The 144179-nt window shown below is 32.7% G+C and overlaps 3 protein-coding genes and 2 long non-coding RNA genes across 6 annotated transcripts; 1 reads left to right on the top strand and 4 right to left on the bottom strand.

The window, feature by feature from the left end:
• Nucleotides 1-275: 275 nt before the first annotated feature.
• LOC143055906 (E3 ubiquitin-protein ligase MIB2-like) lies at nt 276-66887 on the bottom strand. Of its 2 annotated transcripts, none has more exons than XM_076228958.1 (19): nt 66837-66887; nt 60708-60921; nt 59641-59812; nt 55449-55561; nt 54064-54270; nt 53219-53346; nt 51940-52050; nt 51197-51301; nt 50446-50662; nt 48815-48960; nt 47882-48030; nt 46984-47140; nt 42192-42352; nt 41834-41957; nt 41121-41226; nt 37506-37585; nt 26547-26698; nt 21135-21377; nt 276-1445 (listed from the first exon to the last, which is right to left on the bottom strand). In XM_076228958.1, exons 1-19 carry the CDS (start codon nt 66843-66845, stop codon nt 1025-1027), a joined length of 3015 nt encoding a protein of 1004 aa, XP_076085073.1. In that variant the 5' UTR covers nt 66846-66887; the 3' UTR covers nt 276-1024. The 2 variants fall into 2 exon arrangements, with proteins under 2 accessions (XP_076085073.1, XP_076085072.1); XM_076228957.1 differs by lacking the exon at nt 66837-66887 and adding an exon at nt 66587-66744.
• On the top strand, nt 11114-19600 carry LOC143055908 (uncharacterized). Its single transcript, XR_012972166.1, has 2 exons — nt 11114-11354; nt 19245-19600. It is a non-coding gene; the product is annotated as an uncharacterized LOC143055908 (long non-coding RNA).
• Nucleotides 66888-88889: 22002 nt separating the features above from the next.
• Nucleotides 88890-106166, bottom strand: LOC143057293 (uncharacterized). The gene is made up of 3 exons (XM_076230582.1): nt 104942-106166; nt 95124-95178; nt 88890-90014 (listed from the first exon to the last, which is right to left on the bottom strand). Exons 1-3 carry the CDS (start codon nt 106010-106012, stop codon nt 89173-89175), a joined length of 1968 nt encoding a protein of 655 aa, XP_076086697.1. The 5' UTR covers nt 106013-106166; the 3' UTR covers nt 88890-89172.
• Nucleotides 106167-107419: 1253 nt separating this feature from the next.
• On the bottom strand, nt 107420-111218 carry LOC143056199 (uncharacterized). Its single transcript, XM_076229279.1, has 3 exons — nt 110977-111218; nt 108793-109377; nt 107420-107439 (listed from the first exon to the last, which is right to left on the bottom strand). The coding sequence occupies exons 1-3, from the start codon at nt 111059-111061 to the stop codon at nt 107420-107422; spliced, it is 690 nt and encodes a 229-aa protein (XP_076085394.1). The 5' UTR covers nt 111062-111218.
• A 10868-nt stretch (nt 111219-122086) lies between these two features.
• On the bottom strand, nt 122087-124300 carry LOC143056558 (uncharacterized). The gene is made up of 3 exons (XR_012972401.1): nt 124018-124300; nt 123538-123592; nt 122087-122157 (listed from the first exon to the last, which is right to left on the bottom strand). It is a non-coding gene; the product is annotated as an uncharacterized LOC143056558 (long non-coding RNA).
• Nucleotides 124301-144179: the final 19879 nt, after the last annotated feature.

Here is a 144179-nt window from a genome sequence, read left to right on the forward strand (position 1 = left end):
AGAATTTAAAATTGATACTATAAGCTGGTAGAGCATTCTTTAATGATAAAAATAAGCTAAAAATATTGATAGGTCATGGACCTCCTTTTCGAGATATTTGAGATTTAAAATATGGCGGGAAAAAGCTGATTCGGACTTTTGCCTTATGTTTGTATTGGTATTATTTGGGTCCCAAAACAAAAGAAAGAAAATTAAGAATCTTTTAAAATTTTAGTAAATGACCTTTCATAAGCTATTTAGTCTAATATGAAAAAATAAATGGGTGTTGCGGGGCAAAATATTTTACCTTGTTTTGTATTGAAAAACACCAAGGAGTCCGAAAATTTGACACGAATTCCAAAACCTCACCTAAGTACATCCTTAAGGTTGAAGAAGTTTAAAATATATATCAGAAAATTCAACAAACATGTAAAATGTAATTGCTTTCATTTGACCATAAAAAGGAAAATTGTTTGAAGTGATTACACAAGAATACATTGTCAGTTTTCAAACCAAACTACACAGTGACTAACACAAACAAATATCTCGACATCTTTTCCATCATGTCCATCCAGATATTTGTTCAAGTACAGTGATAACCACATATACCTTTACTACTGTAGATTCATTTATTTTCGTGGATTGAAGAAAACATGCATTTCCACAGATTTTCGATATTCGAGGTTTTACCAATCTCTTCATAAAAGCCTATAGAAAATTTGTAATTGGTTGAATATTTTAATTCATGGTTTACCTGTACACATGAAACCCCAAACAAATTGGCCCCCAACAAAAAACAATGAATCCACAGTATATGCTATTGTGATAAATAAATAACATCCAACAACTACTATCATACAAGTATGACAATTAGTCAAAATTATATATATAAAAAGCTGACATCACAAGATATCTCACTCTCAACAGATATATAGTTCAGCCACCTTAACTATATTAAAGCTGCAAATCTTGTTAAGGTTAAAGTTATGCATTTCTGCAATGTTTACAAAACTGAGGAAAAGCACAACATCATTTCCATAAAAGTTTATGTGTATTCAATAAGGTGTTCTGGATAGTACTGGGTATCATGAAATATACAGTAAATCCTAGGGTTCTTCTCATTGTCAACACAGCTATCAAATATTGGACCGTTTGGATTCTTATGATCTTGTGGCGGTGGTCTCAAATATTCTGGTCTGCCGATACAAGTCTTCCCTGCTAACACCTTCACAAGAAACATAAATTTATGTCCGTTCTGATCAGCTTGAGAGTACAAATCTGAATATTTAGCATCTGTGGCAAAGTAAGTACCTTTACCAAACAATGCACCTACACGACCTCCAGCAAGTCGTGGATCTAAATTTTGTTCAGCAATGACATCCAGTTTATCTGGAGTTGTACCATGGAACAAGGTTAACTCATTGGCACATCCATTTCCATAACCATATTCTAACTTCCTTTTTTTCCTGTCAAAAAAATATTAATATTTTTTTAACATTCTCTAGGATAAAAGACCATGACCTGATAATAATATTTACCCACTCAACTTTGTTTTTACAGCTTTAGTTTTGGCGACATATTAGGCTTTAAGTGCACTTTTACCCATATGCTCTATTTTGATTTTTAAAGGCCAGGTGAGCTAAAAATAACACTATACTTCCATAAGGGTTGTAAAGGGTTATTTTCGTGCAACATGTTTTTCCATTTTTATTTCACGTGCAGCCGTGAAAAAGGTTCATTATTCATAGTGTTTTGTAAAATCAGTAAAAAAGATCAATGTGCAAGACATTTTTTATTGTTTGTTTATCGTGAAATGGCAATTTTATTTCGCATTCTCCGTGCAAATACCCCCTTTCTGCCCCTCTTGTCTATTTGGAAGGGCAAGCAGTTCTAGATCTTATTCCACTAGTGGCAAAAGTTGGGTTACTGATGACAAGTAATGATTAGAAGTTGCATTTGAAAATACAAACCAGATGCTCCGCAGGGTGCAGCTTTATACGACCGCAGAGGTTGAACCCTGAACGGTTGGGGCAAGTATGGACACAACATTCAAGCTGGATTCAGCTCTAAATTTGAATTGTGATTAAAAAGTTGACACAGCATAGGTTTCTGACACAGAATGAATGTGGTCTAATGAACTTAAAATATTTTTTTTACCTTTGAGCAAATCACTATGCTGTTGAATTTTAATCCTCTCAAAAAAATGTTTGAAGAAATTTTCTTTTTATTTATAAAATCTGAAATGAGAAAAATTTAACCCCCCCCCCCCTTTTTTTTCACATCCCTCTTTCCCTTTTTCCAAAACTGATCTCAATTCAAATTTCTAATGGAGTTTGCAACAATAACTACTCGTTTAAATACATCATAAAATATTAAAATGTAAAATAAAGTGCTTGTTATCACTGAATGGTAAAGATTGTTTTAATTTATCAGTTGGTAGTAAAAGTGAATATATATGCATTGTATATTGTATAAAACAATGATTTAAGTTGATTCAACTACTATTCTTGACAAAGAAAGATAACTCCAATTGAAAATTTCTTGCTATTGCACAATATTGTGCAATTAGATATTTCTTGCTATTGCGCAATACTGTGCAATTGAAAATATTTGCTATTGCACAATACTGTGCAATTGAAGATTTCTTGTTATTGCCCAATACTGTGCAATTGATAATTTCTTGCTATTGCACAATACTGTGCAATTGAAGATTTCTTGCTATTGCTGAATACTGTGCAATTTAAAATATCTTGCTATTGCACAATACTTAATATAACAATTTTGGATCCTGATTTGAACCAACTTGAAAACTGGGCCCATAATCAACAAGAGGCTGTCACAACGACAGCAAACCGGATTTATTAACATTTATTTGTATCCTGCCAATATCACAAGAACCATAACTGATGAACGGTAAAAGTCAAAATCGTCATTATTAAACTTGACCTCCATTTTGTCATCAGTAACAACATATTAAAATTTGAAAAGCTTTGGTTGAACAGTTCATGAGTAAATGCACGGACACAACTGGAAAAGCCATTTTTCAATCTTTCAAGAACCTTAACTCCTGAACAGTAAAAGTCAAAATTGTCATTATTGAACTAGACCTCCATTTTGTCATCAGTAACAACATATTAAAATTTGGGAAGCTTCGGTTGAACAGTTCATGCGTAAATGCACGGACACGACTGGAAATGCCATTTTTCAATCTTTCAAGAACCATAACTCCTGAACGGTAAAATTCAAAATCGTCATTATTGAACTTGACCTTTATTTTGTTGTCTGTAACAACATATTATAATTTGAAAAGCTTTGGTTGAACGGTTCATGAGTAAATGCACGGACAACATTTAGTTGCCGCCTGCCCGGCCTCACGATCGCCCGCCCGCCGTACATCCCCAAATCAATAACTGACATTTTTGTCACAAAAATCCGGTTAAAAATCTAAGTACATGTTTAGATTCAGCATATCAAAAAAGCACTAGAATTAAATTTTTGTTAAAATCAAACTTAGTTTAATTTTGGACCCTTTGGACACTAATGTAGACCAATTTGAAAACGAAACCAAAAATTAAGAATCTACATACACAGTTAGATTTGGCATATCAAAGAACCCCAATTATTCAATTTTTGATGAAATCAAACAAAGTTTAATTTTGGACCAACTTGAAAACTGGGCCAATAATCAAAAATCTAAGTACAGCTTTAGATTCTGCATATCAAAGAACCCCAAGGATTCATTTTTTGTTAAAATCAAACGAAGTTTAATTTTGGACCCTTTGGACCTTAATGTAGACCAATTTGAAAACGGGACCAAAAATTAAGAATCTACATACACAGTTAGATTCGGCATATCAAGGAACCCTAATTATTCAATTTTTGATGAAATCAAACAAAGTTCAATTTTGGACCCTTTTGGTCCCTTTTTCCTAAACTGTTGGAACCAAAACTCCCAAAATCAAACCCAACCTTCCTTTTGTGGTCATAAACCTTGTGTTTAAATTTCATTGATTTCTATTTACTTATACTAAAGTTATTGTGCGAAAACCAAGAATAATGCTTATTTTGGCCCTTTTTTGGCCCCTAATTCCTAAACTGTTAGAACCAAAACTCCCAAATTCAATCCCAACCTTCCTTTGGTGGTCATAAACCTTGTGTCAAAATTTCATAGATTTCTATTTACTTAAACTAAAGTTAACGATTTCTATTTGAAAAAGAGAAAATCTATTTTATTCTCTTTTTCCCACTTTATTTCTATGAAATGTGTATAGATTTGATATTGGCAAACTTGTATATTTTGGGGCACAAGCCCCAAAATGATAAAATAACAGCATTCAATGAGGAAGCAAGCTATCTCCATTATTTTCAGTTTGGGGCAAAGTCCCCAAAATGAAATTACAACATATAATTTAATATGTCTGTATTATATGATTATGTTGCTGATTCAAACGAGATATAGATTTGATATTGGCAGGCTTGTATATTTTGGGGCAAAAGCCCCAAAATGATAAAATAACATATTTTTGAAAAACAGCGTTCAATGAGGAAGCAAGCTATCTCCATCATTTTCAATTTGGGGCAAAGTCCCCAAAATGAAATCTTGTCTGTATTATATGATCGTGTTGCTGATTCAAACGATATATATAGTTTTGTAAGCGTATAATGAAAATCTTGTAAAAAAAAATGTTTAAAGAAAAGATCAAATTAGAGCATACTTTCCGATAAGAGCAAGAACAAAAAAAATATCAGTTTGCTTGAATAACAAGTCAAAACGGAAAATATCGTAAAATAAACGTTTTCTATTATCTTTAATTAGTAACAACATTCTTACTTCAGTCACAATGCCGCTTTGTTATAACTTTTTTTCGTTTGTATTGATTCACAATTTTTTTATGTCGTGGCCTTGTAAAGCTGACTATGCAGTATGGATTATGCTCATTATTGAAGGCTGTACATTTACCTAACGTGTAAATGATTAAACTCGATTCATACAGAATATGTTAGATACTAGTAGTTGTCTCATTGGCAATCATACTTTATCTCCTTATGCACTTCCTTTCAAACATTGTTCTAATCAGTGAATCAGTTTAAACATAATGCATGAAAATAAATGGTGCATGTAACATTGGGCCAAAATGTGTCAGTTACTGCCTTGTAATGGCTACAAGTAACATTTGGCCAATAACACACCTTGCCTGAAATTACTCAATATTTTTTCGGATACTTGTTACCATCAAGTTATGGTTAACACTTGCCAGTAGGTACAAGTACATATCTGTACAAAAGTGTTTGATAATATATTTTAATGGTATTCCAAAAAATTTGATATGCTACACTTCTTTTTTACATAATGGCCTCGTTTGTCCCATATTCGGCTCTAGTTCAGGAGGTTGTTGGTTTGATATCCGGCAGAGTCAAACCACAAGACTTGAAAACGAGTTTTTTGCTGTTTTACCGCTTAACACACAGTATTCAGTAGTAAGAGAATGTTAACGACCGGGTCTTCGTGTGGACTAGTATCTTGTGTACCAGCGCTCGGTGTATCTAGTGAACTAGCGCTCAGTGTGTAGGTCCAGTACAAAACAGTGATTATATTCATGTCACATTATCAATATCATGTTCTCGTTCTGAATGTGTATTTTATTTGTTGCTGGACGTTAGACAGTCAAAAATCCTTCTTTTCTTCTGAAAATGCATTACATCTGAAACAAATGAACACACATATGATATCTTACTTTAAAACGTAAAAAACATAATGGCCAACAAGAGATATCGATAAAATAGCAACAGACTCATTGCTGATTTATTATATTTAGCATATTAAATTTAAATATTAAATACTAAATTGAATAAAATGCTTCTCTGAGCGCAGCCTGATACGACCGCAGAGGTCGGACCTTGAACAGTTTGGGCAATTTTGAACCCCTTAAAAAAATTGAAAAAAAACTTATTGACCCCCCTTTTTTTTCGAGCAACAGACTAAAGTTATTTTTTCCGGAAACCAAATGTGTCTTCGGACGACGACGACATTATAGCATTAAACGAACCAATAAAAAAAATCTCTCTCGTAGTTTATATGGCTAGTTCTGTGAAATGTATATTTACCGATATCGTTTGATGATTTAATAAATTCTTTCGGAAAAAGAAAGTACCAGCATATATTTACATGTATATTCTATAAAATACTTGTATGAGGAAATTCGGAACGACTTCTTTTACGTAACATGCTATTGACAGACTGTCTATGACATGACTTGTTGACTCGCCTATTTGAATTATATTTTGTCTTTTAGCATAACCCATACATGCCTTAGATGGTTGCTTCTTACTCTTGTTGCCAAATTCTAACTATAAAAAGAAACGTATATATAGTTACTGAAGATTAAATGAATTTATATGATCAACTTGAAATACTGTGAGCACTGATCAAAAGCCAACCCATACAACCACCCCGACACCCCAATCACAAATAAAAAGAAGACATGCACACACAATGGAACACATTGACATAACACATGTAGGCAGTCAATATTGTAGTGGTGGTGTGACGCATATACTACACGGAAGTTCTTCAAAACGAAATGATCCTCTACATTCAGGTCTTTGCGCACCACAGAGAGTTAAATCGTTAACAAGCATACCACTGCCACTACCAAGCCGAACATTTGAAAGTCCCTGCCATGTACTGGTTACCGAAATTACACAAAAAAAACCTTTAAATTCCGTTTCATTTCCGCATCGAATAAGTGTTCTACTACTTATATATCAGTGTTTCTAACTGCCTCCATTACTACTATCAAAGAACTAGTTATTATCTTTTGTAATAAAGCTTATGAAAATAATGATATTAATTATTTTTGGAGTGTTAAAAACTCTTTAGAGGTTTTATATAAAATACATGCTTTTGATGGTCCTTATAATTCGGTTGACAGTTATGATTTTTCTACTCTGTACACTACACTTCCACACAATCTTATAAAGAAAAAGTTTTTGTATTTGATAAAATGGTCGTTCGAAAAATCTCATTGTAATTTCATTTGCTGTAACTCGTTTAAGGATTTTTCTGTAACGAAAAAAGGAAATTATAATAGTTACACTTACGGGAAATGTGAGGATATGATTGAAACTGATAATATTTATGTACGTTTCGGTGATAAAGTGTATCATCAGGTAGAAGGTATATTCCTATGGGCACTAACTGCCCCTTTAATAGCAGATTTATTTCTATAAATGCTATAAATCTCAGTTTATGACCAAACTCAGTAATGTCCCATCATTGTTATATTTGGTTGATACATTCAAAAATACCTACCGTTACCAGGATGACATTTTTTCGTTGAATAATTCTGAGTTCTTTAAATATACTTCCGAAATTTACCCCAAAGAACTTACTTTAACTAAATCTAACATAAACAGCAGCAGTTGTCCTTTTCTAGATTTAGACATTTCAATTTCTTACGGGTAAATACATGTGTACATACAAAAGAGACGATTTTTAATTTCCTATCATTAATTTTCCTTTTTTAAACGGCGATGTGCCTTTGGCTCCATCATACGGTGTTTATATATCCCAACTCGTTCGGTATGCCCTTGTGTGTTCTGATGTCATAGATTTTAACGAACGTAATCAATGCATCACTGGGAAATTATTGTGTCAGGGATTTCGATACCATTAATTAATTAAAACTTTTACTAAATACTTTCATAGATACAAAAATCTTATTACTAAATTTGACTGTACCTGTATAAAACTTATTAAAAATGGTATTTTACATCCTAAATTTGACGGTAATATTGTACTTAAAGCGAGGATTTAATCACTATGTGATCCGTGTAAACTCATCGAACCTTTAAACAAACTTATAAGTAAGGGTTATCGTACCAATATTGTAATTAGATCTCTGATTATAGTTTACATTGTCACTAATATCGATTTTGTCATTAGCAAATTAAAACTAAATTGTATCTTCTTTTGAGGCGGGATGTATATAGACACACACACGTCTAAAGAAGTCGCTCTTCACTACCCTACTACCTGCCGATACATTTATTTTTTGCATTGAACAAGTCATGTCTTCTCTGACTGTTCATGACGTTACATTGTAAAATACTAAATCCCTGGGATGTGTGTTTTAGTTGATTTTAGTCTCTGGTGCATGATTTTTTATTACTAATTCTTTTGGGCTTTTAACTAGCTGTCAGTAACTGCGAGTACTCTCAAATCGTATGTTCTTGTTAATTCGACCTGTTGATACTGTTTATAATGTTTTTTTGTTATTTTATATTAATATGGATCTATAATTACCAGCTTTGATTATTTGGAATATCTACTAATTTTCACTTCTTTGTACTACATTTTGTATGAACATCAAGATTAGTCTCCTTTTATCTGTACGGGGAAGTTTAGCTAGCTCTAATTTGTATAGTTTTATTGTTGATATTCACCCCATGTGTATCTAGTGTTAAATTATGTATTTATATGACAGCACTTTTTTGGTATTCCTAATTATTGAAAGAATTTTATACACATACGTAGTATACTTAAAACAATTTAGTTATTTTTCATTTACCTGTAGAATCTGATGTACATTAGTTGTCGTTTGTTTATGTAATTTATACGCGTTTCTCGTTTTATATAGTTTAGACCGTTGGTTTTCCTGTTTAAATGGTTTTATACTTGTAATTTTGGGGCCCTTTATAGCTTTTTGTTCGGTGTGACACAAGGCTCTGTGGTGAAGGCTGTACATTGACCTATAATGGTTTACTTTTATAAATTGTTATTTGGATGGAGAGTTGTCTCATTGGCGCTCACACCACATCTTCCTATATCTATATAAGTCGGCACTATGAAGCACAGGCACTCGTCTAAGAAAAAAAATCCGATATATCTTTATATAACATGTTATATAACGGTATATAGGAATTTCTTTATAACATGTTATATAAGGGTATATAGGATTTTTTTTCTGAGACGAGTGCCTGTGCTATGAAAGCTTCCTCAAATTTAAATATGGTTGCGGTTCCCATTTTAACTAATAAAATTCTATAACCGTCCAAATAACTCTGCAATGTGATATGAAAAAAGGAGTAGGTCCGGTAAGGGCCAATTTTTGCCTCAAATTTCAGGTTCATCGAACGAAATATTTTGGACCCTCTTTAAACACTTTAGTGTCTATTTCAATTGATTTAATTCGTTTATGTGAAACTTTTTAACTGATTAAGTCATTAAAAACGCTCCGATTCAAGCTTAAATATGAAAAATCTATCAAATATGCAAAAAAACTAGTTACTTTTCAGAAGGCTTTTGTCAAAAATGAAAGTGGCCGCATCCGTATTCATATTTAAGTATGTCAATATACATAAATAATTCAACAAAGTTTCACGAAAATTGGGAAAGTATTTTTGAGTATTAGTCCGAAAAGTTTAAACTACAAAATCCCCTATTCATTTATCAATAAAATCCCATAACTTGGAAACAAAAATCAAAAATGTACATATAGCAACCGAAAGGTAGCTAACGTCGTTAGATATTTAAAACAATTCACCAAAGTTTCATGAAAATTGTTAAAAGCATTTACGATGTGTTGACGACAGACGGACGGACAAAGATTTGCCATCTTACATCTGTAAATGGGAGTTCAAAGGACGAGTTGGAGTTAGTTCTTACCGACTTAAGTTCTTTTTTTCTAGTGATTGTTGATTTAATATCATAATATTAAATACCGTATTTTCGAATAATAATAATTGACTCAATACTTTGAAATAAATTCAAAATTTTGTTTTATAACGAATTTTGAATGAAAGTAATTAAAATACCGAAATTGACCGTTATAGCAAATTAACTCCGTATCTTGAAAGATTCTAATTAATTAAAATTTAATTCTGTAATTTAGATTTCAAAAATGTGTATACGAGATATGCGTGTATCATTGAAAACAAATGCTAACTTGGAAAATTTTCTTGATTCTTTTGTGATAAGTCTGACTGTGCTAATATTATAACCTTCGAAATAATTTGAAATTAATAGCTTAACAAGTTCAACATGTTTGTAAGGAATAGTTTGCGCTAAAAATTTTGAAACAGTATATATAACGGTCATGTCAGGTTAGATTACTTTATGGATGTCAGAGTATTCACTTGATAAGAGCTGTAACAGATAAACCAAAATTTATGATCTCTGTTTTAGCAATACACCAATGTCACAGACTGTAGTGTTTATGTACAGTACATGGTTGCACTTTTCACTTCTACAAAATTTAATTGAAAACCAATTTTTGTTCAGATTAAACAAATGTTGCTTTCGAATAAACAATTGTAACAGGGATCATCATAAATAGTTCTTACATCGAAACTGAAAACTGGTATTCTAATTTGTATTTCTAGAATAAGAAACCCTAAGGAATATAAAATATATTCCAAAATACTAGACTAAAGTAGTAAACATTTTATACAAGTTTACAATTTCATCCATTTAGAAAAAAAAAAGAATGATTCTGATTGTGGCTTAGGGATAATGCATCATTTCCTTATAGACTTGTAATATTGTATTCAAATATCTATCATGAAATAAGTTGTTAAAAATTTCGTTTAAAAAAAACCCGCCTTTTGGAAAAAAAAGTGTTCTGATTTTCACAACCATGTCAGATTTAGCAAGTATAACTGTTCAATCATTCTTGTAAATAATTTCGGTAATTGTAATTTTGAGCTATATTCTAAAACAATTATTTTCAGATATTATCACATTCAACTGACCAAATGACAATTGACATGTATGAAACAAGGGCACATTAATTAGCAGTTCGGGTTATTTATGATTAAAGGTGTACACTCCCCTCAAAGTTCAGAAAATTGTAGTTTAATGAGAAAACTTGACAGTAATAATCAATGATTGTTTGTTGATTGCTTAATGTTTAGTGGCAAATATTTCATGCAACAACACATGTACATGTTTGTGTAAACACTGAAAGTATCCATACCTTTTTATTCATTGTCTTTGTCTTTTCTTCTTCATCTTCCTTTAAATGTATTCAAGTGATGACCTTCTTTTGCAACACGAAGTTTTAAACAGAAGACAAAAACAATACATGAATATCTTTGTAGTAGCATTTATCATGCTGTACGTTGAAAGTGGCATCAGTGACAAAATAAATGTGTGGGCGTCAAATTCAGCAGAAAAAGTTACGACTCTCACAAACATAAGTAGTACATTTTAAATATTGTGTTGACCTACAAATATCAACATCTGTTATCATGTACTTGAACGACACGGATACGTAGGTAGGATGTATTTATTGAAGAAAATCAACATTTTCAAGATTCAGATAGAGAAAAATCTGTAGATAGTTTATAAAGATGGTAGCCTTGGAAAATTGGAGGTAAATATTTTACTTTTTTTTATCATATACTGTGGATTCATTTATTTTCGTGGGTACCAATTTTCGTGGATTGATGAAAACTTGCATATTCGTGGATATGTAAATTCGTTGTTTTGGCAAATTATGCATACATACCTTTAGAAAATCTGTATTTCGTTGATCATTTAAATTCGTGGTTCCCCTGTCCCCACGGAATCCACGAAAATTGGTATCCAACGAATATTAATGAATCCACAGTAGAAGTAGAAAAAAAAAGAAATGATTCCGTGTCATGCTTGTGCAGTTTATCTAACAAATCATATAAAATTGAGAAAGGAAATGGGGAATGTGTCAAAGTGACAACAACCCGACCATAGAGCAGACAACAGCCGAAGGCCACCAGTGGGTCTTCAATGTAGCGAGAATTCCCGCACCCATAGGTGTCCTTCAGCTTGCCCCTTAACAAATATATATACTAGTACAGTGATAATGGACGTCATACTAAAAACTCCGAATTATACACAAGAAACTAAAATTAAAAATCATACAAGACTAACAAAGGCCAGAGTCTCCTGACTTGGGACAGGCGCAAAATTGCGGCGAGGTTAAACATGTTTATGAGATCTCAACCCTCCCCGTATACCTCTAACCAATGTAGAAAAGTAAACGCATAACAATACGCACATTAAAATTCAGTTCAAGAGAAGTCCGAGTCCGATGTCAAAAGATGTAACAAAAAAAATAAATAAAATGACAATAATATACATGTATACAATAGACCTTTATTATACTGGAGTGCATTCAGGTACTAATCCAGCTTTGATTCCTAATAAATTATCATGTGTTATTATGGTGCATGTAACATTTTGAAATTTAATCACATTTCTGAATTTACTTCTTTATCAAGTCTATTTTCAATCTACACGTACGCATATTAATAAAACATAATACAGTCTATGATTTAAGCCCAAGAATTTGCATCAAAATGATGTTGAATAAAAAGGGAACTTATTTCCTGTACCACTTAGAAAACACCATATTTTCAAATTAAACTGTCACATCAATCATGTCAATTATATTATGTTATTTCACAGACATCAAATGGTTTCTCTCTAAATTTATAGGTGACAATTTTCATGATTGTTGCAAGAAGGGATAAAAATGAAATACACAATACCAATCAAGAAAGTATATTTTTTTTTCATTAAATATGAGATTTCGATTTTTTTTACAATTTTTTTTTTTCAATAAATTGTAAGATTAAAATAATTGAAAAACCATATATAAAAATAATTAGTTTTCAATTAAATCTTGAAAGTCATAACACATCAAAGAATATTTCCATTTTTTTTTTTAATTAAAAAAGGGGGAGGGTCAACCCCAAATGTGTCTGTGTATTTTCTTAAAACTTTAAAAGTTTTACAATTTTGTGTTTAAAATACTGTTAGTTAAGTAATATTATCGGTCCCATATCAGTATGAAATGACAGATTTATAGCACTTCTTTAGCATTTTATAGATGGATCTAGGACTGAATATGAAGTATCGATTAACATGTTCGTTCCGTCAATACTTTTGTTATCGACTGAGCCAAAGGCGAGACCGACTATAAAATGTTTGAAGGTTTGAAAATGCGTTACCATCCTTGCAGATATGAGTTATTTCTTCCATAACGCTATTAATGCTTTTTAGTCCCCTACCGACGAAGTCGACTGGGGCTTTAGGTTTGCACTCCGTCCGTCTGTCCATCCGTCAGTCCGGAAAATCAGTTTTTCACACTTTTTTTGTCATGCTAGAAGATAGTCCTTCGACTTTGGGAATTCACTTAAATAATCAGTTTTCTGTACTTTTTTCTCATTCTTGAAGAAATTGATTTGATAATTGGTACTTTGTTATCCTGACATGTTACTACAGAGTTCAAATTTGAATTTTGTTCCAGTCTGATGAATTTGTGCAGAGTTATGGTCCTTGGACTTAGAAAATTCACTCAAATAATCAGTTTTCGGCACTTTTTTACGTCATGCTTGAAGATATTTATTTGAAAATTAATTTATAGTTTCTCCATGACAGGTTACAGATCAAATTCGAATTCTGTTCCGGTTTGATAATATTGTTCAGAGTTATGGTCCTTGGACTTAGTAAATTCACTTAAAAATCAGTTTGCAACACTTTTTGTCGTTATTTTTGTAGATATTGATTTGGTATTTGTCATATAGTTTACACCATGACAAGTTATTATAGATTAAGTCAGAATTTTGTTCCAATACAATGAATTTCTAACCGGTAGGGGACTATGTATTGCCATGCAATACTAACAGAATGCTTGTTTAATTCTTCATACATGTAACTTATAATTTTTATTTGTTGATTGTTGATCTTTAATTTCAAACCATACAATAAGTTAAGTAAATAACCTTTTTCTCTGCTGAAAGATCACCTACATGTTAATCTGCACCTTATTGAACAAATTGCTATTCTCAGCCATGTGATTAGTAAACTGACACTTTTTATTATATTAGCTAAATTAAAAAAAAACAGCTTACAAAATTTACATTGATAACGCAATCAATCATATTAGTTATAGTTACGCATACAACAACTGCATTATGAGTATTAAAATATGTATTTCACGTTTGTAATTAAGAGTGTCTTTTTTTTGGGGGGGGGGGGGGGGGTAACTTTTTTAATCATATTTATGCCTCCGCCGTAGCTATTACCACTTTGCAAATGGAAAAATTGATGACTTTTTCGTTTCCATTCTCTAACTTAAATTAACTTCAACCAATTGTAATGAATGTATACACAATGCTAATTACCACAAAATACAGATCAAGTTTGAATTTTGGGGGTGTCACTTTTACTGTTCTAGAGTTAATATGCTCCTTTACAAATGGAAAAAAAAATGCTGAATTTGTCGTTTCCGTTCTCTAAATTAAGTAGCCTCGAGAGTAGCCGCAACCAATTGTTATGAAATTATACACAATGCTTATTACCAAAAGATACAGATAAAGTTTGAGTGTTTGGGATGTTACTTATTCTGTCCCTTTATAACTTTATATGATATGCAATTGGGGCATCATCTGTTTCCCATGGACTCATTCCCCATTTTCTTTCAATACTGTTTTATTTTAGGGAATGGTCATTATTTATCAGATGAGGGGGTCGGTTCAAATTTTTGATACAAAATTTTATGTTGGGAACCCCCCCATTATTTTATAAAACCACATAATGACCCCCCCTAAGAACATAATTTCAAAAGTTTGACCCCCCCCCCCCCCTCCCCAAAAAAAAAATTCCCAGTTGTGTTGAGGAGATGATGACCAGCTACATAGTAACCAGCTTTTGAGAAGCTCTGAGTATAACAAACAGCTTTTCTTCTTGTTTTTTTTTTCAAAAAGGAATATCTGACACGTGCATGTAGAAAAATAGAAAAAAATATACAGAAAATTGTATGTTCCAATTTATTAATTTATTTTACTGCTACTATAATTCTACAAATTTTATCAGAATACTGGTAGATAAACTTTCAATACTGACTGTTATTTTAATCCCAATCCCAGGCCCTTGTATCTTATTTTTTTTAACCTTTGAACTTTAAAATATCTAGTTATGAATGGGGGTTCAGGATTCCAATGTACAAATGATTTAGGAAGTGCAAATAAAATAACACCAATTAAATGGTTCTTGTCCTTTCTTGATTAAATATGTAAATGGTTTATGTGAGATAAAGAAATATACAACCAAGCCAGGAACCTCTGGCCTTTCTTTGTTTTGTACAGATGTATGTTTTAAGAGTTTAGTGTATTATCAATTTTCTTTGAAGAAGTACACATTTTTGTTACGGGGCCCCAGCTGAATATTTGTTCTTTTTCCAAATCATATAGTGTATTGTTTAGTGTGTGTGAATACCATGGCGCCCATCAAGTATATTTTTTTTTATTAAGGTCTGAAATCTGGATAGGAAAGAATATCGGAGAATGGATAAAATTTACAGAAAAATAAATAAATAAAAAGAACAGAAAACACTGGTGTTAAAATATGAATAAAAGGAGAAAAGGGCAAAAAATACTAACGAATAGAAAAATATTACCTTTAAAAATTAAAGAATACAGAAGGGATATACCATAGATGTAATACTATGGGTATTACATCTATGGATATACCTATAATATCGAGATCATCTTTTATTCTTATTCGATATCTTTGTAATAATTTCATAAAATAAGTATACTTATTACCACGTGACGGACATATACCTAACACGCATCCTTGCTTTCATCAAAATAATTATATATACACACCCATTTCATCTCAAGAATCACATCAAAATGATTTAAACACTATCATGACTTAATAGAAAGTTAATTATGCATGTCCAGAAACCTTAAGTTTCCAACTCACTGTTTCCTGTGGTCACAACTAAGGAGAAACGTTTCATAGTGTTGTTAATTTATTGATTGTAAATTTACACAACTTTGTTAAGGAGTGATCAGATTCACTGCCCTTGAGAAATTAGGCATATCCTGCTGCATGGTGCTTTACAGTTTACACTATCAAAGATTTAATAAACAGACATTATGTCACAGATCGCACACTCACTTCAATTTTTTCAACAATTTATATACAAGTCAGACATAAAAAAACCTTTATAGTTTATTGTGTGACCCCCCCCCTAGTTAAAATATTTTTTGATGGTAACCCCCCCCAGTGGTATGATATTTTTGGCAATGACCCCCCCTAAAATGCACCGACCCCCTCAGCTGATAAATAATGACTGTTCCCTTAGTTGTCGTTTATCAGGTTAGATTTGTTAATCTCTAAACAAGCATCTTTGTACACTACAGATTTTTGGAGAAAATGAAAGACGCAAAACTATCTTCCTATAGTGGAGTTTAGAGCAATGCTGTTTTCCAGGACAACATTTCAATAGCTTTGAAGACAATTAAGGGTAAATAAATTATTTTGATATAACGAATTAAGAGTGCGTATGGTGGGTTTTTACTGCTGACACACCCAGGATTTCTGTTTTTCAGAAATATTGACCCAAAAATAAGTTTCCCCATGTAGCATTTAATAGAAGGGATAACATTGAAAAAAAATAGAAGTTGAACTTGAATATTTTGTCAGTCTAAAACAGTTATGTGTATGGTTTCTGTATATAGACAAATGCCTGATAGGTTGATTGATTGTTTGGTTGTTTTACGCCGCATTAACACAAAAAGGCTATATCTAGCGGCGACAAATGCCTGATATGTGAGCCTGTATTACACAGTAATAATTTAGAGTAAAAGTGAAAGTAAAAGTTAATAATTTTCTCAGTCAGTAAAATGTAGAATGCATATAACACAAATTTGTTTAATCAAACGAAGCCTAGTCCCAGTAATTAGACAAAGCAAGATGATTGCTTGATCAATTGTTGTTTGCTTTACGTCCAGTGGCAAATATTTTAGGGATGTTCAGGTGAAACAAATAAGAATTAATATATGAACAGTTTGGTACTCTAATAGGGTTCGTCCTGGTATAAAGATCGGAATATCTCACAGGAAATAAGGATATATTTCAAAGGGACAGACCCCTGAAAATTGCTGAACAGAGATGATGCAATAGTTATTGAAGTGATCATTCCCACCGGACGTTGGTGCGTATTTATACACTGTCCCGCACGGCAAAACGGGTTCCCAACTTTAGAAAGGCTTTAACTGTCGGAACGGGAGAATTTCCAATGGGTGTATTTCTCTTAAATTTCACTCTGACAAAAGTATATTTGATAACACGGACAACTTTTTGAAACCCCATCACGGCATAGATCTATCATTTAAAATTAATTCACAAATTTTGAACGTTTGTCCATATTACAAGGACTTCAAGAAAGTTCAGGACTAACTATTATCTTTGCCGTTTGGTTATTATGTTATAGTTATTGACTTTAAGCAATAGTTAGTTCATTAATTTAGTAATCATATCATTTCTTATTCTGATTACGTTTAATTTGCTCAATGTATATATCTGATCTGATATCAAAAAAAAAAAAACGGCAATAAGTACAAACAAATAAAAGGGGGAGAGCAATGTGTTTTAAGCCAAGAAAAGTATCCAGCATTTTTAAATACAAAAAGTCATGTATGTTTGATAAGATTAGTTTCTTGTAATACATAGTAATACAGAGTTATTTCTACTTTTCATTTCTGGACAGTAAAGCATTTTGTAAAACTCCAGATGTCATTGTTGTATAAACACTAGATTGTTGACATGTTGAGATGGGAGTGAGTGACCTTAAACCAATTAACCAAATTCCAGTGTACTGTCGGCTGTTGGGATATTATATTACATTACAAATAAATTGTTATTTTTGTGTTAGGCTGGGAAATTTTATAACATGCAGACTTATTTAACACTTCAAGGAAAATCACATCCTTATAGTATCACAGCTGATACACAATCTGTCAGTCTTTTGACCAACTGACCCTTAACAGAAAGTTTAATTACTTTTTCTCTACTCAAAACTAATAGGCATTACTAATGTAATTACCCTACAAACCAAGGCATCATTACTTGTCTTTTAAAAGTACATCTGACAGTTCAACTTTAACTGCAGAAAACAAGCATTAGCCTTTCAAAAAGGGCTAGTCGACTCGTAGCTGATGAAAATGGAAAGTGCTCTAGCTTTGTAGATTTATTCATTTTCTAGAATAGCCACGTGCATCATTCAACAAATTTTACCACACACGTGAGGTCACACGTTATGAAGTAGTATATATCGTTTAACGTTGTTGTTTACGAAACTCCAGAAGATTCGACTATTTATAGATAAAAGTTACCTGTGTACCAATATCATGAATATGCGCAACAGTGGTCAACAGCCTAATGATCTCCGATCAGGCAAAATATAATTGCTAAAATAGAGAGGATAAATCCGATACTCTACGGGATTGAAGGACATTTACTAGGTTTGGATTGTCCTAACCAATCAATAAACTTTGATTATTCACGTCTCGTAATATCTTCCAATCAGGTAGCAAGAAAAATTCATGCACTGACTGTCTATCGTTCAATTCTTAATATCGACTCTAGGAGTCTAAACTAGCCATTTGTCAAATAGAGGATATATGAATAAAACATGTCATAGACAGTCTGGCAATATAATAATAGCATATTGCGTAAAAGTATTCGTTCAGAATCTCCTCATGCAAGTATTTTATATTTGAATATACATGTAAATATATGCCGGTACTTTCTTTTTCTGAAAGAATTTATTAAAACATCAAAAGATATCGGTAAATATACATTTCACAGAACTAGCAAAATAAACTACGAGAGAGATGTCTCATTGGAAATCATACCACTTTTTCTTTTTTCTTTTTATGGGTTCGTATAATGCTATAGGGAAAACGGCAAAAACAAGCATTGGTGTCGTTTCCGTACAATAACTTGTGTTTAAGTGTAAACATCTCTTTAAAATTGCACTACAAGGTTCCGTACTACAACAGGAAGGCTGGGATTGAGTTTGGGTGTAATTGCTCAAAAAAGGGGGGGGGGAATAATTTTTTTTCAAATTTTTTGAAGGAGTTCATATTTTTTTCTTCTTTTAAAATTTTACAAATTTGACCACATTTATTTTGTGTCAGAAACCTATACTTTGTAAAAAATGTTATCACAATCCAAATTCAGATCGTATCAAGCGTGAATATTGTGTCCAAATTTGCCCTTACTGTTCAAGGTCCGACCTCTACGGTCGTATCAGGCTGTGCTCAGGGAAGCATTTTATTCAATTCAGTATTTAACATCTAAATTTAATATGCTAAATATAATAAATCAGCAATGAGTATGTCGCTATTTTATCGATATCTCTTGTTGGCCATTATTTTTTTTATGTTTTAAAGTAAGATATCATATGTTTATTTATTTGTTTCAGACGTAATGTATGTTCAGAAGAAAAGAAGGATTGATGGCTGTTTAACGTCCAGCAACAAATAAAATACACATTCAGGACGAGAACATGATAATGTGACATGAATATAATCACTGTTTTGTACTGGACCTACACACTGAGCGCTAGTTCACTAGATACACTGAGGGCTAGTTCACACTGTGTGTGTTAAGTGGTAAAACACCAAATTCACGTTTTCAAGTCTTGTAGTTTGACTCTGCCGGATATTGAGCCAACAACCTCCTGAACTCGAGCCGAATATGGGACAACTGAGGCTATTATGTGAAAAAGAAGTGTAGCATACAATATTGTTTGGAATACCATTAAAATATATTATCAAACACTTTTGTACAGATTTGTACTTGTAGGCATTACAAAGCAGTAACTGCCACATTTAGGCCTAATGTTACATGCACCAATTATTGTCATGCATTCTATGTTAAACTGATTGACTGATTAGAACAATGTGTGAAAGGAAGTGCATACGGAGATAAAGTATGATTGCCAATGAGACAACTACTAGTATCTAACATAGTCTGTATGAATCGGGTTTAATCATTTACACGTTAGGTAAATGTACAGCCTTCAATAATGAGCAAAATCTATACCGCATAGTCAGTCAGCTTTACAAGGACACGACATAAAAAAAAAATTGTGAATCAATACAAACGAAAACAAAAACACCAACTGTTTGATTTATAACAAAACGGCATTGTGACTGAAGGAAGAATGTTGTTACTAATTAAAGATAATAGAAAACGTTTATTTTACGATATTTTCCGTTTTGACTTGTTATTCAAGCAAACTGATATTTTCTTTGTTCTTGCTCTTATCGGAAAGTATGCTCTAATTTGATCTTTTCTTTAGACATTTTTTTTTACAAGATCTTCATTATACGCTTACAAAACTATATATCGTTTGAATCAGCAACACGATCATATAATACAGACAAGGTTATATGTTGTAATTTCATTTTGGGGACTTTGCCCCAAATTGAAAATGATGGAGATAGCTTGCTTCCTCATTGAACGCTGTTTTTCAAAAATATGTTATTTTATCATTTTGGGGCTTTTGCCCCAAAATATACAAGCCTGCCAATATCAAATCTATATCTCGTTTGAATCAGCAACATAATCATATAATACAGACATATTAAATTATATGTTGTAATTTCATTTTGGGGACTTTGCCCCAAACTGAAAATAATGGAGATAGCTTGCTTCCTCATTAAATGCTGTTATTTTATCATTTTGGGGCTTGTGCCCCAAAATACACAAGCTTGCCAATATAAAATCTATACACATTTCATAGAAATAAAGTGGGAAAAAGAGAATAAAATAGATTTTCTCTTTTTCAAATAGAAATCGTTAGTTATAGTGCGAAAACCAAGAAAATGCTTATTTGGGCCCTTTTTGGCCCCTAATTCCTTAAATGTTGTGACCAAAACTCCCAAAATCAATCCCAACCTTCCTTTTGTGGTCATAAACCTTGTGTTAAAATTTCATAGATTTCTATTCACTTTTACTAAAGTTAGAGTGCGAAAACTAAAAGTATTCGGACGACGACGACGCCAACGTGATACCAATATACGACCAAAAAATTTTCAATTTTTGCGGTCGTATAAAAAGAAGGAAAAAATTGTTGATACATTATTTTGGAGTACCTGTGAAATTATATGTATAAATGGTGAACATATATTTTTTTTACAGAGAAGATTACAAAATTATCTAAAAAGATGTTTTAGTTAAAAAAAATTTACATTCGAAAATAAGATAAGAACACATTTCCTACAGAAGATTTGCATAAAGGGAGATTATAGTAAAACATTTCCAACAGACATAAATACAAACAAGAGACGACAAAGTTATGACTTACAAGTAATACATTTCCCATAGAAACATATTTTGCATCCTATGAATTGATATAATTCTGGCTTGAGGTAGGGTCTTCTCAAACTTCTGTTTTACATTGTCAAATTCTATCTGCATAATACCACCTTTGGTTGGACCAATAGAAACCTTCAATGCAGTTGCCCCACTCATGTCTGTCCAATTGGAGGGTGCAGGAAGACCTTTAGCAGTGGTGGCAAATTCTTTCTTTTTTGCTCGTTTAGCTAACCTAAAATAGAAAGCAGCATGTTCTGGAACTTATTCATCATCATTTTATATTGTTAACGTTTCATTGCGTACATAGCTTTATGTGCGCCAGTTTTAGGGGTTTTATACAGGACAGTGTAGGAATCCGTGTTACTTTCCTCTCTCTTCTGAGTGACGTAAAACTGCTCAGCGAGTCGTGTGCACAACTACAAGGAACATTCATCAGCCACGTTGTCCAAAGGAACAATTTGTGGCTAACCACAACGTGAGTTACATTTAAAACATTACAAATCATGTCTTTACATTAGCGATGAACTGTTTTAATATATTTCCCTATGTTATAAAGAAACTATGAACATTTTACCGTTCAAACTGTTCGTATCTGTGATTACACGATTTAATTCAAGACAGAACCCAACGTGTGCAAGAATATTCATCTTTTTATTATTATAAAGAACATTAACAGCTTTATATATCTATGAACTGTTTATCTGTATATTTAATGGACTTTAATTATCATTGAACACATTGTAAAATTGTGTTTATATTTGTATTTTCCGTTTTTCACCATTTGGATTGGTAGTGAAATAAAAGTCAGCTCCTGATTGTTTTATCTTTACTTAAACCCAGTCATCTTGGTTACACTCACTGGTTCGGCCAGTATAGTGAAAAAGCTACAACTTGCCTGTTGTTTTTCATGGATAACATATGCCACTCCACGACAGTCAACAGACCAACAACGTAGTTTCAAGGAGAACGTTTCGTGCTAGTAAATTGACAACAACTTGTCTACACATCTCCTGAACCGGAAATACAACGGTCCCAGCATCGTTCGTAGCTGTTACCTTGACACTACGCAACACATCTTGTGCGTCCTAGGCAGCAAACCAACAACGTTGAACAAACATTGCCTACAAATAGTTGATTTACATCATGGATCCCAGTCATGCGGAACAACAAGAAGAGACACAGCCCCCAGAGGGAAATGTCCCAGATCTAGAACTATTACAAAATCCGTCTAAAACAACAAATTTAGATGAAAATGCCGAGACCAGGCGAGTGTGTGAACTTACCGAAAAGGGACAGGGAGCCTTTATAGAAAAACGTGACAAGTTCTATCACGACTTACAGGCTCTATGGTCAAACCTAGAATCCCAGTTATTATAGAAACGACCAATCCTCCTAACGACCTCCAACAATTGTTAACAGCACAAGATAAAATTGTACAAGCCTGTACCACTTATCGCAGGCTCACAGACAAGTACTTGAAATTTCTCAAAAATACAAGAACATTAGACAGCCTTCAAGACATTGATACGTGCAAATTCTCAACGGATATCTGAATGTCTAAAGTCGACCTGGCAATTGAAACTTTGCACGAGCATCGCCTTACCATGACAAAGGCTAAATCTACAAAAACGAGGACATCTAAGGGCAAGACCACCTCGCACAGCGGGAGCTCAAATGTCTCTGACCTGTCAAGTCTAGCACGGAGAAAGCGTGCCAAGGCAGAGTCCGCTAGATCGAAGATAGCCTTTGCCGAGCAAGAAGCTGCCCTCATAAAGCAGGAAGCCGTATTACAGGAACAGACCCTATACAGACAAACAGAAATCAAGGCCGAAATGGAACAAGAAGCAATCCATTCAGAACAAGAAGAAATCCGTTCAAAACAAGAAGCAATCTGTTCAAAACAAGAAGCCGTTCGTAGGAAAACTCAAATGGAACAGGAAGCCGCACGTGCGGTCCGAGAACAGGACGAACTTAAGGCCGCTAGGAACATTCTCGAAGCAAAAAGAGAAGCTGTAGCCGCAGAAGCCGAGGCTCATGTCCTGGAAGACGACGGAAGCCAAGCAGTTAGCGATCTTCCTGACGAAAAGGAAGACCCGCTCCAGCGTGTGAAGATTTTGTCAATAAACTTCCTGTATTAACTACCCAGATCTGGGATTAGTAACCGGCATACAAAAACTAGGCCTTTCAGATGATGTCCCTGCTGAACACCAAAAACAGGGTGTTAAAGAAGAGATCCCTGTTGCACACCAGCAACAAATCCACCCCACTTCGGAGATTACTAGATTTCTCTTGCATAAGGACCTGCTTTTCTCCCAATTAACAAGCTTTAACGATCGGGCAGAATCCTTCCATACATGGAAAGCGAGCTTCAAGAACGTGACTGATGAGTTACAAGTCTCTGACTCAGAACAGATCGACTTACTGATCAAGTGGCTCGGTCCTGAGTCTGCTAAACATGCCATAAGCATAAGAGCGTGAATGCCAACAACCCTACTAGAGGCCTACAGAGGTTATGGCAAAGACTAGATGAGCGATATGGAGCTCCAGAAATGTTGGAAGCCTCTCTCAGGAGTAAACTTGACAAATTCCCAATATTGACAAATAAGGACAACGCATATCTCTATAACTGTCTGACATTCTATCAGAAATAGAATACCACAAGGAAAAAGTAAAATCACAAAAATACTGAACTCAGAGGAAAATCAATTCGGAAAGTCCATAATCACATGGCAAAATCAAATAACAAAACGCATCAAAAACGAATGGACAAGAACTGTCATATTCCTGACTTGGTACAGGCATTTTCAAATGTAGAAAATGGTGGATTGAACCTGGTTTTATAGCTAGCTAAACCTCTCACTTGTATGACAGTCATATCACATTCCATTCAAAACCCCAAGCTGGGATGTCTGCTAGCATATTTTGATTCACTGACCGTTTCCTTCTTTTACAGAATTTTCTGCATTTATCAGTGAAATCAGTAAAATTAAAAACGTTCCTGGATTTATTTTTGGGTCAAGAGTCACACCATTTACAAAAGGTGCTGCGCCAAGGTTCACACCTCAGCCTGGAACAAAAATCAACGTTCACAAGACACTGACAGCGGTCGAACAAAGATCTGGAGAGACTGCACAGCTACAAAATCTGTGCATTAAACACAATACCGAACATTCGCTAAATGAATGTCGTGGGTTCAGAGCTAAAACTATAGAGGAACACAAGGAACTGTTGAGGCAAAATAATCTCTGTTACAAATGCTGTGATTCGACTATGCACAGAAGTCGTGATTGCAACGCGAGTATCAGTTGCAATGAATGCGGAAGTAAACAACACACCACCTCATTACACACAAATCGAGTGTACCAACCCAAAGGTGCACCGCCTTCACCGCCTAGATCAGTCGACGGCGGGGAGCAACTTGAGTTAGCTGAAACCAAGCTAACCTCTGTTAGTTCAACTTGCACAGATATCTCCAAAGACGGCAACAGTAGTAAATCTTGTGCCAAGATACTTCCTGTGAATGTCTTTCACAAAGATAATCAGGACAAAGTAATTCGCATGTAAATACATGCAATTATTGACGACCAAAGCAACCGGTCTCTCGTGGCTTCTGAATTCTTCAGCCTATTCAATGTACAGGCAGAAACAAAAGACTATTTGTTATCCACATGCTCCGGCAGCAAGGTTACTTCCGGCAAACGAGGAAACGGCTTTGTCGTGAAGTCTGTACAAGACAATACTAGATTCAATCTGCCTGAACTGATTGAATGCGATAACATTCCCAATAATCGGAACGAAATTGCTACACCTGAGGATATATTGCAATATCAACACTTGCAAGAACTACAAAAACATATTCTTCCGACTGATGAAAAATGCAAAATCCTATTGCTCATTGGAAGAGACCTTATAGAGGCACATCATGTCCTTGATCAACGTCTAAGACCACCAAAGGCTCCATTTGCGCAAAAGTTAAACCTGGGTTGGATTATCGTTGGAGAAATACGCTCCGATTAGCAACATGTTCACCTTGAACTCACTACAGAGGAAACAAATCCAACTTGAAGTGTTGTGAAACCACATACAAAGAAATTACCTGAGTGTAATAAAACCAACACCCAGTCATGTAATAAAACTAACACCCAGTCAAATGAAATTCAAACTGATTTGTTCAAACATTATCCCCGTTTACATGGGCAATTGAAAAACGAAATCAGCGACTTCTATCGTCAGATTTGCAGAAGCCGAAAAGTTCACTTCGAAAGCCACCAAAAGTGAATGTCAACAAAGAAAAGTACATCCGAAAACATTCAATTCCCAAGGAAAGCTTCAATTCGCTTTTGGATACGCAAGGACAAGAAGAAAGCAGAATAGACAATTCCAACGTAAGTCACAGAGAAAAGGAACATGGCACGGGATGGTTTACTGTATGCCGTAAACATAAAGGAAAGCGTCCGTCTCGCAAGACGTCCTCGTTAGATCGCATATCCGTGTCGAAAGGAGATTCTTCAATTAGAACTACAGCCATGGAGTTGGATCTTAGATCGCCGCGATCTCGTCGGAAACACCGCCTTGTCTAGGATAGAAGCTGTGAAATACCCAGCCTCTCGTTGGACTACTTCTAAGTGGAACTTTGGACTGTTGTTATATATTTAACATTTTATTTGTTTTTGATAATGGAATAGTGATGTCAGAAAGACCTCAGACGGGAAGTGTTCTGGAACTTATTCATCATTTATTCTTCATTTGATCATCATTTTATATTGTTAACGTTTCATTGCGTACACGATTTAATTCAAGACAAAACCCGACGTGTGCAAGAATATTCATCTTTTTATTATTATAAAGAACATTAACAGCTTTATATATCTACGAACTGTTTATCTGTATATTTAATGGACTTTAATTATCATTGAACACATTATAAAATTGTATTTATATTTGTATTTTCAGTTTTTCACCATTTGAATTGGTAGTGAAATAAAAGTCAGCTCCTGATTGTTTTATCTTTACTTAAACCCAGTCATCTTGGTTACACTCACTGGTCCGGCCAGTACACAGCATGTTACACATTACACACCCTTTAAACTAAAGGTCTTGAAATTAAAAGTTAATAGGTTGTCAGCCATCTTTTCAAAATAAAACTATTCATGCTATAATTTTACATTGGAGCAAAAATGGAAACCTTGTCTTTTGAGTAGCTTGAACAAACAATACAAATATGTGTCAAACATTAAAGACGGTATAGACACCTTTTTTAAGTATGATTAGTTTGTATGGTTGGCTTGCTGGCTCATAAAAGTAACCAATGTTTTAAACATAGAGATCCTAGGTTAACATTTGCTGCCTCACATAACAATTCTATTGACAAAATAAATTTGTCTAATTTGTATAAACTCACGTTTTCATGAAATGCTTGACCATTTCATCATTAGCGAAGTCTAATGGTGTTTTCCCTTCATTATTCTTTATTTCTATATTTGCTCCACTTTCTAGTAGTAAACATATGATAGCTGTATCTTGACTGCTACTGGCTGCCTTGTCTAATGCAACCTGAAATTAAAATATCAGGAATAATATATCGTCACAGTACCCAAATTGCACCTTTTTAATAAAAGTAGTAGCAAAAATCTAACATGTTTTGTTAAAAAACGAAACACTTTGTACTTTTATCATTTGACATTAAATATATATTGAAATATGCACAAATGTTCACAGTATACATCAACAGATGAAGTATAACTGCAAAAATTAAAATGAACAGAAACTTTGCCAAAAGGTAATCTTTTAAAAATGAAACCCATTTTTTATGATTCAGATGGATTCAAAATCAAATTGGTTGAACCATATAGTAAATAATGATACACCTATAAAATAAACACAGAATGGGAACTTTTGTCTGGATCATAAATAAACATAGGTGAAACCAGATGCTCCGCAGGGCGTAGCTTTATACGACCGCAGAGGATGAACCCTGAACGGTTGGGGCAAGTATGGACACAACATTCAAGCTGGATTCAGCTCTAAATTTGGATTGTGATTAAATAGTTGACACAGCATAGGTTTCTGACACAGAATGAATGTGTTCTAATGAACTTAAAATTTTTGTTTTCTCTTAGAGCAATTCACTATGCTGTTGAATATTAATCCTCTCAAAAAAATGTTTGAAGAAATTTTCTTTTTTATTTATGAAATTTCAAATGAGAAAAATTGAACCCAATTTTTTTAATCACATCCCCCTTTCCCTTATTCCAAAACTAATCTCAATTAAAATTTCTAATGGAGTTTGCAACAATAACTACTCATTTAAATACATCATAAAATATTAAGATGTAAAAAAACTGCTTGTTATCACTGAATGGTAAAGATTATTTTAATTTATCAGTTGGTAGTAAAAAGTGAATATACATTGTATATTGTATATAACAAAGATTTAAGTTGATTCTGGACAAAGAAAGATAACTCCAATTAAAAAAAAATCTTGCTATTGAACAATATTTTGCAATTAGATATTTCTTGCTTACTATTCTGGACAAAGAAAGATAACTCTAATTAAAAAAAAATTTGCTATTTCACAATATTGTGCAATTAGATATTTCTTGCCATTGCGCAATACTGTGCAATTGAAAAGACTTGCTATTGCACAATACTTAATATAATAATTTTAGATCCTGATTTGGACCAACTTGAAAACTGGGCCCATAATAAAAAAATCTAAGTACATTTTTGGATTCAGCATATCAAAGAACCCCAAGATTTTAATTTTTGTTAAAATCAGACTAAGTTTAATTTTGGACCCTTTGGACTTTAGTGTAGACCAATTTGAAAACAGGACCAAAAATGAAGAATCTACATACACAGTTAGATTTGGTATATCAAAGAACCCCATTTATTCAATTTAATTTTTGATGAAATCAAACAAAGTTTAATTTTGGACCCCGATTTGGACGAACTTGAAAACTGGGCCAATAATCAAGAATCTAAGTACATTTTTAGATTCAGCATATCAAAGAACCTAACTGATTCATTTTTTGTCAAAATCAAACTAAGTTTAATTTTGGACCCTTTGGACCTTTATGTAGACCAATTTGAAAACGGGACCAAAAGTTAAGAATCTACATACACAGTCATGACAGTTAGATTCGGCATATCAAAAAACCCCAATTATTCAATTTTGATGAAATCAAACAAAGTTTAATTTTGGACCCTTTGGGCCCCTTATTCTGTTGGGACCAAAACTCCCAAAATCAATACCAACCTTCCTTTTATGGTCATAAACCTTGTGTTTAAATTTCATAGATTTCTATTTACTTATACTAACGTTATGGTGCGAAAACCAAGAAAAATGCTTATTTGGGTCCCTTTTTGGCCCCTAATTCCTAAACTGTTGGGACCTAAACTCCCAAAATCAATACCAACCTTCCTTTTGTAGCCATTAACATTGTGTTTAAATTTCATTGATTTCTATTTACTTAAACTAAAGTTATTGTGCGAAAACCAAGAATAATGCTTATTTGGGCCCTTTTTTGGCCCCTAATTCCTAAACTGTTGAAACCAAAACTCCCAAAATCAATCCCAACCGTTCTTTTGTGGTCATAAACCTTGTGTCAAAATTTCATAGATTTCTATTAACTTAAACTAAAGTTATAGTGCGAAAACCAAGAAAATGCTTATTTGGGCCCTTTTTGGCCCCTAATTCCTAAAATGTTGGGACCAAAACTCCCAAAATCAATACCAACCTTCCTTTTGTGGTCATAAACCTTGTGTTAAAATTTCATAGATTTCCATTCACTTTTACTAAAGTTAGAGTGCGAAAACTAAAAGTATTCGGACGACAACAACGATGACGACGACAACGACGACGACGCAGACGACGACGCAGACGACGACGCCAACGTGATAGCAATATACGACGAAAAATTTTTCAAATTTTGCGGTCGTATAAAAACTGTCAAAATATGTGCAATTTGAGTACCCTCACATAACATAATAATTGGCTGTACCCATGTCACATGTACAGTCAGGGGACTTACTTAAATTAGTGATTTTTAAATCACTTATTTAAGTAGCAAATACAAAGTTTTGTCACAAAGTGTGATTTTGTAGTTTTACCAAAATTTTAAACACATAGGTTAAATAATGTCTTTTCATTAGTAAAATTGAAAAAAATGACCTTTTTGCTTCTTTTAAGTAGCAAGGTTTTTGCCTTAAAAGGGAAATTCCGCGATTTTTTTACTTATCATCTAATTATGTTCATCTTAACATAAAAAACACATTTGCAAAGTTTTAAATTTATATTCCTTCTAATAACAGAGAAAATCAAGTATTTGTAACTTTTTTGGTTGACCTTCTCGAGTGGGTTGTGACGTTTTAGCCCGATGTGTTGAATTCTGGAAAAAAATAAAATCTGTTTAACTCTTATGGCTTATCGACAATATACATAATTAAAAGCGCACAGCTGACGAATGGTCGTAGTTATTAACCACAATATAAGAATGAACGAAAATGAATATGCGTATGCCGTTTTGTATTGATTGAATTAAACTCCTATAAAATTATCTCTAGTAAATATTTCGTATAAATTTCATTAATTATTGTTGAGATTTTTTCACAAAATATCTATTGAACATTTTTACTGACATTGAACTGAAAATATTTCCGTTCTATTTACCGTTATTATTTTGATAATCATTTCAATACAACTTATGTGTGAGCAGAGTGTGTATATTAATTTGTAAAGGTTACTGTATATTTCTCGGCTTGAGGTCAATTCATTTACCTTGTAGCTATTTAGCCGCAGGTGTGAGTTCAAGCGTACACAGGTATGAATGTTGTTATTTGGAAAGGATAAACAGAAAGGACCAGAAAGAGTATGCGGTATTTAATACACTAAGTTTTAATACACTATGAGAATAAAGATACAATAATTAAATTGTGTAAATTAATTGAAAATAAAAATTCAATTCGTAATTTCGAAAGTGTATAAAAATAAAAGGAAACAATTTTTGATTACTTTCTTAGCGGCAATTGGCGCTAAGTTTCAAATATGAAGTAAAAAATAGTACTTTTAATCTTTAATAAAAACTAAATGAAATATATTACCCAATTTGATAAAAATATACTATTGCACATCTGTTTGATATACTTTACCGGAATTTCTTTACTTGTATTCAAATCTGGCTGTGTTTAAATGCTAACAATCCTAAAACTATCGCAATTTTAAAGTTTTTATTGAAAAAAAAAATACAACATACAACATGCATGTACTAGTATTACAGGGTTCTTGTGTCGTTCACCTTAGACACACATCTTTTTAACGATGTTTAAAAATCAAAGAGCTGAAAGCTCTGAGGAAAAATGACGCCACTGCCTCTAATATTGGGATATTTTTTATGCAAGTCTTGATTTTCACATACCGTAATAAGTTTAACATGGCAACATGTCTCGTAAGCATATAATTGATATTAGTATATGCGTGTGTGAAGTGAAGATGACAACTGACTGGTTTTTGTTTTAATACAAATGAACAGATCAAGAGTCAAGACTACCTGAATGATCTACAGTATCCAATGACTACTGACTGGGTTTTTTTTGTACAAATAAATAGGTCAAGACTACCTGAATGATCTTCAGTATCCAATGACTACTGGCTGTTTTTTTGGTACAAATATATAGGTGATCAAGAATACTGGAATGATCTACAATATCCAATTATTACTAGCTGTTCTTTTGTACTAATAAAAAGGTCAAGACTATTTAAATGATCTACAATATCTAATGGCTACTGGCTGTTCTTTTGTACATACTAAATAAATACTACCTGAATGATCTAAAGTACTCTAAGTAATGTGTAATTTTTTTCTTGCAATTACATTTGCTAAATCAAGAATACAGACTACTATAAAAAAGAAGATGTGGTATGGTTGCTAATGAGACAACTATTCACAAAAGACCAAAATGACACAGACTTTACAACTGTAGGTCACCGTACGGCCTTCAACAATGAGCAAAGCCCATACCGCATAGTCAGCTATAAAAGCCCGATAAGACAATGTAAAACAATTCAAACGAGAAAACTAACGGCCTTATTTATGTAAAAAAAAATGAACGAAAAACAAATATGCAACACATAAACAAACGACAACCACTGAATTACAGGCTCCTGACTTGGGACAGGCACATACATAAATAATGTGGCGGGGTTAAACATGTTAGCGGGATCCCAACCCTCCCCCTAACCTGTGACAATGGTATAACAGTACAACATAAGAATGAACTATAACTAGAGGCTCTAAAGAGCCTGTGTCGCTCACCTTGATCTATGTGAATATTAAACAAAGGAAGCAGATGGATTCATGACAAAATTGTGTTTTGGTGATGGTGATGTGTTTGTACATCTTACTTTACTGAACATTCTTGCTACTTACAATTATCTCTATCTATAATGAACTTGGCCCAGTAGTTTCAGTGGAAAATGTTAGTTAAAATTTACAAATTTTATGAAAATTGTTAAAAATTGACTATAAAGGACAATAACTCCTCAGGGGTCAATTGACCATTTCCGTCATATTGACTTATTTGTAAATCTTACTTTGCTTAACATTATTGATGTTTACAGTTTATCTCTATCTATAATAATATTCAAGATAATAACCAAAAACAGCAAAATTTCCTTAAAATTACCAATTCAGGGGCAGCAACCCAACAACAGGTTGTCAGATTCATCTGAAAATTTCAGGGCAGATAGATCTTGACCTGATAAACAATTTTACCCCATGTCAGATTTGCTCTAAAGGCTGCGGTTTCAGAGTTATAAGCCAAAATCTACATTTCACCCCTATGTTCTATTTTTAGCCATGGCGGCCATCTTGGTTGGTTGGCCAGGTCACGGGACACAATTTTTAAACTAGATACCCTAATGATGATTGTGGCCAAGTTTGGTTTAATTTGGCCCAGTAGTTTCAGAGGAGAAGATTTTTGTAAAAGATAACTAAGATTTACGAAAAATGGTTAAAAATTGACTATAAAGGGCAATAACTCCTAAAGAAATCAACAGACCAAAATATTTGTAGATCTTACTTTGCTGAACATTTTTGCTGTTTACAGTTTATCTCTATCTATGATAATATTCAAGATAATAACCAAAAACAGCAAAATGTCCTTAAAATTACCAATTCAGGGGCAGCAACCTATCAACGGGTTGTCCAATTCATCTCAAAATTTCAGGGCAGATAGATCTTGACCTGATAAACAATTTTACCCAATGTCAGATTTGCTCTAAATGCTTTGGTTTTTGAGTGATAAGCCAAAAACTGCATTTTACCCGTATGTTCTATTTTTAGCCATGGCGGCCATCTTGGTTGGTTGGCCAGGTCACCGGACACAACTTTTTAACTAGATACCCCAATGATGATTGTGGTCAAGTTTGGTTTAATTTGGCCCAGTAGTTTCAGAGGAGAAGATTTTTGTAAAAGATGACTAAGATTTACGAAAAATGGTTAAAAATTGACTATAAAGGGCAATAACTCCTAAAGGGGTCAACAGACCATTTTGGTCCTGTTGACTTATTTGTAGATCTTACTTTACTGAACATTTTTGCTTTTTACAGTTTATCTCTATCTATGATAATATTCAAGATAATAACCAAAAACAGCAAAATTTCCTTAAAATTACCAATTCAAGGGCAGCAACCTATCAAAGGGTTGTCCGATTCATCTCAAAATTTCAGGGCAGATAGATCTTGACCTAATTAACAATTTTACACATGTCAGATTTGCTCTAAATGCTGTGGTTTTTGAGTTATAAGCCAAAAACTGCATTTTACCCCTATGTTCTATTTTTAGCCATGGAGGCCATCTTGGTTGGTTGGCCGGGTCACCGGACACAATTTTAAATTAGATACCCTAATAATGATTTTGGCCAAGTTTGGTAAAAATTGGCCTAGTAGTTTCAGAGGAGAAGATTTTTGTAAAAGCTAACGACGGACGACGACGGACGACGGATGCCGGACGCCAGACGCCAAGTGATGAGAAAAGCTCACTTGGCCCTTTGGGCCAGGTGAGCTAAAAATCAGTTGAAAAAGGCTCAACTCATCAGACAGACAAAAATACAAGTGGACTAGTATCCTTTCAAACCAAATGATTATGAAGAGCCTGTTGTAACAAGCTCTTATACCCTACTAGTCCTATAACATATGACTTCGCATTCTTATTAAATTTTTAACATTTTTAAACTGATATTTTCATTATTTTTTTTAATTTTGAATGCGAAGTGTGACACATTGATAGTAATTTTTTTTTTATCAGAACAGTAAATAGAAATAGTAAATAATAGTAAATGCTCCCAAGGTCATATGTTATAGGACTAATTACCCACATACTCATTAGATAAGTTACTAGTGACATAGTTATTTCTGTTACTTGAAGCAAATTCTATTTCTGTAGATTTATACAATAGCATAATATTGTTATACTTGTTTTATTTCACCTTGAAGATAAGACATATAGGGATACTCCTTTGATTTATTATTTCATGTCAGTCAGGTCCCTTTATATGAAACGTGAAACCACTTCTCTGCCATATTGATATTTTAAATAACAACTCTGCTCAATTTGATATTCATTCTTTAAACATATATCATAGTTAGTTAATTTTTAATTTACACTAATCCACAATATTTCATGTCAAATTTCTGTCTCCATTTAAGTTTATGCTTTAATTCCAAGTAATTATGCTGTTATATTGGGTCACCATATATTCAACTTGGGTGGCATTCCAGTTATTGAAATTTGTGTCAGATTGGATAAGGAACTAGACCTTTAGGAATTGATCTCATTATTTAATATGGAACCATAGTATGGGACCCCTACCCGGTAACAAAATAAAACATGTCAAGCGGCAAAATTTATCACCAGAGATTACAAGTCAAGAGAGGATGGATAAGTCTTCAAAATGCTTGCCAAACTGGAACTTCAACAAGATCTCCAGACAAGGACGAACAAGGAGTTGAAGAAATTGAAGCCAAAGTTAGTATTTATGTAAAAAGTAGTTGAGGGGCTGATTTACGCTATTGAACCAGACGAATTCCTCAAAAAAAGCATGTCCAAAGAGAACCATAACTGCAGAGAAATTCAAAGAATACCACGCAACAATTATTGTGGAAAACAATGGAAAAGCAAGTAAAGAATAACTCTTACTGTGAGTTTATTGACATTCCACTATAAAATAAAACACCGTACATTTTGCAAACTCATCCTTTGACAGTGATCGCGCCGAATCAGCTATGACGACACTGTTGTGCACGCATCAAACGTAGAGAGCTTCAAATCTGTTCTCCCGCCCCGCCAAAAAATCGGCGGCGCTCTCTCAAACCGTTGTATTAAAGCCAGCATCTACATCGAAAATTTATTCATATGTCATACAGATACAGTCTGTTACAGACTCTACAAGTGTAACTTTGTAAACAAAGATTGAGTCAGATTTCCGGTACTTCGATCTGTCTTATAACCAGTAGAAAGGGGACCAACACGGACATATTATATTTTCTTATAAAAAAGGAAGTTGTTGGTAAAACGAAAGGACTATCAAGTATTCCCCGATTAATTATATATCTTTAATGTTTTAACAATGTTTTAGTTTTACTTCACATAATCAATAAAGTTATAAAAATAGATTTATGAGTATCTTAACTACATTGGTTGGTACACTTCGATCGTTTTGGTAATAAGAAGGACCGGAGGTATGTAAACTGGTTCCCGGTTGATTTCTACACATGATAATACAAGCAGATTCCAGTTTGTATATAAAATAGTAAATACGAAACCAAGCGCGGTAGGCGGAGAAATGTAATGGGGAAAAAAATATACGAAACCAAGCGCGGAAGTCAGAGAAATGTAATGGAAGTTCAGGTCAGCAGTATTGGAACAAGACGCTGAAAGCGTCATTTTCCAAAAAAAGACACTACCAATTTAATGTCATATTTCCCTATTTTTTAATATAACTATAAGTCTTTTATCTGGCAAGAATACCCCTATTTAGCGGACAAGCAGTTTATTCTTTTTTTTCTGTTATTGAATACCAAGAAAGAAAATAAATCCCACAATTAATTTGAAACTTTGATAGTTATCCAGCAAAATATTCACATCCCTTGGGGAGAATTAGTATTCGTCCAGTGGCATATATAACATGCATGTCGGAACAGGAAATTTGGCATAAAGTACTTTCAGAACCATGTTCACAATATAATACACTATACCCAGCAATTGTGATGACGAATTCCTTCCTTTGTTCGAGAACAGTCTTATTGAAATAGAAATCTGTGATTTTACTATGTCCATAACTTGGATGAACCATAGCAAGTTAAATATCCACCTGTATTTAATTCAAATTGGTTCTCTTCTTCTTCTTCGTCCATCGATTTCCCATAATAACATACTGTTGTCATAGGAGGACTAGTCTATTTACAAAAGTTTTAACACAAATTAAACAAAATGTATATTTCTTTCTTATGTTAAATGTATAAATGTATATAATTTTAAATTGCAACTATCTATAGTTCCGTAACTTTCTATCCAGGCCAGGGCCGTAACTAGCCTCTTTAAAAAGTGAGGCAAAATATATTCGGCGAGCGTAGCGAGGCGAATATTTTTTGGGAAGGGTCTGAGGCCGCTGAAGGCCCCCAGAAGCTCTGTTAAAAACCGAGAGGATGGTCAAAATGGTGACACGCAGTGAATTGATACTCTAAATTTAAAATCGATGGTGATCTCTTGTCTAGCAGAATAAAACTTTAATATCTATGAATTTGAGCATTTTTATACAGAATGGACATAATATCAATTTTTGATTTTTTTGCAGAGTTTCCCTTTAATGCTATCATTTAGCTGCAAATTCTATTTTAGTTGAAACAAGAATGTGTCCTCAGTACACGAATGCCCCACTCGCACTATCATTTTCTATGTTCAGTGGACCATGACATTGGGATAAAAACTCTAATTTGGCATTAAAATTAGAAAGATCATATCATAAGGAACATGTGTACTAAGTTTGAAGTTGATTGGATTTCAACTTCATCAAATACTACCTTGACCAAAAACTTTAACCTGAAGCGGGACAGACGGACGGACGGATCGACGAACGGCAAACGGACGCACAGACCAGAAAACATAATGCCCCTCTACTATCGTAGGTGGGGCATAAAAATGGTATAATTATGGCTTTACATAATGAACTGATACTTTCTTAAAAGATTTTTCCCAGCAGTGGGAGTATTTTTCCTGTGAAGTTCAAGGTTTCATCTTTCAGATTGTAATAAAGTTCTACTGTTTGCGATAAAAATTTCACTTTTCGGGGGTGTTGAAATTAGTGGGGGTTATTAAGATAATGATTCTTAAAGAAGTGATTTTTGGGAAGTAAATTGAGGTACGATACTTAAACATGTGATTTTTATGTCATTATCCAAGATTCAGTACAAGGCCATCACCTGAAATGACCTGGTCATCCTATCAACACAGATGTTGGTTCTGATAATTTTAGAAAAATAATTAGTCCCTGGATCATTAGTATTCTATATTCATAATTACAAATAAAATTAAATCATTGATGTAACTTGAGAGATTGGACTCATTTTTGTTGAAATGTGCTACATATAGTTTGTCCCTTAGCCACAAGGTTCCTATGTAGACCTCTGCAACATAATTTTTCAAGTTATTTTTATTTGTGCTAAATATTACTGTTTGACTTCAGTTTGGTTTTTTTCTAGTGAATTTTTGTGTCTAAGTACTTAAATTCAGGTCTAACCTTCTCATATGTAGCCTACAGATTGACTGATGTTACTTACCGCTTTGCCTAAGTTATTCTTGACCTGTGCCACATGTAACTTACTGCTTTGCCTAAGTTTTTCTTGACCTGTGCCACATGTTACTTACCGCTTTGCCTAAGTTATTCTTGACCTGTGCCACATGTAACTTACTGCTTTGCCTAAGTTTTTCTTGACCTGTGCCACATGTTACTTACCCATACCTGCCAACGGTCACTATTTGCGGGGGATTTCCCCCATGGAGGCTCCCAAATTGAAATTTTGAAAGAGCAATTTTGTCCACAATTTAAAAATACAATTAATTTTACAATGACTTAAGGCTTATAAAAGTATGAAGAAGCCAAAAAACAACATTAAAAGGTATTTGCAGGCCCCCTAGAAGGTTTTTTAGGACTCTGACAGCCATCTTGCACGCAAAACCCCCATGGGGATTTTGAAAAATTGGCAGGTATGCTTACCGCTTTGCCTAAGTTATTCTTGACCTGTGCCACATGTAACTTACTGCTTTGCCTAAGTTTTTCTTGACCTGTGCCACATGTTACTTACCGCTTTGCCTAAGTTATTCTTGACCTGTGCCACATGTAAAGCTGTATTTCCACTACTATCTTGAGCATTTACATCACAGCCTACAATATAAGTCTAACATATAAATACCACACAACATAGTAAACATATACGGAATCAGGGGATTTGGTAAGCAGATTGCTACTCAGGAACTCGTCTCAGAAAAAAAATCCTATATACCCTTATATAACACAAGGTACTTATCTTACATTTTAGAAAAATGTCAAGCGGTCACGAAATTCCGTTATATGCCGCTTTCTAGTCTGTCAACCCTATTAAAACTTGTTATATCGTAAATCTAAATTGATTTATCTTTACAATGGTGTATAACATGCCTACATTTGTTGTGGGAATCATCCAAAGCAATCCTACCAAAGTATGTCAATCGTAATAATTTCGCCAACCGCTGAAGAATTGGCAATAAACATGTCACGTCTCTTTATATATCTCGGTTTCTGATTGGTCAATTTATGGGAAAGTTCAAATGATAATCAGAGTTATCTGATCTTGTTTCATGTTCATACGTAAAGTCAAGAGGGAGTCTGAATGACATTGACGTCATGGGAAAATTTGTATCTAAGAAAGGAAACTCGTAACTTATTAGACATACCACAAATAACATTTGTGAGGTTTTTTTTCAAGGTATCTTATACAATTTTACTAAGTGGGGGACAAGTTCTATTCAGACAAAAAATAACATTTTTTTCTGAAATTGATTTTATAATTAATCATTTACTGCGAGACGTTTATTGCCAATTCTGTGTAGGTAGACGAAATAATTACGATTGACATACTTGGGTAGGACTGTTATGGATGATTCTAACAACAAAAGTAGGCTTGTTATACACCATTGTGAAGATAACGACATAACAAGTTTTAGTGGGGTTGACAGCCGAGAAATCGGCATATAACAGAATTTCGTCACCTTTTGATATTTTTCTAAATCGCGAGTTAAGTACCTTGTGTTATATAAAGGTATATAGGAATTTTTTTTCGGAGACGAGTGCCTGTGGATTGCTCTGAGGGATACGATTGCCATTGTTTTTATTGATACATGTATTAGTATTATTTTCAAAAATAATTCAACTGCATGTGTAAAATGCTCTTAAAATGTAATTTACGTAATCTGAAAAGTTATTCAACTTTAAAAATAGACAATTTTGATACATGTGTATGAACAATGTACTTATTGTGTTTTATTTTTGAACTATCAATTCCAAGTTGACTTTTCACAGCAGTCACTGAAGTGAGAGAAGGTATTTCACTTCATACCTTATCACCTATTTTCCTACGTGAATTCTAGGTGGAACCCCATTCCTAACTCTTTAAATATTTAATTTCCTTTGGGTCAGTGGGCATGACAAGTTAATTTTTCTTGACGTATCATTGTTTGACGAAAGTGACTTACGAAAGGGAAACAACTCAAAGTGATAATATGGAAGACTCCATTTTGGCTGAATGGGTGTTCTAGTTACACTTTTACGTTGTGGACTACATTTATTCTAATTTAAATGATGCATATCATTTAAAACAAGTGAAACTGCGAGCTACTGCTCACTGATGATACCCCCGCCGCAAGTGGATAATATTAATAGTGTAAAAATATGCAAGTGTTCGGTAAACAGGAAGTTGTCGAGTGATGAATCTGAAAACGCATCACACGGTATACCTGACTTATAAAAATCCTGAAACCAAATTTCAGAAATCCTTGTATTGTAGTTCCTGAGAAAAATGTGACGAAAATTTTCAACTTGGCTATCATGTGTAAAATCATACAAGTGTTCGGTAAACAGGAAGTTGTCGAGTGATGAATCTGAAAACGCATCACACGGTATAGCTGACTTATATAAATCCTGAAACCAAATTTCAGAAATCCTTGTATTGTAGTTCCTGAGAAAAATGTGACGAAAATTTCAACTTGGCTATCATGTGTAAAATCAGACAAGTGTTCGGTAAACAGGAAGTTGTCAAGTGATGAATCTGAAAACGCATCACACAGTATGGCTGACATATATAAATGTTGATACCAAATTACAGAAAGGGTGGATGTGTAGTTCCTGAGAAAAATGTGACGGACTGACTGACGGACTGATGGACGGACGGACTGACAGACAGAGGTAAAACAGTATACCCCCCCTTTTTTAAAGCGGGGGTATAACAGTATACCCCCCCTTTTTTAAAGCGGGGGTATAATTATGCAACAATCGTCAATAGCAGACAGACATAGAAACGATCTTGTGAGTTTCAAATTAATCAAGGGAGTTGGGAATTCAGAGCAACCATTCAATCTGATACCCCTTCAGGTACCAGTCTTGTATTACGACTCCAGTTTCCGGTGCATGTCAAAACATGGAGGGAAACAAAATAGTCCATTTTTTTCTGAATTTTTTTCTGGACTCAATTTTTTCTGTTTGATTATAGGTTTATGCTGAATTGAAACATATATATAGATTTTTAAAAATTCTTGCATCTTTTTGGGGATATCAATTCAGGAAAGTGGAAGGATATCATGTTTACTGGAAGTGGTGCGGCCTAGTAAAAACAGCAAATAGAAAGTAGAAAAAAAATGTTGGCTTCGGGGTTACGTAACTTTTTATTCTTCGTGGCATGACCCACTTTTTTTTCTCGATTAAATCACAATTTCACATTAGTACATACATGAAATGAACATGAAATTTTTTTTCTATGTAACATTTTTTATTTTTTTATTTTCAAAGATCAGCTGTTTAGCATGTAAGCCTATGGAGCAGTCAATTACAAGACTGCAACCTTCAAGTCAAGAAAACTGTACGCATGCTCATAATTATCTAAACAAACCCTAGACTTGTGATTTGTAGCAAGGACGTATATTAAATGTTAATGAAATGACCTCCATTTCTTTATGGAAGCACAATATATATCAAATATCAGTTTCATAACGGTGATATATAAGAAAACTCCACTTCAGTTCTTATATGACAGAAATAGATTTATCGATCTGAATTCAGAGAACTCTCGCATGTTATCAAAACTTGGGAATTCCCTCTGACGTGTTTCTAAATTTATAAAAACACTAAATATAAATACTGCTTAATTCTGATTTTCCGTGTTATTAAAAACATGCATACAAGTCGAGGGAAATATCGAAACATGACATTATAGGACAGTTGTTTAAATTCAATCCTTTTGTTTTTTATACCATTTAAAGCAAGACAATCTCAAGAATCTGAGATGTTCCTTGATGTTTAGAATAAAACAGTTGACGTGAGGGCATGGCCCTGAGTCAATGGTATAAGTCTACAGATTGCTTAATCGTATCCCAAAAGCAGCTGATGCATTAAAATCAAGAAGATGAAATAACATCTATTGACAGATCCCCTATTTTCTTAAAACTATTCCTTAGATATTCCTCATGCCGTGGTTCTGAGGAAGATAACATAAGAAGTTTTCTCTTTACATATTCCCTGTATCCCTTTAGAAATAGATGCAAAACTCAGTTAACAGTAGTTATATATATTGCCTTGATGCAGAGATAACATTTACTCTTGTCTCTGTACCCTTCCCCAAAAACAAAAAAAAAACATGCAACTAATTCTATGAAACAGATATAAGACTCACCAACAGTTATCAGTAATTCCATTGTTTTCTTTTTGCCTTGAGAAACAGCTAAAATCAAAGGTGTCCTCTCCGTACTATCGCTTATGTTTATGTCTGCGTTACCTTTCTGAAAAGATCATTAAAGCAATGTTCAAATATTGTTTGCTATTTTATTACTCATTGTTAGCAAAATAAGATATTATTTTCATAAAAAAAAGTCTGTCCTTAAATTTTATTTCTAGCTATGGTTTGCTAACTGTCTATTGGTAAAAACCAGAAAATAGATTAAAAAAAAAACACCTAGAAATTAGGTAACTATTTAAAGTAGAAAAAGGCTTTTGAAAAGATATGACAATATTCTTCAATTTTATTCATATTTCCATAGAATTTGATTATTATTCCTTGATTTATTTTACAACTGAACTTTTCTAAAGGACTTTATTTAGGTGAGAATACATAATAAGTAACATAAATTTTTGGTAAATAAAATGAATCAACGGTTAATATAGAGGCAGAAGACCCCAAAGGAGCATTCAAAATCATAAGTCAAATATAAACTGACAATTCCATGGCTAAAAATGAAAAAATACCAAAATACAAACAATAGTACACAAAACACAATACAGAAAACTAGAGAAACCAACTCTACCAAACACTGGGGTTGATCTCAGGTGCTCGGAAAAGGTATGCAAATCCTGTTCCACATGTGGCACCTATTGTATAATCTTACTTACAGACTGAAGAATACTGGCAATCTCCACTCTATCATTAACAGCAGCTATATGCATGGCTGTACTACCATCTTTCATCTTAGAATTTACACAGGTTCTATCATTGCCTATTATCATCTCTACAGAGCTGTAAACAGAAATGTATATTAATAATTTAAACAAGCAGTTTCAGACAACAAGATGTGACAGTTTATAGAGAACAGACACCAAGTGGTGGTAATAAAAACTGCTTACTAAACAACTTTTAATAGATTTGAATTCAATCTTATAAAATGGAGACAACTTGAAATGGTGTAACTATAACACTGTCAATTTATTAATTGTAAATCTTAAATTGTTTATCATAATAATAATTACTAACTTTTTATTATCCTTTAAAACTGCCCAGTGAAGAACATTGAAACCACGACTATTTTCTGTTGTAAACTTTGCCATTTTAGATCCCAGGACATATTTCAATATATCTTTGGGGGTATCTTTCTGTGATATGGCATCGTGCATTGCTGTGTCATTATCATCATCCTGAAAAATACAAAAAGATGTCTTTACTGCATAGAAATGGAATTATTTATCACCCTTCTGAATAATATAACACATATTGCAATGCTGTTCTTTTGATTGTTTGCCTGCACTCTCCTGGTTAATTATATGTCAAATTCTTCCTGAGTTCATAAACATATAATAAGAGGCTCTCAAGAGCCTGAATCGCTCACCTGATAAACAATGACTTCGGCCATGTTTTTTGACGAAATAGAAAATAAAACACAAACTTTATTTTATACACCCTACTGATCATTCAAATGAAGTTTGGTTGAATTTGGTTGAGTAGTTTTAGAGGAGAAGATTTTTTAAAGTTAGCAAATATGATGAACAAATTGTGAAAAATTGTCATTAAAGGACAATAACCCCTTAAGGGGTCAATTGACAATTTTGGTCATATTAACTTATTTGTAGATCTTACTTTGCTGATCATTTTTGCTGTTTACAGTTTATCTTTATCTATAATAATATTCAAGATAATGACCAAAAACTGCAAAATTTCCTTAAAATTACCAATTAAGTGGCAGCAACCAACAATGGGTTGTTTGATTCATCTGAAAATTTCAGGGCTGATAGATCTTGACCTAATGAACATATTTACTCCATGTCAGATTTGCTTTAAATGCTTTAGTTTTTGAGATATAAGCCAAAAACTGCATTTGACCCCTATGTTCTATTTTAAGTAACGGCGGCCATGTTTTTTGACGGATCAAAAATCGAAGCACAAACTTTGTGCAGGATAATCTAAGGAACAATCATGCTAAGTTTCATCCAAATCCATTCAGAAGTTTCAGAGGAGAAGATGTTTGAATAATTGTTAACGACGACAGACGACGACGACGGACGCCAAGTGAGGAGAAAAGCTCACATTTCCTTTTAGGAAAGGTGAGCTAAAAACTGTAAAATATCCTTAAAATTACCAATTCAGGGGCAGCAACCTAGCAACGTGTCGTCCGATCCATCTGAATATTTCAGGGCAGATAGATTTTGACCTGATAAACAATTCAACCACAGTCAGATTTGATCTTAATGCTTTGGTTTTTTGACATTTTACCCCTATGTTCTACTTTTAGCCGTGGCAGCCATCTTGTTTAGATGGCCGGGTCACCCAACACATTTTTTAAACTAGATACCCAAAAGATGATTGTGGCCAAGTTTGGATTAATTTAGCCCAGTAGTTTCAGAGGAGAAGATTTTTGTAAAAGATTACTAAGATTTACGAAAATGGTTAAAAATTGACTATAAAGGGCAATAACTCCTAGAGGGGTCAACTGACCATTTCGGTCATGATGACTTATTTGTAAATGTATCTTTGCTGAACATTATTGCTGTTTACAGTTTACCTCTATCTATAATAATATTCAAGATAATAACCAAAACAGCAAAATTTCCTTAAAATTACCAATTCAGGGGCAGCAACCCAACAATGGGTTGTCCAATTCATCTGAAAATTTCAGGGCAGATAGATCTTGACCTGATAAACAATTTAATCCTGTCAGATTTGCTCTAAATGCTTTGGTTTTTGAGTTATTAGCCAAAAACAGCATTTTACCCCTATGTTCTTTTTTTAGCCATGGCGGCCATTTTGGTTGGTTGGCCAGATCACCGGACACTATTTTCAAACTAGATACCCCAATGATGGTTGTGGCCAAGTTTAGTTCAATTTGGCCCAGTAGTTTCAGAGGAGAAGATTTTTGTAAAAGATAACTAAGATTTATGAAAAATGGTTAAAAATTGACTATAAACATGATAAAGGGCAATAACTCCTAAAGGGGTCAACTGACCATTTCAGTCATGTTGACTTATTTTTAGGTCTTACTTTGCTGAACATTTTTGCTGTTTACAGTTTATCTCTACCTATAATAATATTCATGATAATAACCAAAAACAGCAAAATTTCCTTAAAACTTCCAATTCAGGGGCAGCAACCCAACAACAGGTTGTCCGATTCATCTGAAAATTTCAGGGCAGATAGGTCTTGACCTGATAATCAATTTTACCCCCATGTCAGATTTGCTCTAAATGCTTCGGTTTTTGAGTAATAAGCCAAAAACTGCATTTGACCCCTATGTTCTATTTTTAGCAATGGTGACCATGTTTGTTGATAGATCAAAACTACGGATACAATTTATAAACTAGAAACCCTAAGGAACATTCAGTTAAAGTTTGGAAGTATTTGGCCTAGTTGTTTCAGAGGAGAAGATTCTTGAAATAGTTTACGACGACAGACGACGACAGACGACGGACGACGACGGACGCCAAGTGATGGCATAAGCACACTTTGGCCCTTAGGGCCACATGAGCTAAAAACATAAAATATATAGTATGGAATGTAAAAAATATCATCTTTGTTAGAATATTAAACTGATATCGAATCAGTTTTGAAAATATACTTCTCATATACAACTCCTATAAGGAAGAAAATTGCAACCAATGCTTACTTTTGTCATGAAGTATAAAGCTACAAGGATAGTAAATTACACTAAATCCTTTGTTGTGAGATGGTATAAATCGATGCTGATACAACTAAACTAGTTTCCAGGAGAACAAATACAAATTAACCTCCAACCTTTAGATTTTGGTCACATCCTTTATCTACCAACACTTTACAAAAGTTAGGTTGACCTTTTACCTTTAGATTTTGGTCACATCCTTTATCTACCAACACTTTACAAAAGTTAGGTTGACCTTTTACCTTTAGATTTTGGTCACATCCTTTATCTACCAACACTTTACAACAGTTAGGTTGACCTTTTACCTTTATATTTTGGTCACATCCTTTATCTACCAACACTTTACAACAGTTAAGTTGACCTCTTAACCTTTAGATTTTGGTCACATCCTTTATCTACCAACACTTTACAACAGTTAAGTTGACCTCTTACCTTCAGATTTGGGTCACATCCTTTATCTACCAACACTTTACAACAGTTAGGTTGACCTTTTACCTTTAGATTTTGGTCACATCCTTTATCTACCAACACTTTACAACAGTTAAGTTGACCTCTTACCTTCAGATTTGGGTCACAACCTTTACAACAGTTAGGTTGACCTTTTACCTTTAGATTTTGGTCACATCCTTTATCTACCAACACTTTACAACAGATAAGTTGACCTCTTACCTTCAGATTTTGGTCACATCCTTTATCTACCAACACTTTACAACAGTTAGGTTGACCTTTTACCTTTAGATTTTGGTCACATCCTTTATCTACCAACACTTTACAACAGTTAAGTTGACCTCTTACCTTCAGATTTTGGTCACATCCTTTATCTACCAACACTTTACAACAGTTAAGTTGACCTCTTACTTTCAGATTTGGGTCACATCCTTTATCTACCAACACTTTACAACAGTAAGGTTGACCTTTTACCTTTAGGCTTTTGTCACATACTTTATCTACCAACACTTTACAACAGTTAGGTTGACCTTTTACCTTTAGATTTGGGTCACATCCTTTATCTACCAACACTTTAAAACAGTTAGGTTGACCTTTTACTTTTAGATTTTGGTCACATCCTTTATCTACCAACACTTTACAACAGTTAGGTTGACCTTTTACCTTTAGATTTGGGTCACATCCTTTATCTACCAACACTTTACAACAGTTAGGTTGACCTTTTACCTTTAGATTTTGGTCACATCCTTTATCTACCAACACTTTACAACAGTTAAGTTGACCTCTTACCTTCAGATTTTGGTCACATCCTTTATCTACCAACACTTTACAACAGTTAAGTTGACCTCTTACCTTCAGATTTGGGTCACATCCTTTATCTACCAACACTTTACAACAGTTAAGTTGACCTCTTACCTTTAGATTTGGGTCACATCCTTTATCTACCAACACTTTACAACAGTTAGGTTGACCTTTTACCTTCAGATTTGGGTCACATCCTTTATCTACCAACACTTTACAACAGTTAAGTTGACCTCTTACCTTTAGATTTGGGTCACATCCTTTATCTACCAACACTTTACAACAGTTAGGTTGACCTCTTACCTTCAGATTTGGGTCACATCCTTTATCTACCAACACTTTACAACAGTTAAGTTGACCTCTTTCCTTCAGATTTGGGTCACATCCTTTATCTACCAACACTTTACAACAGTTAGGTTGACCTTTTACCTTTAGATTTTTGTCACATCCTTTATCTACCAACACTTTACAACAGTTAGGTTGACCTTTTACCTTTAGATATGGGTCACATCCTTTATCTACCAACACTTTACAACAGTTAGGTTGACCTTTTACCTTTAGATTTTGGTCACATCCATTATCTACCAACACTTTACAACAGTAAGGTTGACCTTTTACTTTTAGATTTTGGTCACATCCTTCATCTACCAACACTTTACAACAGTTAAGTTGACCTCTTACCTTCAGATTTTGGTCACATCCTTTATCTACCAACACTTTACAATTATCTACCAACACTTTACAACAGTTAAGTTGACCTCTTACCTTCAGATTTGGGTCACATCCTTTATCTACCAACACTTTACAATTATCTACCAACACTTTACAACAGTTAAGTTGACCTCTTACCTTTAGATTTGGGTCACATCCTTTATTTAACAACACTTTACAACAGTTAAGTTGACCTCTTACCTTTAGATTTGGGTCACAGCCTTTGTCTACCAATACTTTACAACAGTTAGGTTGACCTTTGTTGACTGCTATATGTAAAGCTGATTGTTTTTTAGCATTAACAGCGTTGACTGTAGCTTTATTGTCTAATAGAACTTGGAGTATTTTACTTTCCTTCCTGTAAATGAAATATTCAACTTTATCCAAGGGGAATTCATAAATACAAGATATGAAAAATTCTTTTAGATGTAATCAGTAAACATTTATCATAAATGTCAGTAATTTTGTGACTTTTTCAGAAGTAATTTTTCAATCTTTTTTTTTAATTGATAATAAATGTGACAGCATTGCTTCCCTTAGAACATTAAGTAGATGCTTAGTCAGCCACAAGAGGTTGAGCTAGGTAATAACTTCTCTGACTCGGGTATTTAAAGCATTGCCTTATAACACAGAGGTCACAGGTATTAGGTCCTGGAAAACGCAAATAGATTTTGTAATAAGAAAATCTGTTAATCATACTCTCTATTTCTATTTGATGTCTAACTCAAAAACCCATAGTGGTTAGAGAGAGGATTTCTAGCCAGGGTATGTGTTACTTAAGATATAATAGTATGATACCCCTTGAGGTGGGGGAAGTGTGACAGGACTCATAAACACAAAACCAAAGATTAATTCCTTTCTAGATCCATAATGACAAAGCCTCAAATCCAGTCCATCATATATGGTTTCCCTTTTTCAGTGCAGTTGCAGAATAGAAACAATCCTGTCACTGTATGATAATTTCCCTATTGTTATTAAATCTCACTTCATTATCTGTAAACATGGTAAATGATGAAATCTACTTGAGGATATTCATTATCTAGGGATATTTGGTATCCTCTTTTGGTAATGGTCCTAAGAAGGGATGAAATATAATTACCCATAAGCAGCATAGTGTAATGCTGGATCTCCTTCGCTATCCTTTATGTTGACATCAGCTTTGTTCTTCACGAGGAATTCTACTATATCGTAATAACCTTCGTAACATGCTAACTGTAAAGCTGTCTTACCCTCTATCTTTGTATTGATCTGAAATTGTTACATAGTACTGTGGATTCATTTATTTACGTGAGTACCAATTTTCATGGATTGGGATAAACTTGCATTTTCATGGATATTAGATATCGTTGTTTTGCCAAAGTCTGCATACATTCCTTTGGAAAATTTGTAATTCAATGAACAATTTAATTCAGGGTTCGTCTGTGCCAACAAAATCTACGAAAATTGTTATCCAACGAATATTAATGAATCCACAGTAACATAATAATGAACTTTAACATTACAGACAGGAATTCATCAAAATTATTGATATCTTTTTAGCTTTAATTTAGCATTTCATTTCTTTATTTTATATGAAACATAAAACAAATCGCAAAAATTCTTGGATGAAGATTGAGCACTTACAACGGGATTAAACATGTTTGTGAGTGCTCTTTCTTCATCTGAGAATTTCTGGTTTGTTTTATGTTTCATATAAAATAAAGAAATTTTCATGAGACTGTCCCAAGCTTGTTGTACACTCACTAGTGTTGTCCTTGGTTTATGTCAGTCCTTTTTTTTAATTTATAAATTGTTTTGTTATAAAACTGGTCATTAGTTTTCTTGTTTGAATTAATTGATTCTCATTTTTCATTTTTGGGCTTTTTATAGCAGTATGGGTTTTTCTCATTGTTGAAGGCATATACAGTGGCCTATGATTACTTACTACCCCTTTTCTTCTTTCTAGTGGTTAGTGTTTCATTGGCCATTATACTACATCTCCTTATTTTTATACAATAATCCCAAACATTGGATGTTATATGAAATATCCTACCTTATCTGGGTGTTTTTTGACAATCTTTTTGACAACATCAAATTCTCCTTTGGCTGCAGCCTCTACTATAGAATCATTCTCCTCTTCAGTCCCAGGACCTTCTCTCAACATGGCTACATGGAGCTGAGCAATGGCTTCAGCGACAGCTATAATAAATATAATGATTATTTCCAGATGAGAGGAGTTTACAGTCTCTTGAAATCTTTCATTATATAGACTATACCAGGGCTTCCAAAAAATATTTGAGCCAGCCAGACATTTTATATCTGATCCCGATTTTAATCTCTTAAGACTTAGTCACAAACATTGACAAAAGGCAATTATGGTAATCAGATTGGCCATTCCAATGATTGACACTAGATAAAAAAAAAAGCGATTTTAAACTTTACTTTGATATGAATTTGATTTTCGGATGTAAACTGATAAATTGGCGGTGCATCATTCATAGGGTGCACATCAGCATGTTCATATCAGCCTTAAAATTGAGAAAGGAAATGGTGAATATGTCAAAGCGACAACCACCCGACCATAGAGCAACAAACAACAGCCGAAGGCAACCAATGGGTCTTCAATGTAGCGAGAATTCCCGCACCCGTAGGTGTACACTCACTAGTGTTATGTGAGTGTACACCTACTCTTTATTTGTGCATAATGACATTGACAAAAACTTTACTTTCGTTTTTAACTAAACCGGATGTTGACTTGACAATGGTAAAACATGGACCAGAAACGGAAACGTAAAATCCGTGTATGTTTACAAAGCACGACTAAGTGAAGCTCTTTCCACGTTATTTCTTCAATAGAATACTTGAAATGAACGTTAGATACAGGTATCAATTTTAGTTTTAGCATTTTTGAAGAAATGTATGATGCATAATTAAATTTCCCACCTGTGCACATGCGCACACGTGTTCTAGTTCTTACAACGTAGTTCTGACGAGTTTTCATTTAAAACCTTTTTAAATTTTTCATCAAATCATGTTGATAAATCTAATTTCTAATAATTTTAAATTTTGGGACTAAATCAATTAGATACAAACCGCTGAAATGTAAAAAAAATAATTGTGAATAGATCGATAATTTTTACGATGTCCGGTACTAAGAATAGTTACCTGTCATCTGAACAGGTAGATTTCAGCTGTCCAACAACTAATTAGGCTTGATTAAAATTAGAAAGTATTGAAGTAGGGGTTGTTTTGATTGTAATTAATCATCATGTCACTTTAATGACTGGAAATGTGTGGATGTTAAAAGCAAAAGGTTGGGTCAAAAAGATCATGAATTATGTTAAAATGACTGAAAAAGCCTTGAAAACTAAAAAGTAGATGACCGTTTCATGCTTTGCTCAGCCGGACTTTTATCGGATATTATAGAAATGACTGGAATATATGACTGTCTTGGAAGCCTTGGACTATACTAAATACATATACAGACAAATTCTGGTTAAACTATCAAACAACCAGTCGACCTAAAATACCATAGATTGTTTCCAAAATGCTTTAGCTATAAGAAAGTCCTGAATGTAAGCATAAATTTTGGTGGAATTCTTTTCAAGGTTTTCCTTCATCTGCCAAAATAATCGAAAATAAACACACCACAAAATTACCCTCTATACAGTATAATACACATACCCTGTCCACCCTCATCCCCTTCAGATCCTGTCTCTGATTCATCATCCGAATGATCTCTGGTGTCCTGTCTAGACAAGACTGGTATTGATTTAGCTGTGCTGGCATCGTCTATTGGCATTATACAGGCTGGGTTAAATATCCAGGTCTTATCTCCTATCTTAATTCTCATATCACCATCACTATCAAGGCGAACTATTCTACCATTCTTTCCAAGAGCCTAGAAATAAAACCATAATCTATTAATAACGTCTGAAGGTTGTAAACTTTGACCTTGACTTAGTCTTCATTTCATCATTCTATCATTGGACTTGTGTAAAGGTTATCTTTTTAAACTTTGACTTTGACTTAATCTTCATTTTATCATTCAATCAAATGACTTTCTAAAGGTTATTATGTTTTAAACTTTGACCTTGACTTAGTCTTCATTTTATCTTTCTATCATAGGACCTGTCTATAGTTTATAATGTTTTAAACCTTGACCTTGACTTAATCTTCATTTTATCACAGGACTTGTGAGGGGGGGTAGGAGGTGTCCTGATCCCGAAATCCCGGGTTTAACAACACGAAATTCCGAAATCCCGGGCTTAAAAAACGAAATCCTGAGGTCCATAAATCCGAAAAATAAGAATTCCCGGATCCCGAAAGGGTCAATCCCGAAATCCCGAGCTTGAAAACACCCAATCCCGGAGTCCCGAAAAAGGTCCTATACCCCCTCACTTGTCCAAAGGTTATTATGTTGACTTTTACTTACAGTCTTCATTTCATCATTCCATCCACCATGACCTTTCTGTAGCTCTTTGACAGCATTATAATTATCCAGAATAGTAACAGGATCTCCTTGGGTAAAGGTGTGTTTCTGTAAACAGATATTGATTAAAGGTGTGTTTCTGTAAACAGATATCGATTAAAGGTGTGTTTCTGTAAACAGATATTGATTAAAGGTGTGTTTCTGTAAACAGATATTGATTAAAGGTGTGTTTCTGTAAACAGATATTGATTAAAGGTGTGTTTCTGTAAACAGATATTGATTAAAGGTGTGTTTCTGTAAACAGATATTGAGTAAAGGTGTGTTTCTGTAAACAGATATTGATTAAAGGTGTGTTACTGTAAACAGATATGGATTAAATATGTGTTTCTGTAAACAGATATGGATTAAAGGTGTGTTTCTGTAAACAGATATGGATTAAAGGTGTGTTTCTGTAAACAGATATGGATTAAAGGTGTGTTTCTGTAAACAGATATGGATTAAAGGTGTGTTTCTGTAAACAAATATTATTTTGTTCAAAAAAAGCAAATGATGAAAGTGTTCAATTTTTTCATCTTATTTTAAAGACAGTGTCTACTCCTGTCTTTTTCTTTTTTACCTTTTTTTTTACTTGCTCACTTAGTTCACTACTTCATAAATGATTCAAGTTTTAATGACATTAAGTTGCTCACTATTGTTAATTATACTTTATTGATGATCAAGATTTATTTCATTAAACGTTAACTCACCCTGGTTAAAGCTACTTTATTGATGACCCAAGTTTTACTGTCTTCGTACTGTACTTTAACACTCATCCCATTGTAAAGGAAGCCAACGATGGTTCCTGTTTCTTCCAAACACTAAAATCACAAAAAATAATTTTACTGTACAATGTGTATTTGTTTCTTCTAAATACTACTGGTCAAGGAACAGTTACCGTCAGTTAGCGCTGTAACCCTTTGTCTTTGGAAGTGTAGACATTCCATATAAACAACAGATATAAATTATTTCATATAAAAGAAAAACAAGAATGTGTCCATAGTACACAGATGCCCCACTCGCACTTTCATTTTTTATGTTCAGTGGAACGTGAAATTGGGGTAAAAACTCTAATTTTGCATTTTAAATTAAAAAGATGAGATCATATCATTGGGAACATGACTGTGTACTATTAAAGATTCAAGTTGATTGGTCTTCAACTTCATCAAAAACTACCTTGACCAAAAACTTAACCTGAAGCGGGACAGACAGAAGGAAGGATGAACAAACGGACGCAAAACCAAAAAACATAATGCCCTCCTACTATCATAGGTGGGGCAAAAAAATAATTACCCTTTCGATAATAGGAATTCTAATGCTTTTAAAGCCGTGTTTTTAAAAATGCTAGCACATATTCTAATCCAGTCTAATCTGAACCCTTTTTCTGTCGATAGGAATATAATTGTTTGTTTAATTTTTAAGGTGAGCATAATGAATAAAAAACAAGAATGTGTCCCCAGTACATGAATGCCCCACTCGCACTATCATTTTCTATGTTCAGTGGACCATGACATTGGGGTAAAAACTCTAATTTGGCATATAAATTAGAGAAGATGATATCATAGGGAACATGTGTACTAAGTTTGAAGTCGATTGGACTTCAACTTCATCAAAAACTACCTTGACCAAAAACTTTAACCTGAAGCAGGACAGACGGACGAACGAACGGACGCACAGACCAGAAAACATAATGCCCCTCTACTATCGTAGGTGGGGCATAAAAATATTTGCCTATTACACATACTACAAAAAAGAGTTTCTGTAAAATTATTTACGAAAACCTCTGAATTTCTCACCCTATCTGGTTTTAAACCAGCAGGTTACCAAATGTAGTACAATTCTATACACTGCTGTTTATTTAGTTGTGTGTTCCTTCATCTTTTCTGGGCTAGACACTTAGCATACACAGTGAATTTACCTGATGCATATCATCATCCCATCCTCCGTAGGCTTGGTTGTCTAGACACTAAATGTACACAGTGAATTTACCTGATTCATATCATCATCCCATCCTCCATAGGCTTGGTTATCCTGTAACTGTCTAAATCCTTTTAATGGCAAAGTGATAACTACTTTGTCACCAATCTTCAACAGAATCTGTCCAGGATTGACCACATCTGAAACAAATCTTACAATGATCAGATGACAATCATCCTGACACAAAGCTTTACAAATTTTTGTAAATTATTGGACCAAAGATAATTTGAAAATCTTAATTTCGATCCAACTAGTTTTTAATTTTCTTTTGATAAAGAAAAGTTACAAACAATATTTCCAACGCTCTATTTTGATGCTTGTTCTTTAGGCCAAATAAAAATAAATATATGTGTGGTTCCAGTTACATACTTTTAAAAAATAGGGTCGGTAGGTCAGTAATTTTTTTTTTTTTTTTTTTTTTTTTTTTTTAATGTCAAAATCGTGTGTTTACCGAGATTGTTTCCGGTATTATACACGCCCCAACCAGAAGTCTGCCATTTTTACATGTGTTTGGTTGTGAAATAAACAGTCATGATATGTTTTTAGTTAATTTTGTTGCATTCTGTTATGAATTCTTGCATTTTAGCCATAACAGATACTTGTGATGACAGAAATCTATGAATTTAATTATTTTAATTCACAATCCTCAAAATTTGATTGTTTGAAAATTTATTTTTCAGAAATGAAAAAAAAAAGTTCTAGGGATGGTTTTTTTTAACTAGGGTCGGTCGGGTTACTGGAACCACACATATATTTTTATTTGGCCTTATTACAAATCATCCACTAATTAACCAATGTATAAATAATGTTAAATTCCTCTCCTAGGAAGAAAAATTCTTAAACCCACCACTACTTACCAACAAATGGAAGATGATCTGCGTAGTAATTGCCACCAGAGGCTGTTTCTGTCATCCGTGTGTAAATCACATCTACACAACCTTCTCCGCCAACACGATAATTCTTAACCAAATTATCAGCTTTCCATGAAATCTTTACGGCTCCTCTGTATGAATCTTTACCCCAGGTCTCCAGTGCCTTCACAAGGCCTACACCTCCCTCACCACCTGAAAAATAAGGTCCTCATATTTACTTCAGATAATGTATATATCTTGTGCTGAATTGCATATAAGGGATATACCTTGTGCTAAATTGTATATAAATGATAAAAATCAAGTGAATCTCAACCACTATTTTAGTCTACAATAATGTATATTTATCATTATATTTGAACCTCTTATCATTCCAGCATCAGGCATTTGTCAGAGGGAGCTAACCCACTATTTTAGTGTATAATAATGTATATTTACCATCACCATTTGCCCATTCCCAATTTGGAAGCCTTATCACTCCTATAGGGGAGACAATCCATTATAAAAGTGTAAAATTCTGTCTATTTACCATCATCATGTTTCCATTTCCAATGAGGAACCCTTATCACCCCAGCATCAAGGGAGATAACCCATTATATCGGTGAATAATAATGTATATTTATCATCATCATTTTTGAAATTCCAATTTGAATCCCATATCATTCCAGCATCAGGGAAGATAAACCATTATAAAAGTATATACCGTAATAATGTCTACTGAAAATTCAGAAATTATTGCATGCATTTATTATTGCCATCTTCTCATTTTTTTTGTGATATTGCAAAAATTCCTATTTAATTCATATGAAAAAAATCAGAATGCGAGTTTAAATCAATGCAATTATAACCTTGTCACATTTTTAGCAATAATAAAAATATCGCAATAATTTCTAAATTCACAGTTTTAACCATCATCACTTATCCATTTCCTATTTGGACCCCTTATCAATCCAGTATAGGGAGATAACCCATTATATCAGTGAACAATAATGTATATTTACCATCATCATTTTTCCATTTCCAGTAAGGACCCCTTATCCCCTTGGATCAGGGGAGATAACCCATTATATAAGTGAATAATAAAGTATATTTACCATCATCATTTTTCCATTTCCAGTAAGGACCCCTTATCTCCTTGGATCAGGGGAGATAACCCATTATATAAGTGAATAATAATGTATATTTACCATCATCATTTTTCCATTTCCAGTAAGGACCCCTTATCCCCTTGGATCAGGGGAGATAACCCATTATATAAGTGAATAATAATGTAGATTTACCATCATCATTTTTCCATTTCCAGTAAGGGCCCCTTATCCCCTTGGATCAGGGGAGATAACCCATTATATAAGTGAATAATAATGTATATTTACCATCATCATTTTTCCATTTCCAGTGAGGACCTCTCATTACTTCTGCATTAGGAAATATACCCTTGGCTGTCTTTTTATTACTGCCACTTTTTGATCTGGTAGGTACATTGAAACTAGAAAAGATCAAATGACAGAAATTCTCTTTGAATCCTTGCAAAGTCTGTTCTCATGAGTATAATAGTTTTGCCATTGATGAATGGTATGGTTCTAAAATTTACAACAAATCTATGGCTTCCATGAATTATTTCGATTCTAATAGGACAAATACAATCATTAAAAAACTGAAGCGATGATGGGTATACCGTGTGTGTGGCTGTTCTATTTTACCCACTGTTCGATAAATGTAAAACAAATCTTATAAGCCTGCATGAATGATTATTTAACTAACCGCTAAAAAAAAAATGTGATTACTTTTTTTACCTCTCAGTAAACCCAACATTTGCAACTTAGATTTGCATTTTTTATCGTAAGCTACCGTCAAATTCACTGTTGACATGTTGACATGTTGTTACCAAGGAGCCGCCATAGAAGGTAAACGCAATAGAAAAACCTTCAGCTTTGACGTTTTCATTCGTATGACGTCATGTTTTGAAATGACGTTAAAGGGAAACTTCGCAAAAAAATCAAAAATTGATATTATGTTCATTCTGTATAAAAATGCTCAAATTCATAGATATTAAAGTTTTATTCCGCTAGATAAGCGATCACCATCGATTTTAAATTTAGAGTATCAATTATCTGCGTTCGGCCATTTTGTCTTCTTTCCTGATTAATAACAACGATATGTCTATAAACCACAAAGGAACAAAACTACAGTAACCGATTTTTTTTAAATTACCATGGTCTGTTGTTTTTAAACTGTTGATATTGGAATTAGGTAAAAAGTCAAAGTTGAAATCATAAATAAGTGTTCCGTGAAAATTGTTTTCGAAAATCTAATTTGTTCATAATTCTTTAAAGTAATAAACTTTTTTCAAATAAATTCTGATCTTCCCTCATCTGATCACCAGCATGGCTAAAGGTATTACTTTCAAAGGTATTGTGAAGGGTGTGAGGTGACACGTCCAGGTATTCAAGCGATTTCCTGTCGGGCTTGCAAGTTCATGCATCTTTCACTTCTGAGATATTGATCAGTGTACACGGCCGAAAACTTATAACTTTCCAATTTGAACTATCAGATGTATAATATACAACTCTGTCTTACTTGTCATTACTAAACTCATACGCTTGTTTATAAATAACATTTCTGGTGTAAAGAATATTATTCGTAAAAATATAAATAATACCCAAAAGATAAGATTTGATGAAATTAAAATCTATTCAAATATTTTTTTCAAGGATGAATTTGGAAAAATGTAATATATACTCATTGTCAATAGTGAAGGACAGATTGGAACATACCAGAAATATTGATTTTAAAAAATGTACGCACTTGTCGACGATTCGTTTATACGACTGGGTAGAAAGTTACGGAACTATAGAGCAATTTAAAATATATACATGTATACATTGAACATAAGAAAAAAACATATACTCTGAATAAATTGGGGTAAAAGTTTTGTAAATAGACTAGTCCACGTATGCCAACAGTATGTAATCATCGAATGTCGATAGACTATTGTATACCAGAAGAAGAAGAAAAAGAAGAAGAAGAGAACCAATCTGATTTAAATACAGGTCGATGTATAACTTTTGCTTTGGTTCATTGAAGTTGTGGACATAGTAAAATCACAGATTTATATTTCAATAAGATTGTTCTCGAACAAAGGAAGGAATTCGTCATCACAATTGTTATATATGCCACTGGACGAACACTTATTATCCCCAAGGGATGTGAATATTTTGCTGAGAAACTATTGAGTATCAAAGTTTCAAATTAATTTCGGGATTTATTTTCTTTCTTGGTATTCAATAACAGAAAAAAGAATAAATTACTTGTCCGCTAAATAGGGGTATTCTTGTCAGATAAAAGACTTTTAGTTATATTTAAAAAATAAGGAAGTATGACATTAAATTGGTTCTGTCTTTTTTTTAAACATCGTTAAAAAGATGTGTGTCTAAGGTGAACGCCACAAGAACCCTGTAATACTAGTACGAGAGTAGAGCATGTAAACATTCTTTCTCAATAATATGGTTGTATTGGAAATCTTTCCATACAGATTGACAACTCATGGTCCTTTCCCAACAAACAAACGAACGAAACGCTACTAGTCTGCTTTCTCTGGAGCTCATCCTCAATGGCGCTTATATGTCAGGAAACTTACAAGTATATAATGATTATTTCAAGAACAACGATGTATGGACGAACTATTCTAAATTCGTCAATATCAGTTATGCATGACTAAAATATAAGTTTTATTACAACTACTGTATTACTTATTTGGATTAATGACGGCTATCATGTTCAACATTGCACAAATATTATCATAGAATTTTTTAAAAAAATGTTCAAAAATCCTCAAAAAAAATAATGCCTTAGCTTAGATAATTGGTATTCTTTTTACAAAAAGTTCGTGTAAATGATTGTTTAATGAATTTAATTATGTAAGAATGAAATGTTAAAAAGAAACTAAAAAAAATCATGCATGTTGTATGTTGTATTTTTTTTCAATTAAAAAGTTTAAAATTGCGAGCATTTAAACACAGCCAGATTTGAATACAAGTTAAGAAATTCCGGTAAAGTCAATGATATCAAACAGATGTGCAATGGTATATCAAATTGGGTAATATTGCATTTAGTTTTTATTAAAGATTAAAACTACTATTTTTTACTTCATATTTGAATCTTTACGCCAATTGCCGCTAAGAAAGTAATCCAAAATTGTTTCCTTTTATTTTTATACACTTTCGGAATTACGAATCTGAATTTTATTTTCAATTAATTTACACAATTTAATTATTGTATCTTTATTCTCATCGTGTATTAAATCTAAGTGTATTAAATACAGCATACTCTTTCTAATCCTTTCTGTTTATCCTTTCCAAATAATAACATTCATACCTGTGTACGCTTGAACTCACACCTGCGGCTAAATAGCTAGAAGGTAAACGAATTGACCTCAAGCCGTGAAATATACAGTGACCTTTACAAAATAATATACACACTCTGCTCACACATTAGTTGCATTGAAATGATTATCAAAACAATAACGTAAATAGAACTGAAATATTTTCAGTTCAATATCAGTAAAAATGTTCAATAAATATTTTATGAAAAAAATCTCAACAATAATAAATGAAATTTATTCCAAAACATTTACTAGAGATCATTTTATAGGAGTTTAATTTAATCAATACAAAACGGTATATTCATATTCATTTTCGTTCATTCTTATATTGTGGTTAATAACTACGACCATTCGTCAGCTGTGCGCTTTTAATTACGTATATTGTCGATAAGCTATAAGAGTTAAACAGATTTTATTTTTTCCCAGAATTCAACAAATCGGGCTAAAACGTCACGACCCACTCGAGAATTCAACCAAAAAAGTTACAAATACTTGATTTTCTCCGTTATTAGAAGGAATATAAATTTAAAACTTTGCAAATGTGTTTTTTATGTTAAGATGAACATAATTAGATGATAAGTAAAAAATTGCGGAATTGCCCTTTAATGCGCAAAAATCATTACTGGAATTTCGCGGAATTTTAATTTGTTTTGTTTTTGTCCATTTTTCCGTTCTCTAATGTGTAAATTCTTTTTGTTATGCATCAGAATCAGAATAAATGTTCTGTAGGGTTTTATTCAATTGTAATTGTTAACACAGCGAAATCCACAACCACTTACACATAGGTTACGATACATGTGGATTTACGTGGGAGGCATATTTAAACAGCCATTTGTGTACATCTTGGAGTCTGCGCTAAGTATAGATATATCGAGAATTTTATCACGGTGTTGTTTACAAAGCGAAAGAAGCACGTCATATTAGAATTGTATATATTTTAAAAATAGACACACAGTATTCTTGTCACAAGGGGATATCTTCCTTAATTTTACACAAATATCTTCCTTGCTTTTAATGGTTTTTATCAAATTATATGAGGATTGTGGCCAAATTAATTTCATAAAAAAAAAAAAATTATTGTTTTCATTTATTTTTATGTAAACACTCCATTTCCAAGATACAAGGGGATAAACTAGATGCTCCAGGGACTTGAATAACTCACTAAGTAAAACAATAGTACTTACGCTGTAGAGTTAGGGGTGTCCACTCGTACAAATGCATGCTTCAGGTCATGCTTATCGGCCATATAACATGGACTACACATATCAAAGTCATGGCAATCACAACACTTCCATCGTAATCCATGGATTCCTTTCTCCCCACAAATATCACAAGTTATGTTAGGATGACAAACTCCTAAAAACAAATTCAATTAATAATAATTCCTTCCTCAGTGTTATCATAATACAAGTTATATTAAGACTGCAAATAAATATTAATGTAAAAACCATCATTTATTTTATACAAGTTGAAATGTCATAAAGGGTTGTTAGTCCAGAATTGACCAATAAATTATATATATTCTAATGCAATTTGGATGTAACAATTGTTTTCATTGGCTAAAAGTTGCCTTCTCAACAGTTGACCAGGCGTAACTAAGGAGGGACCTGCCATTTTCAATTGATGAATCAACAAATGTTCGATTACTACTATATAATCAAAAATAAAACAACACCTACCTCGAATTTGCCATTTTAATATAATTTTATCCGAATTTGAAGCGAACAAGTAACGTTATAACCACCAGCTTGTAAGTTTTCATTTGTATGACGTCACGTTTAGCCATGACGTCTTTGTGCCAAAATCATTCATAAAGTTTCCCGGATTTTTTTTTATTTGACAAATTTAGACATTTTTTCAAGTTTTATCGTATTTTTTCTTTTTGTAATGCATTAGAATCGGAATAACAGTACTGTAGTTGAAGAGTTACCACCGTCAATTTTGATTTGAAGGTCGCAAATCTCTGTTTTACTGTCTCCACTACCTGTTGCCAGTAAAACTGCATTTGCGACCGTCAAATCTACAATTGACGGTGGCAACTCTTCAACTACAGTACTGTTATTCCTTAATTTGACTTGTAATGCTGAGCCTGAAACAGACATTTAACATGGGTTTGCCAGTCTAAACATAATTCAGAAAAAAAAATTGAAGTTTATGCAATCTTTCATTGACCAGACTTTTTTTCTAAACAGCCACACATTTCAGGTAATATTTTCAATTCTCTCTAGCCCTGGATATCTATCTATATTACCTGAAGGTGCAGTGTCAAACACTCTAAGGTCATATTTTCCATTTTCCCCAGCCCTATATCTCAGCTCACGACCAGAGTCCCATATGACGGTAACCTTTTTGTCATCTGAACCAGGTTTAGGTACAAATATCACAGTTCCAAGGAAGCCTTCGCCATTATCTTGTTTCTTTGAGATCCAATCAGGACCTCGTACTACACGAGTACCAGGTTTTATCTGAAAAACATATCACACTTTACTGTGATGTAACAAAAATCCTACATGCAAGAATGTATAAAATCTAATATCACAAATAAAACTAAAGTTCCACCTGAAACTATAATTGACACTTGCATATAGAACCTACAATCACATATTCTACTCAAGTTTTATCAAAAAATGTAAATCACACATATGCATAAGCAATGATAAGACATCTTAAGAAGTAAAATTAAGAATAGAACAGGGACTGTGTCAAAGAGACAACAACCCGACTAAAGAACGGAAAACAGCCAAAGCCCACAAATTGATCTTCAACACAACATTAATTACTTGTATCTTAATTTCAATTTTATTAAATTGCAGTCCACTATAACACTTAAGCATTTGACTGTACTTTTAAATAGCAGTTTACCAGTCATTATAAAAATCACCATAAAGTATATTAATGATTGTCTTTTATTAAGAACATCTGTATAACTTGTATTTCTTTTAATATGCATTGCCAACCTAATTTTTGTTTGTGTTCTTTTTTCAATTGTTCATGAACATTAATAATGTGTTAACTGTTGAAATTTATAGCCTTTTTTCTTCTTTGCTGTGAATACCACTGTCACTCTAATATAATTGTAATCAATTTAACTATTGTAAGTTTATTGTCTGAATTTTGTATGCCATAACCATTTAATGTAAATGTGTTTGTGCGAATAAAATATTGTCTATTGTCTATTGTCTATATACATCCATTCTCAATTTTATGATATAAGAATGTTAATAAAAGAATAGTGTACCAGGTTACGGTATCATAATTTAAACATGTTTAGGACCTCAAACCATTTCAGTCTATGTTTTCTGTACATAATTACTAGCAATTATCAAACATCTGATTTGGACTCAAACCATAAATGCCATAAAAGTCTTATTTTAAGATTATATAAATAAACGTTTTACCTCACATGGTCTGCATTAAAGTCATCAATAAGTTATAAATACACAGAAGGTTACATTACACAACAAGAGCAGGCTATTTGAAATGAAGGGAACATACTTTCATTTATTTGAAAACCAGATGCTCCGCAGGGCGTAGCTTTATACGACCGCAGAGGTTGAACCCTGAACGGTTAGGGCAAGTATGGACACAACATTCAAGCTGGATTCAGCTCTAAATTTGGATTGTGATTAAATAGTTGACACAGCATAGGTTTCTGACACAGAATAAATGTGTTCTAATGAACTTAAAATTTTTGTTTCTCTTAGAGCAATTCACTATGCTGTTGAATATTAATTCTCTCAAAAAAATGTTTGAAGAAATTTTCTTTTTTATTTATGAAATTTCAAATGAGAAAAATTGAACCCAATTTTTTTAATCACATCCCCCTTTCCCTTATTCCAAAACTAATCTCAATTAAAATTTCTAATGGAGTTTGCAACAATAACTACTCATTTAAATACATCATAAAATATTAAGATGTAAAAAAACTGCTTGTTATCACTGAATGGTAAAGATTATTTTAATTTATCAGTTGGTAGTAAAAAGTGAATATACATTGTATATTGTATATAACAAAGATTTAAGTTGATTCTGGACAAAGAAAGATAACTCCAATTAAAAAAAAATCTTGCTATTGCACAATATTTTGCAATTAGATATTTCTTGCTTACTATTCTGGACAAAGAAAGATAACTCTAATTAAAAAAAAATTGATATTTCACAATATTGTGCAATTAGATATTTCTTGCCATTGCGCAATACTGTGCAATTGAAAAGACTTGCTATTGCACAATACTTAATATAATAATTTTAGATCCTGATTTGGACCAACTTGAAAACTGGGCCCATAATAAAAAATCTAAGTACATTTTTGGATTCAGCATATCAAAGAACTTCAAGATTTCAATTTTTGTTAAAATCAGACTAAGTTTAATTTTGGACCCTTTGGACTTTAGTGTAGACCAATTTGAAAACAGGACCAAAAATGAAGAATCTACATACACAGTTAGATTTGGTATATCAAAGAACCCCATTTATTCAATTTTTGATGAAATCAAACAAAGTTTAATTTTGGACCCCGATTTGGACCAACTTGAAAACTGGGCCAATAATCAAGAATCTAAGTACATTTTTAGATTCAGCATATCAAAGAACCTAACTGATTCATTTTTTGTCAAAATCAAACTAAGTTTAATTTTGGACCCTTTGGACCTTTATGTAGACCAATTTGAAAACGGGACCAAAAGTTAAGAATCTACATACACAGTCATATATATTGACAGTTAGATTCAGCATATCAAAGAACCCCAATTATTCAATTTTGATGAAATCAAACAGTTTAATTTTGGACCCTTTGGGCCCCTTATTATGTTGGGACCAAAACTCCCAAAATCAAACCCAACCTTTCTTTTATGGTCATAAACCTTGTGTTTAAATTTCATAGATTTCTATTTACTTATACTAACGTTATGGTGCGAAAACCAAGAAAAATGCTTATTTGGGTCCCTTTTTGGCCCCTAATTCCTAAACTGTTGGGACCTAAACTCTCAAAATCAATACCAACCTTCCTTTTGTAGTCATTAACATTGTGTTTAAATTTCATTGATTTCTATTTACTTAAACTAATGTTATTGTGCGAAAACCAAGAATAATGCTTATTTGGGCCCTTTTTTGGCCCCTAATTCCTAAACTGTTGAGACCAAAACTTCCAAAATCAATCCCAACCGTTCTTTTGTGGTCATAAACCTTGTGTCAAAATTTCATAGATTTCTATTAACTTAAACTAAAGTTATAGTGCGAAAACCAAGAAAATGCTTATTTGGGCCCTTTTTGGCCCCTAATTCCTAAAATGTTGGGACCAAAACTCCCAAAATCAATACCAACCTTCCTTTTGTGGTCATAAACCTTGTGTTAAAATTTCATAGATTTCCATTCACTTTTACTAAAGTTAGAGTGCGAAAACTAAAAGTATTCGGACGCCGGACGACGACGACGACGACGACGACGACGACGACGACGCCGACGCCAACGTGATAGCAATATACGACGAAAATTTTTTCAAAATTTGCGGTCGTATAAAAAGAAAGACAAAAACCATTTGCAAAAGAGAGGCTAAAGATACCAAACAATATAATAACCATTGTGACTGAGAGCAATGTTGTGAAATATTAATATGATTGACTGTTGTTGTTTTTTAGATAGTTTCATTAAATTTCTTTTAAATTTAAAGATTAGAAGAAAAAAAGAAAAAAAAAATCTTAATGATAATGATGTAATGTGTGAGAGTATGCATGTATGTAGTGTTGTATGGACTATCTTCATAATATTGAAAATATGATATGTATAACGATTGTATAGTATATATATAGAAATGTAGTATGATCAATAAAAAAAAAATTTAAAAAAGAAGATACCAAACCTACACATCTAGATTTCACAATTAATATAACAGGTGTCCATTCAGCATGTTCAGGGGAATGATTCCTTCAAAAGTTCAATTTGAATCATACTCATGATATTTACATGTACTAACAAAACAATGACTGACATTTTAGAAATACACCTTTATAAGGCCAATTATTGGGGTTATTGGCTCTAAATTGAGTTCAAACTACCTGTAAACCGGTGAGTTTAGGCAATGTTTGGTGTTTCCCGATCTTTACATTAAACCTGCATGTTTGACAATGTTTGGTGTCAGTTTACCTGGGAAACTTCCATAAAACTTCCCTTAAGCTTGTGTCATGTGTGTGCTAGGCAATGTTTGGTGTTTCCCTTACTCTACAGCCCGCCCGCCTGCCCATGTATGGCATGTTTGGTGACAGTTTACCTGAGAAACTTTCAACCAAATTTCTGTGGTAACTTTTCTCTTTTTATATGGAACAGTACAATCTAAGTCAGTGGAATAGCGTGTTCTCTGTACAATGGAAAGTGTAAACAAAATAGAAAGTTGTTCAGTAAAACACCTCTTGAATACATTAGACATGGCAGTAAATGACCACAGTACTGTTATTTAACAAATTTAATTAATGTTTTCATTTTTGTTAAATGGCTTTCATTAACCATCAAATACGCAATTGACATGTCATGTTTGGTTTTAACACCAATAAAATGATTTGATTTGTCAAACTAAAAGTTACCGCTATAATAACTTTCTTAAATCCATAAATGTTTAATAAATAAAAAACAGAATTTAGGAGAAATAGCACCTACTTTAAAAACTTTATTTTAAAATGAAATAGCAAAAACTTTATTTTATTCAGATCTTATTGGAAATTTGAAGCTTGAAGCGTACACGTGACGGAATATCTTTCGCTTGAAACTTTTCTTTCATACGACTTCAACTTTGTTTTGCCATGACATTAGTTCGCTAAGATCTCTCATGAAATTTCATGTAGTTTCAAAATTTTGTTTAATTTTAATTCCATAAATTTTAAAAGCTTTAATTTACTGTATTATTTCTATTTGTTATATGCATTAGAATAGAAACAATTGTTTAAAAATCTCAATTTGCTAAAAATCATGAGATCACTGCCAGCGTGTATATTGTGCATGAATAGATCACAGTGAAGGTACCAAAAGTAGTTTCGCAAGTTTGGTTTATCCAAGTATAATTAACCAAGGGAAATAATTCTAACGGACCTACCCTTTTAAAGTATTTATAGATATGCAAATCATATAAGAATTATATAATAATTTCCATTAAAAATGTAACCACAACATATCAAGATCAGTTTAAGATAAATGGTATCCCAGCCTTTGCTAAATTAATCCTTTCCTCCATAATGACGCCTTTTGACGCCACCCCCTTTACTCCATGATGACGCCTTTTGACACCTGTGTAGTGCCTCAGTTGAAACATCTTATGAAAAAACTTTATCAGACTTAATAAAATTTGTATCTAATTTAAAAAGGATATTCATGATATTCATTAAAAGATTTTTTTGCAATGCAAACATTCAAGCTTGATAATATACAGCTCTGAATTTGGATTGTAATTAAATAGTTGACACAGCATATGTTTCTGACACAGAATGAAAAGTGTAGTCCAATGAACTTATTTTTTTTTTGTTGCTCTTGAGCAATACACTATGCCTTTTGAATATTAATCCCCTCAAAAATATATTTGCAGATTTTTTTTTTTTTTTTTGAAATCTGAAATGAGAAAAATTGACTGAAAACTACAAAAATGCTTATTTGGTCCCATTTTTGGCCCCTAATTCCTACACCTTTTGGACCATAACCCCCTTAATTCCTAGGCTGTTTGCCCTATAACCCTTAAAATAAATCTAAACCTTCTACTTATGGCATTAAACATTGTGGCACAATTTCAGAGCAATTGAAATACTAATACACAACTTATTGTCCTGAAACTAGATAAATGCTTGTTTTGGGCCCCTTTGGGCCCCTAATTCCTGAACCTTTGGGACCATAACCACCAAAATCAATCCCAACCTTCATACCTGCCAACTGCCATTTCAATTTTTATTTTTTGCGGTCGTATAAAAGAATACACAGAAAAGATATGGTTAATAGGGATTATCCTATTTAAGTTTTAGTTATAAGAACAAAAATTTCTACTTTCACTTTCCATTGGGTTTGCATTAGTCGGAGAAATAACTCTCTATTGAATCAGACCTGCCCAAAAGGAATTGTTATAGACAAAAGCAGACTTAGACATACACTAATACTCACTTTAAAATTCTTTTCCTCATTCTCAGAGCTCATTATTATAGAAATGTTTTAATTTTCTAATAATTTTAGAACATGACTGATTTGTTTGTCAAATTTAGTTAAGGTTATTTCGTATGTTTGTTAACTGTCATTTTTATATCAGTTCTTCGTAAAATCAATAATTGGATTCCAGGAAGTTTAAACAAAAATTGAGTGAACCATGGGGAACAAAATACTTATAGATATTATATTAGCAACAATCAGAACAAACCTCACTCATTTCTTCCTCATTCCATTCGAAAGATAAAACCCGAGGATTTCGCATTAACAAGGAGTTTTTTTGGCGGTAAATACAAATTACACAAATATGATAACAAATTTCTGATCATGTTTATGATATAAATTGTTAATCTATCAATTATAATTATATTGTATAAAGTATAACGTAAACAAATGTTTCTCTTTAAATATCATAGTTTTGACGATAATAGGCAAAAATGAAAATAAATGGTAAATAAACTCATCATCATGATACCAGGACTAAATTTAGTATATACGCCAGACGCGCGTTTCGTCTACAAAAGACTCATCAGTGACGCTCGAATCCAAAAAAGTTTAAAAGGCCAAATAAAGTATGAAGTTGAAGAACATTGAGGACCAAAATTCCTAAACGATTTGCCAAATACAGCTAAGGTAATCTATGCCTGAGGTAGAAAAGCATTGATCAGCATTAGTATTTCAAAAAATACAAAAATTTGTAAACAGTAAATTTATAAATATAACCATACCAATGACAATTCATGTCAGCACAAAAAGTGCTGACTGCTTGGCTTGTGATACCCTCGGGGAATTAAATCTTCACCAGCAGTGGCATCGACCCAGTGGTTGTAAATAAAATCATCATAGATACCAGGACTAAATTTAGTATATACGCCAGACGCTCGTTTCGTCTACAAAAGACTCATCAGTGACGCTCGAATCCAAAAAAGTTAAAAAGGCCAAATAGAGTACGAAGCATATACGACAGACGCGCGTAAAATGTGTCTTCTATAAGGATATATTCAATATCTCTAATTATTCATTATTCTGAACATATTTGCATCTATTCATAACGGCTAAAAAAAATAATAGATAAAACTTGCATTGTATCCCTATAAATTTACTATTTTTAGCCATGTCAACCATGTTGGTTGGTAGGCCAAGTCATCTGACACATTTTTAACAAGATATCAAAATGATGATTGTTGCAAAGTTTGGTTAAATTTGTCTCAGTTGTTCCAGCGGAGAAGTCTTTTGTAAAAATTTAAAATCTTAAAAAACTTGTAATCAATTCAATATGAAGGACAATAACTCCTACAGGGATCAATTGACCATTTTGGCCATGCTAACTTAGTTGTAGATCTTACTTTGCTGAACAATTTTACTGTTTCAATTTATCTCTATTTAATATAATATTTAAGATAATAACCAAAAACTGCAAAATCTCCTCAAATTACCAATCCAGGGTCAGCAACCCATCAACTGGTTGTCTCATGCTTCTGGAAATATCAGGGCAGATCGATCTTGATCTGATGAACATTTCATCCATGTTAGATTTATTCTAAATGCTTTACTTGCAGAGATATAAGCCAAAAACTGCATTTTTCCCTTTTGTTAGGCCATCTTGGTTGAGGTCATCAGACACATTTTTAAAACCAAATATACCCAAAGGATGATTAAGGCAAAGTTTGGTTCAATTTAGCAAAGTAGATTCAGAGGAGAAGATTTTTGTAAAGTTAAAGGACGACGGACGATGGACGCCAAGTGATGAGAAAGGTCACTTGAACCTTTTGGGCCAGGTGAGCTAAAAGGGAAACATTAAATTTAGGCACTGGGTACGGTTACAATATAATGTAACAATAATAAAAGCGTTATTGTTTCGCATTTGCCGGTTAAGAACCTTTGCAACAACCCTTTTCAAGAGGGGTCCATAGGTGGCCTGTTGCAAGGCAAAATTGCTGGCCTATCCAATATACCCTCATTTTCCAGAGGAGGTCCAAATTTCCCCAACCATCAGCTCGGATGACCTCTATTACAAGACCTATCTATTGTATTTATTGTTAGTTTGTTCTCGTCCTGAACGTGCATGAAATATTTGCCACTGGACGTTTAGCAACCAAAAATCATAAATTAATCAATGTTACATTGGAGACTATTTGGCTGGAATACAGGGTTGGGTAAACAGTTATCAAAGGTACCAGCTAAGCCAATATAAGATTAGTTACGAACTCAACAATAATAGCTGTGTCTATGATTACCTTGTGTTATTGTCACATTAAAGCACTCTAATGTATTATGGGAATCGTAATATGTATCAAAATTAAACTTGAAAACTTTTATTAGAATTTTACAATTATGCATACAATATATTTCTTCAGTCCGACGCATTTTTAGTGAAACCATCACAAACGAGTGATACAGCAATGTGAAGACTTTACAATTCCGCTCTCAAATATCCATTTTTGAAGTTATAGAAACTTTCAACATCTTTAGGTGAAAATATTTTCTTAACATCAAACCATTGAACTTTATTTTTCAACAACAATAATAACAGAAACTATGATAACACTATTTCGTACAATGGATATCCTTCATCAGCGTTTTATGATTTAAAATGAATTATATCAATCTATTCTGATTTTTAAGTACACTATCTTGAACTTTTTACAATTAAAAACACAAAGACAAAAACTCTTACACATAAATCTAAAACTTCAAAAATGACGTAGGTATTTACAACAGGGAATGCATATATATGCTTCTAATAAAGCTTCTGTGCTGACATGAATTATCATTGATATGGTCATATTTATAAATTAACTTTTTACAAAACTTTTGAATGTTTGAAATACTAAGGCTTTCTACCTCAGGAATGGTTACCTTAGCTGTATAGTTGGCAGAACATTTAGGAATGTTTGTACTCAATGCTCTTCAACTTCGTGCTTTATTTGGCCTCTTTAACTTTTAAGAATTCGAGCGTCACTGATGAGTCTTTTGTTGACGAAACGCGCGTCTGGCGTAAATACAAAGTTTAATCCTGGCATCTATGATGAGTATATAGCAATGTGCGATATAAACTGGTACATTTCTTAAATTTTAATAAAGGTGATGGCAGTGAAGACTTAACAACAAAGACTACGTGGGAATACATTCCAAAATAACGGCACTGACTGATCTAAGCTGATATATTATTTCAAACTTGACAACTCTAAAGTTATTACAACAGAGGCTGCGTATTTAAATCCAAATAAATTAAAGTTTGATAATGATGAACTGATTCAAAAATAATAAATTTTGACAATGGCTGAGTAATTGAACGTGACTGCGAACTTGTTCCATTAAAAATGAATAGAATCCTGCAATTTTAACTAATACAGTTATTTTTTTTTAGAGTAAACAAAGGTAAAAATATAGCAACGAGACTGTGTAGTAATATTTATATAACCCAAATGTAAAGCATTGTGCGAATTATAACTATATCTTTTCATTTATTTCATTGTGTGCACCAGTCAAACATCGTTTGTTTCTGTATCCCTTGCAAGAGCCCACTACTTGATTGAGGATAGACTCACTCGGGAAAGATGTTGGATAAGCAAATTAAAAACTTTGGCACCAAATAGGATAAATGAAAAGATGAGTTCTAATTCAAGCAACGCTTTTTATTTGGGATATATTACGTATTACTACACAGTCTCTGTTGCTATTTCTTTATCCTTATCAACTCTAAAATTCTTGAATTATACCAGTTTAAAATCGCAGAGTTCTATTCATTTTTGAAGTACGCAGCCATGTTTAATTACTTATAACCTTAGTCAAATACATGTTTATTAAAAAAAAGGGAAGATGTGGTATGATTACCAAGGAGACAACTTTGAACAAGAAACCAAAATGACACAAAAATTACAGTACGCCGGCCTTTAATAATGTGCAAAGCCTATACTGCATAGTCAGCTATAAAAGGCCCCGAAATGACAATGTAAAATAATTCAAACAGGAAGACGAACGGCCTTATTTATGTACAAAAATGAACGAAAAACAAATATGTAACACATAAACAAACGACAGCTACTGAATTACAGGCTCCAAAGTTTGTTAATTTTTATTTTATCATTATTTAACTGCTATTTATTTGGATGCTTAAATATGCTAACTCAGTTGTAATTACATTACCGTTCTCAAATTTAAAATATATTACTAGATAAGATCGGTTAGTATTGTTTATTGGGAATGTATATCCACACAGTCGTTATTGTAACATCTTATCTGTCGTCACTTCTGAAATTTTAGAATTGAACCAGTTCATATCGCACATTACTATTTTAATTTGAAGCATATATAATGCAGTCTCTGATGTTGTAAATATCTATATAACCTAAGTCATTTTTTTGACATTTTACAAGAGTTTTTGTGTTTGGTCCTAATTGTATAAATTTCAAGATTGTAATAGTTAAATCAGAATAGATTGATATAGTTAATTTGAAATCATTAAAATTGATAAAGGATATCTGTTATCCGAAATATTTATAGACAATAACATATATTTTCCTTTTTTATTATTGGTGTTGTCCACTGCTGGTGAAGATTTATTTCCCTGAGGGTATCACAAGCCCAGTAGTCAGCACTTTTTGTGCTGACATGAATTATCATTGATATGGGTATATTTATAAATTAACTGTTTATAAATTGGTGAATTTTTTGAAATACTAAGGCTTTTCTACCTCAGGCATAGATTACCTTTGCTATATTTGGCAACACTTTTATGAATTTTGGTCCGCAATGCTCTTCAACTTCGTACTTTATTTGGCCTTTTTAACTTTTTTGGATTCGAGCGTCACTAATGAGTCTTTTGTAGACGAAACGCGCGTCTGGCGTATATACAAAATTTTGTCCTGATATCTATGATGAGTTTATCTATACACATTTTATCATATATATATTTTATAAAAAGCAAAATCATAAAAAATACTGAACGCAGAAGAAAATTCAAAACAGAAAGTCCCAAGCAAATGGCAAAAATCAAAAGCTCAAACACTTTGGTTAATCGTTTCTGTAAAAGTTTGTTAAAATCATCTAAATCAAAATACCTGTTTACTTGTTTATGTGATGAACTGGTCTCAGGAACGACATTTGTATATTATGTATTTCAAGGCGTGTTCTTATTTAAAAATATTGGATTCATATATCTTTATATTGAATAAAAACGTAAAATCACAAAAATGATAAAAAATACTGAACTCCGAGGAAAATACACCAGTTTCACATTTAACTGCACATGTCTAATCTAATTTTTTTTTAATTTTTAATTTATGTTATTCTCTGTATAGATGGTAAAACTATTTATTCTTAATATATAAAATACACGATTATTAAGATCTTTAAAATAAAAAATCTCCAACATACATCACGAGAGACAGAGATGTCAGTGGCGGATCCAGAGGGGGGCATAGAGGGCGTACGCCCCCCCCCCCTTTTTGCTTGGACTTTTTTTTTGTAGAATGATTAATCAGACTAGACTTTGTGAGCTTTGCCATTTCACGTGTTTTTAATTTTCATGCGACAATTCTTTACTTATAAAGATATTTTTCGCTGGTATTTACTGATTATGTCAAAGTCATGTGATTCGCTACATGGTGGAGATGATCAGTGCGTAAAATAAAACGTCACTTAGTTATTTTGAAATTCAATATCAATAAATTTGCAAATTACAGTAACACATTGCTTATGCTGAGTATGACAACCATGATACCTTCAAAGCGACACCGATTTGAGCAAGAACGTAGTGACATCTATTTCACAATTCAACCAAACAGGACTACTCTATTACACTCTCATGAAAAAAAAATCCCAGCAATAATATTTACCTACGAAAACATGTTTAACCCCAAACGCCCCAGCCTATTTTAAAATAGCGTGATAGCTGAATAATGATCCCCAGTCAGTATAAGCTCTAGATAGATTTAAAGTCTATTTAAGGTACGAACCATTTGATTTGAGGAGGCAGTCTAATGTATTTGAGAAAAAAATATCTGACTCTGATTTTTGCATTTAATAAACATTCTGGCCGTATCTGGATTGAAAACAATAATCTTTTTTGCTATTAGAAACGAAAATTTCCAACAGAATTATTTAGTATTAAATGAACATGAATAAAAAACGGGCGTATTTGTTGGGGGCCGGGGTTTGCATGTCTGACCAGAATTTCCATTTTGTTGAACTGATATATTGAATATTTTCAAGATCAGACTGCAACTTGTCTGCTGAGTGTGGCCTTTGTGTCTCCATTTGTCCACCATCATTCATAAATTCTTTGTCATTTCAGACTCATTCGTAGCCTTTGGTTGATTTGGAACCCTTCACCTCCCTCAATTTTGTTGGGCGAAACATATCAACCAAACATTTGGATAAAAATTGCTTGTTTGACTTTTTTAACTCGTGTTGGTCGTATTGTAAATTTCATAGAATAGCCCGACGTATTTCTTGTTTACAACAAGAAATCTGTGAGGTTATGCTTACTTAACATACAACAAACGAGAATTTTCCATGTCTATTTTTTACTGACAAGTCCCACATCAAATATTTCAGCTTTGGATCCATACTATCATTTTATGACAGACAATCAATAGGGAGAATACAGCATAAAAAAATGTCCAACACTTATACTTTACAGCAACTATAGAATATACATGCCCCACGCCAGGAACCGTTTAAAAAGTGCATTATACACTTATTTTATGGTTTTTAGCCTAAAAAAGGTCCCAAATTTTTTTCGACTCGCTCCGCTCGGCGAACATTAAAAACTTCGCCCCCCCTTTCCAAATTCCGGGATCCGCCCCTGGATGTTGTTGATTTATTATTGTGTTGCTAAATATCAGTAGCCCCTGTCACGTATGATATCGTTAATTATCGCGAGATTTAAACTCAAACCCGCATAAGATTTCGAGATCAGCGTTGATTAGTAGCTTATGTGAAACCAATCTCCGTACAGCGCTCGTTTCCTTTCCGTATACTTAGTACACTACAATAAAAAGAAAACTTTGTATGGATATATTTACGTCTGAAAATAATTTAATTTTTTGTTGTGAATCAGATGTTCGCTTACGGCTTACTATATATATACGATTTTTTTTAACGAAATGATTAGACTGATTATTTTAAGATTGCAATGTATACTAAATGTAAACGCACAAGTTCTAAAAAGATTGTAAACGCGAGATGCTCTAAAAAGATCGATTCAATTTTGTGCAAGTGTTAACGGGGTCTATTTAACATACTTTCTGTTTTGATCATGCATCCATAGGCATCTGTGCATATCGAAATATTCCGTAATATTACTAGAAACTCAGTCTAAGTATACTCATACAGTTGTCATACCGTGATTATGAATGGAACCTACTCCGACCTCTTTTTCTCACTTTTAAACACAGGCACGATTATGTTGTTTTTTATATAAAAATTGTGCACCTAGAACATAAATATAAAACTTGGCAAATCGGACCAGACTCGGAGTCTTCAAATACAAAAACCTACAATCATTATGTTAGAAGCGTATATGTTAACTTCTCTAGATGGACTTTATTCTACACGTATGCGTCCATGGTTACTGTTTTGTTGGTGTTAATCAGAAATCTAAATATTATATTCGTGTAAAAATGTAATCGCTGTACACATTCAAAATACGTATGTGCAATTTGCCATATCCATATATAGGTATATATATGTACGAGATGTACCTATTGCTATAGATACATTGAATTTTGATGACATGATTGATGATTTTCGTACTTTCTTAATGATTTGTGGAAATATAAATACAATTATAAACCTACCAAAGAGATTGACTCTAAAGAACAGGTAAGTCCATTCACGTAGCAAATTATGGAAATTAGTTACTATACTATATATAAAAATATTAATTTTCGCGAACCATTTAGGTCACGGAAATTCCAAAATATGGCATCAGTAAGGAGAGTTGTACAAACAATATAAATACACAGAACCCCATCCAAACTTGCTTTAGCTAATAGTATTCATCTTTTTCTATTTTATATGTACAAACAACATTCCATTTTTCTATAATTTCGATTAAAAAATTCCAAAATCTGAGTTAAAATAGGTCGAATGCCCCAAATAAACGTTGTCTGATTGGTTGAAGTACTGTGGCGTCGATGATAAGCATAGAAAGCCTCGATGTAAAGCACACGCTTCACAGGAATAAGGAGAGTTTTACAAATAATGTGAATACACAGATCCTCCATCCTATTTATGTTTTGCTGAAAATGTTGCAGTGTTCATCGTTTCTGTTTTGATTCTGCTAACAACATTCCATTTTTTCTATAATTCCGATTTAAAGATGTGGAAACCCGTAATAAAAATAGATGGCCTCAATGATTTAAAAGCAACGCAAAAAATTCCGTTAATACGACCCTGAGTTCAACCGGGGTTATATAAACCGATTCACAAATAGATCTCCTTGGCTGCGCTCAAATGTAATTCTTAGTGAAGTATACGGGTAAATTCGTTTACGGAAATTTATACACACTTTATCATTAATATATTACCAGGCTTTTGCATATTCACGTTTTTTTTTATGCTCAACTTTAGTCAAATTCAATTCTATACATTTTTTTACGTAAAGCAATAGGAGTAAGAATATTATTTCGCGCCAATTTAACCAGCATGACCACCATCAAAATTATTTACCGTTATCTATGTGAAATTTCAGTTATATAGTTTATTGATTAGAGAAATTTTGGTAAGTATTACTTATTAATGTTAAGGTTCTACTGATGTGCTTCTCTAGACCTTTTTGACGGTCAGTTTTATCTCATTTATCTCAATATTATCCCCGATGACAAAAATGTCAACCCGACCTATTCGTGTCAAAAGTGAAAGTCGATCTTTTTGATTAACTAATTTCTTCATAAACTGTACATGCATTATTTCTGTATTATTTGATAACCAATCACATTCACGTTGCATGTTTGCATGATAATGGGTTATGTATTAGCGGATTGTAAGGGCGATGCAACATGTGAGGTCTGCGCAATCACGTGACATTATTATTTGTAAACAAACATGCACCCCGTGTAACACGTGTCTGAATTATCCTTTCAAAGTGTTATGAATCTTTCAATCACTATTTTATGATATATTTTTCTGTTTTTAGGTTTGCATATCAGTAGTCAAAGTGAATTAGACATAGTTCTGAGGGGGGTCTCATTGGGGGGTTCCGATCCCGGATCCCGCTTACTGTTTTGTCAGATTCCCGTATCCCGCTTACACTATGTACGTAAGCAATTCTCATTTTTTTGTCATTTCCCGGGTCCCGCTAGACCTCATTTCCCGTTTTCACGACACAATATTTTGACTTTCACGTGTCACGCTTACAAAAAATTGGCAATCCCGCATCACGCTTAGACCCCAATGAGACCCACTCTGAATATTGTGGGTTTTTTTTTTTTAAATTAGAAGGTAAGTCTACATAACTTCATAAGTCATTATTTAACTCTGAGACTACTATAACACATTATAGTAGTCTCAGTTTAACTGAAGTCTAAAAAGATGACTCAACTTTCCCTCTTATTCTCCCTCTATTTTTGAAACCTGCGTACCAAATGAAAGGGCATTTGCTCCCCTTCCCTGTCATTTCCCTTTAAATTTGCTCAAAAGTCATAGTCCATTTACAGTAACGGCTGATTTGTGATTTTACCATCTTAACTGCAATTTTCATATTGAACACATTTGACCATTTAGTATTAGTTCCCATGTATTTTTGTCTTATATGAAGGAGGTTTTAGGTCATGTTTTCCTAAACACCTTATTGCTATTTGTCTGTCTGGATTGTTAAAACCACAAATTCAAATATCGATGAATATGCAAGTTTTCAACAATCCAGGAGAATTGACATCCACGAAAAATATAGGAATCCACAGTTAGATTTAGGTTTTGATAAATTTTGGAAATGACATTAGGAAGTTATAAAACTTTATTCTTTGAATATGTTTCAAGCAAATTACATGCATGCTCGGCACCGCTTTTTATCAGGAATTTTATAATTTATGTCTTAAAATTCGGGTTTTTTCCATTATAATAGGTGGATTTTCAAGTTAATGAGAAAAATGCTTTGTTCACTAATTCAGCAATGCTTTAACTGTTGTGAATGTGAGCTCCCTTCGGCTATTATTAGAATCTAGATTTACATCATTCATTTTCAATGTAAGAGTTCTCCTTTCATTCAAAAGGTAGATTTCCATGTTTGCTGGTCACTTGACTAGAAACTGCATTCAGATATTGTTTGTCTCAATTTACGCCTGAATTTCAGATTTTTCCTAAATACCAATCACTAAAATAATGTCATTTAATACGTATTAAATACATGTAGCATTGTATGTAACTATCATATTCATGTTTTTATTTGACATTATGAAAGTACTATTGAGATCCAGGATTCTGAATTGAATAAACAGTGTTTGTAACACACATGGTTTTATCCGTTTCTTTCCCTTCCCTTAAAAGTATCTTTCAGTTTGAAACTACCTGACAATCAGACTGAGTTCACACCTAATTTAAATTGGATTGCATTGACATTAGCTAATTTGAATTAGTTTAATTCACATTTGAAACGGTTTACATTAACAAACACATAGTTCAAATGCGAATCGAATGCAAGTGAATTGTTTGTCTACAACTGTATCTATGGTCAACATGTTGGGGTATGACTATACCACTTTTACCAATTTTAAGAAACTTTGTTAAATTTTATTTATGGAAGCTTACTTTTCATTTATATAAATTTATTAATATATTTCTGAGGTTATGGATTGTCTCTACTTATAAAGGGGGAGGATTCCTAGTTATTTAATATATTTAATTAAATTGTATTCAGGTGCGTAGCTCCCTATATGCCAACACGCAACTGCGTGCATATCAATTCAGCATGCAAAAAAAAATAATGTCAAAATAAAAATTTAAAGGAAACACAAATATGTTGTTTATAATAAACAAATCATTTAAAAATTGTATGTTTTTCGAAAATATCATAAATACAGTTGTGAAAATGAATAATCAGTCCCTTGCTTTAATGAAAATGAAAAATCTTGCTTCACTAGTGCAGAAAATGAATAATTTGTCCTCTTAGCCCTTTCAACGCTACACAAAAAAATAGAAAAATGGCTGCTGCTGCTGCATTTTTTTTGTGTTCATTCATTAGGGACCGTTCAATATTTACTAGATGGATGGGCCGGTGCATTCTTAATATTGTTTCATTAAAAATGTTCATGCCCATCCTTTTAAATTCTGAAAAAAAGTGCTTGCCCATCTAAAAAAATCTATAAAAAAAATCCTTGCCCCTCTAGAATTATAAGACAATCAAAAATGATTTAGGTTCTTTTTCTATTTTAAAGTTTTTAAATTTTTATGTCTTGAAATCAAGAATCAAGAAATCAGGGACAATATCTCTTGGACTAGCGAGCATATTATCATATGCTGAATTACTAATCATTGTTCTAATAACAGAGCATGTTTATAAAATTGAGAATGGAAATGGGGAATGTGTCAAAGAGACAACAACCCGACCAAAATAAAAAAACACAACAGCAGAAGGTCACCAACAGGTCTTCAATGTAGCGAGAAATTCCAGTTCAATAATCAATGTCCCTTTATCTATTCTACTTTTCTAAAAAGAAATTATGGTCCTTTTAAGCAAGTAAAGGCAGACATATTTTTGACTTTCATGCAGCCTTTTTAGCCTATCAATTAATTCCCTAAATTTGACAGCTAAACACCAAACTATCAAACAACCTAGCATTTTGTAAGATCAATATATAAATGAGATAGCTGTAGAGTTATATGAAAATCTAAGTTGATTTGAAAAAGTTGTGAAAAAATTGAAGGTGACCATCTGAATTTAGTCTAAAGCTTTTTTCAACCTTTTAACAAAATCCATAAAATGACAGCAAAAAAAAAAAAGAACTAAACAGCCTGGCATTCAGTAAGATCAATATAAAAATGATATAGCTATGAAAAATTTTAAAGATTTTTTTTTGAAAATTTGAGCTTTTTTAAACCTTTTTATTTAATCCATAAGAATGACAGCAACACACCAAACTACCAAAATATTTGGCATTCTATAAGATCAATATATAAATGAAATAGCTGTAAAGTTTTATGAAAATCCATGTTGATTTGAAAAAGTTATAAACAAATTTAAAGATGACTATCTTGATTTAGCCTAAACTGAAAATTTGAGCTTTTTTTTTAACCTTTTTATTTAATCCGTAAGAATGACAGAATACACCAAACTACAAATCAACTTGGCATTCTGTAAGTTCAATGTATAAATGAAATAGCTGTAAAGTTTTATGAAAATCCATGTTGATTTGAAAAAGTTATAAACAAATTTAAAGATGACTATCTTGATTTAGCCTAAACTGAAAATTTGAGCTTTTTTTTTAACCTTTTTATTTAATCCGTAAGAATGACAGAATACACCAAACTACAAATCAACTTGGCATTCTGTAAGTTCAATGTATAAATGAAATAGCTGTAGAGTTTTATGAAAATCCAGGTTGATTTAAAAAAGTTATAAAAAAAATTAAAGATGACTTTCTAGATTCAGCCTAAACTTAAAATTTTAGCTTTTTTTTTTACCTATTTATAAAATCCATAAAAATGACAACAATACACCAAAGTAACAAACAAACTTTCTTTCTGTAAGATCAATATATAATTGAGATAGCTATAAAATTTTATGAAAATCCAAGTTGACTATCTGAATTTAGCCTAAAATGAAAATTTGAGCTTTTTTTCTTACCTATTAATTAAATCCATAAATTTTAAAGCAATACACCTAACTACCAAACAACCTGGCTTTCTATAAGATCAATATATATATGAGATAGCTGTAGAGTTTTATGAAAATCCAAGTTGAATTGAGAAAGTTATAAAAAATCTTAAAGTTGACTATCAGAATTTAGCCTTACCTGAAAATTTGAGCTTTTTTTTTTTTTAACCTATTAATTAAATCCATAAATTTAACAGCAATACACCAAACTATTAAACAACTTGGTATTCTATATTTGTAGGTCAAAATAATTCTAGCTTTTTTATTCCTTAATTAAATCCTTAAAATTGACAGAAATGAACCAAGCTACCAGTTTGTTGAGACATGTTTTGAGTGCCTGCAAAAGAAATTTCCTACACACCGATTAAATTGATAGCAAAATTTTTCCTGTAAAATATGTTCTGGCCCATCCACTAAATATTTTAAAAAAAGTTCTCGCCCATCCAAATATTTCCACTAAAAAAGTGCTTGCCCCGCCCCATTTTGCACCGGCCCATCCATCTGATAAATATTGAACGGTCCCTTAGAACAGTATATTCCTTTTCAGACTGCTGTATCTTTTTTATTATAAGAGATACAGAAAAGGTTATTGCATGAAAAATGCTCAGGAGAGTATGAACTGTAATGTTAGGCAGTTATTTCAGTAAAATTTTTATCAGGTTACCTGCATTTTCAGGTAATTAACAGGTAAAAGGTGTAATTTATTACATTTGTGTTGAATTTTTAATAAAAACTACTTTTAGTCTTCATCTATTTTGTTTTTTTATCTGCCATATAATAAAGAAGACACCAATTGCTCGTATTATATTATAATTTAATTGTTTCAACTTTTTGTCGAGTATCCAGATTTTGTTTCGTTTCTTGACAGTCGTTTTGTGTTTTTTTTTTGTTGTTGTTGTTGTTTGATTGCTGTATAGCTGACTGTCTTTTTATTCATATATTTTATTATTTGCTGTTTTGTTGTTTGTTTCAGCTACACTAAATTCACATAATAAATGTGTATATCCCATTCTGGAATGTCTATTATACAAAAACATTTTTCATTTTCTTCTCGGCAAATAGACATATCAAAACAAGTGTCACTCTCTCCATCGGGCCAAAGAGGAATAACTCTCATTAACGTTTCGTGTTCGCAGAAACCGAGACGTCATAAACCGCTGACGGCATATAGTGCTATTGCGCTTATATATATATATATATGCACAAAAACAATAGAGGGATTTGTCTTTAACTCGACAGATTGACACGACACAAAATTTAGTTGGGAATGGATTATCTCGACAGAAAGACACGACACAAAAATCAATTGGAAATGGCTTAATTCGACAGATTGACACGACACAAAAATCAGTTGGAAATGGCTTAACTCGACAGATAGGCACGATACACAAATCAGTTGGAAATGGCTTATCTCGACAGACACGACACAAAAAAGTCAGTTGGAAATGGCTTATCTCGACGGATAGACACGACACAACAATCAGTTGGAAATGGCTTATCTCGACGGATATACACGACACAACAAGCAGTTGGAAATGACTAATATCTCGACAGATTGACACGACACAAAAATCAGTTGGAAATGTCTTAACTCGACAGATAGGAACGACACACAAATCAGTTGGAAATGGCTTATCTCGACAGACACGACACAAAAAATCAGTGGGAAATGGCTTATCTCGACGGATAGACACGACACAACAAGCAGTTGGAAATGACTAATATCTCGACAGATTGACACGACACAAAAATCAGTTGGAAATGTCTTAACTCGACAGATAGGAACGACACACAAATCAGTTGGAAATGGCTTATCTCGACAGATAGGAACGACACACAAATCAGTTGGAAATGGCTAATCTCGACAGACACGACACAAAAAATCAGTTGAAAATGGATTGACTCAATCGTCAACTTGTCACGAAACACAAAAACAACTAACATAAAGACAAAAGACACAAAGTAGCGATCCAAGAATACTCAAAGTTACTGAAAGCTTGTTCAAAGTTCAAAGCCGGTAACATCAAATTAAACAGAAAGCATGTTCTCCAAGACTGAACTGAAGTTGTTTTTATATGTGTACTTACAAATATATATATGCACGGAACTAAAATAAAATGAACTGAACTGAGCCTAATGTGTATGAAATAATAAATTTCTCCTAATGCATATAGCGTATTTAATACTATTATAGTATTGAATATAAAATTATTCCTGGAGATGATTTATATTTTTTTAAATAACACTGCCAAATAATGTCTACTATGAATATAAATAAAAGGCGATGTGTTATTCATGAATTATGAGACGAACCCAACAACTAATACAATAAAACCAAAAGAGAAGCCTTTATTGTATCGTTTAGATTCAGATAAATTAATACACGGACTACTTTTAATTTCAATCTTTAATAAATTAGTTTTCATAAAGAATGAATTAACATATTAATCCACACTACAATATCGAAGAAACCGTATGATATAAATATATATAGTACATTGCACATTTTCTTTGAATGTATACGATAAAATTATCAAACAACACACGCTTCATGGGCAGCAAATTGATGTCACATGAATTGTCAGTAAGTATTTGTCTATTTTAAAAAGTCTACATAAAAGTTAAGATATCGTCAATTTATTACCAAAATTGAAAAGCAACAACAAGGAAACTAATAAAACCTATTTGCAATAAATAGTAAGTTATATGTACACTTTATTTGATCAAGAATGGGAGGCCCCCGAGCAGATGTGTTTTTATAAACTGATCAAAAGGACTTTGACTCTGAAAAATATTAGCATGCTTGTAACTGTAATTCACAGCATGTTATATTCAGAAAACAAATTGATCAGATTGTGTGCATCAGCAAACGCTCTTAAGATTGAAAAAGACAGATATCAAGGTGTTCTTCGACGATATAGCTAGTTCCAGATGCTCTAGCTCTGAATTGTAAATTGGATAATGTATTTCATTTTCCTATGAATTTCACTACACTAAATATTGAGATAACTAAACTATTACAAGGATCAGTTTATTTGGTTAATAAAAATAATGAAATCTTCTTTGAACTATATGCTCTCTTAAAAATAAATAAATTAAATCCTTATAAATCCTTATAATTCAAACCTGTGTCTTTAAATTTGTGTGACTTTTTCGCTTAGAATTTGGACAAGCAAGTTTTGCTGCATAAGTATGTATAAAAAATCCAAATACATAATGGACCAACATTAACAATACATATTAGAATGTCTTTTGAGCCCGTAGCAAAACTTGCATTTGGACGAGTATTTATCATACCTGTCAAGGTGCATCAGTCACGAGAAGGACTAGATTTTAAGTGATACATTTGGACGACTGCTAAGTATACATGTACAGGAACATTAGTCACGGGAAGGACAAGGTAATATATTTGGAAGACTATGTAGTATACCTGTCCAGGTACATCGGTCACGAGAAGAGCTAGGTGAAACATTTGGACGACTATTTGGTAAACCTGTCCAGACGATCAGTCACGATTAGAGCTAGGTGAAACATTTAGGCGACTATTTGGTATACCTGTCCAGGTGCATCAGTCACGAGGAGAGCTAGGTGAAACATTTGGGCGACTATTTGGTATACCTGTCCAGGTGCATCAGTCACGAGGAGAGCTAGGTGAAACATTTGGGCGACTATTTAGTATACTTGTCAAAATACAACAGTCACGAAAAGGATTAGGTGAAACATTTGGACGACTATTTGGTATACCTGTCCAGACGATCAGTCACGAGGAGAGCTAGGTAAATCATTTGGACGACTATTAAGTACATGTGTCCAGGTGCATCAGTCACAAGGAGAGCTAGGTGAAACATTTGGGCGAGTATTGAGTATACCTGTCCAGACGATCAGTCACGAGGAGAGCTAGGTGAAACATTTGGGCGACTATTTGGTATACCTGTCCAGACGATCAGTCACGAGGAGAGCTAGGTGAAACATTTGGACGAGTATTGAGTATACCTGTCCAGACGATCAGTCACGAGGAGAACAAGGTGAAACATTTGGACGAGTATTGAGTATACCTGTCCAGACGATCAGTCACGAGGAGAGCAAGGTGAAACATTTGGGCGAGTATTGAGTATACTTGTCCAGACGATCAGTCACGAGGAGAGCTAGGTGAAACATTTGGGCGACTATTTGGTATACCTGTCCAGACGATCAGTCACGAGGAGAGCTAGGTGAAACATTTGGGCGACTATTTGGTATACCTGTCCAGACGATCAATCACGAGGAGAGCAAGGTGAAACATTTGGGCGACTATTGAGTATACTTGTCCAGACGATCAGTCACGAGGAGAGCAAGGTGAAACATTTGGACGAGTATTGAGTATACCTGTCCAGACGATCAGTCACGAGGAGAGCTAGGTAATACATTTGGACGACTATTTAGTGTATTTGTCCATATGCATCAGTCACGAAAAGAACTAGGTAATACATTTGGACGACTATTAAGTATACCTGTCCAAGTGAATCAGTCACTAGAAGGACTAAGTAATTCATTTGTTGACGATTTGTGTATTATTCATAACTATAAGCGCTTAATTATTCATATACATGTTATTGTGTTGGGTGTCATCGAAGCACATGTACTTGGCGACTCCTGTATTCAGATGAATATATAACAGTTCATCTGCATCAACTACTAGGGAAGTTAAGTCTTACGTCATAAAAATTCATCATAACTTATATGACACTTCTAGTCAGTGCATTGTCAACGGACACTGAGCGTTATGGTTCATATATATATATATATATATATATTATTTGCTAGTGTTATATTAGACAAGTGAACAGTGTTGGAAACAAATTTACATAAAAACTTTCTAAATGTACTAAAATGTATATGTATATGTATCTGTGTATGTAAAATCTTGTAGATTTTGTTTTTTGGGATTTTTCCCAAAATGTTTAAGAAATCTGTAACGTTATTTTTGCTTGTAGATTTACTTTCGGGATTTTTCCCGAATTCGGTAAAAAGATCTACAATGTATGTAACAAATGTGTGTCTGATAACAGATTTATATCTTCGGTATTTTTCCGGAAATTATTAGTCATGAGATCTAACATGTATACATTGGGGTTTCGGGATAAATCCCGAAATATTTTAAGGTATAGATTATGTTATACATTGGCACTTAGTTTATTTTTGTCGGGATTTTCCCCGAAATGTGTTTCAGATCTGTTTGAAAAAACGCTTTGACAACATATATATTATAAATAATCATGTTGAAAATGATTTCGGGACATTTCCCCCCCCCCCAAAAAAAAAAAAAGTTGTCACATATACATCTTTACCACAAATATATTAAAACTTTCATATATTTTGTGAAGTTTCCTGAACATTAAATATAAGTTTTATCAATTATAAGAAAAAAAACATGGAATATTGTTAAAATTGTGTGTTTTTTAGGAAATCTGCATTCAATTTATTGTAAACATTGAAAAAGATTATAAAAAGGAGTAAAATGGAGTCAGTTTTTTATTATTCATTTCGTTAGAGTACTGTGAAATTGATTTATATGCTATATACTATTTCAATGTTTCCTTAACCTATTCCGAATATGTTTAAATTCTATGAAGTTATGTTTCATTGACATTAACATGATTTATGCCACATCTGTCTTTTGTATTTATGTCGTTAATGTTGTATCTCATATGATGTACCGTTTGTATTATCTGCGTCTCATTTACATATATGCCACCTCTTATTTTATTCCGTTTGAGTACTGTGTCCTTGGCGTATATGACATATCTATTTTATTTCTTTGTATCGTTTGGTTACTCTCTCATTCACATATGTCACATCTTTTTTTATGTTTTGTGTCCTTGGAGTACTGCATCATTGACGTAGATTTTTTTAAATTATTTCTGCCGTTAGGGTACTGTCTCATTGACGTATATTTCACATAATTTTGTTTCGTTTGCGTATGCTGTCATTGACATATACCACTTGGGCTTTTTTCCTTGGCCTTCATTTTTTGTTAGAACGTGATGTATTAATGGTTGGTTCCATAATGATCAGTGATTGATATTGATATGGAAGTGGCAAAAATTTCATTCATATTGAGGACGAGACGAACAGATAATTGATACAACACGTATAGTAATGCCTACAGTGATAAACAGGAGGTGTAGTGGGGTTGTTGTTGTTGATACTATTTGTTTTGGGAGGGATATATAATTAAATTGACACATTCAAATTTAATAATTGTTCTATTTTTCTAAACATCCGTATAGATACTATTTTTAATTCGAGGACAAATTGAGATCAAGGATATACATATCATTGTAATGTAAATAATGATCTTTATTACAAAGAACAAAACCCTGGCCGCGTGCCAAAATCCAAACAATACACATTGTGTTACTTAAATACACGAATCACATGAAGCATACAACCCATGCAGAAAGTTCTATACAACTCAAGTTAATAATATATATAGATACCATTTTGAGGTTTTTTAAATGATGCTCTGAAATACATTTTCAGAATTTGAACCAACCATCACAACTGAGCTAGCAAGTGGAAGTAAACAAACACAACAAGTCTTTCTGCTACGTTAGTTTGCCCGCAAATTTCATATAAAGCTATTTTGTAGTCGCATATAACATTTAAGCTGTGATAATATAAATATACACATAAAAAATGCCAATAATTTTTATCGGAATACAAAATATCTTAAAAGAACGTAAAAGAAAACATGGTAGGGAAGTAATTATGTTAAATAAATCACAATTTATAGAGTTGAATTTTTTATTTGGTAGATAACACACAAGCACATAAAATCAATTTAGAAAGACATAGTCATGTTAGTGTAAAACTATCTTAGTTCGAATAAACTTATTAATGCTCATTTATGTTCGTTTCTTTTTTTACATAATAAAACAAACTTTTCCGACATTCACATAACAAACCAGGAAAATATTTTCTCGTTTGTAAAAATATATTCCAAACGGCCCATTCAATCAATTTGATTCAGTAAGAAGAAACTCGTTTCTTAGATGAGTACGGCTGATAATATTGTCATGGATATTATCTTCCAAAAAAGACTATTTATTATTCATAAAAACTGAGCATGCTCATTTTTTCTAAGCCGGAAAACGTTTTTGATTTTCCATATTGAATTATAAAGGACAAATACATGTTTAAATATTTTTAAAATGACGAAAAAATAGAGGTTCGAACAACATTCATTAAATTTCAATATATAAGGAAGATTTAATTTACATTTTTCAAAGAAATCTAAAACTTTCTGTTATCTTGTTTTCAATGACATTTTTTTCTGGACGCAAGATATTCATTTACGTCTGTATGCTGCATCCAATTTTAAGGATGTACTTAGGTGAGCTTTAGGAATTTGTGTCAAATATTCGGACTCTTCTTTTTTTTTCCCCTTCAATAAAGGAAAAAAGTATTTTGCCCCATAACATTAAAGACTTCAATAGCTCATAAAAGGTTATTTATTAAAGTTTAAGAAGACTTAGTTTTTTTTCTTTCTTTCCAAATAATACCAAATTGAGTGCAAATATAAGGTAAAAGTCCGAGTGAGCCTTTTCTCGCCATTTTCTAAAACTTAAATATCTAGAAAAGGAGCTCAATAATTTTAGCTTAATTTGGGGCTTAACTAATGCTCTTCTGACTAATAGTATCAATTTCAAACTCTTGATTTATTTAATTTCACTTAAGTACATCCTTAAAAAATTGTATTTTATCAGGAGAAGCACACGAATAAACTTAACACATGTTATAGTCTGATATGTTGTGTATCGTCCAGTGGTACATACGTCATGTATATTCAGGATAAGAACAAATAAACAATGTATATAAAACGGAGTGTCTATTCGTCCGGCTAGCCGGACGAATAGTTAAAAATCTCTATTCGTCCGGCCATCCGTCTGCGGATGCGTAAATCTTCAATATCAATAAAAGTATCATGTGACGCGGAAAGTGTCCCGGATGAGGTGTCGGATAACACACGCGGTGTCGGATAACACACACGCGTATGCAATGGACGTTTTGAGAATTGGAGATCGTGATTTATATTTAAAGATGTCATAGAGTAAACCTGAGAGAATGTGATTGCTTTAAACAAATGTCTATAGGAGTGGTTCCAGAACAATAGCGTGTACATGTTAACTGTGAGGAATAAGCCTGAAATCAAAGTGAAATAATTATTGATGATTTAACCCCATTTACCTTATCATGCTTATGGAGACAAAACGCATTCGGAAAAAATACTATATCAAACTTGCTTGGATGCATTATTTTCAAGTTATACTACAACGGAGATATATGAACATACTGATATGCCTTGACTGGGAATCAATAAGACACCAGGGTTGGGGTACCCCCTTTTTTTCTGTTGTATCTAATACACATTTTTTTCTAAAACAATCTTATCGAAAACACAATCCTACTTTTGGGGACAGGTTGCACGTGTCTGCCCTTTTCTCTAATTTCCCATGAATTAAAAATCACCGAACAATTTAAATGAAGAATCGTGCATAATCATATAAAGCCAATAATGATTGGCCCGACTATTTACCTTACATGAAATTCATAGGCAGAACTACAAAAGAGAGAATCATCCCCTCTCCTACCCAAATTCCTTTAGAAAATTAGAATAAACAAAATCTGAATCAAATGTATAGTTTTTTGTATTTTTTTTTTTATTAGAATGAGTTCTTTTTCATAGAACGATGTTAGACAATATAATTATTTTAAAACAACTCGTGCTTTATTTAAAACCTTCAAAACACGATGCTATATCTTCATCATTATATTTTTGGCCGGACAAATAGCAAAAAACCGTAAAAATGCTATTTGTCCGGCTTGCCGGATGAATAGACATTTTTGACTATTTTTCCGGCTAGCCGGACGAATAGCCACTGCGTATATAAAATGTACATGTCAATCTATAGGGATAAACAAAAAAAATATCGCAAATGAAGGAAAAAAGGGAAGTCAGTCAGACTCAACGACACAATATATGTTTTAATATGTTCCTATTTTGTTTACAACCGTCACATCCGTATAGAAAGTTTTTACTCTGTCAATTTTTGTGTAGTTTTGAAAGATTTGATTGAAATAACTATTTTTTTCTGAAACTATCAAACAGTAAGTGGACGTGAATCAAAAAACACATCACCTGTGTAACATTTCTATTAATGTACATATATTATATATAAGTTGATTTGATGTCAAACTTGAAATTAAAGCGTTGATCACCAAATAAACAATGGACATAACAAAATTTTTGTTTAACCTAAAATCTGAAGACAACTGTACAGATCATGAACATCAATTTAGTTAGATTGATATTAAAGAAAATACGATAAATATATTTCATTTTGAACGATTAAATACACAAACAGATCCGTGTTCGAACAAACTCATTGTATAAAGGAACAAGTGAATCAGTTAGCTTCTACTCACTTATGCTACCCCGCCCCGCTAAAACTATAAGGTAAACAGACAGTTGTAGAGCGATGAATCTGAAAACGCATCACACGGTATAGCTGACTTATATAAACCTTGAAACCAAATTCCAGAAATCCTTGTAATGTAGTTACTGAGAAAGCTGCGACGATAAATATTCATGGGACGGACAAACTGATAGATGGGCGGATGGACGGACAGACAGACAGATGTTAAACAGTATATCCCAACTTTTTTCAAAGCGAGGATATAATTATTAATGTTCATTATATATTGGTTTCTTTTTTACATCAAAAAGAGAAGCCTTTCCGTCATCAAAATTACAAACAAGCAAAATATTTTCTCGTTTGTCAAAATAAATTCCCATTGGCTTATCAAATCCATCTGGATTAGTTACAATTTCTGTGTAATGCTGACCATCGTCAAATACAACTACTACATTGTTGGTACCACCGTCAGTCACATACACATTCCCCCCATTATCTGTTGTCACACGATTTAAATCTTTAAGTATATCCTTTTCAAACATCCACATTAACTTTCCATCTAACGAGCAGCTGTATATTGCTCTATAGTCTATACAGACCAACCTGTCTCTGTCTACTGTAATATCGGTGATAAGGTCTGAAGGTAACAGTATAGTACGTTTTACTTCACCTTTCAGTGTCATTACATGTATTTTCCTCCTACCAATAATAACGTACAGGTTATTATCATTATATGATATTCCGGAGCAGTAACCACTTGTTTTGATTGTACTGGTGACAGAACCTGTAGATATATTTATTATCAGTATGGAATTGTTGCCACAGCATACTGCCACAGTATTAATATTTATCACTTTTATGCGCTTTGGTTTATTGGACAGAGGAATGTGATGGATATCAGTACCGTCTACATGATAATTACAAATAATTAGTCGGTTATTTAAATAGTCGGTGAACACTAACTTATTGCCTATTTTGATACAACTAGAAATTCTATTATATTCATTCGTTGACTTTTTGATATTTAACTGTTTACGCAAAGTGACAGAAACAGGGAGGCTATTTTTGACAGATTCTTGATCCTGAGCTTCTTCTTTGTTTGGAGCATTTTCTGAAAATAAATAATGAAGTATCGAGTTGGTTATTACAACAATTGATTTCTATATCTATAACGTTTTACTGCTAAAAGGGATGTTGATGGATTTCTTATATTTTGCATACTTTTTATTTAACATTGAAATGTTCACGACCTTATGTTTTCTCTCTGATGTTATCAGTGTATTACAGATTCCTAACTTGGAACAGGCACATGCTGAATGTGGCGGGGTAAAAAACTGGTTTGACGGCGCCAACCCTCTCTATAACATGGAACATTGGTTTAACAGTATACACTTTAAATATTAGTTCAAAAGGACTTGACTCATTTGACAGATACAAAGCAGAAATACATCTTACTTAAACACAGAGGGACGTGGCAGGATACTTCTTTATCCCAACAACAGCGAAAAAACAACAACGCAGTACAGATCTAAGAGTACAAACAGTAGATGACAGCTAGCTCAAAGCCAATAACAACTCATTAAAAAAATCATGCATCTAAGGCCACACCAATTTAATTTCTTGTTCTACGGATTTTTGGACTCCATAAATTGGGGCGAGCAAGCGATTTGAAAATTTTAATAAACAAGAATGTGTCCTCAGTACACGAATGCCCCACTCGCACTATCATTTTCTATGTTCAGTGGACCGTGAAATTGGGGTAAAATCTCTAATTTGGCATTAAAATTAGAAAGATCATATCATAGGGAACATGTGTACCAAGTTTGAAGTCGATTGGACTTCAACTTCATCAAAAACTACCTCGACCAAAAATTTTAACCTGAAGCGGGACAGACGGACGAACGAACGAACGGACGAACGGACGAACAGACGGACGCACGGACGGACGAACGGACGCACAGACCAGAAAACATAATGCCCCTCTACTATCGTAGGTGGGGCATAAAAATAAATGTGTGTGTTTGCAAATTTTTGTGGCTAAGCTTGAAACGAATAAGCGAGCGATTATAAATTTGTTTGTAAACATAAAATAGTAGGTGTTGACAATATTAAAACTTGATTTATCACTTGTACTCTGACATTTCTTCAATTTATGAAGTATTTTCCCTGTTCACGAAGAAATAATTGAATAATTAGATGCGATGTATGTATGTGTGCAAATGAAATAATTCTCAATCAGGTTGGGAACAATTCCTCGATGTAATAAATATCCCTTTGATGAGGGGTCAATATAAGTTATAATATATTTTTTGGTAAAAAACATTTTTTAGTACAAAAGGGTTCATATTTTCCCAAAGAACCTATATATATATATATATATATATATATATATATATATATATGGTATTAAATGGTCAAAACATGTCCAACATTTTTGTAATATTCCTGGACTTTAACCATGTTAACACATTAACTTTAATAATTAATCAAAATAAGTAGGCCCCTGTTTTAGAAAAGTTGTTTAACATATAATGTATTTCTCCTCTGTTTAAGTAAAAAAAAAATCAAAGGATTTGTATAGTAGCACTATACAATTCCTTTGTATTTCTATTTTCTTTTCTACAACAGTAAAATGACCCCTTGTCTGAGGGAGGGTTGTTCCCAACCTGATAATAACAAATACAGGTGATAGTGCCGCCTTTAACACATGGCTTTGATCCAGACCAAACAGCAAGCTATAAGGGACCCCAAAATTATTAGTGTACACAATTCGAACAGATGAACCAACTATCTAATTTAAATATACAAACTGCTAATCAATATGCCCCTGAAACAATCAGGACAGGTGCATAAACATGCAGCGGATAAGGATAGTTTTGTTTCGCCAGCATTCAATATAATTGCAGTTGAATGCAGCTCTTCTCCCTCAAAAGTTCTTTGTACTTTATTCTAAAAACGAACATTTTGTGATAGGGAATATGAGTAAGGGGAAGCTTAGTAATGTTTTGTTATGCATAGGTAATTTTCTCTGTTATATATTTATATCGGAGCACTCCAACTTGTGATAAATGGGTTTCATGCTGAATCAAATATTATCCCAAATATTTACACAGCATGGTGGGGTACCTATATGTCTAAAATCGTTATATACAGGTAAGACGGTGATTTTAAATGCAGGTGTATCTTTTTATAATATTTACAAAAAACACGATGCGTGAAAAGGACATGATTACATTTCCGGATGTGAGAAGCGGTAATATAAAAAAAATAAAAATTAATATTTTAAAAACAATTGGTGCGAGCAGGTCCGTCGAACAAGGAATTAAATTAGTGTTTTCTAAGACTAGAATATTAATCAGTACACATCCAACATCCAATAAAAATAGTGTAGATACGTCAATAATAGTCAGAGAAAACATGTGCAATGCGAAGTTACAGGTATTAACAGATTGTAGAGTCAGGAATGTGCATATGTATATAAAAATGATATTTAGTTTGATTTTAATTCACTGATAATTAAATCAATAGTATTGCACCTACTCTAATCAATAGTTTTGCAACTTCTATATGAGAGGTCTGTTGCAAGGCAAATTGTCTGTCCTTATCCGATACACCCTCATTTTCTAGAGGTGTTTCAAATTACCCGACCATCATCGCTAACGGCCTCTTTGACAGAATATACTATGGAATATTTTGCTAATTCTTCTTCTGAACATGCACGAACTATTTGTCACCAAACTTTAAGCAACCCAACAAAATAAAATTGAGTATGGAAATGGAGACTATGTCAAAAAGACAACAACCCGACCAAAGAACAGATACCAGCCGAGGACCACCAATGGTTCTTCAACGCAGCGAGAAAATCTCGCACCCGGAGGTGGGCCTCAGCTGACCCTTAAATAAAAACAGGTACTAGTTCAGTGAAAATGGACGTCGTACTAAACTCCAAAACATATAAAGGGACTAAACTTTTTAAAAAAACATACAAGACTAGCCAACTTCAAGGCGCTTGGCTTGGAATAGGCGCAAAAATGCGGCGGGGTTAAACATGTTTAGTGAAATATCAACCCTCCCCCTACACCTCTATCCAATGTTGAAAAAAACAAACCCACAGTAATACGCATAGTAAAACTCAGTCCAAAAGACGTCCGAGTGCAAGGTCAGAATAGGTAACATCAGAAACTAAGCAGGACTACTAGCAGAGTTACTTACAAACCAGCTCCAGTATTCAATTAAACTGATTGAAATATTATGTCTTCATCATATGAAAATCAAGCACAATCCTTCCCGTTAGGGGTTTAGTATCATACCATCATAAAAAATATGAGAAGAGCATAACCCGTATCATGCCAACAACTGGTTTTAGAATAAATATGTTTATTTCCAATGCAAAAACCCTATGAGTGAATCAAGTTTGATACCAAAATATGCCATCGTTAATAACGTAACAAAAGTATCGTAACTATATTCCTTCTTAATAAATCTGTTTAAAAGTTTGGTTTGCTCTTGAGGAGAATGCCGACATTTTTGTGCTTTGAAGAGAACATTTCAATACAAGATTTGATGTGAAATACGTGAACGTATAAGAGGTTTGCATGTTGATTTATATTTACAAATGATATCCTTGTACCGGTGATAAAATTTAGTAAATGTTTTGACTAGTTTGTGATATCGAAAACCCTGATGTTATAATTTTTCAGTAATACAGAGATTTCTTTCGTTTAAATCAAATACGTTCTATTGTTACATACACGAGCGAATCAAACAAGTTGAGTTGTATAACAAAATTATACAAGATGGTGACAAGGGAACGTCACCCTCTAAAAATGGATAATAAACAATAGGAAAAAACTATCTTTTATCATAAATGTTGGTATCAACTTGAAGCTTCCCGTTACAGATATAGATATCAAGATCTAGGAAAGGGCAGTGTTCCTTGTTAGTAATAACTTTGTTTTGAGTCAGTTCGTCATTATAAATTTCTTAAGAATACATATTGAAATCGTCATTAATAGATAGTTTAGAAGCAAAACAATGGCTTGAAGACTAAATAAATCTATATTTGTAAGCATTTTTGTGCAGCTTCGGAAGCCAGTTCATAGTTGGAAATTTCATTGTACTTGGTTCAGCTTGTAAGGAGGTAGCATAAAGTTTATGTATGTTAAAGATGTCATTTTCCGAAAATGGAGTCAGTTGGAATGTTGGCGAATTCGTGATTTTCTTTTGCAACCTCAATGTAAAATGTACGTAAAAAAATAAGGATACTATTAGTAGCCTTATCAGCTAGTGACAAAAACAAATTTCCTTGCGAGTTCTATTAGCTTATGTTTGATACGAGTCAATCAATCATTTACAATGATGGCTGGTCTAACCGTTAAAATGCAAAAATTCTAAGAAGGATTTTTTTCTTTAGTTTTATACAGATATCATTTTTATCACAGTAGGACATTATTTTCAACATTGTAGAACATCATTTTTTTTGGGGGGGGGGGCAAATGTTGCTCTACATACTACTTTTATCACAAAAATCTTTAATCTATTTCACTTTATGTGTGCATACATATGTTTGCTACTGGTTGAGGTGAGACGGATTGTAATTGTATTGAAACTACTTGATGGACATCGCTTCTTAAAAGAAAGGGTCTGATGACAGACAACTTTGAATACAGTTTGTTTTTAAAATAAAGAACATGTCAATTCGACTAGACTGGACGGGATTTCGACGTTTTTATTTATCTTTTATCTTATGAGGGTTAAAAAAAATATCCATATATCTATTGGTGCATTTTATTTTATCATTTTTTTTAGGTTTTCTAACCCTTTCACTTGCTTTGGAATTTTCTTCAATATATCGTTGGGTACGTCTCTTCCTAAAGCTATTGTAGCTATACGTATGCCATTTTTATTTATAAATTAATGTAATTCCTTGATGAAGATATTTGATTTTTGTAGATTTTCTAGTGAAACTGAAAAGACTAGAATTACTGGTAACTCAGGATTGATTTTACACACATGTAAATGACTATTTCCTATTTCGATGGAAAAGAATAGAAACATTTAAAAATTAATTAATGACCTAAGAGGGGACATTCTATCTAGTACAATTCGTTTTTATATATTCATATAACGAAATCATTCTGCAAATTTATACTCAAGTGGAGAAGGTCTTGCTTATTAGAAAAAATCTTAGTTTTAATGGAAACAGAACTACGTCAATTACCCATTATAAACGTTGACTTCCTTTCATCCTGCTCTTTGTTTAATTTCGCCCTTACCTAAAAAACAAATGAGTAACTTTGTTGAATGCAACACACAAAAACATAAACAAATAAACAATAAAGTAACGTGATGTAACTACATTATCCACTTTAATCTATACAAATATGATTATTGACAAACGAACTCGAGATAATTTGATAAAATAAACTACATCATACAGGATTCAAACTGAAAAACTTGAAACTAAACAAATGATTTGCATAGACACAGAGGAGTTGTGTATGCAAACACTATTCATTTGACTCAAACACACTTGTGTTTGTACCAACTCAGGCTATTCTGACCACTTGTGTTTGTACCAAATCAGGAAATTCTGACTACTTGTGTTTGTTCGTTTACGAAAACTCTGGTGTTGGCGACTGTCTTTTATTTTTTGTATGATTCTTTTTATCCTTTTGATTAATATATAACAAGTAACATGATGCTTGGTTCTTTTGTGTTTGTCTCATTGGAGTATACTCGACACCTAATTTTATGTATGCACACAAACAATTGAATGTTATAACAGCGCCCAACATTTTAAACATGCTTACTAATTTTCCGGCAATTTAAAATGTTCAATAAAGGCGAAATACTTTGAAAGAGGGACGAAAGATACCAGAGGGACAGTCAATCGAAAATAAACTGACAACGCCATGGCTAAAAATGAAAAAGACAAACAGAAAAATAATAATACACATGACACAACACACAAACATAAAGAATAAGCAACACGAACCCCCCAAAAAACTAGGGGTGATCTCAGATGCTTTGGATGGGAAGCAGATCCTGCTCCTAATGTGGCACCCGTTGTGTTGCTTATGTGATAATAAATCCGGTAAATAGTCTAATTCGGTAGGTCAGAATCATGAAAGGGAAGGGGATTGTAGATACGACGTAAGGAACATATCCGATATCATTTGTGAAACGGTTGTTTCATAACGGTCAACCAACTCGTGATGGCGTCCGTAAAATTTACGAAGGGATGATTTCAACTTCACCATTCGGAACTCTTGATTTAAAAGCTTCTTTGTGCAAGCACGAGAATATCGTATCAATTGGGAGATATATACCCCGTATGCAGGTGCTGCTGGAATATTGCTACTTAGAAATGGAAAGTTCACAATTGGATTGATGAACTCATCTGTTTTGTCGTAGAGTTTTGTTTTCAACCGATCCTCATTGTCAATTTCTAGATGTAAGTTAAGATAGGAGGCCGACTTAACTGTATCTGTTGTATCCTTTATCTCTAGTTCGATGGAATAGATGCGTTCAACATAGTCACCAAATTTTAAATTATGTAGTGAAAGAACATAATCTATATAGCGGAAAGTAGAGTTAAAGGATATTGCTAACTTCTTGTCTTTCTTCCTAAGAAGTACCTGCATGAAGTCAGCCTCAAAATAATAAAGAAACAAGTCGGCAAGAGGAGGGGCACAATCTGTTTCCGTTGGAATGCCGACGGTCTGTTGAAAAACACGTCCTCCGAACGTCATAAATATGTTGTCAATCAAGAAATCAAGTATCTTGATAATGTCAATTTCAGAGGATTGTTTGTTTGAATCAGAGTGATCCTTTACAAAGAAGTAGTTTAGGTATCCAATACAGTGATGAAAGATCCAGTTCTTCATCTTTGATTGAAATTCCAAAGGAACATAGAACAGACTTATGATTATACAGGATTTCCTCTTTGGTAAGTGTCGTGAGGGTATATGTTGAGTTTCCAAGTGAATTGTCAATACCTAATTTGTTTATCAAGCAGTTAATGTAATGAGTTTTACACACACAAACGATGTTGATTGGGGCTTTATCTGCGGGGACAAGTGTTTTGCAACATTTCGGTGGTTAAAGATTGACGTAGCATGGGCCATTTCATAGACCCATTCAGTTTTTTTAATTCTGATTTGTACCAACCACTGCCTTAAGAGGTCGTGCCAATAAGCATAGAGCTTCATACTGTACAAACATGGAATGTGCAAAAATTTAGATTTTGTTTAAAGTGCTCTTAATTGATTTGTTTATACCATAAAAAACATGTTAGAGAAAAAAAATATTTTTCGATCACAACATTACATCTCATATCAAGGAAAATGTTTCCTTAGTTACGAGTCCAAAAAGCGAACCAAAATTAGACAGAAATCAACACATTTGCAGGCTACCTAGAGCAAAAGTGTGACTAGGAGTGTGTTTGTTGTAAAAAGTACAAAGTAAGGTTACCACTGTAAATCATATAAAACATTTTTATCAGTGATGATGTTTTTGTAATACGTTGCTATGGCAACAGGAAAATGCAAAGGAATTTAAATTGGAAATATTAAGGAATACGACCTGATTTATATCATATAAATACAAAATTCTGGACTAACAGTGATATGATGTATTATGTAATCCTAATACTAAATATCTATACTATTAATCAAAAAAATAAAATTGGGTAGACTCTTAAGAGATTTTTTTTGATGACGGTTTCAAAAATGCCTTTTTCCCCATTTTTTCTGAGTTTTCTGAAGTGTGCCAGATATGGGGTGAAGACTTGAGATGACCTGGCGTCACCCTTCTGCTAATCTACTAACATTATTACACTGTTTTGTTTCATGATATAACTGTTTATAGATGGAATATGCCAATTATCAAGTACTGGGGACTAATAAAGGTGGATTCAGGGTTTGAAAAAAAGGGGGGGCTATTTTTTTTTTAAATTGGTTTTAAATGTCTAAAACTTTTACCATATTAATGGGTATTTAAAATTCACAATTTTAACCCTGTTTTATTTCACTAACCCTGGTTATGACCCTCTAATGTAATACTAAGTCCTTAATTTCATAAATGATTTGATTTTTTTTTAAATATCAAGTTCATTCATTCCAACCTTTCCAATTACACAAATGAGATTTTTTATATGTTTAACAGTTGATAACTTTACAGAGTTGGTCTGATTAAAATTCACTTAATTATTGATCTAACTTCTTTTTCTAATTAAAGCACCCACAACATCCTCTTAAAATAACCTAAATGTTAATTTTTTGCTTTATTTCAACTATGGTCAAGCATCTTTAATTCAAAACCTGTTGATCTTTAAAATCAGTCAATTTACATGGTATTTGCTGGAAGTTTCTGAACCAATTTGGTTCGAAATTTTACACTATTGTTCAAGACTAGTAGGGTTAAGTTTGTAAACAAATTACCCCCTCACCTTACTTATAAGGTAAGTGTCTGTCCCAATTCAGGAGCATGTGATTCAGTGGTAGTCATTTGGTTTGGTTGAGTTAATGTCTGTTTGACATATACCCTATTTTCATAATCAATTTTCAAAGTCTGCCATAAATATTATTTCTTAGTTTATAGTTAAAGCCTAAATCATTCATGGATTTTCTAATTTATTTGCTTTTGATAATGTTCATGCTGCTGGTTTTTATCATTGTTTATAGCTTGCTATAGAGTATGGGGTTTGCTCAATGTAGAAGGTTGTAAGAAAACCAATAGTAGACACATCAGTTTTTGGTATTTTGTGAGTATTTGTCTTATTGGCAATTATACCGCAACTCCTTATTTGAGTTCATCTGATACCAAAAAAAGTCTGTCATTTTACTGACTCTTCTCTCATTTTATAACTGATATATATCCATGGAAGGAATATACCTAAGACTTGAACTTAAACTGCATTAATGTTGTATCTATTGTATTAGTATAAAGAGGGAGGAGTAGAAGGGGTCCTCATTCCGAAATCCCTGGCTTAAAAACACGAAATCCTGAGGTCCCAAAATTTTTAACCTTTCTTGGAGTTATTACCCCCAAACTTTCCATTTATAGTATGGTACCTTGTGCTAGAATAACAGAGATATTCAATCACTTAGATAAAAGTAATTGTCAGGAAACTGCAAAAAAAACTTCTTATTGTCCCTTTTTGGTCCCTAATTTTTCTTTACCTGATGGTACCAAAACCGCGAAAATCAATCCCAAGCTTACTTTTTCGATATTGAACCATCTGGAAAATTTCATAGAGATCCATTCTCTCAAATCAAAGTTATTGTCCAGAAGGCAAATTTGTCTTCTGACGACGATGGCGCCGACTAAGACAACACCATACCAATATACGACGCCAAGAAATAGTTGCGGTTCTTTAAAAACTAGTGACCACGACTTTCAAACAAAGTCGACTGATTCAATAATGAGGAGCGCACATGTATGAAAGTCATGCGAAATATTTTTGAAAGTTATGCACACAAATTTTTGGAACTTAAAAGGGGGCTCGAGGGTCTAAATCATTTTTTTTTTCTAATATAGGATTTGCTATATTTTTCTATAAACGAACTTTTATCTTATACTTAGTAGAAAAATGAAATAAAAAAATGCGATCACCGTTCATTCAAGCTCACAATCTGCCTCCGAAAGAAGCATACATTTTTGTTAATGTCCCTTTTTTCTGTTGAACTAATAGGAGAAAAAGAGGTAATATAGATATAAAAAAATAACCTAATTACAGAAATCGCTTAAATTGTACATTTTTTTAGTTTATGTACAGCTTATTTGAAAACATTAATAAAAATATAGGTCACCAATGTGTTAAAAAAGATATTTCAATTTTAATGCCAAAACAATGGCATTTTTGCACCAAAGGGAGATAATTTGGAGCCTTTTCGATAATATAAACATTTATAAAGTCATTTAGGTCAAACTGAATCGATTTTTTTGGTTGGGTTTTGTTTCATATCATAAAGTAATAACTAATAGTGTTACAATAAAATTTGTAATAAAAAAATAAATGTTTAATTTTTTGCTGAAATTGTTGTACCCGCGAGCTTTCTTACTCCATTCTGAATGAGTGTCTACGTCTTCCTTCTAGCGCTTAGTCCATTGCCTGGCATAATCCTTGACTGAATCCATCAAAATTTTAAAGTTGTATTTCCAATTGATGGATTTAGGCTCACGATATTTCGGACCTTTGGATAACACATTTCGTAGGGAGGTGTTATTAACAATGTTGAGGTCACCGGTAATAACGATGCCAACGGATTATATGTGAATTGGGAACTAGCACAAGTGCAATCAGGAGGTTTAGATTTGAAGTCGTCAATATTGAGATCCTGCACAACCTGTTTGTAATTGAAAATTTTAGTTGCAATAGATTTGGTATAGGTATAAGAAATGACTGGTACAGACTGATGCTTGAAATGAGGAGGTATTTTCGATTGAACTGATTTATGATGACGGATATTGCCTAAGTTGAAACGTATAGGTATATCATACATATACCAAACACACAAAACACATATCACGAGACAGTTTCGTCGTGTAGGACATACATGTGAACACGGCACAGCTCAAAACACTAATTCTGGTATTACAACGACCAATACAATGTTTACTAATTTTAGAGCCTTAACTGACGGCAAAGTAAAATGTCAACGGTTTTCTTTAATTGTGATGTGGTATGTAAGTTGTTTATATTGTTACGATAGTTAGGTGATCCGTGATAGATATATCGATTAAAATAGATTATGTGCAAATGAAAATGAGACGAAAGATATCAAAGGAACTTTCAAATCCATAAATCGAAAATAGGACCAAAATACAATAACAGTATAGAAAATACAACATAGACACCAAAATACAGAGCATCATGAACCCCACCAAACACTGGGAGTGGTCACGAATGCTGCGGAAGGGTAAGAAGATATTGCTTCACATGTTGCATCCGTTGTGTTTCTCATGTAAGTACAAATCTGGTGATAAGTCTTATTCTGTAGATCAGTTTTGGCGAGAAGAGGACAGAATTGTGGTTACGTTAGTTAAAACATATCCGTTGTCATCTGTGACTCATATATTCAATAATAGTCAACCAACTCTGGATTGCGTCCGTAAAATATTCGAAGGGATTATTTCGATGATTTGAGATTATGCCATTGACAAGAGATGCATAAATACATTTTCTCAAAAATACAGACTAGTCAGTATAATTTTGTGACATAGCTATTTTTCGTCTTTTTAAACCAGAGCAATGAAAAGAAGAAATTTCTTTAAGTTCAGTTTTCCAATAAAAGAATGGAAGCTATCACCATTAGCAACGTTCTCCCGTCAACGAAGAAGTAACAAAAAAGTTAAACAACAAAAATACTGAACTTCAAGGAAAATTCAAAACGGAATGTCCCTGAAAAAAATGGTAAAATCTAAACCTCAAACACATCAAACGAATGGACACAACTCTCATATTCCTGACTTGGTATAGGCATGTCCTTATTTAGTAAATCGGGGATGAAACGTGGTTTAATAGCTAGCTATACCCCGCACTTGTATGACAGTCGCATACAATCAAGTACATTGACAACATTGTCTTGTGCCCACACAACAAACAGACATAATAATGAAAATTGTCAAACATAGGGTGCAGAAGTCAACTTCAATATTATTCACTATAATAACCAACAAAAATATGTCACCAAAATTTTTTGAATGGCATATAGATTATGCATATAAGCAAATATAAATGACAAGAATGTAAAAAATGAACATAGCACAATAACACAATGACGGGATGTATAACTACCGAGCCACCTCAAAAGGATATTACCCTGAATGATCTAAATAGTAAAGGTACATAATTTAAAAAGACAAATACAGATGATAAACAACTTTAGTACATACCAAGACCATCATGTATTATATGTAAAATTGATACGAATAATCATCAAAAAGGTCTTGGTATCTTCCGATGAATTTTTTTAGAAAAAAAAAACCGAGACGTTCTTTGATATATCTTTGAAGTCAAGGTTGGTATGTTTCTGCTAAAATGGGGGAAATTTAAAAATCAAAATCGTCACGTTTGTCATAGCTTGTGGTACTGGGATGACCGCTTGTGTCAATAAGTGTAAAAATTAGGCGGATAAAGCCGTGTCTGTGGTTTCTTTAATTTCTAGTTCTGGATAATTTATTAATGGATTTCAATCAGACGAGGTTTGGATGTGTTGTTTATGGAAAGAACATCATCAATATATATATGAATGTGAAATTAAATGATCTAGCTTCTTTGATTTTCTTGATTTTAACAAAGTGTTTTTAACAAGTGTCTGAAGAAACTCCGACTCATATGAAATTAAGAGGTCGGCAAGGAGAGCCGCATAGTTCGTTCCCATAGGAATGCCGACAATTTAATGAAAAAGTCTGATTCCAAATTCAACAAATAGGTTATCAATAAGAAACTCCAGCATACTGATCACTTCTTCCTCTGCGTAGTTCGATTTGTTTGAGTTTTAATGTTGCCCATTTTTATGGGACTTTCCGTTTTGAATTTTCAGTATTTTTGTTGTTTTACTTTTTTGTACGTATTACCACCTTTAACAAAATATGCCGTATGGTATCCCTAAGTAAAAAAAAGTTTATGTTGAAAAGCAATGTGGATTCTTTCTTATAGACGTTTTTTCTCAATTTCACATGGGGAATGGTGGTATACTGGGTTGAAAATCAAAAGTTTTGATAGAATTGATTTCAGAGAAAGAGCGAGATTTGAAATTATCCAAATGTTGTTAGGAGTTTTTTTTAGAATCCACATATGGTTAATACAACTACGCGAGTAAACGGTTATACAGTATTTCTGAAGACTTATTTTGACTGCGGTAATAATGTGGGTCATTCTAGTGGACAATTCCTATGTAGAACATACATATGAGCTGACATTTTACCGTTGTTTATACGGTTTTTTTTTTTAAAGCTAAGGCATTCAATACAAACAAGGTAAGTCTTCAGATTTGCTTATAATGTTATGTTGGACTTCGTCAAAATCCCGTCCATGTCAAATGATATGTTGTTGTATGTGGGATTACTTGAGAGATTATTTATTCCAAATTCTTTTACAAGGCATTTCCATTTTATTTTCAAAATCAGTCTGTTCCTTTTGTTTCCTACAATTATCCGAAAACCATTGCACCTGGAGTATATAACTATAAGCAAGTTTTGCAGGACTTTGATTATGTGACTGTTCCCACTCCCTTGATATGTACATCCCCTCTGGTCACGTTATTACTAAGGATACAAACAGAATTCAACCTGAACATCTCAGAAAGGTGAAATATTATAGTCCTAAGTTGAGAGAACCCCCAACACATCAAGTGGAACCATCACTATAAAAGAGCATTCTGATAGATATTGAAGAACACAGATGCCAACACTAGTTTCACGACCATGTATTTACTTCACAGAAAACTTCAAATGTACGGATATGATAATAAAAATTACAATAAAGCTTTTTTTACATATTGAACAGGTTTAATTTATGAGAAAAAAAATGATGATTTTTCTTTAAATTAGATACATGTTAATCAGCAACAAAAAAAAAGCCGGTTTATTCTGAAACAATGACCATTCAATTTATATTATTAATTCAAAGTATTTTTTTAGCGATGTTTTATTAGCTTATTGTGACGAGATTGAACCAACCACTGAGTGATAAAAGCGAATTATTATTTCTCTCCTTCGCTTTTATAAATGTTTGGAACAAAACAAAAATAATTGTGCCTTTATTTAACATGTTAGTGAACATAAACCTCTTTTATAAGTTACTACCATAGGATCGGTGCTACCTTCTATCCATTAATTGGAGCCTTGTTATTTACAAGTTTGAAGATATATTTCATAGTGATGATCTCTTTATTTATAGAATGACTTTTAAATCAAGGCTCACTATCAATAACGAAATTACATAAAACTGTTTCATAGTTTTCTTAAGGTTTATGGTGCTTATACGGAATTTGTGTCGACTATTTTTAATGAATGTTACTCCGGGGATAACAGCTATAAGTAACGGCACATGTGATGAATAAAGTATATGTGAATATATAAAAAAGAAGATGCGGTATGATTGCCAATGAGACAACTATCCACAAAAGACCAAAAAAGACACAGACAGTAACAACTATAGGTCACCGTACGGACTTCAACAATGAGCAAAGCCCATACCGCATAGTCAGCTACATGTATAATAGGCCCTGATTAGCCAATGTAAAACAATTCAAACGAGAAAACTAACGGCCTTATTTATGTAAAAAAAAATGAACGAAAAACAAATGTGTAACACATAAACAAACGACAACCACCGAATTACAGGCTCCTAACTTGGGACAGGCACATACATAAATAATGTGGCGGGGTTAAACATGTTAGCGGGATCCCAACCCTCCCCCTAACCTGGGACAGTGGTATAACAGTACAACATAAGACCGAACTATAAAAAACAGTTGAAAAGGCTTAACTCATCAGATGGACAAAAATACAAGTAGACGTGGCCGGCTACTGTGCACTACTGCAAATTACCACAAATTATTAATTTGCAAACTATTATCTTATGATAAAGAGTTTGATTAATCAAATAGATTCAGTGAAACAAGTTAAACAAAGAAATTATTCGTAGAACAAAAAAACAAAAAAAGAGAGATTGGTTTATTACTCCTTAAACTTAGAAGTATTGTGTTGTTTTGAAACAAAGATTAATTTAGAACACTGATTTTTAACCAGTTTGAATATGTCATTAACCGTATACAATATATGAACAGTTAGTTTACATTCTAACAAATATTGAAAATGAGAAAGAGAGGATATAATCGAAACCTGCTATGTTTATTCATATTCCATATCATATTAGTTAATCATACAGCTGGTGGTATTTATTAATACTTTAATTCATTCTCTATTAACGCAAGCCAAATAACAGTTCACGAAAATACAAGCAAACCAATAACATGATTAACATAGCAGAAACATTCGTAAACTCAAACAACAAACCATACTTACCATGTCAGCGTACTGTAACCAGGTATTCTCTACGTCGTTCTTACTATGTGTATATGTATGCTCACGACAATAGTAGCGTCCTTGTTCACACATTTCGCCTAGTTCTTTATCAGTTATTCTGCCTTGTGTGTTAGCGTAATCCCCATTTCTGCATTTCGCTTTTATATCGTAAGATATGTTCTGGCTTAATTTTTTCTTTAACTCTTCAATTTTTCTACATAGCTCCTCTAAAATAGTGTCATATCGGCTAAACTTGGCATCAGCTAGTTTCCATACCTGTAAGGCTATAGCGTTCTTTGAGAAACAGATACATATCTTTCTGAGTTCGGTTTTATCTATATTAACCAATGTCTTTCCTCTATATAAGGTTTTTCGACCCTCTTTTTCTTCACAGACTGTATATTTTGTAATATAATAGAATAGAATATGATTGAAGTAAGCAAGGGGAAGAAATTCAAATTCAAGTATCAACCATGGTGAAGAACTAAATCTACTCCTTTCACTTCCGAAAATATTCTGAATAATATCGAGAGAAGTCGATTGCGTTGTAATCATGCATGGCATATAGTATGAACTTTGTATCAGACTTGAATCGTTGTCGGTGGCTGTTAACTGGGGTTTAACTATAATATCAAATTTTTCCATTACATGAAGTATATGAGTTTTATATTTTCCAAACTCTAAGTCAGGTTCTTTTTCAAAAAGCCTATCAATTATATTATCTGATAATTGTCCTGTCTTTTCCAGATTGTGCCAATCAGTTAACTTTACTATTTCAATATTTCTTTTTAGTGGGTGGTTATCGCATACTAGGCACCTGAAACACTTGACTAACCAATCTGGCCGTAAAATGATATACTCTTTGATTTCAGCGAAAAAAATAATGTTCCCAATTTTATGCTGGTAAGTAAGGAAAGGAAGAAGTTCTTGTTCTTTAATAGAAAGCATTTCGGCTAAATCCACAAAACTCTGCCATGACAATATATTCTGTTTTGAGTCGTCTTTCAACACACTTAACGCATTTTCAAGTTGAATCCAATGCATAGGTAGTTCCTCGGCGAAATACATCATCTGTTTTGCAACATCAGAAATCTTGGTTTTCAATTTGTTACAGTCGCTTTCAAGAAATTCTGTGTTAGAAATAAAGTAGATGCCTCTATTGTGATTAGCTTTATCTTGATCTCCAAAATATTCTGTAAATCTTCTGATATAATCTTTTTTCCTATCTTCCACCTGAATATAAAAAAATAAAAGAAACAGAAATTAATATACTTCTGTCATACACGTTAAAACAATGTAACACATATTACTGTGATTTGTTAGTGCCAACTTAACTTTCCATAACCAATCTAAACTATAACGGAATCCAACGGAATATTCATATGACCAATAATAAGTTCACAAAGTAATATGATGTTGTTTTCGTTAAAAAAAAAAGTGTCAATCCAGATATTCTGATAATAGTTAATTGTTATACATGTTATATATTGATGATTCTAATATGACGTTCTTCAAACGCTTTGAGTACACACATGTGGTAAAATATAAATATAATGATACGTCAGCTGAAATCAACGTCATTAATTGTTTGAGCTGTTCTAAGCTTACTCCCAGAACTAAACAAGAATCTGAAAGGCCTAATTGGAAAAGCCAATTCTTCTTAAGTCAACATGCCCTAGTGGAGATGTCAGCTATTTGTAAGTTAAATTAGGTTATTGGTAGTACAGCCATTGATCAAACAGATAATTCAAAATAATTGACGAAATATCATACGGCTTGTCTAACAGATCCTTGGGAATCACATAGAGCACGTTTCCCTCCCCAAAACGTTCAGTATACAAATAGTACATTTTGTATTTATCTACTTTCTGACAAAACGACGCTTATTGTCCGCAGGCTAAGGAATGGTTGCTGTAGGTTACCAGTTAGGGTTATCTATCATTTTATGCAGATGAGTTGCGTAAATATGTTATACTGCTATTAACTTGTACTTTGTTTAACGATCGAAAACCTTTACACCTGTATGAACTTAGACAAGGAAATGACGAGTTTGTTTTCTGAATTTTATCACCATGCAAGATTCATTTGCTTGGGTAGCTGGTCACTGAACCCATTCAATTTCATACATGACATGATTTTGTTAAACAGTTATTTGTTGCAAATTTTTTTCACAAATAACAATATTTGAATTTTTCTTCAATTATTTTGTTTTCAAAATTTTGGTAAATAACCGTTATTGTGTCATTTCAATGACAACTCAGTCAAATTACGTCTACAAGACTGCATGCTATTTTTATTTTTATAAATAAAATTGATAATATAAATGGGGAATGTGTCAAAGAGACAACAACCCGACCATAGAAAAGACTAGCATGTTGTAAATGTAACCAATGATAACATTGTCCAATTATGTTTAAGTTTGGTCAATTTACATAGTCAAATAAGCAGCAAACCATTCTTTCTTCTTCTTACATTTTATCAAAATCTCTCTAATGTTTCTGAAATAAATAAGAAAATATGTGTGTTTATATGCAGAACTGTACAACATTTCAGAAAACAACACAATGCAGGTATTATTATACTGTACCTCTTTTTCTGTCTTATACTCGTCAATATGAGTACACACTACAATGACAGGTGGATATAAACCATGTCCCGGATAACTTGTACGTAAACAGTGAATACTGTCAAACCAAAAGTCAATGTATTCTAAAAAGAAGGGGAAAAAACTGAAATTAATTTATCACAGGCATAATGTGTAAGGTGTTTATTATGAAAATTTTCATTTATTACACAGTGATCATATTTTACGGATTTTTTTTTAAATTTTCATGACTACTTGGCATTTAACAATCTTAATTATCTTATTATATTATAGTTTGGTAACGTTAGTGTGCCACCCACAAAAAAACAAAAAAGCGTCCTCCTGAGTCACGGTAAAACCATTGCCAAATTAGGGTGTCTGTTTCGCTTAGCTACAACTGATGGAAACGTTAAATCCGGTGCCTCGTTTACAGAGAGTACCACTGTTGCAAAGAGAAAATTTCGTGTAACAATCCAATATACCCTTATGTTCACGTCGCAGTACACATTTCAAAAACAGTCATCCTGGATGGCCTGCATTACATGAATTAGCTACTGCATTTTATTTGTTAGATGGTTCTTGCACATGTATGAAATAATTTAAACTGGATGTTAAGCATCAAACAATCAACAACAACTGTTCTAGGAATAACACATTTAACAAAAAGATGACTAATGAATAGGAAGCTAGGATTTAGAGGATTTACGTCTAGATATCACAACTGTTTATTTTATAATTTCAGTTATATCTAAAATAAGATTATTGGTATTATAGTTAATATTTTTTAATTCCAAAGTAAAAATCAATTCAGTATTGTCCTGGTTTAATAAGTTAAATGTGTTAATGAATATTGTTTTCGATTTACAATACATTTGCTATGTTTATATGTTTATTTGAACAGGTTGATACAATTTGCTTATTAAAGTCTACAGATTTATTGAAAGCAAAGATAATAGTCTAAGAACAAGATGAAATATAATCGTAATGAATAGTTTTTAGTTACAGTTAATTTAAATATGTTAACACTATATTAATAAATGCTGTTGCCATGGATTCGAATATTCTAACATCCAATTGGTCCTCCTGAAAATATAGAAATGCCATATATCAAACGTGTAGAAATTGTGTAGAGTTTTTCCGTTTAGCTAAAATTTTAGATGATTGCGAGTAAGCAATGTATTGAGTTTACCAGTACTGGCTACAATAATTAAATGGTAATAACTTTACGTGTTTTATTTTGTTATTGACGGAGGTCTTAACATCTTACCTTCAATTGAATCAAAGTTTGTATCATCTACTGTAGCTGATATGTCTTCCGATATATTTGTAACAATAACATAAATAGCATGTGGATTTAAAAACGTTTGATGTGTAGCATAATAGTCTTTCTGGCCTGCAAAATCCCAGATTCCACATTCTACCAATCTTTCAGATGTCATTTTTTCTTGATCTTTCTGCACTTTCACAAGAATTTCATCCATTTTTTCGGAAATCTTTTTCCTCATATCGTCAATTTTTATTAAATCTGTGGATTTCAGAAAATCGTCAGTAGACGGGATAACACTTTCTTTTATAGGTTTGTCAATATTAGATTTTTCTGCAACCGAGTTAGCAGTCTCCATTATGTTAACTTTGTTTTCATTGGTCAATGATTTTTCGATTGAAACAGTTGGCGGGTGGTTCTCTAGTTTCCTAACAATTTCAGACAATGGTCCTTTAAACGAAATTCGTTCTTTCACGTTGATCTCATTTTCAGATGGAATTTCTTGGACAGAAACTGATGCACTTTGTTTTTGTTCTTCATGTAGGGTCTCCAGTATCCTGTTTATTATTTTCTTCCTCTCTGTTTCAACTGTAATAAGATATTTGACAATATAACATGATCACTTCTGTGTTGACTTGAGTAATCATTGGTATGTTTATAATTACAAATTAACTGTTAACAAAACTTTGAATTTTGGAAAAACTAAGGCTTTTCTACCCCAGCAATAGATTACCTTAGCTATATTTGGCAAAACTTTTAGGAATTTTTGGTCCTCAATGCTCTTCAACTTCGTACTTTATTTGGCCTTCATAACATTTTTGATTCGAGCGTCACTGATGAGTCTATTGTAGACGAAACGCGCGTCTGGCGTAAATATTAAATTTTATTCCTGGTATCTATGATGAGTTTATATGATAAGAGATATAAATGTATTTTTTTTAAATTTTTCAGCATGAATGCGTAATTGTGAAGTTTAAACGCACTAAGATTATTTAACATCTCGTGTAGGACCTATGTGGCAAAAAATTGCTAAAATAAAAAAAAATCAATTATTAATTTGTTATGCCATAAAAAATGTTGAGTATAGATCTCAAACGGACTTGTATTGACGGGTAGAAATAAGGAGATATTGTCGACAAGTTTTATATAGGTGCACTCCTGTAAGTGTTTTGGCCATGCATAACGAGCATAGCATGACCTATTTACAGATAGATTTAGTTTAATTCACCACGTAATTATTGGAATAGTACACACTTCGTTATAAGCGTCTATAGCATACATCATACGTTTATGTATAAGCTTTAATAGAGATTCCGACGTTGTGCTAAATTCTAAGACATTTTAAATGAAGTCAAAGAAATATAAATAAATAGGAACGTCTTATAAAAAAATTCAGCAACTGTAAACGAAATCAATTTTAAATTAATGTTTTTTTATTCAACTTTGAATCATGCTTGTCGTAAAGTCCTGATAAATATATATGGACACCCATGTGTGTTTTTATTCGTTCAGTTAATTTTAAATTTTCCCTGGTCACTATGTATTGCTAAACAATGATGTATGACCAATTTCAAATAAAGGAACTTTTTCCGAAGATATTATACAATTATTGAAATTAACAGTATCACATCGCCATGTACCTAGGAAATATCCCATTGCTTATTCATGATTTATAACGTTTAATAATAATTATCCAGGGCTAGATGAAAATAAATATAGCAGCAACAGAATATATCAATACGCTCTTTTGATTAAAAACCTTATAGTATGTTGTCCAATAAAAAAATATTTGTATATGTTATTTGTGCTTCCACTATCACTGAAGAGGGACAGTTATTATGGTTTCTAGCTAAACGACAACAATTACTTATAACTGTTTATAACATGTCAAATCAATCTACATTTTAAGCATTTTTTTTTAAACATTCGAGAAAACCTGCAATGAAATTTCCAGTCGATATCAAATAACACACAAATAAAACAAATTCTTGAAACCGAATTAAATAATAAGAACTGTCTACATTAAAAATTTAGGAACTCCTCTTTTTTATGTCATGTAGCAAGATAACTTGGTAAAAAAGAACCACCGACTTCTTATAATTTACAAACTGCTATACACAAAAAGAAGGTAAGATACTGAACAAGTTGCATTTCGATTTGTAATCAGGGGTAAAAATTATAACTCACCTCTACCAATTACCCATTTACCATCAGTTGATCTTATTTGGCATTTTTTAACAATATCGATTCCATCCGTGCTATTTACTTTCATATTTGAATCTTCGACTAATCTACGTACAAGACTTGACTTGCCAACTCCATCTTTACCAATAACCTGAATTCTAACGTAACGTCTTATCTCTGTTCCGTCTTTGATTGCAGTTAAATGTTCAATCCTGTTTGTAACTTTCAGACTTTTTGAATGTTGTTTCTGGATTTCTAACCATGATACAAAATAAAACAATCAAGATATGTAATTTGAAACTGGGCATCATTAGTTTTTGTAACATAATTTAGACAATATGACATGATCTCATTTACCATACAATTCATTATAAACACAGGCGAACGGTACCAAATGGACATTCAAACTGAAGTAACAAAATATACTGACAACGACATACCTTAAAAGACAAACAACAGTACACAAAACACAAGATATAAAACTATAACTGAGCAACATGAACCTCACATAAACCTCACCATAGACTCGGGTGTTATCAGGTGCTCTGGAAGGGTGAGCAGATCCTTCCCCAAATATGGCTCCCGTTTAAACCCAGTTAATTGTCTACTTTTGTAGGTAATATTCAAGGAAAAGAAGATTGAATTGTTATTACGACAATTGGAAGATATCCGTCGTGACCTGTAGAAAAAAATATTCCATGTTGTAGTGGTCGACCTACTGACCCATAAATATAGAGTTGTTGCAACGGTTCCTAATGTGGAAAATGCTGGACAGAATCTCTACACAAAGCATCGGACTGAACACCTACGTGTATCTTCACTATGTACAATAAAATGGATGTCAAACTTTTAGCAAGGAAGACTTAACATAATTACATTGTTTTATCCCCAGTCATCCTAAGAGGTATCTATAATGTTAACGTACTTACTTCTACAAAATTGGATTCCTATACACACAACTAAAATAGATTAAATGTCATGTTTAGAATAAAAGTATGTAAATGGGATTGTATTTCAGAAAGAACCTTATCACTTTAAGACATAAGCCCGGATTTACTTATGTATTTCTTCACATTTATCTCAGCATGATATCAGTAATCAGTTACATGTAGATATAAATTATGTGGACACACTTTTTTAGTGGATCACTAATTATAACCAGATGTTGACCACACAATTATAAGCTTTATATACCTATATGGAGTTATTTTCTTTCAGAACGATAGGTCATTCTTTCAAAGAATCAACCCAGACGATGTCATGTTTCAATAAAATATGCTCCAAGGCATAAAATAATGACCTGTGTTCGGTCATTATTATCCTTAATAAAAATGCAATCTATAATTTACCTATTATATTCGTCTGATAGTTTTTTTAAGCCGATTGTGCAATTTATATTTTGAAGTTCAATCTATTATAGGTGTAAAATAAATCGTCATTGCCCGCATTTTAATTTTAGAAAATAAAATGTTAAGTTTTGTATATTTATCGCTACAAAACAGAGACTTTATCATATATGTGAGATAAATTTTGATGTAAAACTTTCCACATAACATTTTTGAAAGACAAAAGTCAGTTTTGACATCTTTGTGCGTAAAATTTTGAAAATCTTACTGATTTACACTAAATAGAAAATCATACTGTGGCCTTCATGTATTTATTTTCGTTTTCGTGTTACGTTTACATGTATCATAATTTCGTGCTTTCTTCTTGCTATTTTTTTTTTTACCTTTTTTACATTTATTTTTACCATTTACTCTATAAAATGATCAACTAATAAAATATTCTTATATTCTATTGAATAATATCTTTGTACCTCAAAACGGGGTAAAATTGGGAGCGGTACAAAAATGTATAGAATTATATCATGATTATCTGTTACAAAATGTATTGCTACTCAAAAGAAAATCTTTCTGAATATTTCATTCGATTCCAAATAAAATGTTGAAAAAAAATAAATTCCGCGATAGAAATGTCATCCTTCCTACGGCCGTTCTTTCATTTGATCAATCCTGACACCCCTTGGTGTGTTCTACGACAAGAAACCTTAAAATATAAACTTATATTTATCTGTGTCTTTCCTCCCGGCATTTTTGTATTTCTGAACAATCGATATGAAAATAAATGTTATTTTAAGAAAATAATGTTATATTAATAATAATAGTATGCATATTTAGTTTATTGTTGATATTATTGACAACTTTCCCTGTATTTATATAAAATAATTGTGTTTCCCAACTTTAGTTTTTTCATTCATTGTATTTAAACCTATAAAAAATACAATAAAACATGAATAAACGTAATGGTACATTTATTTTAGATAAAAAAAAAATTATAAGTGTTTTATTAATTTAGACAACTTCTTACACTACAGTGTATTGAATTATTTCAAACTGATGTGAATTTATGGAAAACAAAAACATTACCATAAACGATAAGCCTAACCTTGACAAATGATCTGGTCCATGGTATAGATATAGCCTAAAAAGACAACTTTTGTAGACATCCCTTTTTTATTTAAATCTGGTATTTTTTACAGGTTTCTATCAATTTCAATTAATTTCACATTTTTTTCTCTCTATACCATATGAAAGAATATATGCTTGACTTAAATTTTATTGGCTACTTACTTTCAATTCCAAATTAACTATACACAGCAAAAAGTGAATAAAAAAAAAATCCACAGAATTTTAAAAAAAAGGTAAAGGGCTTTAAATACTTCTAGTTATTAGTACTATGATCTATGCATGATGGTGCCATATTCCACAATTAACAATGATTTCCAAAATTCAAGTATAACAAGAGGTTGTCAGAGGGACGGCAACTCAGACGACAAACCAGGTTTTGCAGCGGTCGAACACGGAACAGCCGAGCAAGTATGGACACAACCTTTAAACTTAAAAAAGCTCTTAATTTGAGTTGTGATTGAATGTTTGACATATCATAGGTTTGTGACACAAAATTGATGTGTTCAAAAGAACTGATTTTTATCAAAAAATCAATTTGATAACCAAAAAACGAAAAATATTAATTACACCTCCAAATGACAATCCCCCTTTTTTTCTAAACCAATACAATGTGCTAATCAATATGTTCTCTTCTTTTCCATCTTACCCATTATTGTTTGACAACATCATAATTAAGTCATCATTTTTTAAAGTGTGTACTATTTGCTATTGTGCAAAACAATTAACATATTACATACTATGAATTACAATAAAACTTAATCCCTATACAATATTAACATAAATTATAATATAATTACAGTAATCATGGTAATAACTTTAGCAAATACATTCTTCTACAAACAAGCATAAATATTTTGTTGGTTTTCCTTTTGAAATTGAAAGTACAACTAAGTTAAGTTAAGTAACATTTAATATAGGAAAAAACGTTTCCACCTCCGGCAGTGAGATTCAGTTAAGTAACATTTAATATAGAAAATGATTTTCCCCTGCGGATGTGCGATTCAGTTAAGTAACAATTAATATAGGAAATAATGTTTCCAGCTACGGCAGTGAGATTCAGTTAAGTTTCATTTAATATAGAAAATGATTTTCCCCTCCGGCAGATTCGAACACGCGATTTTTCGCCTTGGGTTAGTTCAACATACCCTTTCACGACTGTCATCGTTTGAAATTTTTTGAAATTGAAGTTCTTATGTCTACTACTTAATAGATATAGGAAGATGTGGTGTGAGTGCCAATGAGACAACTCTCCATCCAAATAACAATTTATAAAAGTAACCATTATAGTTCAATGTACGGCCTTCAACACGGAGCCTTGGCTCACACCGAACAACATGCTATCAAGGGCCCCAACATTACTAATGTAAAACCATTCAAACAGGAAAACCAACGGTCTAATCTATATAAAAACGAGAAACGAGAAACACGTATAACTTACATAAACAAACGACAACTACGGTATACATCAAATTCCTGACTAAGGACAGGTGCAAACATTAAGTCTACTACTTAAGTCTACTACTTAAGTCTTCTACTTAAGACATGAAAAAAAAACATATATGAAGATTCTAACCCAGCTTGTTTTTTGTTGTTGAAATAATGCGTTTAGATGATACATTTCTGTTGCCAAACGTTTATTTTTTACGCAAATGTAAGAGGAGTCCACTTCTTAGACGGGTATTTCTATTGAAAAATACATGTTCCTTCATTTTAACAAAAGTGTTTTCAATTCTAGCATACCCCAACACTTACGAAGTTATGTTTTGTAACATCTATTTCAACTATGCAAAAAAAAACAGGATATTTTAGTTGTCTTTTTTGCAATAAAATCTGTAGAGATGATGCAGATTTTTAGCGTATTTCAAGTTTGTGACTGCGCTGATACACTACATATTTAACTACTGTACCAGTAAAAAGTTTTACTTTAATACTATTCTTCAAAAACTCACTACACACCTACTAAATAAAATTTTAATTCCCCCAAAATGAGCAGGTTTTATGCACTTTTTCATGTCCTTTTTGAAAATGTTCTTTAAAATTCGAAAAAGAAAAAATGGGTTTTACAGAAAAAAAAGTCATGCCAGTAAGTAGACTGATATTAACAGAAGTTTGTTGCACATTGAATCACATTGCTAGTATTCTAAGGAATACTTTGAGCCTTTAACCACATCTGTACGTCAGCAAATGGCCATGGAACAAGACTAAATGCCCCAAACATATCTTAAAATTTGCTTCATCGGTAAGCTGTACCGGGTGCAAGGGAAAGGATGAAAGTAGATGGCGGGTCTAAATTAAAATTAACAGAATTGTAAGTATTTGCCAAATGAAATTTATAGCATGCTTTAAAAAATGGTATTGGTTTTAGTTAATAGCTTTTTTTTTCAATGTGTTCGTAAATAGTAGATGTTTTTGTGTTCTGGTAAATTGTTCCTTTTAAAATTGTTATACGATGATGACTGATGTACCCATATTTTGATTATTTTATTTATTGTGTCTGTTTATTTAACGCATCAATGTAAATATAACGGAATTTGATGAGACTGTCATTAAAGTGAGAGGGTTAGCGCTATAGAACCAGGTTTAATCCACCATTTTCTACATTTGAAAATGCCTGTACCAAGTCAGGAATATGACAGTTCTTGTCCATTCGTTTTTGATACGTTTTGTTATTTGATTTTGCCATGTGATTATGGACTTTCCGAATAGATTTTCCTCTAAGTTCAGTATTTTTGTGATTTTACTTTTTAGTATACAAATATTGGATAATTTTTGTATTTTCATAGATTATACAGTTTAAGAAATGAAACTGTTTAGAATTTTACAATAAAACAAATTTTTCACAGCATTCTTTCAATCCTGTTCAAAAACGTAAATGCAGATATAGACATATATTTTCCGAACTCTTTAATATATTGTATAATACTTGCATTATGATAATAACAATATAACTATCAATATGGCTGCTTTGTGGCGATCTACACTACTCACAGTATGCTAAAAACAATATCCCTATCGATATGGCTGCTTTGTGGCGATCTACAATACTTACAGTATGTTAATAACAATGTCACTATCGATAAGGCTGATTTGTCATGTTTGTTGTGATTTATAATACTTACAGTATATTAATAACAATGTCACTATCGATATGGCTGCTTTGTGGCGATCTTCAATTCTTACAGTATGTTAATAACAATAACACTTTCGATATGGCTAATTTGTGGCGATCTACAATACTTACAGTATGTTAATAACAATATCACTATCGATATGGCTGCTTTGTGTCAATCTACAATACTTACAGTATGTTAATAACAATATCACTATCGATATGGCTGATTTGTGGCCATCTTTAATTCTTACAGTATGTTAATAACAATATCACTATCGATATGGCTGCTTTGTGGCGATCTCTAATTCTTACAGTATGTTAATAACAATATCACTATCGATATGGCTGCTTTGTTGCGATCTTCAATACTTACAATATCATAATAACAATGTCACAATCGATATGACTGCTTTGTGGCGATCTTCAATTCTTACAGTTTGTTAATTACAATAACACTTTCGATATGGCTGATTTGTTGCAATCTGCAGTACTTACAATTTGCTAATAACAATATCACTATCGATATGGCTGCTTTGTGGCGATCTACAATACTTACAGTATGCTAATTACAATATCACTATCGATATGGCTGCTTTATTGTGGTTTACAATTCTTACAGTATGATAATACATGTAACAATTTCACTATCGATATGGCTGCTTTGTGGCGATCTACAATACTTACAGTATGTTAATAACAATATCACTATCGATATGGCTGCTTTGTGTTGATCTACAATACTTACAGTATGTTAGTAACAATATCACTATCGATATGGCTGCTTTATGGCGATCTACAATACTTACAGTATGCTAATAACAATATTACTATCAATATGGCTGATTTGTGGCCATCTTCAATTCTTACAGTATGTTATTAACAATATCACTATCGATATGGCTGCTTTGTTGCGATCTACAATACTTACAATATGCTAATAACAATGTCACAATCGATATGGCTGCTTTGTTGCGATCTGCAATACTTACAGTATGCTAATAACAATATCACTATCGATATGGCTGTCTTTAGGCGATCTTTAATTCTTACAGTATGTTAATAACAATATAACTATCGATATGGCTGCTGTGTTGCGATCTTTAATTCTTACAGTATAGTAATGACAATACCACTATCGATATGGCTGCTTTGTTGTGATCTACAATACTAACAGTATGCTAATAACAACGTCACTATCGATATGGCTGCTTTGTTGTGATTTATAATACTTACAGTATAATAATAACAATGTCACTATTGATATAGCTGCTTTGTGGCGATCAAGAATACTTACAGTATGTTAATAACAATGTCAGTATCGATAGGCTGCTTTATGGCGTTCTACAATACTTACAGTATGCTAATAACAATACCACTATCAATATGGCTGCTTTGTGGCCATCTTTAATTCTTACAGTATGTTAATAACAATATAACTATCGATATGGCTGCTGTGTTGCGATCTTTAATTCTTACAGTATAGTAATGACAATACCACTATCGATATGGCTGCTTTGTTGTGATCTACAATACTAACAGTATGCTAATAACAACGTCACTATCGATATGGCTGCTTTGTTGTGATTTATAATACTTACAGTATAATAATAACAATGTCACTATTGATATAGCTGCTTTGTGGCGATCAAGAATACTTACAGTATGTTAATAACAATGTCAGTATCGATAGGCTGCTTTATGGCGTTCTACAATACTTACAGTATGCTAATAACAATACCACTATCAATATGGCTGCTTTGTGGCCATCTTTAATTCTTACAGTATGTTAATAACAATATCACTATCGATATGGCTGCTTTGTGGCGATCTTTAATTCTTACAGTATGTTGATAACAATATCACTATCGATATGGCTGCTTTGTTGCGATCTATAATACTTACAATATTCTAATAACAATGTCACAATCGATATGGCTGCTTTGTTTGCGATCTACAATACTTACAATATGCAAATAACAATGTCACAATCGATATGGCTGCTCTGTTGCGATCTACAATACTTATACAGTATGCTAATAACATTATCACTATCGATATGGCTGCTTTGTTGCGATCTGCAATACTTACAGTATGCTAATAACAATGTCACTATCGATATGGCTGCTTTTTGACGATCTTTAATTCTTACAGTATGTTAATAACAATATCACTATAGAAATGGCTGCTTTGTGGCGATCTTTAATTCTTACAATATGCAAATAACAATGTCACAATCGATATGGCTGCTCTGTTGCGATCTACAATACTTATACAGTATGCTAATAACAATATCACTATCGATATGGCTGCTTTGTTGCGATCTGCAATACTTACAGTATTCTAATAACAATGTCACTATCGATATGGCTGCTTTTTGACGATCTTTAATTCTTACAGCATGTTAATAACAATATCACTATCGATATGGCTGCTTTGTGGCGATCTTTAATTCTTACAGTATAATAATAACAATGTCACTATCGATATAGCTGCTTTGTGGCGATCAACAATACTTACAGTATGTTAATAACAATGTCACAATCGATATGGCTGCTTTATGGCGATCTACAATTATACGAATTAAGGTTTTTAGATGAAATTGAGCAATATTTACATGTTACAACATAATATTCATTGTTGATTTTTAAATGATTAATAGTTTTATTTCATTGTAACCGACCAGTTAGGATTCAACTTTGTCAATATCATCTTCCCATTGCGTCAACTAAGGTTAATAACCGTAAAAATGGAAGACATTGTACTGATGACGCGCTGTCAATTTAGCTTTTGAAGACCGATAAATTTATCCACATAGTATTGTTACGACCTTTATATAGATATAAGAAAATATGGTATGAGTGTCAATGAATCAACTCTCCATTCAAGTCGTAATTTGTAAAAGTAAACCATTATAGATCAAAATACGGTCTTCAACACGGATCAATCACTCAAACTGAACAGCAAGCCGTAAAGGGCTCCCAAAAAGACAAATATATAACCATTCAAACAGGAAAACCAACGGTCTAATCTATATACCAGCTGTAAAAGACAAACACATCTAATAGCTATTGAACGTCATTTAATGTAATTCTAAGCATTTGATTAAATTAAGTTTAAGACTTTTAATCCTTGATAGCATACACAATAATTAAGATCCAGCAGAAAAGTTTGTCGTCAAGCAAAAAAAATGTTATTCGAACACGCCTACTCTGTTGTTATGACTCTGCCAGTTTTCTCGTTTAAATTGTTTTACATTTGTCATTTTGGGGCCTTTTAGAGCTGACTATGCGGTATGGACTTTGCTCAATAAAGACCGTACGTTGACCTAAAGTCTTCTCGAAAATCGATAACCATTATTTTATTGATACAAGAATGAGCGAATGAGCGAAAACGAAACTTTAAAATGTGTATGTTGCAGTATTGGTAATAAAACAAACAGTTAAATTTATGTAATCAAAGGTCAGCTTTGATATAAGAAGATCATTAAACGACGATCTGTTCAGGTAAGGAGCAGTTTTGTCCAAAGAACTTATAAACTACAGACAAAGTAATAAGTCTGAAAATTTCCAAAAATGACAGAGAGACATCAATATGATCAAGGTAACTTGCTTTTCTCCTCTAAACTTATGCAGCTAACTTGAAAAGAAACCAATAAGCAATCAATCAGTCAACAGCTAAAAGTAAACTTTTGTACTTACAAGAAAGTACAGCACGAATCTGTATATTTTGTTTTTGAATAACGGTCGACATTTAAATAGTATCTTCTGTACAATTGATATCACAGCTCTTTAAAGGAGCTGTAAAATATCAACTTTTTTAACTAGATATAGGAAGATATGGTATGTGAGTCAATGAGACAACTCTCCATCCAAATATCAATTTATAAAAGTAAAACCATTATAGGTCAAGATACGGCCTACAACACGGAGCCTTGGCTCACACCTAACAACAAGCTATAACTGCCTACACTTAGTGGTTGGTAGTCTGATTTCATAAAACAGAATGTGATAGTCATTGATTTTCAGAATCTTGTCTCCTTACTAAATCAAACAAACATGTTTTAATGCTGAAAAATGAAAATTAAAAGTATTATATTTCTATTCTGACATGTTTCCTAATATCAAAAACAAACTTCGACAAATTGAACAAACTATAACTTTGTAATTGAAAGTATTGTGAAAGTTATTGTCACTTGAACCTCAGCTTATAATGCTGAGTGATTTATCATTTTGTCTAATGTATCAGTTGGATATCAAGATCTTTCAACTAACTGCAGTACTGTTAAAATGGGTTATTACTTTATCATTAAGTTAGAATTAGAAAACAATTAGACCTCTCTTTTCAATTTGTTGGTCTTTATTTTTAAATTGGTTGTTAGTATAATTATTCAAAATTCAGAAAGTTCACCAAAAGTATACAATTTTGGCAAAATTCGTTTTAATCATTTATGCATATTTAAAAAATTTAAACAACTGATTCCTATGTATTATGATCAATTCAGACATCATTCATAAATGTGAAATTGCTATTGATCATTGTTTATCTTAAATTCTAATATGACGTACTTCTTTCGCTTTCTAAACAACACCGTGATAAAATTATCGATATATCTATACTTAGCGGAGACTCAGAGATATACGGCTGTTACAATATAGTTCTTACGTAAATCCACATGTATTGGAATATATTTTGCAAACCTCTTGCCGATTTTATTGTTTTAAATTTTGCAATTAAAAAAAAAAATAACTTGTATTCTTATTCGGATGCATAATAAAAAGAAGTAATGCACAAAAGCTCCAAGAAATTAACAAAATAAAAATAGAATAGAAATCTGCGAAAGTCTTTTACTGATTTTGGCACATTAAGTCATTTCAAAACATGATGTCATACAAATGAAAACGCTAAAGTTGAAAGTTCTCTGTTACGTGAGCCTTCCAAATTCGTATAATATTGTATTTGAATTGAGTTTTGAGAAAGGTTTTGTTCAATTTTCTATTGTATTTCATTATTCGCATATTTACTGATTTCAGCAAGTCAACATGGCGGCTCCTTAGTTACGAAATGTCAACTTTGGAATTGACGGTAGCTTACGAGAAAAATATGTAAATTAAGAATGGCAAATGTTGGGATGGAGATTTTAAAGGATTAAACAGATTTTTTTCTAGCGGTTATTAAGTTAACAGAATAGTCCACGCAAGCTTGGGCAATTGCTTCAAAATTAAGAAATAATTCATGGAAGCCAAAGATTGTTGGAAATTTACACATGGCCTGGCCGAGATAATTGTTAATTTTATCCCTTGCTAACGCTCAGGATACAATTTGAATATGACGGCCCAGGCAATGTGTAAATTTCGAACAATCTATGGCTTCCATGAATTATTTCTTAATTTTGAAGCAATTGACCTAACTAGGCTTAATGATATCTTTTCAATTGTTATGTTGATGTTCTTACTAAATGCAATTCAAAACGATAACAAATATATTGTCTTCATAACTTCATTATTTTGTTTTGATTTATAGGGTTAAAACGTACTTGTACAATAGTGAAGGTTGTATTTGAAGCTGTCAAACTCGATGATCTTTACTGTCCGTGAATTATTGAACCTGAAAAAAAAACATACACGTGCATATTGGTATATAATTTTGTACAGATTAAATGAGAAAATATAACACAAGAGTGCACATGCTGAAATGTCTCTACTTATCATAGATATTATGTTGATAGTCCTAAATATAAACCTGTATTACAACTCTCCCATAATAGTTATCAAAGGTACCAGGATTATAATTAAGTACGCCAGACGCGCGTTTCGTCTACATAAGACTCATCAGTGACGCTCATATCAAAATATCTGTAAAGCCAAAATAAGTACAAAGTTGAAGAGACTTAACATTAACCTAGAAAACTAAACATTGACCAATGAAACATAAAATGAGATCAAGGTCAGATGAACCATACCAAGGGCAGACATGTACAGCTAACAATTTTTCCATACAAGAAATATAGTTGACCTATTGCTTATAGTCTGAGAAAAACAGACCAAAACACAAAAACTTTAGACTGAGTAATGCAATGAACCATGAAAGAGAGGTCAAGGTCAAATTAAACCTGCTCGACTTATATATAGATCATAAAATATTTCCATACAGCAAATATAGTTTACCTAGTATTAGAAAAAAATACCAAAACTCAAAATCGTAACTTTGACCACTGAACATTTAAAATTAGGTCAAGGTCAGATGACATCTACCAGCTAGACATATTGCTTATAATACTTGAGATATGAACTTGACCACCAAAACCTAACCTTGTTCGTTGATCCATAAAATGTGGTTGAGGTCAAGTGAAAACTGTCTGAGGGGCATGAGGACCTTACAAGAGACGTACATAACAGATATAGTTATCCTATTACTTCAACATTACAATAAATCTTAACTTTTTTGGCAAGTAGTCACTGAACCATTAAAATGAGGTCAAGAACATTGGACATGTGACTGGCGGAAACTTCGTAACATGAGGCACCCATATACAAAGTATGAAGCTTCTAGGGCTACCACCTTCTAAAATATAAAGCTTTTAAGAACTTACCTAACGCCGCTGCCGCCAGACCAATATCACAGCTCGAAAATAAAACAAATAGAAATTTTAATAATAACGGAGTGTTCAACTATCTAAAGCAAAGTAACTGATAGCAGAATCCGTCGTTTTTTAAATGAATTAAACAGAAGTATTATTTTTAAACCTCAGGATCTGTTTGTCGTAGGCTTAGTTAAAACATATTCATCTATTTGGAATTGTTATAAACTAGTAACACCTAAACTTTGGAATACATAATCAGTCGAAAATCCACACAACTTACATGTATGTTGCTTTATAGATGAATTTCAAGATGTGAAAGAGAAATATTATGTATTTAATATATACTAACTTGCAGAATTGACAAAACAAATGAATACAATTTGAGGAATAAACAAAAAACTTACATATCTCTTAAGTAAGGAATTCTTGTCATTTTCCTGTCATCATTACATTTGATATCTGAAAACAATATTGGCACGTTTTAATATTTTTTTTTAAAACTCCCTACAAATCTTAAACAACAGTGAAATTATTTATTTACATTTAAATATTTGGCATATAGCGACGGGAAAACTCATCAATACATGAAAAACGACAAAGCTACTGGACATAAATATTGTAACCCTGACGAATGTTTTTCTTCTTAAATTGAGTATTACGAATATTTAGACATATAATGACCATTAAATATGCATAAAAATAACGTATCTATTATTATTGATATCTTCCGAAAGTGATGAATGTTTGATTATTTATTTTATAGATCAACACGTTTTTTAAAAGTCTCCTGAATGTCAACCCTTAATCTAATTTGGATTTTTAATAAACAAGCTAAATACATTATTGATAGAACTTAAATCTGACAAAACAATACTTTACTTTACCTGTCAAATCGATCGTTTTGTTGTATGGGTTTTTAACCAGATGGCAGGAGCAATCTTCAGTTAAAGGATTGCAGTAACACTTATTTTTCGGGGTCCTGACAAACCAATATCCTTTATCGGTATTACAAATACAGTTTCTGTCGACAGAAGTGTTACCATTTTCATAAATGTCCTGGCCTAAGCTGTTACACAGTGATTTTTGGTAGATGCAGTCACTGTATCCAATTGTGTCAAAATTAAAAGGCTGATACCGACTACCACTACATGCTGCTCTGTTGAAGTAAGGCTGAAAGACGTATTTGTTACCTGCAAATATTAAATAAAGAAAGTGCTTTATTACTTGATTCATAGTAAAAGTTATGTACCGCTACTTTTGTCATTTTTGTATTTCAGATACATGTAATCAAATAAGTTCACAAAGAATTTATTTTAACATGTACACTGCAAAACAATTAACAATAAAAACGGCTATTATATTTTGAAGAAACTTTTCCTTTTAATTGTGAATCAAGCAGTTTTATTATATGAAAATACATATATTGTCCTACATATATAAACTATTGGTTATATGTCAAAACCATGATATTATTAACAGTACAACAATTTAGATATTTAAAAAGACTTACCAGGACCTAAAATTCTAGGTCCGATACATGTTTCACTGTATACATTTACTCTAAACGTTACGTTAAATAAGCAAGCATAATTTCTTTGAGGCTTACACTCGGAATTTGCCCGAAGATTCCAGTGTGCCTGCGATGGACATGTGAAGTTGTATGCTCCATTCAAATATACCATCTACAAAATAAAAAATGCATATCCATCAATAATTCAAGCAATTCTTTTAAAATTTAGATCTGTATACACAAACGCACATAGAAAATGGTTTTCAATCATGTTAAACACGTACAAAACACCAGCCTTAAAATATGTATTGAGACGTACGTTGGGAAACTAGCAAATGATGTTGCTAGGCCAAATCAAATACGAAATTGTACGGTTATAATGTTATAGTACTTTGTTCATACAACATTTTGGAAAATATTATAAATTAAGATATATATCTCTCCTATGCAAGCTCTGATTCCTGAACCGGCTTTTTGCTATACTTTAAAAAATTTGAAAACAACAACTTGCATAATTTATGCGTCCGAGGCGCTTTTCTGGAGGCGACAGATAACAGAGGAACATTTAAACATAAGTGAAACAATTTACAACGCTATGGCTACAAAATGAGCAACAAACAAACAATAGTACACAAAACACAACATATCAAGTAAAAGGCTTAGCAACACAAACTCAACAAAAAAAAAATTAAAACGATCTCAGGGGATCAAGAACGGTAAGCGGATCATTTTTGAAACGGTAATTCCATTACGGTCAACCAACTCGTGACTGTGCCGTAAAATTGACAAAGAAACAATAATCAATCAAATATCAATTAAGTGGTCATTTTATAAATTTCCTGTTTACAAAAGTAGGAATTTCTTGAAATACTTATTTCCTAACCCAGGCATATATTACCTTATCTCTATTTGGCACAACTTTTTTAATTTTGGGTCCTCAGTGCTCTTTAACCTTGTACTTGTTTGGCTTAATAGCTATTATAATCTGAGCGTCACTGGTGAGTCTTATGTAGTCGAATCACGCGTCTGGCGTATTAAATTATAATCATGGTAACTTTGATGACTATTATTACTTGGAACTCTTGGTAAAATAGCTTCATTATTAGCAGCAAATAATGATAGACAAACAAGCCCTACAATATTGTATCAACTGGGAAATCTATACTCCGCCTGCAAGCGCTGCTGGAATGTTGCTACATAGAAATGGAAAGGTCACAATTGGAAGCTGAAATAATTTCTTTTGTCGTGAAGATTTGTAATCAACAAACCCTGCTTATCAGTGTCTTATAAGTATGTTAGCCAAGATATGAGGTATACCGAATTGTATCTGGTGTATTAGTTATCACAAATGGATATGTTCAACATAGTCACCAAATTTTGAATTATTTAGTGATAGAACATCATCTTTATAGCAGAAAATAAAGTTTAATTATAATTAAAACTTCTTTGGCTACTCTTTCTTATGAAAAAAGCAGGAACAAACCCTTTTAATTTGTCTTTTTGGTTTGGAATGGGTAACCCTATCTTGTATAAAATGTGGAAAAGTAAAAAAAAGTGTTATTAAGATCTCAAGATGAACGAGTCTTAGATTTTAGGTACTCTATAAGATATTTGAATGTGATAGTATGCTCATTTGAATCACGCCACTTCTAGCACCTCTAGAATAGGCATCGTATATCACGAAACAGACGGGTTTCTTCGAAATACGCATTGATCATCGTCATTTTGCCAAAAAAAAGTCCCTTCTAACCGTTGATAGGGGCATCTTTAAATGACAGTGAAGAAAGAGGGTTTTTGGTTTTGCTCAATTCATAATAAACTCACAATAGATATAAAATGTATGTTTACGCCAGACGAGCATTTTGTCTACAAAAGACTCACCAGTGACGCTCGATTTCAAAAAAAAGGCCAAAAAAAATTCGAAGTTGAAGAGCATTGCGGACCAAATTTCCTAAAATGTGTGCTTAATTTATAAATATGACCTTATCACTAATAATTCATTGGGCTGGTGATTCTCTCGGGGAATTAACATTCCGCCAGCAGTGGCATCGACCTAGTGGTTGTAAATAGACTCACCGTGCATACCAGGACTAAATTTTATATTTACGCCTGACGCGCGTTTCATCAACAGAAGACTCATCAGTGACGCTCGAATCCACTCTGTGACTTTAAGATGAAGAACAACAATAAAGGCGGATGTTCCATTGCTTTTTTGTCGTCTTTTTTGCTGTGCATTTCCTGATTTGATGCTATCTCTGAATCGTGGGATAACCCAATATCCTTTCTTTTCTATATCATCAAAATGACTATTTTAACAAAGTGTAATATTAATGTGACAATGTGGGGTAAACTTACCTTACCGCACTCCTTAACCCGAAACAAGACGGAGCTACAGAAAATTAAACATATGTGTCAGATATAAATGATACATACCTGAAGGAAAGTCAGTAGGATCAACATGTTCATGATGCTTGTTCATCATTTATAATATATGCCATCTAAAAAGAAAAACAATAAACAAATATAAGGTTAATTAATTGACCATTAACTGTACATTGCAATGATTAATAAATAATAATAATGAGATGATAAGACAGTATTTTGTAAAACTACCCAGTAATAGAAATTAAACAATTATAAATAAACAGGGAGACCTCGATAATACTATTCTGTAAAATAGTTTCAATTTTATTAGGCATTACATACAGAGTACACCTAAATAATAAAGTGTCTGCCTTATGTTTGAAATTTCAATATTCCAAACCTTGATTGTGCAGCTGATCAATGGAAAAACTGACACGCGCTTACATTTGTGTTAATACAGACAGGCGACTTAGGGAGTAGATGCATTCACCAGATTGAATATGGACGATAACATGATAAGATAAGATAACTTTATTAGCACTAACACATTGACAATAAATGGTTATGGCAACAAATTAAAGACTAACTACAATAACATATATACAATGAAGGAGTGACAGTGGATAATTATGAGAGAAATATATAAAAAATAAATGAGAAGCATATACATTATTACAAAAATCAAGTACCTTTTAATAATGAGTTTCTCACCAACAAGCATTCATTCAAATAGTTGACAACAATTTTTAATATTGTTTGGGAATTACTATTTAGAATTGATATAAGCAAGTTATATGATAAGGAAGAAAATTTGTTGTTCAATAGAACATTATTTAATTTTTTAATAAGGTTATCTCTCACATATTTATAGGAGGAACATTTTAAAAGAAAGTGAAGTTCATCTTCAATGTCTCCATTGTTACAGCAAAGACATACCCTAATCTGCTTTGGTATTTTTAGATATCGCCCTCTTTCAATAGATAAAGTATGAGCACTTAACCTCAATTTACATAATGTTGATCTATCACTTTTGGATTTGCATTGATCAACATACGAGGGTCTTTTATTTGGTTTATAAAGTATATTAAAAAAGTTCATTTTTTTATTTTGATTGATGTCAGTCTCTTGCTTTTGGAAGGCTATATCATTGATTCTCTCTTGAATGTGTTTTAAATACATCTTAATATCAATAGGATTTAGATTAATAAAATGAAAACCAAGTCTTGAAATGAGATTTTTCATATTTATTATCCAAGAGTTATTTTTTTCTGTTGCTTTATATATTTTTAGGGCAAGTGAATTATTTGATTCAAGTATATGAAGCCAATATTTTATTGCTGAAAATTCTATTCTAGTATATAAAGGCAATCTATTTAGCTCGGCTAAACATGCAGCATTTGATGCTTTACAATGTATTCCTAGAATTTCTTTAATAAATTTATACTGCAAGTGTTCAAAGGGATCTGAATCCCTGTGTTGTTTGCCTATTCCCCATACTTCACTACCGTATAGAGCAATAGGCACAACTAGGGAGTCAAATAATTTTTCTAATAGCTTGCATTGGTTATTTAGTCCAATTGTTTTTTTTATTTTAAAAAGTGCTTTTCTACCCTTTTCAACAAGCAATGAGCTGCACAGATTTAGATTTCCTGTGTGCTGCAGTGTCATGCCAAGGTAGCAGTATGATTTGACAGTTTCCAGGAATTCGTTATTATATTTAAAAAAATTATTATGGGTTTTTCCATTTGAGTTAAATATAATGACTTTTGATTTGTTTATGTTGACTTCTAGTTTCCAGCATTTACAAAAATCACTAAGAACATTTAAAGCTGTTTGTAGTCCCTTTTCAGAATTTGATAATAAAACTATATCATCTGCAAATAAAAGGGAATTTATTGTTGTATCTCCAATTACAATGGGATCTGTATTAGCATCTTGGAGACTTTTTACTAAATTATTTATGTAAAGATTAAATAATAACATGTTGATTAAGGTCAGGAACCTCAAATAACATTTTAAAACGATCTGATGTACAACACTTGAGATATAACGCTTCAAGTGCTCACTATTCTTAAATATCAATAAAACAAAAGTAAACAGATGATCCCGAAATTCATTAAATGATATATCAACAACACTAAAAAAAAATCCCCTTTCTTTTATTTTCGGTTTTAAATGAAACGTAATATGATATTCTTCTTTCTTAATACTTAAACTTATCAAAAGGTAATAAGTATAAAGAGCGGTACATAACCGGATCGTTTAAATAGGTTTTCTTTTTCTCAATACGTTTTCTATCATTCCTTCTACACTAAAATGCTTGGAGAGTTGTAGAATAGTTCATCTTATTATACATTTTGTTCAATAGTAATTTTTGTATATTTTAATAATTTTTACCTTAACAATTAAAGTGTTTTTTTTTTCATATTATCATTTGAAAAGGAGAGGTTTGCTATCTTATAGTTATAAAGGCCCCACAATGTGAAATGAATAACAAGTAAATGTTTTATTAGATAAATACTGGGAAAAAATACACACTATGACATACAATATGTTCACATATGGCATTTACACACACTGTCTTTATCAATCTTAAAAGAATAATAACGATTTTAAATTTTCGTTTATGATGACGTATCAGAAGTGTTCACAAATGATAATGTGATCCTATAAAAACAATTATGGACATACAAATGGCAGATATCGTTGGTATAACCGTTATTCATATATAACCAATAATTCTTTTCAACGGTTAAAACTTGTATTACAAATATATATATGTATTGTGGAAGTATGTTCACAAATGTAGAATTTCATCTACCGTGTATTAACGATATTATATGCTTATATTGTGACTTTTAATTTTGTAGATTTTGCATGGGATACGAAAACTGCTCCTACAGAATTATGAGGAAGAACGTCTGAAATTTTACGGCCACAATCACGAATAGAATGCCCGATATGATATGTTGGCGACATGCTACGTGGTCTTTTGGGATATCAGATGGATTGTCTGTACTGTTTATCTACATGTTTTGATCTTGGCAATTGTGACAACTTAGGTGTTTGTTTATTAGCATGGTGGGTATGTTTGTTTATTTTGAAAATGGCGCTTGTCTGTCGACGCACATGAAGTTCTTGCGATTCTCTCAAGTTTGAATGTTGCTTGTGAGGCTTTTTCATTTGCATTTATCCCAATGTGTATACCTGTTTTATGTATATGTGTGTACCTTATATTGTGACACATTCTAAATAACGTGTTGTATTCAGAATAGACATTTAAACAGGATACTTGATATTTTTCAATAGAATACTGACAGACCATGCAAATGATATTTGAACTAAAACTTGAAGTCTTGAATTTAACATTGACCTAAATAAGAATTGTAAAATTGTAGTATAACAATTTGAGGTAAACTGATATTTAAACTTTTAAAAAAGAATTTAAGTATCGTTTTCAGTATTTTGTATTGAAGTAAATCTTGAATGAATGCATACGGAACGATGTGAAACTTCATTGTTTATAATTCAAACGAAGGAGTAATCACTTTATATATTGAAAACAGATAATGTTCTACTTTGTGGAAAATAAATGAATTTTCTTTTTTTAGGTAGATTGATGGTATACCGCCATCTTGGATTGCACAATCACAGTACAAAATCGGTTAGTTATTTGCCCAAATCTGTAAATTTGCAGACAAATTTTGGATTTGATGGTTAGACTTTTAAATTATAGAAAAAAAACTAGGTGATATATTGTATTATTCAAAATATTTAAACAAATATCATTATTTTTTGTTTTTAGATTTTTTTTCAAATGAGCCATTCAAGGAGAGATAACTCTTTTAGTATAAAATGTATACTGGACTAATAGGGATTTCTTCTATTTTTACTTGTAGCAAGAAAACAAGTTCGGTGACACCAATTTTTCTTTTTATTTTCTTAAAACATATAATAAAATCTATCTTCTCAAAATTTATTTCAAAAATCTATTTCATAGAAAAAAAAATATGCACACAAATGGGTTTTTTCATGAACAATCTAACTAAATTTAGGCAATTTGCAACGAGTCATAGCATGAAAAATAGCACGGTGACCAATAATTCTTATTATATTTTTGAAAACAGCATAGTAAAATCTTCATTTTGGCAAATAATAAGAAAATGCTGTCTCATAAAGTCTATACTTATGATCTACCTTTAATGTGTTTAAAGTACAAAACTCAAAATCAGAAAAACAAACTATTTTATTTTCGTTTGTTTCCTATTTATGCCATCGGACTCGTGTTGGTTTGTTTTTCTACATTGGCTAGAGGTATAAGGTGAGGGTTGAGATCTCCAAAAAACATGTTTAAACCCGCCGCATTTTTGCGCCTGTCCCAAGTCTGAATCTGAATCAAGGGACTTACGGTTACTCTTGAACGGTACAGGTGAAAATCGTCTATATTGAACTTGACCTCCACGTTGTCATACATGTAAGTATTAACATATAAAATTTGAAAACTAATGGTTGGACGGTTCATAAGTTATTGCACCGAAACTGATGGAAGCCGTCTGGTAGATTATCTAAAATCAGAACCCAGTTTAACTTACGTTTATAAAAAGGATTAAACTGACAATGATCACGTTTATTAAACTAAAAATGCTTACCTGAAACTATTTCATCCAGAGTTGAATACGACCACGATAAGGAAATAAATGCTGTGTGATATATTATAAGTTATTGACATGAAAGTATATAGTGTATGTTGTGCAATATCTACCGATATTCATCATTGTAGTGAAATATTATCCGCTATAACTTTCCATTTAACACAACAGATTCCGCATTTAAACCTAAAAATATATTTTGAATTTGATGTGGACAAACCCCAATGATTATAATATGAATGTTGTGTCATACCTTTAAAATAACTGGTTGTTCTGTATTTCAATTTTAAATTTGATACCTGATATTTGACAAATGGAAACTGACAGACTACAGATTTTATTTGAACAAACGTTTGAAGTCAAGTATTTATTATTGACATAAATCAGAAAATGCATTATAATTTCGGTTCTACATTTAAACCTTAATCTTCTAAATCTGAACATTTTAGTTTTTTTTTCATAGAAGAATATGTAGGTCGCACATCTAAATTAATCTAAAATATTGAAATCACATGTACGCGAACGAAACGTTTAAATCTTTTTCCTTAATATATATGTGTTTGTATTTTATTGAGAAATAATGAACATTAATTTAACCATTTTAGCATAGTCCTCTATTAAATCATGTCGTACATGCCTTCCTCCAGCGTTTATTTCATATGTCGATTTTACACCACCACCCCTGTTTAACAGTTGCACCCTTGTTGTTAACGTAATATCATTAATATAACCTTTAAATATATATTCGTATTATAATCGGTTATTCTTTATCTTTCATGCACATAAATAGATAGGTACGTTGATATGAGTATGCATAAATATTTATTTATGTAAACCGTGTAGAGACTATTTGATAGTCTAGTTCACGGTATTTCTATTCCGTAATCCCAATGAATTCATAGTATTACGGACGGAACCAACATTAAATTTCATTTTACAAATAGGTACGAACATTGTGGACAAAGTAATTTAAAGAAGATCATTATCAAGATTCATTAAACCAGCTAGAAAATAAACATGATTTGTACACACATCGAAGAGTTTCATGATTAATTTCAGTTGATAGTTCACTTAAAATCATTTGAAAAGACGTATGAATACCAAAGGAATCGGTATTTGGTGGATTTAAAAACAATATTATTAGTTACATAGTGTGCAAGTGACCTAGTACGGTATATATGGGGTCTGTAAATTCCATATGGGGTGAGAGCGAAGCTCGAATCCCCATATCGAATTTACTGACCCCATATATATCGTATTACGTCACTAGCACACTATGTAACGAATTTTATCTTACTAACTATCTTAGCATGTGAAATTTAGACTTGTGACCTATCAAAATGAGCAAGTCTTCGATACTGTTAGCATTAAGAAACAAGCTACTTCCATTGATCCTACAAAAATAGATGCCAACAATAACAACTTGTTGGGTTTAAATGCGTTTTATGAATTTATTTACATCTTAATCATCAATATTTTCGTCTGTTGAAACCTTTAAGATTTTGTTCTCAGTACAGTTTTGTTTTTATAAAGGGAGGTAACACCACTACTAACCGTGTATGAAATAAGCCCCGCCTCCCTTTTACCTAATATGGAATATAAAGGGACATAACACCACTACAAAACGTGTATGAAATAAGCCCCGCCTCCTTACTAACCTAATATCAAATATACACGGTCTCCACGAGGACGCTTTTAACCAATCATATTCCTAGAAATGTATAGGAGGTAAGATAAAAATATATATACAAGTCTCTAAGAATGTAACTTTAACACACTAATGAGTGATATAAAATTAGTTGTTTTATTTTATATATTATTCACGCAATATTACGCTAAACAAATTAGCTTCATCGGGCTTGTGCATCTATCTAGGTGAAATCGGATGCATGACAAAAAATATCTTTGTAACTTAAGCTACACAAAATTTGTGTAAAAAGTTTAACAACTTTTACACAAATTTTGTCATGCATCCGATTTCATTTAGATAGATGCACACGCCCGATGAGTATCCTTTACTATAGATAATTTAGCTGATCTGTAAAAATAACATCTGCATGCCTTATATATCATGTACTGTAGTACGACGCTAGATTAAAATGACGTGGAAAGGTAACACCCGGCCACCGAAAGCTTCATTTTGTTATGAAGCCCAGGGGGTCGTGTGGTCTAGCGCACCGGTTATAGTGCAGGCAATTTGGTGTCACGATATCTCAGTAGCATGGGTTCGAGTCCCGGCGAGGGAAGAACCAAAAATTTGCAAAAGCAAAGTAACAAATCTAACATTGCTGGGTTGATGTTTAGACGAGGTTCATATACATAATGTTCTTAGCCTTGTATCACCATCACTTCTGGTGATCCGATGGATAAATCTGTTGTAGAGTTGTCACTGACTCAGACGTACTTATAAATATAATTATTTTCTGTGACTGTATCTTACATTAATTTGTAGGATCCTTTAATATAGATAATTTAGCTGATCTTTAAAAATAACATCTTCATGCCTTATATATCATGTACTGTAGTACGACGATAGATTAAAACTGACGTGGAAAGGTAACACCCGGCCACCGAAAGCTTCATTTTTATGAAGTCCAGGTGATCTTGTGGTCTAGAGGGACGGCTACAGTGCAGGCGATTTGGTGTCACGATATCTCAGTAGCATGGGTTCGAATCACGGCGAGGGAAGGACCAAGATTTTGCGAAAGCAAATTTACAGATCTAACATTGTTGGGTTGATGTTTAGACGAGTTGTATATATATAATGGCAACAGTTAGTTGTTAGAAAATAATAAATCGATGAGAGAAAAAAAATCCGGGTTACAAACTAAAACTGAGGTAAACACACCAACTATAAGAGAATAACAACGAAACAACAGAAACACTGAAGTGTAACCCCAAAAAAAAAACGACAATGCAACACACACAGATAAGATAACAACTGCCATTTTCCTGACTTGTTATAGAACATTTTAAGAAAAAAAAAAATGGTGGGTTCAACCTGGCTTTGCGGCTAGCCAAACATCTCGCTTTGTTGCAATGTTAAATATCACATTACAATGACAACATTACTTGACAGGACTACAGTACAAATAAATTCAAGAACATTCAGGACAAAGAGATAAAACAATACAACAGGACATGCTATTAGTTATCAAAGGTACCAGGCTTATCAATTTAATACACCATACGTTCGTTTCGTCTACATAAGACTCAACATTGACGCTCAGATAAAAATAGTAAAGAAAGCCACACAAGTACAACGTTGAAAAGCATTGATGACCCAAAGTTCTAAAAAGTAGTGCCAAATACGGCTAAAATAATAAAAGCCTGGGATAAAAATCCTTAGTATTTAGAATAATTCTTACTTTTGCAAACAGTAAATTTATAAAAATGACCATATCATTTATCAAATCAGGTACAATCCAGGGTATTTCTAAAGTTCCTATTTTGTTTATTTTCCATACATCTAATAATGCACACTCTGTAAATCACCTTTTTAACAATATCTGCTATTGAAATTTCAGTATTTATTTAGACAATTCCTTCGAGGTCATACTAATTTTTAAAACAATGTACATCATTTGAAATAGATGCTGTCAAATTTGTAAAACTGAAGTCAAATGTATACCTTTTCTCCTTTGAATTATCAAATAGACATTTAACACCGCTTTCTAACTAAGGAAGTTTACACGTTTCTTTTTAATTGATATTTTAACAGTTTCACGATTATATTTATATTTCGAAAAATTTATCATATGAACACACTGATACATGTTTTTGTTAATAATATATACATCTTTACGAAATCTTGAGATGAAATTAATCATCTAAAACACTCTTTTTTAACTTGATATCCATTTAAAACAACTGAACTACGTCGATGTTCGTCGTATAATTTTATACGATGATTTTGATGAATATCTTTACATTATACAGTGAAGAAAAACTAATAAAAATATGAAATCAAATGTTTTAAAAACCATCTCTTATGCGAGATGGTAAGTTGTAAAAATACAATAGGTAAAGCTAACGTTACACTTCAATATTTTAACATTCTCATATATTCTATATGTAAATAATCACCCAGTATGAATGAACACACGAGCGTTACTGATGAGTCTTTTTTTAGACGGAACGCGCGTCTGGCGTAATTATAAAATTTTGATCCTGGTATCTATGATGAGTTTATTTGAGGTTGATAATTATAAGCAAACATTGATGAAAACTAATTACAGGCTAGTAGGTTTTTTTCTTACCATTGTTTTGTGTAATTTTTGTTGATAAATAAGAATAAGATTAAAATTCCTTCATGTAAATTTGACGTTATGTTAATGAGCCTTTTTTATGTCTTTTTTTGTCATGTAACTCATCTGATGTTCAGCACTTATACACCGATGCTTTCAAAACTGTGTGGCTTTAGTGTTCCAAGTAAAGGATTATCAAGAAAGGATATTGAACGCGCGGAATCTATCCAGTGTTTGTTTTTTTATATTCCTTTTCTGTCCGTAATCATAAAACTTGCACTGCATAACCCGATAAATATCCGATATTCCATTAACGTTTACTATAAATATTGATTATAAACATTGGTCTTACAAACAGTTTCGATATGAATATATATCAAGTTGAGTGCAGAAAATTTACAAAGGAATTGTTTATGAAGACACACAACTTGTCGACAATGGAACATTCGTCCTCTGATTGGGTCAATTGAAAACTTTTAAACATATCTCGTTCTTTATTTCCATTCAAACTATTATAGATAAGTGCACTTTTGTTCTCTCTGATTTTTGATTCGACGATGGACGTCTTTCCAATAGTGTATTTACACAATGATATTATAATCTAAGTAAGATATTTTATTAATAAATATACGAAAGTAAATATTTATGATTTTAATGTGAAAAAACATACATGCGAGTGAAACTGTTATATTTCCAATTCATATCAGTTGATTGATTGACGAAAACAAAACCTCTGTCAATTATTACAGAAAATGTTGATTTAACTTGATTTAGTTTTTGGTCCGTTCCTTTCAAATAACTCAATTTTTGGTTTGCACGTTCTAAAAGATAATTCAGAGACACATTTGTAACATTACATCGTGTTTTCTCCATAAGAATGGATATATATGTCTGAATGTCTCAAAGAGAAAGGATTCGATTGTTTAAAAATCAAAGATTGTCCAAAATATCGATGAAATTAAAACAGCTTTTGACTAAACAGCTTTTGACTAGATCGGTGAGAGATTTCTAATGTAAAAGGATAAAAACAATATTTTGTAGTATGTGCCATTTTTTTTTTAAAGGGTTAGAAGATATGAGAAAAAAACTCCAAGATAAATTACTGTCATTTCCTGACTTTAGTGTATCATCCGAATGTCTTCGTGTAATTTCAAAGACAATATCTACATATAAATCAACATTGTTAAAATCTTCAGACGAATCCTAATTTCAGTTTTTGCCATATAATGATGACTTTTACCATTGGGAGTTGTTTTTGCAGCTGAAAACTATTATAGATATATACAATTAAAACAGCCAAAACTATCAGCAAAACGAGATCTTTGCATAAGGATTATGATCTAGTTTCTTAATTCATTCTCCTTTTTTGAGTAGTTGCTCTTCGATGGCGGTTTTAACACATTTTGAATGTCTGCCTCTAATTTTGGAAATTATTAAAGATTGCTTGTCACTTTACATAGCAAAACTTTAAAAGATCTGTATGTAGGTCAAAATTTGTCGAATTTGTTAGTAGAATCTTCAAAGATGTGATTCCCCTTAAATGACAATTTGTTGTGAATCTTTTTGTGGGTTTCCCAAAAAATAAATAAAAAAGAGATTTTCATTGAGTTATAAACCAGCGAGAATGTTACAGAAACTGATTTCGAACAATTTTATGTCTCAGCGTCATTGATTCAAAGTAGGTTCAACTTCAACATATATTGATCCATAATCAAAGATCAAATGCATACTTACTATTTTTATTAACACCATGTTGTGTTTACTTGAAAAGCCAAAACAATAATGTGTTTATTGTATATTGTAGATTTTATATCACAGTGTGATATGAGGGTCTTGGTTGGGTTCTTAATTTCTGTTTTATTTAATTTTTTATGTCATTCTTTCTTTATTTTTTTACCATTATTCTCTATTCTTTATATTTAAGCATCTCATTAACCATACTCTTTGTTTCATTGGTCCCTTAATATCTATTCTAAATATTTTTGTCCCTGATTTTCAGTTATGTAAACCTCTATCATCATGGTACATGTATCGGCAACTAAGGATAAACAAGCTTAATTGTATCTTAAAAGAGGAGCAAAAGATACCAGAGGGACAGTCGAACTCGTAGGTTGAAAATAAACTGACTAAGCCATGGCTAAAAAAAAAAAATAACAGAAGCTTAATTATAACTATCAACATAATCTCACTAGTATAAAGTTGTTTCTTGGGTGCACACATATACTTTTTCAATCTAAAATATACTTAAAAAGTTGATGAAAAACAAAGAAAATCACGAAATTTAACAAAATATGGTAACTTGTTTTATGTCCAAAATTATTTTGTTTTTCTGAATACCTTCTACCTTAGATATTGTACAGTAATTTAAAAATATGTATGATAACTTTTAAATTTGCAAACATTTTTGGGCCAAAAAAGAAGCCTAGGGACAGGAGTTTGGAGAAATAAAATAGGGGATGAGACACTTTGCCAAAAAAAAGGCAGGATGACTTATAAAAGATCTATTTACATGCATGTAAAAAAGGGGAGGATAAACTAATGAACTAGACAGCACTAGTACACATGTTTGTTTTGGGGCTAGCTGAAGCACGCCTCCTGGTGTGGGATTTTTTCATTATGTTGAAGACCCATTAGTTGCCTTCTGCTGGTTTCTGCTCTTCTGGTAGCCAGGTTGCTGTCTTTTTTACACATTCCCCATTTCCATTCTCTATTTTAGTACAAAAAAGGCAGGACCGAAAAGAGTGAAAATTACATAACAACTAATAGAATGCAGGACAAAATTTTTCATCCTAGACCCCCATAGAAACCAATTGATTACTAAGTTCCCTTATCTATACCTTTTGGAGACAGAGGGTGGATAATGGGTTATTTTTGTGCGACATGATTGCCGTGTTTTTATTTTACTTTCTATCTGTTTTAACTTTTTAATTTGACGTTCTGTCCTACAAGACTGGTGCCTCGTGCAACATATTCTGCTTATTTAATTTTATGTGCATCTTGATTTTCAAATGCTTATTTTGCATGCTCAGTATTGTTCAAATAAAATTCAAACGCTTTTTCAAAAAATTGGCAGGGATCGTCAAGAAATACTTTTTTAAAAGCTGTAAACCATAAATGTGTATACTAAATCGGGAATATCAAGTCAAACGTAAAGTTAATACAAGAAGGCGCAGCAACTCAGTCAGCAGTGGCGGATCCAGAATTTTTCATAAGGGGGGGCCCTCGCCAGTCATGCTTCAGTGATTCCCTATATAATCAACCAAATTTTTCCCACGAAAGTCAGAAAAAGGTTCAAACCAAAGCATTTATTTTTCATGCAACGTTCATGACAGAAAACGTTCAACATAAACATATGTCTAATTTTACATTTATTCCGTGCAAAAAACCACCACTCTTACCACCAACTGTTCACTTAGTGACCTATCCTTATCCCCCCCCCCCCCAAAAAAAAAAAAGAAAAAAAAAAGGAACAAAACAAAAAACCTAGCTCTTTAAACGTAAATTATACTCTCACACTTGTTTTAACTAAATGTTTACCACATAGGACCATATTGAAATAATTTCAACAACAGGCTACCGCCGTACTGTCAAGTTTTCATTCAGAAAAGCTCTGCGTTTTCAAGTTCAAGGTCACAACAAGTTTGTCTTACCTGAACAGGTTCCCTGATTGCATTTGGATAACCGACGTTCTTCTATCGCGCTGCTGATGGGGTCTTGAGAAATAAAAAGTTTCAAGCATGTCTGGACTGTTAGTAGTAGAAGTTGAACTTTATCAATTTAAAGGTAAGGGTGTTTGTTTGTACAAATTAAATGATTCAGATGCTTAATCATGTGTAAAAATCGGTGTCAGGAATCTTAAGTTGTTATGAAATTGTAATACACAGAAACGAATGCGGCATACGGAGGCTCAATGAGTTAAAGTCAGTCCCATAGGTCTTCAGAAGACTTGACGTCTTCTTCCACCAAAAATTAAAGAAATTGTATGCAATAATTGTATGTATTGTAAATATAAAATAAATGTCTTCAACTTTTATTATTTAGTACTTATTACTAGTCCCATCGTACATTACTGTCTGTTTTTCATGTATCAATAACGCAATGTAACCGTAGCCTCAATAATTATTGTTACATTCGTAATAAATCGGTTCCTTACCCAACTTTGCATTCCGGCAATTAGTCTCCAATGTAACAATAATATTTTTATTATTGTTACATTTCCATGTAACCGTAGCCAGTGCCTACCACTTTTACCAAGGTGGAAATTAATGATCCTTAAATTTTTGTTTGTTAGTGATGTTTGGACAAAAATCTTTTCATACATGAGATAGAATTAAATTATACATCAAATGCATAAACGTTAGTAGAAAAAATCGCAACGCAAAGATCATAATATATGTAAAATAGAATTCCGGTTCGGCAAATTTCCGGCAAATTCCGGTTCGGGTCCGGGTTCGGGTTACCACTTTTACCGACCACCTTCGGTAAAGTTCGGAGATTACAGATGAAATATATAAGTAAAATTTAAATCGGACAGTCATTTAGCAATTGAAAAAAATATATATAAATCACAAACACAAATACACCAAACGAATTGATAACAACTGTCATATTCTTGATTTGGTACCAGCATTTCATATGTGGAAAATGGTAAATTTAACCTGGTTGTATTACTAGCTAAGCCTCTCACTTGTATACGAGAGTCATATAGAATTCCATTTTATCAACAACAATTTTTTAGCAAAACAAACAGACATGATAGATAAAACACAAAAGCACAATATATCGTACATCAGTTGATAAACAACAAGTAACAAAACACTACATTTCAAGACCCCCAAGAGTGACAGAGGATTGGAGAGATGGTATTCATTGGTAGATACCTCCACGAAAACCATAGTCAAAGTGGAGCGTCCGTTTTGCTGTGCGGGATGCACAAGTACGTATCCACGTCCAGTCAGAATTGGGACGTTAAATTAGATACCTCGTGTACAGAGAATTCCGTGCTCTTTGTACGTTAATAACCCTTGTAACAATTTTTTGAGGGGTCAACAGATGGCATGTGGCAAAGATAAATTTCCGTCTCTGTCCAATCTGCTATTCCCGTACGTGGCAGTCGAAATGTCTTCGACCTTCATCCAGGACGGCCTCTGATGCAAAACTTACATGTACATGTACCTTCTGTATCTATTTTTTTTTTTTTAACTTTTTGTCGTCATGAACATATATATAATAAAAAGAAAATGTGGTACGAGTGTCAATGAGACAACTCTTCAGAAGAGACCAAAATGCACAGAAACTAACACTTATACGTACGGTCTTTAACAGTGAGCTATGTCCATACCGCTATTAAAGGCCCCGAAAGACAAATGTAGCACAATTCAACAAGTCAACTGATGGCCTTATTTAGGTACACAAAAAATAAATAACGATAGGCAAATATGTAACAGCAACAAACGACATCCACTGGATTGCAGGCTCATAATTGTGGTTAGGCCTAGGTATATACAGAATATGGCGATGTTAAACATGTTAGCTGGCGTCAAACCCTCCCTTAACCTGGGACAGTGGTGTAACTGTACAACATAAGAGCAGGCTAAAAAATCAGTTTGAAAGGCTCAACTCATCAGGTGGATACAAATAAAAATAAATTTTACACAAAGTGAACGTGGAAGGGTCCTTGTACATCTCGAAAACAAACAGACACTAAATAGTAAATACAGATCAGGGAGTAAAGTACTGAAAGCTAGCTAAAAGCTATTAAAGACTAATAAATAATCATGCATCTAAGACTAAGTTATTATTTATAACACATCCAACATCCGAAGGATTTAGTGTGAAGATCATAAACAGTTGAATTTTGCTAATGTTGTTATAACTTTGTGGGCATATATTTTTATCTCGATGATTTAATATGTTTTGACGAATTTAGGACAGTTTTATTTCCGAAAAAAATGATCGTTCGAAATATTAAATCGAAGATAATGAATGAAGCAGAAACAACGCAACTCAACAGATATCCTTCTCTAAACGTCTATTACAGTTACAGATATCTGTCTATACAGTTACCCATATCTTCGCGATTTTTTGAAATGATAATTTCTCCATTTAGCGGTTGAACTACGAAAAGAAGCTTTGTATTTCAGTTTCAAACTTAGTTATACTTTAAATAAGACACGAAATACCTAAGAATAATACAGATCATCATTCAAAAAGTTTACGACATCACCATATTTCCAGACTTTTTTTGTATTATAGCACATCCCGATATAATAACAGAATTCAACAAGGTGTTATTGGTAAAGTCAGACGAACCTGCATTGCTTTCATATGACACTACTTTTAACATTGGGGACTTCTACCTGTCTGTTTTGGTCTTCAAACATGTTCTGTTTCAAGGCGGAGTAACAATTCCAGCAGCCTTCCTTATACATGATAGAAAATGTGCTGATGTACCGGTTTTGGAAGAGACTTGTTTAACTTGTACCTAATATAAAGAGAGACACAGTTGTTATTGTGACTGACAGAGAAAAATCCTTAAACACCGCCATAAAGACACACGTGCCTCAAGCAAAGCTTTTGCACTGCTGGAACCACATTCGTCGAGATGTCAAACAGTGGCTACGAACACATGATGGCAAGACAGACGACATATCAATTTACCCAGCAGATGTAAAAGCTTTAATGCAAACAGACAACCTCACAGCGTTTGAAAGTTTGTACAATACACTTTCCCAAAAATGGAGCAAACCCTTTGACGACTATTTCAATGATGACCTTAGAGATGAGCTACTAGAATCAAGTGTACGTTGGATTTTAGAAGCAGTAAATGTATATGATCCGTACTCCGGAGTGACAAATAACATTGTCGAGGGAATTAACACAGTCATCAAGAGACTAAACGACGGGAAAGAACTTACAATAGACAGTGCCGTATTAAGCTTTCATCATCTACAAGTTTACTATTGTCACGAACTACTGAGAGGATTATGTGGGACTGGCAACTATTACATAAAACAGAGACATATGTCTGCAACAGTAGATCCTTCTGATGTAGAAATTCCAAAAGACGTTTGTGATCCCAATGAAATCGTCAGTCGGGTAAAAGCTGAGTTGACAAAAGGGGAACCAGATGATGTTACATTTCAACAAAAAGCTGTAAATGTCAACCTAGCAAACAAGGAAACAACCATACCTTGTTCACAGCGATCTCTCGCTGTTAATTGTGTTCGACAAAAGAAGGTCTACCATGTGCCGGAAGCCGGTTCGTTCGTCGTAGAAGGGTCAAATGGAAATAAATACAGCGTACAACTGTATCCCAAAGAAACATGTTCTTGTCCATCTTTAGCCACATGTTACCACATTTTGCCTCTCCCGCAGATAGTCATAAAAACATTTGTGATCCTGATGAAATTGATATTCCAGATTCTCCACTTCCACAGCCGTTCACGTCTTCAGCAGAAATTCCTAAAGACATTTGTGACCACTATGATTCCAATATTATTGATTCTCCACTTCCAAAGCTGTCAGGCTCTTCACGGAGAAAAGAAACCCCGCTTACGACAAATGGTTGTGATCCGACGATTAGAGCTCCCATTACCGCACGATTGTGGCTTCAACTAACTGATAGCATTTCGTTAACTTTCACCGATAAAAGAGACATAAAATGTGATAGAAAACTGTCTTGCAATATAATTAACTTTGCACAAAACCTACTGAAAAAGCAGTTTCCAAATGTTAACGGATTTCAGTATACTGGCTACGCACCCGTTCTATCAAAAAACGGTCAATGGACATATTCTCTACATATGATACCCCAGGTAGCACCATCAGTGCAGATTCACCATACAGGGCACGACCATTGGGTGGTCTCTGTTCAAGACAAGAATGGGACGGTTTATGTTATTGACAGCATGAATCCCCGCAAAAAGGTATCAGCATCAACACAGATCCAGATGACAAAAATATACCACACTAATGGGGAAATTATACCCGTCAAACTGTCAACAGTGCAACAACAGACACACAGCGTTGACTGTTGGGTTTTTGCTATAGCATATGCCACAGAATTCTGCTACAACAACTATACTGGAGGGAAAGATTTGACTTTCAATGTTAATGAAATGAGAGACCACTTGGTTCATTGTCTTATGAAACAACAGCTTCTGCCATTCCCCAGACAGAAAAACAGAAAGTCCCTAAAATTACGGACAAACACCAGCATCATTGTAAATATTGAAAAAGACTAGTGCTAAATGTGATTTGCCAAACCTGTTTGA

This window comes from Mytilus galloprovincialis, chromosome 13 (genome assembly GCF_965363235.1).
Source record: "Mytilus galloprovincialis chromosome 13, xbMytGall1.hap1.1, whole genome shotgun sequence".
NCBI lineage: Eukaryota > Metazoa > Mollusca > Bivalvia > Mytilida > Mytilidae > Mytilus > Mytilus galloprovincialis.

Coding starts and splice junctions, on each gene's coding strand:
- LOC143057293 (XM_076230582.1), bottom strand. CDS start 106,012: ATGATGTATTTCGCCGAGGAACTACCTATGCATTGGATTCAACTTGAA. Junction 95,179..104,941: donor GGTTACAGTACGCTGACATG/GTAAGTATGGTT, acceptor TTTGTTTTTTAG/GTAAGGGCGAAATTAAACAA. Junction 90,015..95,123: donor GAAGTCAACGTTTATAATGG/GTAATTGACGTA, acceptor ATTTATTTTCAG/AAAATGCTCCAAACAAAGAA.
- LOC143056199 (XM_076229279.1), bottom strand. CDS start 111,061: ATGAAAGTAAATAGCACGGATGGAATCGATATTGTTAAAAAATGCCAA. Junction 109,378..110,976: donor TAAATGGGTAATTGGTAGAG/GTGAGTTATAAT, acceptor ATCTTATTACAG/TTGAAACAGAGAGGAAGAAA. Junction 107,440..108,792: donor AAACTTTGATTCAATTGAAG/GTAAGATGTTAA, acceptor TATTTATTTCAG/AAACATTAGAGAGATTTTGA.
- LOC143055906 (XM_076228957.1), bottom strand. CDS start 66,619: ATGAGCTCTGAGAATGAGGAAAAGAATTTTAAA. Junction 59,813..60,707: donor GTTTGACACTGCACCTTCAG/GTAATATAGATA, acceptor ATTTGTTTTTAG/GAGTTTGTCATCCTAACATA. Junction 26,699..37,505: donor AGAATAACTTAGGCAAAGCG/GTAAGTAACATG, acceptor TTTTAATTTCAG/GTTGCATTAGACAAGGCAGC.